This window comes from Somniosus microcephalus, chromosome 7, assembly GCF_052327205.1.
Source record: "Somniosus microcephalus isolate GS21.2 chromosome 7, FLI_Smic_1.0, whole genome shotgun sequence".
Lineage (NCBI taxonomy): Eukaryota > Metazoa > Chordata > Chondrichthyes > Squaliformes > Somniosidae > Somniosus > Somniosus microcephalus.
Genome location: NC_140993.1, coordinates 219,543,009 through 219,687,187, shown reverse-complemented (window position 1 = coordinate 219,687,187; position 144,179 = coordinate 219,543,009).

Genomic DNA, 144,179 nt, shown 5'->3' with positions numbered 1-144,179 from the left:
GGAGGAGAGAGAGGGGGAGGAGAGAGAGGGGGGGAGGAGAGAGAGGGGGAGGAGAGAGAGGGGAGGAGAGAGAGGGGGGAGGAGAGAGTGGGGGGAGGAGAGAGGGGGGAAGGAGAGATGGGTGAGAGGTGGGAGAGGGGGGGAGGAGACCGCAGCCCCAAGTGTGGCCTAGTCGGAGTGCCGGATCCGCAGCCTTTCCTGGCTGCATCACTGCCACCGGCAGCCGGGGTGGGTTGCGTCGCGTCGGGCTGACTCTGCCTGGACGGCGCATGCCAAGCCCACAACTGGAGGCCGCTCCCCTGATCAGGGGCCTGTCGGACCGTCCGGCCGGCTGGTTGACTGTCTGAAAAGATGGGCACTTGGTGCCCTCGCCGGGCCCTGCTTCCCCCTCACTCACTCCGCAAACGGCAGACGAACGCCTTTTGCTGCAGACACCAGGTGTCCGATTTGGGTCGGGGATGGCTCATTGGAAAGCCTTGGTTTTCCCGGTCCCGCACTCATGGCAAGAGAGAGATGGGGAATGAGAGAGAGAGAGAGAGAGAAGGAGAGAGAGAGGGAAGGAGATGCAGAAAAATCAAGATGGCCAAATTAACGGCAGTTTGAAAGATTAAGCCCCGCCCACAAACACCATGAAATGCCCCCCATGATGCAGCGCGCTCCTCCCATATGATTGGTCAACCATCACGTCACTCAATGCTAATTCCCCCGTAGGATTGGTCAACTGCTAATGAGCGGGCTAATGAGTGGAATTTTGAACGTTTTTTGTATACTATCCGAACACTTTTTGTCTGACCAAAACGTAAATACACCTATGACGCTCCCCTAACCATAAGCTTTCTTTTGATATAACATATGTGTACATATACTCTTTACCTTTTGAGTGATGCCCGGACATACACACAGACACAACGATCCTTTTATATACATAGACTAGCTGGAGTGCCCGGCGGTGCCGAGGGTTTTTGAAGGCATGTTGTTGTTGGAAGAGAGAGAGAGAGCGATGGGGGGAAGAGAGAGAGTGACTGGGGGGAAGAGAGAGAGTGACTGGGGGAAGAGAGAGAGCGACTGGGGGAAGAGAGAGAGCGACGGGGGGAAGAGAGAAAGTGACTGGGGGGAAGAGAGAGGGCGACTGGGGGGAAGAGAGAGAGTGACTGGGGGGAAGAGAGAGAGTGACTGGGGGGAAGAGAGAGAGTGACTGGGGGGAAGAGAGAGAGCGACTGGGGGGAAGAGAGAGAGCGACTAGGGGAAGAGAGAGAGCGACGGGGGGAAGAGAGAGAGCGACTTGGGGGAAGAGAGAGAGCGACTGGGGGAAAGAGAGAGAGCGACTGGGGGGAAGAGAGAGAGTGACTGGGGGAAGAGAGAGAGTGACTGGGGGAAGAGAGAGAGCGACTGGGGGGAAGAGAGAGAGACTGGGGGAGAGAGAGAGAGAGACTGGGGGAGAGAGAGAGAGACTGGGGGGAAGAGAGAGAGAGAGAGAGAGAGGGAGAGACAGAGAGGGAGAGAGAGGCAGAGAGGGAGAGGGAGAGAGAGACAGAGACAGAGGGAAGGAGAAAGAGAGGGAAGGAGAGAAAGGGGAAAGGGGTGGGGGGAAAGGGCTGGGGGAAAGGGGGGAAAGGGGGAGGGGGGAAGAAGGGGGGAGGGGGGAGCGGAGGGAGAGGGGGGAAGGGGGAGGGAAGGCGGTGTGTGGGAGGGGGCAAAGGGGGGTGGGAAGGGGGTGTGGGGGGGAAGGGTGGGGGAAGGAGGGAGGAGGGGGGAAGGAGGGGGGAGGGGGGAAGGGGGGAAGGAGGGGGGAGGGGGAAGGGGGGAGAAAGGGAGGGGGGGAGCCAGCAGACCCTCTCCTCTCTGCCAATGTTGAGAGTGGCGCTGCCGGCGGCGGTTGGAAAAGGCTAGGCCCTGTGGCCTCGGGCACCCGCACTGACATGGCCCAGCCGAGCGCAGCGCCCCGGTCAGCCCAAGCTCCGCAGCCGCCGTTCGGCCGCAGGCCACAAAGCACCAGAGCCCAGCGCCGGCAAGGGCTCCGCGGAGCTCCGTGCCGCCCCACCAGCCATTAGAAAGATGGCGGTGGTGACTATGCTCGGCTCCAGACCCGCCCGGCCAGCCTTTAGAAAGATGGCGGCGATCGCGGGCCGCTTGTTGAGCGGGACGGGAGGTGCCTAGCTCGGGCGTGGCTGGGGAACAGAGGCCGAGGCTTCAAGGCCTGTAAAAACGGTGAAAGGTAGGAAAATTAATGAGGTTAGAGAAAATATTTACAAATTAATTAACTTTTTTGAAAAACAATTTGGGCTAAAAATTCAGTTTGGGGCGCCCAGCTCGCCTGGGCGCCGGAATTACCGCTGCGCGCGGAGCCACTTGCGCCATCGGGATATTCAGTTTCAGCGCCCCAAGTGGAAGCCGGCCGCTAAACAAGGGTTTCGGCGCCCCGCTTGGGGCGCTGAAACTGAATATCGGCGCACAAAGTGCCGCAGCGCCACCCGCTGCGGCACGGCAGCCTGCGGTACTGCAGGCCTTCCTCCCACTCTTAAAGGGGAGGTGCCTGCAACAGCGCGATCCCCGCTCGCGAGTGCCGGCAAATGAGCCCGGCACCAAGGAGAAGTGCCGGGCTCTCAGGAAACAGCCGGCAATGCCGCGGGGGGGTGGTGTAGGAGGCCGGGGACGGAGGTGCGGGCAGGCGGCCGCCAAAAAAGCGGCCGGCCGCACCTCCACCTTAACTCGCCCCACTACCGCCACAGGTAGGCCCCTGTGTACCGGTCGCTGTTCGTGGCCGGCGCGGAGGAGACGGCAGCGACCAAATATGGCCAGCGGGGCGATAGCGGGGCGCTGCGTACACCGATGACGTCATCGGTGGCGGCGCAGCACTACAGGCTAACGCCGCCATTAGCGCCCCGCTAAATATCGTGGTAGGTGTGGCCAGTGGCGCAAAAGCCCTCTTTGGGCGCAAACTGGTGGCGCAGGCCACTGAATTTCTAGGCCTTTGTGTTTTAAAAGCAACTTTTTTTTTGCTGGAAATCTAGATTTTGAAAATAAACACGCAGAAAGTGGGAAAAAGAACTGAAGAGTTAGGAATCAAGATGGCGGCCACTCACCTCAGCTCTGAAGGATTAGGCCCGCCCACACTGAACTGTAGGATTGGTCAATCATCACATCACTCAACTCTAGGATGGCCCGCCCGCACACGCAATAAGCCCGCCCCCATGACACAGCGATTGGTCAACCGTCACGTTGCTCGACTGTACGATTGGTCAACCTTCACGTCACTCAATGCTAATGAGCGGATAATGAGCAGAATTTTGAACATTTTTTGGATACCGTCTGAACAATTTTTGTCTGACCAAAAAGTAAATACGCTTATGACCATTCCGGAATCATAAGCTTTCTTTTGATATAACACATGTGTAGGTACACTCTATAATTTTTGAGTGTATAGAGGACATACAGACAGACAGACAGACAGATGGAAGGACAGACAGACAGAAGAGCTGTTTTATTTTATTTATATATATATAGATAGATAGATAGATTTAGAGAATGGAGTTTCAAGACACCTGCTGGTCAGGAGTTTTGGCAGAGTATATGCCCACAGCTGGACTTCAACTGGATTTGGAAGGGAGTGTGGGCAAATTTTAAATGTCCAGAGTGGATTGAAATGGATTTCAAATTAGCTCATAACTGGATTTTTACCATGACGGTCTTATGTAAGATTGGGCGAGTGGAGGTGGCAACTTGCCCAGTGTGTGGGACACAGAATGAGACTCTATCCCATTTACTGGTGTTATGTCTGCAGTTAAATGATTTTAAGTACTATGTTCAACAGTTGTGTGAGGTTTTTGTGTTGTGTGGGGATCGAAGAGCGAGAATGGGAATCCCGTGGGACTCAATTTTGAGATGGGGATTGCAGGAGAGTCTGCTTGAGTCTAGCGGAGCGGCAATTAATGTAATGTTCAGTTTGGCTAGATTTGTGATTGTACAAAGAAGGAATGCTCTGTTTTTTAAGGGGAGGAGAATAAATCTAAGAGCATTTTAAACATGAGCTAAAAGATCACTATAAGGCTCTGTGGATGTTTTATTCAGAAAGGAATTTAAAGATAGTATTTTATGATCAATTTTTAAAGTACAATAGATTAATATATGTTATGGGAGACAAATTAAACTTCAGGTTTTGATTTTAATATGTGTTGGAGGAATGGCTGTGCAGAATGGATTTGTATGATACAATGGAATGATCACGATATTGTAAATGTTTTTAATGGTCAATAAATAATATATAATTTAAAAAAGTGGGTAGCACTCTCGCCTCTGAGTCAGAAGGTTGTGGGTTCAAGTCCCACTCCAGGGACTTGAGCACATAATCTAGGCTGAGGGAGTGCTGCACTGTCAGAGGTGCCATCCTTCAGGTGGACGTAAAAGATCCCATGGCACTATTTCAAAGAAGAGCAGAGGAGATATCCCCGGTGTCCTGGCCAATATTTATCCCTCCATCAACATCACTAAAACAAATTATCTGGTCATTATTGTCTTGTTTTGCACACTTTGTACAAAGATAATAAATTGCAGGACAATGGAGTATTACAGTTTAAACTCTTTTATGAAGCATCAGGTCTGTGAACTCAATCATAAAGCACAGTGGGGACAAGATGGAGTAAGGACCCCTTACAGATGCCTGCAGGCCAATGACAACTCAGCATGTGATCACATGTGAATATAATAGGTATTCCTTACAGATGCCTGCGGGCCAATGATAATTCAGTATGCAAATGTTACATCCCCTTTCTTTTAAAAGAAAAATGTTATGCATTACTTTTAAACTTTTCTTCTACATAATGTTCTCGGTAGCATAAAAATATAAGTAAACTCAGCATTTAACTAGCACTGAAAACATCTCAACGTTTCAATAACGATGTACAGATTTTTTAAGGGCAGCGATCTGCCTACACCCTTTGACAGTTCACAAGTCAAGGATAACTCTAGGCTTGACCTCTCATCCCGACCTTGTGTGGTATGGAACTGAGCATGCTCCTGAATCGGTCAACAAATCAGGTTCAGGTTTAGGTTCAGGTAAGTATGATGTGTTTTGTGTATTGCTCTGTTCATCACACTCTGTTGAACTGATCCTCTCGTCGGAATGATGGTGTTGTTCCTTGGTGTTCAGGAGGTGCCTGCGATTGCGGCGGTGCACCTGTCCATCTGGGGTGCGGACGTGATATGATTGCTCAGTGTCAGCTGGCTGGATGATGACTGCTGGCTTCCAGTAGTCATGCTCCTGGATTCTGATGGATTCTCCATCGTGCAGCGGCGGCAGTAGTCTAGCTGACCTGTCATAGTTACTCTTTTGGTGTTGCTGTCTCTGAACACGTTTTGCATGCACTTGCTTGCAGCTGACGAGCTCTGGCTGCAGCTGCTGGTTGGTGCTTGGAAGGATTGAGCAAAGTCTGCGGCTCATCAACAGTTGTGCTGGTGACTTGAAGTTGTCAGTACGGAAGGGGTACTCACGCGTCTGGCCGGAGGAAATGCCGGTTTTCAGCATGCACAGCGCATGCGCTGAAAACCGGCATTTCCTCTCCTCCAACCCAAGAGTTGAAGAGGCTAGCACGTGCGCTGTAGGGGGCAGCGCGTGCGTCTTGGATTTCCTCTGTTTTGGGGGATTTGCGCATGTGTAAAAGCCTCTGGTCTTTACGCTTTTAAAAAGCACACGTAAGTATTTATTTTTACAGGTAAGTGGTGTTTTAGTGTAATTTAGAAATTTTTTTCCCACAGGTTTATTATTTTAAAGAATCTACAATAAGGTAAGTTTAGTTTTAGACCCTTTTTATTAAAAATTTATTTTTTTCAAAAAAAAAAATTATTGTTTAAATTATTTTTTTTAACTTATTTATACTTAATTTAATGATTGGGATGTTTTTTAAATTTTTATTTAAAGTTTAAATAGTGTTTTGGGCCCCCGTACTTTTCATGAGTTTGACAGTTCTTACTCTCAAACTCATGAATGAACCTTCCCCTCCCCTGATTGGTTGTACAGTGCTCACCTGATCCCAGCCGGCACATCGCACTAACTACGCCGCTGGATCAGGTAAGCACTGCGCGCTGACATCTGAACCGGGCCTGTGACAGGAAATGCAAGCAGGCCCGGGCTTCAGATGTCAGCACGCAGGGTGCGTGCAGATCGGGGGCTTGCACCCGCGGGAAGCCCCCGACCCAAATTTTTGGCCCAATGTCACGTGCTCTTTGTTTGCATTTTTCCATGCCCATATGTCCAACATGAATTTTTGTCAACATCTCTTCTCTGAGACTGGTAGGAATGATGATTTTCTCCCCTTTGAAGATGATTCCATTGATTTGTGACAGTTCGTCTCTGTGGTTCCAGAATTCAGATATGCTCTGAGGGCATTTCCTCCTTTCCTTAGGCCATCCTTCATGTATGACTTTGCTCAGCAGTGTGAGTTGTGCATCTTTCTCTGTTCCTGCTCGGATCTCCTTCAGTTTTGAGTCACTCACAGGTAAGCTGTTGTAGACCATGTGCACCTGCACATCCATGCCTTCACTGAGGCTGCTGTCCTGGTAGCTAAGAAACTTTCTGGAGAGCATGTCTGCGACAGGAATGTCTTTGCCTGGATGGTGAATGATTGTGAAGTCATACTTCTGTAGCTGAAGTATCATTCTCTGCAGCCTTGGTGGGGCTGCGGCTAGTGGTTTCCTCATGGTTGACTCAAGGGGCTTGTGGTCGGATTCCACAATGACTTGTCGGCCATAGACGTACTGGTGGAAACGCTTATATCTAAACAGAATTGCATATAGCTCTTTCTCGATTTGAGCATAGTTGATTTCACTGTCTGTGAGAGATCTGGAAGCGTAGCCAATGGGCTTTCCTTCTTCACCTAGTCCGTACTTTGATGCGTCCACTTGTCGTCTGAGCTCTTTGTTGGGGTCGAAGTAGGCAAGAACTGGTCCTGGTTCCCTGGTGATTAGGTCTTTCATTTTCTGAAATGCTGTGTCATTTTGTTTGTCCCACAGGAACTCATTGGATTGTTTGAGCAACTGACGCATGGGTGCGTTGATTTCGGAGAGGCTCGGGGCAAACTTGGCTAAGTAGTTAACCATGCCTAGTACTGTCTCTAGCTCTGCGCGGTTCTTCGGCGGCTCCATCTTCTTGATGGCGGAGATTTTCTCTGGATCCGGCTTAATGCCACCAGTTAAGAGGCGATGCCTGAAATAACTGATCTCGGTGGATCCGATTATGCTTTTCTCTGGGTTGAGCCAGATACCTTTCTCCCGTGATCTTTGTAGCATCGCACGGAGGTTCCTGTCATGTTCCTCTCTAATCCTGCCATAGATGAGGATGTCATCTACGATTGCAACTACTCCGTCGAGGCCTTCATAGGTTTCGTCGATCTTCCGCTGGGATTCATCCTGAGCTGAGATAAGACCAAATGGTAAATGCAGAAATCGGTAGCATCCAAATGGTGTGTTGAACATTGTTAGCTTAGATGACTCTTCCGTGAGCTTGATAGTCTAGTATCCTGATCGTGCGTCCATTACACTGAAGTAACGTGCTCCCACTAGCTTGGGTGTGATGTCATCTAGCATTGGTAGAGAGTAGTGAGGGTGTTTGATAGCCTTGTTCAAATCTCTCGGGTCGAGACAGACTCTGAGCTTGCCTGTATGTGGTTTCTCAACCACTACTAACGCGTTGACCCACTCTGTCGGTTTTGTTTCCCGGACGATGATTTCTGTATTCTCCATGTTCTGCAGCTCTTCCTTCAGGCGACTACATAGAGCAAGGGGTATCCTTCTTGGTGGGCAAACCACAGGGGTTGCTGCTGGGTCAAGGTGAATAGTGCATTCACCTGGGAATAGTCCGATTCCTTTGAAAACGTCAGCAAACTCCTCAATGACAGTCTGCTTCTCAACTGGTGCTGTCAATGATAGCACTAGCTTGACTAGGTCCATGTCTAAACATGCCTTTAGACCTAGCACTGGAGGTGCTTGAGTGTCAACAATGTAAAAGTCCAACATCATGTCGCTCTCTTTGTACTTGCATTTCATCGCGCATGTGCCTTTTACAATGAGCTGCTCACCCCCTTGGTCGGTCAGTCTGCATGAGGTGGGCTGTAGCTCACACACATCCTTCAAGCTGTGATACTCACTCAGAGGAATTACATTAACCTGAGATCCAGTGTCTAGTTTAAACTTAAGCTCTGTGCCCTGTTTTCCTCTCTCAATATCGGCATAGGCTTGCTCAGTCTCTGAAATCAGTTTTTTCTGTGAATCAATGAACAGTTCCTTTGCATTTGGCTCTCTATCTGGCATTTGGCTGTCACTCACTGTGTGTACTGCACTTCTGAAAACAGTCCTGCAGACTTTAGCAAAGTGGTTCCATTTACCACATTTAGCACATTGCCTTCCTTTGGTAGGGCATTGCTCCTTTTCTCCATGCCAGTTGTTTCCACAATATCCACAGCTTTTGAAGAGACCAGCATCGGACCTAGGAGTGAGCAGCGAGGTCAGGAAGAGGAGCTATAACCCGGCATAAAAACCAGCGGCAGCGACCAGAGGCCCGAGACCAGCATCGGACCTAGGAGTGAGCAGCGAGGTCAGGAGGAGGAGCTATAACCCGGCATAAAAACCAGCGGCAGCGACCAGAGGCCCAAGACCAGCATCGGACCTAGGAGTGAGCAGCGAGGTCAGGAGGAGGAGCTATAACCCGGCATAAAAACCAGCGGCAGCGACCAGAGGCCCGAGACCAGCATTGGACCTAGGAGTGAGCAGCGAGGTCAGGAGGAGGAGCTATAACCTGGCATAAAAACCAGCGGCAGCGACCAGAGGCATACCAAATCAACAGCAGAGGAGAGAGGTAAAAAATAATCCAAGAGTGACGTCACCAGGAAGCAGGTAAGTGATTGGTTGGATTGGTTGGTGAGTATTTCTTCTTTTTATTACAAGCTTAAATTCGGCGGTTTTTTTCCAGGGTCTGTGCTGTAAGGGAGACAGTTGGTTAACCATTAAACTGGTGTGATTTAGAGGGATTGATTTAATCTAAATCCAATTAATTAAATAAAAAATTTATAATTAATTACATAGAATGGAGCAGATGATGTGTTACTGTTGCGAGATGTGGGAGCCGGTAGACCCCATTGAGGCTAACGGTGATTACATCTGTGACAAGTGTCTGCTGCTACAGGATCTCCAGCTCCGTGTTGATGAGATGGAGTCTGAGCTTCAGATACTGCGACACATCAGGGAGGGGGAGAAGTACCTGGACTCTGTGTTTCAGGAGGTGGTCACACCTATGAAGTTAATTAATTCAGATGTAGCCCATGGTCAGGGACAGGACGGTGTGACCACGAGTGAGGCAGGTACGGGGATCCAGAAGGTAGTGTTGGAGGAGCCGCAGCCCTTGCTCTTGTCCAACAGGTTCGAGCTTCTTACTCCCTGTGGAGACGGAAGCAGGGGCTGCAGGGAGGATGAGCAACCTGGCCACAGCACCGTGGAGAGGGGGGCCATTCAAGAGGGGGGAGTAAATAGAAATGTTGTAGTGGTAGGGGATAGTATTATTAGGGGGATAGATAGAGTTCTCTGCAGCCAAGAGCGAGAGTCCCGTAGGCTGTGTTGCCTACCCGGTGCCAGGGTTAAGGACATCTCCTCTGGGCTGGACAGAAACTTGGAGTGGGAGGGGGAGGATCCAGTTGTCGTGGTCCATGTTGGTACCAACGACATAGATAGGACAAGGAAGGAGGTTCTGCTGAGGGAGTTTGAGCAGCTAGGGGCCAAATTAAAAAGCAGAACCACAAGGGTAATAATCTCTGGATTATTACCTGAGCCACGAGCGAATTTGGCTAGGACAAATAAAATAAGAGAGTTAAATGCGTGGCTCAAAGACTGGTGTGGGAGAAATGGGTTTTGCTTCCTGGGACACTGGCACCAGTACTGGGACAGGAGGGAGCTGTTCCGTTGGGACGGGCTTCACTTGGCCAGTGCTGGGACTAGAGTCCTGGCGGATCATATAACTAGGGCTGTAGAGAGGGCTTTAAACTAACTAGTGGGGGGGAGGTTCCTAGAGAGCAAATAATAAAAATGACAACAGAGAAGGTCAAAGACTTAGGTAGCAGTGGGGAAATTAAAAACCAGAGTGTGTCAGGAAAGGGTAGAAGGTGTGGAGTAAAAGGTAAAGTAATAAAAAGGGCAATAGCAGGAACTAAGTGTCACAAAACATATTTGAAAGTTCTCTATCTGAATGCACGTAGCATTCGTAACAAAATAGACGAGTTAAAGGCACAAATAGCTACATATGGGTATGATCTTGTGGCCATTACAGAAACATGGCTGCAGGGTGACAATGCCTGGGAATTAAACATACCAGGTTATTTAACAATCAGGAAGGACAGGCAGGAAGGAAGGGGAGGTGGGGTGGCTATGTTAATAAAGGAAGGAATCACTGTAATACAGAGAAATGATATTGGGTCAAAGGATCAGGATAATGAAACAGTTTGGGTGGAGATAAGGAATAATAAGGGGAAAAAAACACTAGTGGGTGTAGTATATAGGCCTCCGAACAGTCGCAACTCGGTTGGACGGAGTATCAATCAGGAAATAGTTGAGGCTTGTAATAAGGGAACATCTATAATTATGGGGGATTTTAACTATCATATAAATTGGACGAATCAAATTGGGCAGGGCTGCCTTGAGGATGAGTTCATTGAGTGTATTAGGGATGGGTTTCTTGAGCAGTATGTAACTGAACCAACCAGGGGGCAAGCAACCTTAGATCTGGTCCTGTGTAACGAGACAGGATTAATTAAAAATGTCCTAGTAAAGGATCCCCTTGGAATGAGTGACCATAACATGGTTGAATTCCATATTCAGTTAGAGGGTGAGGAGGCTGTATCTCAAACAAGCGTGCTAAGCTTGAATAAAGGAGACTATGAAGGTATGAGAGCGGAATTGAGTAAAGTGGATTGGGAAAATAGGTTAAAGGATAAGACGATACATGATCAGTGGTGTACATTTAAGGAGTTATTTTACAAATTCCAAAAAAAGTATATTCCACTGAGAAAAAAAGGGTGTAAAAGAAAAGACAGCCATCCGTGGCTAAGTAAAGAAATTAAGGATAGTATTCGACTAAAAACAAGGGCATATAAGGTAGCTAAATCTAGTGGGAGGATAGAGGATTGGGAAAACTTTAAAAGACAGCAAAAAATAACAAAAAGATTGATTAAGAAAGGGAAGATAGATTATGAAAGTAAATTAGCAAAAAATATAAAGACAGATAGTAAGAGTTTTTATAGTTATATAAAAAGAAAAAGGGTGGCTAAAGTAAATGTTGGTCCCTTAGAGGATGAGACCGGGAAATTAATGGTGGGAAATATGGAGATGGCAAAAACACTGAATGAATATTTTGTATCAGTCTTTACAGTAGAGGACACCAAGAATATCCCAACACTTGACAAGCAGGGGGCTATAGGGGGGGAGGAGCTAAATATGATTAAAATCACTAAGGAAGTAGTACTTGGTAAAATAATGGGACTCAAGGCGGATAAATCACCTGGACCTGATGGCTTACATCCCAGGGTTTTGAGGGAAGTGGCGGTAGGGATTGTGGATGCATTGGTAATAATCTTCCAAAACTCCCTGGACTCAGCAAAGGTCCCGGCAGACTGAAAAACTGCTAATGTAACACCCTTATTTAAAAAGGGCAGTAGACAGAAGGCTGGAAACTATAGACCGGTTAGCCTAACATCTGTGGTAGGTAAAATTTTGGAGTCCATTATTAAGGAGACAGTAACAGGACATTTGGATAATCATAATTTAATAAGACAAAGTCAGCATGGTTTTATGAAGGGGAAGTCATGTTTGACAAATTTGCTGGAGTTCTTTGAGGAAGTAACATATAGGGTGGATAAAGGTGAACCAGTGGACGTAGTGTATTTAGACTTCCAAAAGGCATTTGACAAGGTGCCACACAAAAGATTATTGCTTAAGATAAAAAATCACGGGATTGGGGGTAATATTCTGGCATGGATAGAGGATTGGCTATCTAACAGAAGGCAGAGAGTTGGGATAAATGGTTCATATTCAGACTGGCAATCAGTAACCAGTGGTGTTCCGCAGGGGTCAGTGCTGGGTCCCCAACTCTTTACAATCTATATTAACGATTTGGAGGAGGGGACCGAGTGTAACACATCAAAGTTTGCAGATGATACTAAGATGGGAGGGAAAGTAGTGAGTGAGGAGGACATAAAAAACCTGCAAGGGGACATAGACAGGCTAAGTAAGTGGGCAGAGATTTGGCAGATGGAATACAATACTGGAAAGTGTGAGGTTATGCACTTTGGCAGGAAAAATCGTAGAGCAAGTTATTATCTTAATGGCAAGAAACTTGAAAGTACTGAAGTACAAAGGGATCTGGGGGTCCTGGTGCACGAAACTCAAAAGGTTAGTATGCAGGTGCAGCAAGTGATTAAGAAGGCCAATGGAATGTTGGCTTTCATTGCTAGGGGGATAGAATATAAAAATAGGGAGGTATTGCTTCAGTTGTACAAGGTATTGGTGAGACCGCACCTGGAATACTGCATACAGTTTTGGTGTCCATACTTAAGAAAGGACATACTTGCTCTCGAGTCAGTACAAAGAAGGTTCACTCGATTAATCCCGGGGATGAGGGGATGGACATATGAGGAGAGGTTGAGTAGATTGGGACTCTACTCATTGGAGTTCAGAAGAATGAGAGGCTATCTTATTGAAACATATAAGATTATGAAGGGGTTGGATCGGGTGGATGCAGGGAGGATGTTCCAGATGATGGGTGAAACTAGAACTAGGGGGCATAGTCTTAGAATAAGGGGCTGCTCTTTCAAAACTGAGATGAGGAGGAACTACTTCACTCAGAGGGTGGTAGGTCCATGGAATATGCTGCCCCAAAAAGCTGTCGAAGCTACATCATTACATAAATTTAAAACAGAAATAGACAGTTTCCTAGTAGAAAAGGGAATTAAGGGTTACGGGGAGCGGGCAGGAATTTGGACATGAGTCTAGGTTCGGATAGGTCATGGCCCTGTGGGTAGCGGAGCGGGCCCAGGGGCCGTGTAGCCTGATCCTGCTCCTGTTTTCGTGTGTCTAATGCTGTTAGATTCAGGAGATAGTCCTGTCATAGTGGATTGGCGGTTAGGATCAGATCAGCCATGATCTTATTGAATGGCGGAGCAGGCTCGAGGGGCCAATTGGCCTACTCCTGCTCCTATTTCTTATGTTCTTATGTTCTTATGAAGCGTTTTATGTCTGTGTCGCCCATTTTTAGAACTCTCTCTGTTCTTTCTGTTCTGAAACATGCTCTCTGGGCGGTGTTCTTTGGTATGTGTCTATTAACTGCGTGCACTGTCTGTTCACACGAGCTGTTCATGGCGTCGGTTATGGTTTTCAACTGTGCTTGGGCTACCTTGTGTGATCTAGCTATGTCCATAGCTTTGTCCAGCGTTAGCCCGGACCCAACATTCAAAAGTTTCTCTCTCACTTTAGCTGAATGTATTCCAAACACGATGCGGTCTCTGACCATCTCATCATTATCTGCATATGCACAGTCATTTACCAGCAGTTTTAACTCAGTCACGAACTGTTCAAACGACTCACTAGCTCCTTGTACTTACTCCTGAAACTTGTACCTAGCGAATATCGTATTTGTCTTGGGCATCACATATGCTTCCAAACAGTCAAAATAACTTTTCAGTACCTTTGCTTCATCCGCGGTGAGAGACCATGTGTTAAAGATGTCTCTCCCTTTTTCTCCGATCCACAGAAGTAGGTAGCTGCATCTTTCTTCCTCCACTTTGCTTTTCAACGGACCCGAGAACATCAACTGCACGTGTTGCTTGAACTTGCACCATTCTCTATGTAAGTTCAAAGATTCCCAATTCATTCGAGGTAAGGGAGCTCCAACGATGTCCATTTCAAATCCCACTTCTGACACCATGTCTTGTTTTGCACACTTTGTACAAAGATAATAAATTGCAGGACAACAGAGTATTACAGTTTAAACTCTTTTATGAAGCATCAGGTCTGTGAACTCAATCATACAGCACAGTGGGGACAAGATGGAGTAAGGACCCCTTACAGATGCCTGCAGGCCAATGACAACTCAGCATGTGATCACATGTGAATATAATAGGTATTCCTTACAGATGCCTATGGGCCAATGATAATTCAATATGCAAATGTTACAAATATCACATTGCTGTTTGTGAGAGCTTGCTGTGCGCAAATTGGCTGCCGCGTTTCCTACATTACAACAGAGACTGCACTTCAAAAAGTACTTCATTGGGATGTCCAGTGATCGTGAAAGGCGTTATATAAATGCAAATCTTTCTTTCTTTCTTTCACATTGAACAAGACTCCACATTGGCAGCACTAACTCACATAATTTACCCCAAATACATTATAGATTATTGAAATGAGAGTGTCGATTGTTAACTTTAACCTCCACTTGATGTTCCACTACAATTGCCGTCACTATGACTTTTTGACATAAATCTTTCTCGTTCTGTACATTTATTTATTTCCATTTTGTTACGCAATTGATCCTGCATTAAAACACTGCTTCCAAGGACCAAACAAAAATGCTACATAAATACTGTGCATTGCAAAATGGTGTTTATAAGTGTTCCCAATTTATCAAGGCAACACAAACCGACATATATATATATATCATGCTAGAAAGCTTGTAGCAATATCACTGAGCCACATAATAAATGAAAAAACATTATTTTGTTCAAAGGATTTAGCAAAATCAGAATTTATAGGATTAAAACGTGTCTCCTCAGTGTTAAAAGGAAGTCATTAATATGGACTAGATACATAAAAATCATGGAACCTTTTCAAATACTAATGGTTTGAAAAGCTGAGCTTTCTGAATCACTGGACTGGCTAATTTGAAAGTAGCTAACTGTGTTTAATAACGTATGCTATGCAGCTATCAGGGTGATCTGGCTATCAAGCCTTTAAATACCTCAAAGAAACTGAAGGAAGAAAATTACTTCAGCTTTGGTTAATTGCTGTGCTGAGGAGGTCATTAGAGTTACATTAAAAGTTGCACTTCTTTTAATTGAACTTTTTTTGTGCCATCCACCTTTTCATGAAGTTGAAACCGCATTAATATTAATTACAAATGTGTGAAAACAGTTGTATGACCTTCCTCTTTTTGTTACTTTAACGAACGCATAGCCCAATATATTAATCTATGCTCCAGTTCAAAATCCTCTCCTACATTTTATAAAATTTGTTTCCCGCATATGTTATAATCACGCTGTAAATTTTACAATTTACTTGCTCTCAGGGCAGAGCCGCTGTGCATATCAGAACAATATTGGCGTGCACCCCACAACTTTCTGTCCATCATTTTTAATGAGCTTGCCCACAAAATTGCTGTCCTCGTGCATTTTATGTGCAATGCAATAATCTTTCACGTGGAAAATATGTGTTAGCGGTCAGACATGTTCGCACATGCCAGGAATCAGAAGGCAAGTACAGCAGTGTTAATGTGATTTTTGCAGTCAGAAAGTTCATGACAATGGGGAATAGCTTGCAGTGCTCTCCTGTCACTTGATTTAGTGGAGTGGGGCGAGCAGAAGCACAGAAGGGCTGCCAGGGATGACATATATCCATTCCCACCAATAGGCTCTGCACTGCAACAACAGACCCAGGGCAGCTACCTAGCAATCCCTGAAGAGCACTGCCTCTGGAGTCTCATGTTTAGCAGGGAGGTAATACCGAGGTCCACCATCTACTTCAAGACCTATATAGGGCTGGCACTGCCAGTGGCCATTGAAATGACCATGGCCCTCAATTTTTATGCCCATGAACCTTATTCCCTAAGCGCCATTTATGACCTGAGGACGCCCCAAAGCATTTTTCCAGCCAATGAGGTACTTTTAAAATGTAGTCACTGTTGTAATGTAGGAAAAACAACAGCAAATCTGCTCACAGCAAGTTCCCACAAATACCAATGAGATAAATGATCAGATAATCTGTTTTTTAAATGTTGATTGAAGGATAAATATTGGCCAGGAGACCGGGAGAACTCCCCTCCTCTTCTTCGAATAGTGCCATGGGATCTTTTACATCAACCTGAGAGGCCAGATGGGGCCATGGTTTAACATCTCCTCTTATAGACGGCAACTCCGACAGTGCAGCACTCCCTCAGTATTGCACTGGAGCATCAGCCTAGATTATGTGCTCAAGTCTCTAGAGTGGGGCTTGAATCTACGACCTTCTGACTCATAGGCGAGAGTGCTAACAACTGTCAGAGATAACACTGGAGCACATTGAGAAGGTTGACTGTCACTGTGAACTTGGCAGGGATGAACTGGAGAGGGAGATTACCTTGGTGAACTGTATCCCGGTCCACAGCCAGCCAGATTGAGAGGCTGGCTGGCTATTGGGTGGGAAGGCCTGTGCTGGAAGGCTGCAGCCGGGGACTGGAGAGGAGGGAAGAAGAGATTGTGGGTCAGGGGGAGAACGTGGATGGGAGATTGGGAGAGATTGGAGGTCGTTGTGGGGAGGCCATGGAGGCCGGGGGGGAGATCGTGTAAGTCTGGTGTGAGATCGGAGGTTGGGGGAGATCATGAAGGTCGGGGGGAGATTGTAGGGTTGGGGGTGGACATCGTGGAGGTTGGGGGTGTAATGATATCAGCAAATAGTGATGTTATTTGCCTGTTTGATTATCATGTCTTACCAGCATAGTTGCCTGATTGATTACTTATGCCTGACCAGCAGCGGTCATGTGACAGAGACAAGCAGTTTGGTTTAGTTTCAGTTTCGTTCTAGATGCATCACTAGCATGGTGTCTCCTGTAAATGCTGTTAACAAGAGTTGAACAGACTTTAGATTAAAAGACATTCTCTTTCATAAATGTCTCGTCATTGAACCCACAAAAAAATCAATACATGGTGTCAGAAGTGATTGAAAGAGATGAAGAGGAAAAATCTGAAGTTAAATCAGCTCTCCACATATTAACAAGCCAAAAGAGAACGTCGTTGCTTACCATTGGAGAATAGCTAATGAAGTGAAAAAATAGAAGGTTTACACACACCGGCGATGCTTCAGTTGACAGGTAATATGGCTGAAAATTGGAGGAGGTTCAAACAACGTTTGGGGTTGTATTTATCAGGAATCGGAGCTGACGAGAAAGGTGATAAAATGAAAGCGTCACTGTTCTTACATGTCGTGGGTGATGAAGCGCTGGAGGTGTATAATAACTTCACATTCGCTGCTAATGGAGACAAAATGAAGCTAGATAAAATAATGGAACAGTTTGAGGCCTACTGCATACCTAAACGTAACGTGACGTTTGAGAGGCACAGATTTTTCACATGTGTACAGAAAACGGGAGAGACTATTGATCAGTATGTGACTGAACTGAGAAACAGAAGCAAATCGTGTGAATTTGGGGGACTGACAGACTCGCTGATAAAAGACAGACTGGTGTGTGGTATTCCAGATAATGGTCTAAGGGAAAGACTGCTAAGAGAGCAAGATCTAGACCTGGGAAAAGCCATAGCACTGTGTAGGGCTACAGAGACTGTGAAGTTGCAGGCAAAGGAGCTGTTCAGTGACAGTAGCTGCAACGTGGATGCAGTGAGAATGAACGGACACAAACCGTTTAACAAAAACAGCGCCAATGTGAAAAAAGAGGCGTGGCCAGCGAACGAAAATGAAAGGGACAATCGAAAGTCATGTAGTCGATGCGGTACACAGCATCCACCAAGAAAGTGTCCAGCATATGGTAAAACATGCAATAGTTGCAACAAGAACAACCATTATGCCCGTTGCTGTAAGAACCAAATGCAACAAAGCAAGGTCCATGCAGTAGATGAAAGCGACATAGAGGAGTTCTATGTAGATGTTGTGTCCGAAAACAAAAAAGAAGAAAGAGACTGGATGTTGACACTAAAAGTGAATGACATACACATTCCATTTAAATTGGATACTGGAGCACAAGTTAATGTGATATCAGAGACTGATTTTAAGAAAATTAGACCCAGACCAAAGATACATGGAATAAAAGTGAAAGTGACAGGATACACAGGTACTGATATACCAGTGAAAGGAAGATGCATTGTCAAAGTAACACACAAGGACAGAGAGCACACGTTAGCATTAATCGTGGTGCCAAAGGATGTGCAAGCCATACTAGGTTTAAAAGCCTGTGAGAGACTGAACCTGGTAAAGAGAGTCCTCGTTGTGGAAAGCGAAGGAGAGACAGTCTATGATGAACTGAATGTTGCGTACACACCGGGTAAGCTGATGTATACAGCAGACACATTGTCCAGAGCTGTTGACCCAGGAGAGCCCGCAAACACAATGAAAAGACTGATGTACAAGGCAAAAGACAGTGGAACTGACTTCTATCAGAGCATGCTTGTATACCGCACAACGCCGCTCGAGTGTGGTAAGTCACCAGCCCAACTCCTGATGGGACGTCGGCTAAGGTCAAACCTACCCATCCCGGAGAACCTCCTGAAAACAAAAGAGGGGGAGAAAGTGAGGAAGTTCAAAGAACAACAGAAAGAAAAGCAAAAGTACTACTATGACAGAGGAACACAAAACCTACCTGAACTCCACACTGGTGACCAAGTAAGGTTCAAAGACAAAACAAACACATGGACTCAGAAGGGAACTGTCCTGAGTGAAGTTCAACCAAGATCATACACCATTCAGACAGATGAGGGTGCTGTTCTGAGAAGAAATCATCGAGACCTTCTCATGGGACCAGCCACAGCAGGTCAAGAGACTGATACTGTTGAACAACCTGATCACACAGCTGAGAACACATCATCTGAGGCAGCAACTCAGATTCAAGGACAATCAATCAGAAAATCCTCAAGACACATGAAGCCTCCGGAGAGACTCATTGAGCAAATTTAAGGACTATTGTTATAGAAGGAAGTAATGTTATCTTATTCTTTCTTCAAGTTCTAGTGTATTGACATATTTCATGTGAACACACAAAGCAAGGTTAAAAAACCTTGATCATGATAATGATAATGTAAGTTCATTAAGTGTTACAGTTAAAATGCAGATTAATACAAAGAAAACATGTTGTTAGTTAAAAGTAAAATACTTTTCTTTTAAGAAAATGAGATGTAATGATATCAGTAAATAGTGATGTTATTTGCCTGTTTGATTATCATGTCTTACCAGCATAGTTGCCTGATTGATTACTTATGCCTGACCAGCAGCGGTCATGTGACAGAGACAAGCAGTTTGGTTTAGTTTCAGTTTCATTCTAGATGCATCACTAGCATGGTGTCTCCTGTAAATGCTGTTTACAAGAGTTGAACAGACTTTAGATTAAAAGACATTCTCTTTCATAAATGTCTCATCATTGAACCCACAAAGAAATCAATACAGGGGGAGATTGTGGAGGCCGGAGGGGGAGATCACAGCTGTTGGGGGGGAGATCGTGGAGATTGGGGGGTGGGGAGATCACAGGTTGTGGGGAGATAGTGGTGATTGAGGGGGTGGGGAGATCAGAGATTGGGGGGGAGATCATGGAGATTGGGGGGTTTGGGGAGATCAGAGGTTGGGGGAGATCAGAGGTTGCGGGGGAGATCATGGAAATTCAGGGGTGGGGAGATAAGAGGTTGGGGGGAGATCGTGGAGATTGCGGGGTGTAGGAGATCAGAGGTTGGGGGGAGATCGTGGAGATTGGGGGGTGGGGAGATCAAAGGTTGGGGAGGAGATCGTGGTGGTCAGGGAGGAGATTATGGAGACTGGGGTGGGTGGAGAACAGTGGACGAAGAAGGGAGATTGGCGGTTGGGAGGAAGATCGCAGGTTGGTGGGGGGAGATTGGAAGGTTAGGATACTGAGATGTGTAGAAAAACAGAGGGACCTTGGAGTGCATGTCCACAGATCCCTGAAGATAGCAGGACAGGTAAGTAAGATGGTTAAGAGGGCATACGGGATGCTTTCCTTTATTAGCTGAAGCAAAGAATACAAGTGCAGAAAGGATATGCTTGAACTGTATAAAATACTAGTTAGACCACACCTAGAGTACTCTGTACAGTTCTGGTCACCACATTACAGGAAAGATGTGATTGCACTAGAAAGGGTGCAGAGGAGGTTTATGAACATGTTGCCAGGACTGGAGAATTTTAGCTATGAGGAAAGATTGGATAGGCTGAGGTTGCTTTCTTTGGAATAGAGGAGGCTGAGGGGAGACTTAATTGAGGTGTATAAAATTAAGAAGGGCCTAGATAGAGTGGATAGGAAGGAACTATTTCTGGATTGAATTCCATTTGCCACTTTTCTGCCCAACTGGCCAGTCCATCGATATCTTCTTGCAGTCTACAGCTTTCTTCCTCACTATCAACCGCATGGCCAATTTTTATATCATCTGCAAACTCCTTAATCATGCCCCCTACATTGACGTCTAAATCATTGATATATATCATAAAAAGCAAGGGACTTAGTACCGAGTCCTGCGGAACCCCACTGGAAACAGCCTTCCAGTCACAAAAACACCCGTCGATCATTACGCTTTGCTTCCTGCCACTGAGCCAATTTTGGATCCAACTTGCCACTTTGCCTTGGATCCCATGAGCTTTTATTTTTCTGACCAGTCTACCATGTGCGACCTTGTCAAAAGCCTTGCTAAAATCCATGTAGACTACATCAAACATGCTACTCTCATTAAACCTCCTTGTAACCTCCTCAAAAATTTCAGTCAAGTTAGTCAGGCATGACCTTCCCTTAACAAATCTATGATGACTTCCCTTGATTAATCCATGCCTTTCTAAATGACGATTTATCCTGTCCCTCAGAATTTTTTCCAATAATTTGCCCACCACCGAGGTTAGGCTGACTGGCCTGTAATTACTCAGTCTATCCCTTTCTCCCTTTTTCGATAACGGTATAATGTTAGCAGTCCTCCAGTCCTCCAGCACCATGCCTGTAGCCAGAGAGGATTGGAAAATGATGGTCAGAGCCTTCATGTGTAAAACACATGTAGGCTGCATAAAAACTGGAGCGAAGCCTTTAAAAAGACAGTTCTGCTGCTTCACTTCATCATCAGACTGGGGGACAAGTAGATAAGGAAGGAACTGTGCTCGGCTCAGTCACTTGACTCTCAGATAAACTTCACTGCTTGTCTTGTCAATCTTTTTCTCATACTTTTCAAGAATGTCCACAGCAGGAGCTGCTGAGGTGAGCAGACAAACAAGTCAATAGAGCCTGGCAACCAGGCACAGAGGAACCAGAGGTTTACACACTCGGACCTCCAAGCCCTCCTAGAGAAAACAGAGCTAAGGAAACAGCGACTGCTGGGTGCCTGTGCCAGCAAACCTGCCAGGAATCTCACTTGATGTGTGGGGGAGGCAGAAAGTTGGTTTAACCTCATTATATTATAATTAATTTTAATGCTATCCTCTGTGAGGCTTTCATTGCTTGGAATGGCAGCTGACTACCTACCCAGTATTTACTATGCGGGAGTCAGCAATATGACAACTACTACAGTTGCTATGGGGTGAAAGCATGCTGCGTGTTAATATGTAGAGATTGGAGCAGAATAATATTATCAAAATGATGAAAGCTCTTTCTCATAACAAGTGGATAGGTTAACTTGTGCTCACCACGGGGAAGCATTTCTTCTGTTTGCTACCTGCACTGCACTTCGCGCCCAGACCAAATCTTTCTTTATGTGGTGATTGCTGCCAGTTCTAGACTTTGATAGCAAGGATCTATCCCATCACATTTTCAATGAAAGGTGTCAGATTTTGATTTTGTACAGCACCAGTAAGAGATCTTTACAATAAAGGAATTCCATTCTGAAGCCAAGGAAATAAATTAGAGCAGTGAATGATATAAAAAAATGCAGTATTTTCTTCATTTGCACACTAAGCTCAGCAACAGCAACATGCCAACAAATTATCATTATTTATTCAATTAATTATACCATTTGGACATATTAGTTTATCGTTGAAATTAGATTGTGCCAAGTAAATTAGATAATTATCTTAAATTCCTCGGGTTCTGCCAGTCCTCTTGCTCTGCGCTGATTGGGAAGTCACTTTTCATGTCAGTTATTCAATTTTTTCTTCCGTGTTGTTTGTCTAGGTCTCCGCTCTCACCGCTTTATACACTGGGGTCTCCGCTCTCACCGCTTTATACACTGGGGTCTCCGCTCTCAGCGCTTTATACACTGGGGTCTCCGCTCTCACCGCTTTATAAACTGGGGTCTCCGCTCTCACCGCTTTATACACTGTGGTCTCCGCTCTCACCGCTTTATACACTGGGGTCTCCGCTCTCACCGCTTTATACACTGGGGTCTCCGCTCTCACTGCTTTATACACTGGGGTCTCCGCTTTCTCTCTTTATACTCTCGCGTCTCCGCTCCCTCTCTTTATACTCTCCGGCCTCCGCTCTCTCTCTCTTTATACACTGGGGTCTCCGCTCTCACCGCTTTATACACTGGGGTCTCCGCTCTCACCGCTTTATACACTGGGGTCTCCTCTCTCACCGCTTTATACACTGGGGTCTCCGCTCTCCCCGCTTTATACACTGGGGTCTCCGCTCTCACCGCTTTATACACTGGGGTCTCCGCTCTCACCGCTTTATACACTGGGGTCTCCGCTCTCACCGCTTTATACACTGGGGTCTCCGCTCTCACCGCTTTATACACTGGGGTCTCCGCTCTCACCGCTTTATACACTGGGGTCTCCGCTCTCACCGCTTTATACACTGGGGTCTCCGCTCTCACCGCTTTATACACTGGGGTCTCCGCTCTCACCGCTTTATACACTGGGGTCTCCGCTCTCACCGCTTTATACACTGGTGTCTCCGCTCTCACCGCTTTATACAATGGGGTCTCCGCTCTCACCGCTTTATACACTGGGGTCTCCGCTTTCTCTCTTTATACTCTCGGGTATCCGCTCTCTCTCTTAATACTCTCCGGTCTCCGCTATCTCTCCCTTTATACTCTCGGGTCTCCGCTCTCTCTCTTTATACACTCCGGCCTCCGCTCTCTCTCTCTTTATACACTGGGGTCACCGCTCTCTCTCTTCATACTCTCAGGTATCCGCGCTCTCTCTTTATACTCTCCGTTCTCCGCTCTCCCTCTCTCTCTTTATACTCTCGGGTCTCCGCTCTCTCTCTCTCTTTATACTCTCGGATCTCCGCTCTCTCTCTCTCTTTATACTCTCGGATCTCCGCTCTCTCTCTCTTTATACTCTCGGTTCTCCGCTCTATCTCTTTATACTCTCGGGTCTCCGTCTCTCTGTTTATACTCTCAGACCTCCGCTCTCTCTATCTCTTTATACTCGCGGTTCTCTACTCTCTCCCTCTTTATACTCTCGGGTCTCCGCTCTCTCTCTTTATACTCATGGGTCTCCGCTCTCTCTCTCTTTCTATACTCGGGTGTCCGCTCTCTCTCTCCCTTTATACTCTCGGAACTCCGCACTCTCTCTCTCTTTATAGACACGGGTCTCCGCTCTCTCTCTGTTTATACACTCGGATCTCCGCTCTCTCTCTCTTTATACTCACGGGCCTCCGCTCTCTCTCTCTCTTTATAATCACGGGTCTCCGCGCTCTCTCTCTAAATTCTCGGGTCTCTGCTCTCTCTCTCTCTTTATACTCTTGGGTCTACGCTCTCTCTCTGTTTATTCTCTCGGGTCTCCGCTCTCTCTCTGTTTATTCTCTCGGGTCTCCGCTCTCTCTCTCTAAACTCTCGGGTCTCCGCTCTCTCTCTCTAAACTCTCGGGTCTCTGCTCTCTCTCTCTTTATTCTCTCGGGTCTACACTCTCTCTCTCTCCCTCTTTATACTCGCGGGTCTCAGCTCTCTCTCTCTTTATACTCTGGGGTCTCCGCTCTCTCTCTTTATACTCTCAGGTCTCCGCTCTCTCTCTTTATACTCTCCGGCCTCCGCTCTCTCTCCCTCTAAACTCTCTGGTCTCCGCTCTCTCTCTCTTTATTCTCTCGGGTCTCCGCTCTTTCTCTGTCTAAACTCTCGGGTCTCCGCTCGCTCTCTCTTTATACTCTCCGGTCTCCATTTTCTCTCTCTTTATACTCTCGGGTCCCCACTCTCTCTCTCTTTATACTCTCCGGTCTCCACTTTCTCTCTCTTTGTACTCTGGGGTCTCCGCTCTCTCACTTTAGACTCTCGGGTCTCCGCTCTCTCTCTTCATACTCTCGGGTCTCCGCTCTCTCTCTCTATATACTCTCGGGTCTCCGCTCTCTCTCTCTTTATACTCTCGGGTCTCCACTCTCTCTCTCTTTATACGCTCCGGTCTCCACTCTCTCTCTCTTTATACTCTGGTGTCTCCGCTCTCTCTCTTTATACTCTAGGGTCTCCACTCTCTCTCTCTTTATACTCTGGGGTCTCCGCTCTCTGTCACTTTATACTCTCGGGTCTCCGCTCTCTCGCTCTCTAAACTCTAGGGTCTCCGCTCTCTCTCTCTCTTTATACTCTGGGGTCTCCGCTCTCTGTCTCTTTATACTCTCGGGTCTCCACTCTCTCTCTCTCTAAACTCTCGGGTCTCCGCTCTCTCTCTTTATACTCTCGGGTCTCCGCTCTCTCTCTCTCTATATTCTCGGGTCTCCGCTCTCTGTCTCTTTATACTCTCGGGTCTCCGCTCTCTCTCTCTCTAAACTCTCGGGTCTCCGCTCTCTCTCTTCATACTCTCGGGTCTCCGCTCTCTCTCTCTCTCTTTATATTCTGGGGCTTCCGCTCACTCTCTCTCTCTTTATTCTTTCAGGTCTCCACTCTCTCTCTCTTTATACTCTTGGTTCTCCGCTCTCTATCTCTGTATACTCTTGGGTCTCCATTCTCTCTCTCTTTCTACTCTTGTGTCTCCGCTCTCTCTCTCTTTATACTCTTGGGTCTCCACTCTCTCTCTTTCTACTCTCGGGTCTCCGCTCTTTCTCTCTCTTTATATTCTCAGTTCTCCACTCGCTCTCTCTCTTTATACTCTCGGGCGTCCGCTGTCTCTCTCATTATACTCTCGGGTCTCCGCTCTCTCTCTCTTTATACGGTAGGGTCTCTGCTCTCTCTCTTTATTCTCTCGGGTCTCCGCTCTCTCTCTGTTTATATTCTCAGTTCTCCGCTCTCTCTCTCTCTTTATATTCACAGAATCACAGAAATCACAGAAACCCCACAGTGCAGATAGAGGCCATTTCGGCCCATCGAGCCTGCACCGACACATATCCCACCCAATCCCCGTAACCCCTACACCAACACATATCCCACCCTATCCCTGTAACCCCATGTATTTAATCCCCCTAACACTAAGGGTCAATTTATCATAGCCAATCAACCTAACCCGCACATCTTTGGACTGTGGGAGGAAACCGGAGCACCCGGAGAAAACCCACGCAAACACGGGGAGCATGTGCAAACTCCACACAGACAGTCGCCCGAGGCCGGATTCGAACCCGGGTCTCTGGCGCTGTGAGGCAACAGTGCTAACCACTATGCCACCGTGCTGCCTCAGGTCTCCTCTCTCAGGTCTATTCTCAGGTCTCCGCTCTCTCTCCCTTTATACTCTCGGGTCTCCGCTCTCTCTCTTTATACTCTGGGGTCTCAGCTCTCTCTCTCTTTATATTCTCAGTTCTCTGCTCGCGCTCTCTCTTTATACTCTCGGGTCTCCACTCTATCTCTCTCTCTTTATATTCTGGGTTCTCCGCTCTCTCTCGCTTTATACTCTTGGGTCTCCGCTCTCTATCTCTCTTTTTACTCTCGTGTCTCTGCGCTCTCTCTCTCTTTATACTCTTGGGTCTCCGCTCTCTCTCTCTCTTTTTACTCTCGTGTCTCTGCGCTCTCTCTCTCTTTATACACTGGGGTCTCCGCTCTCACCGCTTTATACACTGGGGTCTCTGCTCTCACCGCTTTATACACTGGGGTCTCCGCTTTCTCTCTTTATACTCTCGGGTATCCGCTCTCTCTCTTTATACTCTCCGGTCTCCGCTATCTCTCTCTTTATACTCTCGGGTCTCCGCTCTCTCTCTTTATACTCTCCGGCCTCCGCTCTCTCTCTCTTTATACACTGGGGTCACCGCTCTCTCTCTTTATACTCTCAGGTATCCGCGCTCTCTCTTTATACTCTCCGGTCTCCGCTCTCTCTCTCTCTCTTTATACTCTCGGGTCTCCGCTCTCTCTCTCTCTTTATACTCTCGGATCTCCGCTCTCTCTCTGTCTTTATACTCTCGGATCTCCGCTCTCTCTCTCATTTTACTCTCTGGGTCTCCGCTCTCTCTCTCTTTATACTCTCGGGTCTCCGCTCTCTCTTTATACTCTCGGATCTCCGCTCTCTCTCTCTCTCTTTATACTCTTGGGTCTCCGCTCTCTCTCTCTGTTTATACTCTCGGTTCTCCGCTCTATCTCTTTATACTCTCAGGTCTCCGCTCTCTCTGTTTATACTCTCGGATCTCTGCTCTCTCTATCTCTTTATACTCGCGGTTCTCTACTCTCTCCCTCTTTATACTCTCGGGTCTCCGCTCTCTCTCTTTATACTCATGGGTCTCCGCTCTCTCTCTCTCTTTCTATACTCGGGTCTCCGCTCTCTCTCTCCCTTTATACTCTCGGAACTCCGCTCTCTCTCTCTCTTTATAGACACGGGTCTCCGCTCTCTCTCTGTTTATACTCTTGGGGCTCCGCTCTCCCTCTCTCTAAACTCTCGGGTCTCCGCTCTCTCTGTTTATACTCTCGGATCTCCGCTCTCTCTCTCTCTTTATACACTCGGATCTCCACTCTCTCTCTCTTTATACTCACGGGTCTCCGCTCTCTCTCTCTCTTTATAATCACGGTTCTCCGCGCTCTCTCTCTAAACTCTCGGGTCTCTGCTCTCTCTCTCTCTTTATACTCTTGGGTCTACGCTCTCTCTCTGTTTATTCTCTCGGGTCTCCGCTCTCTCTCTCTTTATTCTCTCGGGTCTCCGCTCTCTCTCTCTAAACTCTCGGGTCTCCGCTCTCTCTCTCTAAACTCTCGGGTCTCTGCTCTCTCTCTCTTTATTCTCTCGGGTCTACACTCTCTCTCTCTCCCTCTTTATACTCGCGGGCCTCTGCTCTCTCTCTCTTTATACTCTGGGGTCTCCGCTCTCCCTCTTTATACTCTCGGGTCTCCGCTCTCTCTCTTTATACTCTCCGGTCTCCGCTCTCTCTCCCTCTAAACTTTCTGGTCTCCGCTCTCTCTCTCTTTATTCTCTCGGGTCTCCGCTCTTTCTCTCTCTAAACTCTCGGGTCTCTGCTCTCTCTCTCTTTATACTCTTGGGTCTCCACTCTCTCTCTCTCTATACTCTCGGGTCTCCACTCTCTCTCTCTTTATACTTCGTGTCTCCACTCTCTCTCTCTCTTTATACTCTCCGGTCTCCACTTTCTCTCTCTTTGTACTCTGGGGTCTCCGCTCTCTCACTTTATACTCTCGGGTCTCCGCTCTCTCTCTTCATACTCTCGGGTCTCTGCTCTCTCTCTCTATATACTCTCGGGTCTCCACTCTCTCTCTCTTTATATGCTCCGGTCTCCACTCAATTCAATTCAATTCAAATCGCTTTATTGGCATGATAAGGTACATCTTATGTTGCCAAAGCATCAAAATACATTTATGGTTGAACACATAAATGCAGATCTATTCATACAGTGTATAAACAGCTTTTTCCCTGAGTGTATAAATATACATTCGCATAATTTATATATACTCTTTTCTTAGGTTTACTGGTTGTCCCTCTGTTTATGGCTGTAACATAGTGTGCCGCTAGTGTTACACAGTTTCTCTCTTCCCCTAGTAGGTATGGGAGTTTTTGGTCGTCATTCAGATTTCTGAATTCAGGGCATATTTGTGAGAATTTTTGGTGGAAATTCTCCCTGATGCCCTGATATTTTCCACAGGCTGTGAGGAAGTGCATATCTGTATCCACCACGCCCTGACTGCTCTCTCTCTTTATACTCTGGTGTCTCCGCTCTCTCTCTTTATACTCTCGGGTCTCCACTCTCTCTCTCTTTATACTCTGGGGTCTCCGCTCTCTGTCACTTTATACTCTCGGGTCTCCGCTCTCTCTCTCTCTAAACTCTAGGGTCTCCGCTCTCTCTCTTTATACTCTCGGGTCTCCGCTCTCTCTCTCTCTATATTCTCGGGTCTCCGCTCTCTGTCTCTTTATACTCTCGGGTCTCCGCTCTCTCTCTCTCTAAACTCTTGGGTCTCCGCTCTCTCTCTTTATACTCTTGGGTCTCCGCTCTCTCTCTCTCTTTATACTCTTGGTTCTCCGCTCATTCTCTTTCTATTCTCGGGTCTCCGCTCTCTCTCTCTCTTCATACTCTCGGGTCTCCGCTCTCTCTCTCTCTTTATACTCTTGGTTCTCCGCTCATTCTCTTTCTACTCTCGGGTCTCCGCTCTCTTTCTCTCTTCATACTCTCGGGTCTCCACTCTCTCTCTCTCTCTTTATATTCTGGAGCTTCCGCTCACTCTCTCTCTCTTTATTCTTTCAGGTCTCCACTCTCTCTCTCTTTATACTCTGGGGTCTCCGCTCTCTATCTCTTTATACTCTTGGGTCTCCGTTCTCTCTCTCTTTCTACTCTTGGGTCTCCGCTCTCTCTCTCTTTATACTCTTGGGTCTCCGTTCTCTCTCTCTTTCTACTCTCGGGTCTCCGCTCTTTCTCTCTCATTATATTCTCAGTTCTCCACTCGCTCTCTCTCTTTATACTCTCGGCCGTCCGCTGTCTCTCTCATTATACTCTCGGGTCTCCGCTCTCTCTCTCTTTATACGGTAGGGTCTCTGCTCTCTCTCTTTATTCTCTCGGGTCTCCGCTCTCTCTCTGTTTATATTCTCAGTTCTCCGCTCGCTCTCTCTCTTTATATTCTCGGGTCTCCGCTCTCTCTCCCTTTATATTCTGGTGCCTCCGCTCTCTCTCTCTTTATACTCTCGGGTCTCCGCTCTCTCTCTTTATACTCTGGGGTCTCAGCTCTCTCTCTCTTTATATTCTCAGTTCTCTGCTCGCTCTCTTTCTTTATACTCTCGGGTCTCCACTCTATCTCTCTCTCTTTATATTCTGGGTTCTCCGCTCTCTCTCGCTTTATACTCTTGGGTCTCCGCTCTCTCTCTTTATACTCTGGGGTCTCAGCTCTCTCTCTCTTTATATTCTCAGTTCTCTGCTCGCTCTTTCTTTATACTCTCGGGTCTCCACTCTATCTCTCTCTCTTTATATTCTGGGTTCTCCGCTCTCTCTCGCTTTATACTCTTGGGTCTCCGCTCTCTCTCTCTCTTTTTACTCTGGTGTCTCTGCGCTCTCTCTCTCTTTATACTCTGTGGTCTCCGCTCTCTCTCTCTCTCTTCATACTCTCATGTCTCTGATCTCTCTCTCTCTTTTTACTCTCGGGTCTCCACTCTCTCTCTTTATACTCTTGGGTCTCCACTCTCTCTCTTCATACTCTCGGGTCTCCACTCACTCTCTCTTTATACTCTCGGGTCTCCACTCTCTCTCTCTTTATATGCTCCGGTCTGCACTCTCTCTGTCTTTATACTCTGGTGTCTCTGCTCTCTGTCACTTTATACTCTCGGGTCTCCACTCTCTCTCTCTTTATACTCTCAGGTCTCCGCTCTCTCTCTCTCTAAACTCTTGGGTCTCCGCTGTCTCTCTCTCTTTATACTCTGGGGTCTCCGCTCTCTGTCTCTTTGTACTCTCGGGTCTCCGCTCTCTCTCTCTCTAAACTCTCGGGTCTCCGCTCTCTCTCTTTATACTCTCGGGTCTCCGCTCTCTCTGTCTCTATATACTCTCGGGTCTCCGCTCTCTGTCTCTTTATACTCTCAGGTCTCCGCTCTCTCTCTTTATACTCTCGGGTCTCCGCTCTCTCTGTCTCTTTATACTCTCGGGTCTCCGCTCTCTCTGTCTCTTTATACTCTCGGGTCTCCGCTCTCTCTCGCTTTATATTCTTGGTTCTCCGCTCATTCTCTTTATACTCTCGGGTCTCCGCTCTCTCTCTCTCTCTCTTTATACTCTCGGGTCTCCGCTCTCTCTCTCTTTATACTCTTGGTTCTCCACTCATTCTCTTTCTACTCTCGGGTCTCTGCTCTCTCTCTCTCTTCATACTCTCGGGTCTCCGCTCTCTCTCTCTCTCTTTATATTCTGGGGTTTCCGCTCACTCTCTCTCTCTTTATTCTTTCAGGTCTCCACTCTCTCCCTCTCTTTATACTCTGAGGTCTCCGCTCTCTCTCTCTCTCTCTTTATACTCACGGGTCTCCGCTCTCTCTCTTTATACTCTGGGGTCTCAGCTCAAATTCAAATTCAAATTCAAATGCTTTATTGGCATGAAAGTTTACAGAGAACCATATTGCCAAAGCTTACATAGCAAAAAGGTACATTTTCAAACATTCTGTAGGTGTCAATCGATTTGACATTTGTTGGGTACATACAATATTACTTTTAAACAATATTAATTTTAAACAGTCTTTGTACTTCATTTGGTACGTTCAATATTAATTTTAAACAGTCTTAATTTTAAACAGTCCTCAGGATGTGACATGTTGTTACATATTTGGCCCCAAGGTATGGTCTGTCTCCTTCTCCCAGGACTAATCTCAATTTTGACAGGTCATCCAATTCCTTGAAATCTGGGGTTGTTTGGCTTAGCTTGTTGAATAATATGTTTCTTGATGTGTTGAATTTTTCGCATTTTAGGAGGAAATGCATTTCTGTTTCAACCTCGCCGGCCAGACATTGATCGCATATTCTATTCTCTCTAGGCTGCCAGGATTTCTTGTATCTGCCTTTTTCAATTTCCAGTTGGTGGTCGCTTAGTCTGTACCTGGTGAGGGTCTGTCTCTGTTTTGTGTCTCTGATGGTCGTGAGGTAGTCTGCCAGTTTATATTCTCTTTTTAGGGCCCGGTAACATTCTAATCTGCTTTGGCTTTCGGTTATTTTGTTCCAATGTTCCAGGTAGGTTTCTTTGCATTGTTTAATGATTTGGTTCACTCGGATTGGTGTTTGGACGGCTGTGTTGGTCTGGGGCTGGTCAGGGTCCGGCTGAGTACTTAGTTTCAGTAGCAGCTGACTCAGGGGACTCTTTTCTGGGTTTAGCTCTTGGGTCTGAAAGGCTTTGAAATGAAGGGTGTCTGGGGAGCTAGATTTGAGGTGATTTAGGAAGTTTAGTGCTCGTTTTTGGATGTTTATTATCAGTGGGTATCTGCCTAGTTCGGCTCTGCATGCATTTGTTGGCGTTTTTCTTTGGATGCGAAGGATGCTTCGGCAGAATTCTGCATGTAGGGCTTCTATTGTGTGTTTTTCCCATTTAGTGTAGCTTTGGTGATTTAGCGGGCCCCATACTTCACTACCGTACAGTGCAATGGGCAGGATTATGCTGTCAAATATTTTGAGCCAGATTTTGATTGGGATTTGGATGTTGTAGAATTTTCTTTTTATTGCATATAGGGCTCTTCGGGCTTTTTCTTTTAGTGCATTCACTGCTATGCTGAAGCTCCCTGATGCTGTAATAGTTAGACCAAGGTAGGTGTAGCTCATAGTGTGTCCTATAGTGGTATCACTGAGGGTAAACTGGTATTTGTTTTCCTGACATCTGGGCCTTTTTTGAAAAATCATGATGTTGGTTTTTTTTAGATTTACTGTTAGAGCCCAATTTTGGCAGTATTTGTCGAGTAGGTCTAGTTGTTGCTGTAATCCCTGTTCTGTGGGAGACAGCAGAACCAGGTCGTCCGCATAGAACAAGGATTTCACTTCTCCATCCAGGAGACGGAGACCTGGTGACTCGCTTTGCTCCAGCATGTCTGCTAATTCATTTATGTATATGTTGAACAGGGTCGGGCTCAAATTGCAGCCCTGCCGGACGCCTCTTCTCTGGGTGAAGAAATCGGTGCGTTTGTCTCCAATTTTGACCCCGCATTTGTTTTTCAGATACATTGATTTAATAAGGTCATAGACTTTGCCCCCTATTCCACACTGAAGAAGTTTATAATAGAGCCCTTCGTGCCATATAGAGTCAAAGGCTTTCTTGAAGTCGATGAAACAGGCGAATATTTCTCTCTCTCTCTTTATATTCTCAGTTCTCTGCTCGCTCTCTCTCTTTATACTCTCGGGTCTCCGCTCTCTCTCTCTCTCTTTATATTCTGGGTTCTCCGCTCTCTCTCTCTTTATACACTCATGTCTCTGATCTCTCTCTCTCTTTTTACTCTCGTGTCTCCACTCTCTCTCTCTCTTTATACTCTGGGGTCTCCGCTCTCTCTCTCTTTATACTCTGGGGTCTCCGCTCTCTCTCTTTATACTCTGGGGTCTCCGCTCTCTCTCTTTATACTCTGGGGTCTCCGCTCTCTTTCTTTATACTCTGGGGTCTCCGCTCTCTCTCTCTTTATACTCTGGGGTCTCCGCTCTCTCTCTTTATACTCTGGGGTCTCTGCTCTCTCTCTCTTTATACTCTGGGGTCTCCGCTCTCTCTCTTTATAGTCTGGGGTCTCCGATCTCTCTCTCTTTATACTCTGGGGTCTCCGCTCTCTCTCGCTTTATTCTCTCGGGTCTCCACTCTCTCTCTCTCTGTCTCTTTATACTCACGTGTCTCAGCTCTGTCTCTCTCTAAACTCTCGGGTCTCCGCTCTCTCTCTTTATACTCTCGGGTCTCCGCTCTCTCTCTCTTTTTATACTCTTGGTTCTCCGCTCATTCTCTTTCTACTCTTGGGTCTCCGCTCTCTCTCTCTCTTCATACTCTCGGGTCTCCGCTCTCTCTCTCTCTCTTTATATTCTGGGGTTTCCGCTCACTCTCTCTCTCTTTATTCTTTCAGGTCTCCACTCTCTCTCTCTTTATACTCTGGGCTCTACGCTCTCTATCTCTTTATACTCTTGGGTCTCTGTTCTCTCTCTCTTTATACTCTTGGGTCTCCGCTCTCTCTCTCTTTATACTCTTGGGTCTCCGTTCTCTCTCTCTTTCTTCTCTCGGGTCTCCGCTCTTTCTCTCTCTTTATATTCTCTGTTCTCCACTCGCTCTCTCTCTTTATACTCTCGGGCCTCCGCTGTCTCTCTCTTTATACTCTCGGGTGTCCGCTCTCTCTCTCTTTATACGCTAGGGTCTCTGCTCGCTCTCTTTATTCTCTTGGGTCTCTGCTCTCTCTCTCTTTATATTCTCAGTTCTCTGCTCTCTCTCTCTCTCTTTATACTCTCGGGTCTCCGCTCTCTCTCTCTTTATGCTCTGGTGTCTCTGCTCTCTCTCTTTATACTCTGCGGTCTCAGCTCTCTCTCTCTTTATATTCTCAGTTCTCTGCTCGCTCTCTCTCTTTATACTCTCGGGTCTCCGCTCTCTCTCTCTCTCTTTATATTCTGGGTTCTCCGCTCTCTCTCTCTTTATACTCATGGGTCTCCGCTCTCTCTCTCTCTTTTACTCTCGTGTCTCCGCGATCTCTCTCTCTTTATATTCTGGGGTCTCCGCTCTCTCTCTCTCTTTATACACTCGGGTCACCGCTCTCTCTCTCTTTATACTCTGGGGTCTCAGCTCTCTCTCTCTTTATATTCTCAGTTCTCTGCTCGCTCTCTCTTTATACTCTCGGGTCTCCGCTCTCTCTCTCTCTCTTTATATTCTGGGTTCTCCGCTCTCTCTCTCTTTATACTCTTGGGTCTCCGCTCTCTCTCTCTCTTTTTACTCTCGTCTCTCTGCGCTCTCTCTCTCTTTATACTCTGGGGTCTCCACTCTCTCTCTCTCTTTATACACTCATGTCTCTGATCTCTCTCTCTCTTTTTACTCTCGTGTCTCCGCTCTCTCTCTCTCTCTTTATACTCTGGGGTCTCCGCTCTCTCTCTCTCTTTATACTCTCGTGTCTCTGCTCTCTCTCTCTTTATACTCTGGGGTCTCCGTTCTCTCTCTTTATACTCTGGGGTCTCTGCTCTCTCTCTCTTTATACTCTCGGGTCTCCGCTCTCTCTCTCTCTTTATACTCTGGGGTCTCTGCTCTCTCTCTCTTTATACTCTGGGGTCTCCGCTCTCTCTCTTTATACTCTGGGGTCTCCGCGCTCTCTCTCTTTATTCTCTCGGGTCTCCGCTCTCTCTCTCTCTCTCTCTTTATACTCTCAGGTCTCCGCTCTCTCTCTCTCTCTAAACTCTCAGGTCTCCGCTCTCTCTCTTTATTCTCTCGGATCTACGCTCTCTCTCTCTTTATACTCTCGGGTCTCTGCTCTCTCTCTCTCTCTCTCTTTATACTCTCGGGTCTCTGCTCTCTCTTTCTAAACTCTCAGGTCTCCACTCTCTCTCTTTATTCTCTCGGGTCTCTGTTCTCTCTCGCTTTCTCTTTGTACTCTGGGGTCTCCGCTCTCTGTCTCTTTATACGCTAGGGTCTCCGCTCTCTCTCTTTATACTCTGGGGTCTCCACTCTCTCTCTCTGTAAGGGGTTTTGTCTCTCTAGAGATTCGTAGATCACAGAAGTTGCCCTCTCTCAGAGGCCTCTCTCTCTCTCTCTCACTTTTGCACAGTAAAACCTTGAGTGGTTCGACCCACTCGCCCCTTAGATTCTAGGCACTGGTCTTAGGTGCAGGAACTACAATGTAGAGAATACTCTTATAGACCAGATTTAATGAAAACGAAATAATATTTTATTGCATAAGGAAAAACAAATCAAATGCAAGCAAATAAGAGGGTACATGGGAAGGAAAAACAAATCATAACAATACAGTACTAGCTACAATGGATACAGGCATTTTATACTTTAAAAGAGTCATCAAGAAATGGGGAAACACACGGAACATCGAGGGACAACAACTCATGTTAATTATACCCAAAATGCCCACCCCCTTAACCCTATCTAGATCTGATTGTGAAGGGCCAGAAACATGCTCACCAGCCCAATTGGAAACGTATAGAGTTTTGAAGTCTTGCGTTTTGATCCTTTCAGGCATCCTGTCTCCACGTGGTTCATGGAGCCCCAGCGAGCTGCACCACACCTCTCTCCTGAGGTGGAGGTCCGGAACGGCTGGACGCCGGCTGGCCTGGATGTCGGCGGGGTCGGGGATCATCTGCTTGACTCCGGTTAGAGGAGCCTTGGGCTGGCCCCCATTTTGAAAGGTTTCTTCTGTAGGTTTTTATTGTCTCTTCAACGGTCCGGGGTTGGTCGATGACCTCCCGACGATTACCCCGGGCCAGGATCCGGACTACCTTCTTGATGGCTGCCTTGTTTTCTTTTTCTTCCTCTCCGATGATGGAGCCACGCTGATCTCTTCAAAGCAGCACCCCTCTGTCAAGTTCGAGAAGCTACGTGTCTTCTTTCTCTCTTTTCATTTCTCTACCCTGGGTGTCTCCCAGTTATACTTCTCAATCGAGACCTTATCGTCCGCTAAATCAGGTTAGTCTTTTGTTTTAATTTTGGTGGGCTGGTTGCACAATGGGGTAGTTATTATATTTAAAGTACATTCGGGATGGCTGGTAAAGGGCCCTCTCTGGTCTGGAATGACCTTCATTGTTTTTAATGTCCTGTTGATGTCCTTAACGGGTCCTTGATGCTCTTCTCATGAATGTGTAGCTGTTTTCCTTTGTCTGGGTAAACATTTAGATGGCCTTTATCTACAGGCCGATCTGGTTGGATCTTCATCCAATCTATATGTATATGTGTTCATGTCTGGTTTCGTTTTCTCAGAAACGGCTTCCAGAACGTACTCTGGGTTGAATCCACAAAGCTGTCTGAGGACTGCAGGAACCATTTTAAAATGTCCCAATAAGTTGGTCACGGGGTCTGGTGGCCATTTTGAATGCCCCTTTTTCTGGGCTTCTTTTAAAACAGTCTTTAAAATCATGGCCTCTTCTGCCATTCGACCCTTATAATACAATATTCAATTTTGTGAATCTTACATCTCTCTTGTTACTCTTGGGTCTCCGCTCTCTCTCTTTATACTCTGGCGTCTCCACTCTCTCTCTTTATACTCTTGGATCTCCACTCTCTCTCTCTCTTTATACTGATGGGCCTCCGCTCTCTCTCTCTTTATACTCTCGGGTCTCCGCTCTCTTTCTCTCTAAACTCTCGGGTCTCCGCTCTCTCTCTCTTTATACTCTCCGGTCTCCACTCTCTCTCTCTTTATACTCTCCGGTCTCCACCCTCTCTCTCTTTCTACTCTCGGGTCTCCACTCTCGCTCTCTTTATACTCTCCGGTCTCCACTCTCTCGCTCTTTGTACTCTCGGGTCTCCGCTCTCTCTCTCTCTAAACTCTCGGGTCTCCGCTCTCTCTCCCTTTATACTCTTGGGTCTCCGATCTCTCTCTTTATACTCTCGGGTCTCCGCTCTATCTCTTTATACTCTCAGGCCTCTGCTCGCTCTCTCTTTATACTCTCTGGTTTCCGCTCTCTCTCTCTTTATACTCTCGGGTTTCTGCTCTCTCTCTCTTTATACTCTTCGGTCTCCACTCTCTCTCTCTTTATACTATGCGGTCTCCGCTCTCTGTCCCTTTATACTCTTGGGTCTCCGCTCTCTCTCTCTCTAAACTCTCGGGTCTCCGCTCTCTCTCTTTGTACTCTCGGGTCTCTGCTCTCTCTCTCTTTATACTCTTGGGTCTCCGCTCTCTCTCTCTTTATACTCTTGGGTCTCCGCTCTCTCTCTTTCTACACTTGTGTCTCCGCTCTTTCTCTCTCTTTATATTCTCAGTTCTCCACTCGCTCTCGCTCTTTATACTCTTGGGACACCGCGCTCTCTCTCTCTTTTTACTCTCGTGTCTCCGCTCCCTCTCTCTCTTTATACTCTGAGGTCTCCGCTCTCTCTCTCTCTTTATACTCTCGTGTCTCCGCTCTCTCTCTCTCTTTATACTCTGGGGTCTCCGCTCTTTCTCTTTATACTCTGGGGTCTCTGCTCTCTCTCTTTATACTCTGGGGTCTCTGCTCTCTCTCTTTATACTCTTGTGTCTCCACTCTCTCTCTCTCTTTATACTCTCGTGTCTCTGCTCTCTCTCTCTTTATACTCTCGTGTCTCCGCTCTCTCTCTCTCGTTATACCCTCGGGTCTCTGCTCTCTCTCTCTTTATACTCTGGGGTCTCCACTCTCTCTCTTTATACTCTCAGGTCTCCGCTCTCGCTCTCTCTTTATACTCCGGGTCTCTGCTCTCTCTCTTTATACTCTCGTGTCTCCGCTCTCTCTCTTTATACTCTGGGGTCTCTGCTCTCTCTCTCTTTATACTCTGGGGTCTCCACTCTCTCTCGCTTTATACTCTGTGCCCTACACTCTCTCTCTCTTTATACTCTCAGTATATACTCCAATTGCAAGCCTGTCTCACACCGATCCTTATTTTAACCTATTCCCCTGAACAGGCGGCAAAAGCTCCCGACTGAAGCCAGTGTGGTCATTCTTTAAATATGCAGATTAAGATTGTAGGAGGTCATCCTTTTTGGGGTCTATGGTAATTTACCTTCCTTTACCTGGTTTACGGTAATTCACCTGGTCAGGCAGCCTTTTGCTACTACACTCTGACCAATCCCAAACAGCAGTTTCGAATCGCTAAACCCACCCTTCCAGTTCTGACTGGAGGACTTATATTTAATGATATATTAAAACGGACAACTGATCTGGATGTGAGAAAATCAACTTTTATTAAACTAAAGAAAACTACAGCACACGATTTTAGTAATCACTGTACAATTGCTTAAATGGGGGAAGACAGACGGCAAAACGAGGGATAAATGGCTACAATATTAATTAAACAATCTTAGCAATTGCCCTTAAATTACCACCCCCCTTTAACTCCTGACTAGATTGCCTTGCTGAGGAGTCAGAAACCTGCTCACCTGTGGTCCAAGGAAAATAAGAGAGAGAGATAGCTTCGCAGGAGCAATCTTTATATCCTGCGAGCTCCTGCTGTTTGGCGCTGAAAGGGTCTGTGTGCAAATTCGTGCTGAAAAGTTCAAATACACAAGAGAAGGGCCATGATTGGCTGACTCAAACGGGCTTGGAGTTGTTTGAATGTGTCTTCATTCTGGGGCTGAAATGTTCCCACCCACATCCGGAGTTTCTGGACTAACAAAAGGGAGTAATGGGTGATTCAAAAACCCATTCATTGTAAACTGTTCCCTATCAAAGTCCTTTCCGTAGTTTCGGTGTGTCTCATTGTGTGTAAGGGGCTTTGAATGGGTTGGATTACTAGGTAAACAGAAGCCCTTTGTCCTGCTCTACACTCGGCACTGAATCACCTAGATGGTAAGGAGACCTACATCAGAATGTTGTTTATAGACTACAGCTCAGCATTCAACACTATCGTCCCCAACAAGCTGGCCACCAAACTCCAAACTCTTGGCCTGAACACTTCCCTCTGCAACTGGACCCTGGACTTCCTAACAAACAGACCCCAGTCTGTCAAATTAGGCAACCACACCTCCCCCCCCTGACCCTGAACACGGGGGCCCCACAAGGATGTGTGCTGAGCCCCCTCCTATACTCCCTCTTCACCCACGACTGTGTGGCTGTTAATGGTTCAAACACCATCATCAAGTTTGCAGATGACACCACAGTAGTAGGCCAGATCACCAACAACGATGAGTCAGCCTACAGGGAGGAGGTCCAGCATCTCGTGAAGTGGTGCGCCGACAACAACCTGGCCCTTAACACCAAGAAAACAAAGGAAATAATCGTGGACTTCAGGAAGTCCAAACCCATCCACATCAATGGGGCGGAGGTGGAAAGGGTGGCCAGCTTTAAGTTCCTCAGAGTCCACATCACGGAAGACCTCTCCTGGTCCCTCAACACCTCCTCTCTGGTGAAGAAGGCCCAGCAGCGCCTATACTTCTTGAGGAGGCTGAAGGGATGTAATCTGTCACCCCCGATCCTCTCTAACTTCTACCGCTGCACTATAGAGAGCATCCTGACAAACTGTATCACGGTATGGTACGGCAGCTGTAGCTCCCATGACCGGAAAGCCCTGCAGCGGGTAGTCAAAACTGCCCAACGCATTACCGGCACCCGGCTACCGACCATAGAACATATATATCAGAAACGCTGCCTACGGAGGGCACGGTCCATCATCAAAGACCCTACCCACCCCAGCCACAGTCTGTTCGCCCTCCTACCATCTGGAAGACGCTACAGATGCATTCGCACCCGTACGACCAGATTTAGGAACAGTTTCTTTCCCAGGGCTGTCATCCTACTGAACTCCACAAATAAACACTAAAGCCTGCACATCTGCCGATGTACTTTATTATGGTCATATTTATGCTAATATATATGTACAAATGTATGTTGAAATGTTTAAGTGTCCTAATCCAAATTGTACACTCTCGGGAGCCGCAAGCCTACATTTCGTTGTACTGCACTTGTGCACTAACAATGACAATAAAAGTTGATTTGATTTGATTTGATTGATTGAGCTTGAGTGGATAATTCTTTATGTCAACAAGACAGCAGTCTCAGTAAATAAACATCGATTGTCAGCAGGGAAAGGAAACTCCCATTTTTGATTGACAGAATCTGGCTGCCACTGCTTGACCCTTCCACTTATCACAGACATCCATGAGCTGTGAGCTGCTTTTTGCAAGCCCCATTGTCCCAGCCATGCTTTTCTGACAGCCATTTTTAAACCCCATTGAAATTACCAAACTCCAGGGAACAATTTTATTAATAAAATGTACTGTTTTAAAGTGTGTGAATTTTTCCACGAAGTTCCTCAATTCCGCTGTTGTCCATGCACCGCAACGCAGCCTTTTGCGGTTCTGGGCATGTTTTAAAACATTGTCCAACCCAGAGGCAATTTAAAGTCACACAAAGTCTCTGTCCATGATGTAGATTAATACCTCCAGTATCTTTGGGGCTGAGGGGATTTTTTGCGAACCCCTACATTCCACCCTTTGGATACTTCCAACTTGCTTGTAGTATCCACTCGAAGAAGTGAGCAAAATTTTCTGACCCCCGACAAGCAGCCATCCCCAGTATTTAACTAATAGCTACCTACCACTGATCCCCCGACCCGTCTATTCCCCTCAAATTTGAGAAAAAACCGTGGTACGGTAGGCATCTACAGATACATCAATTTACAATAAGGGGTCTCATACCCCTGCATCACTTGTTACATTATAACATATTACAAAATGTTGCAATCTTGGTTATACAATGTAATCACAATGATCCCAAGCATGGAGAGGGTCCTACACCTCTGCTCAGCTTGGAGTTGTCGCAAAATGATCCCAAGCACGGAGAGGGTCCTACGCCTCTGCTCAGCTTGGAGCTGTAACAAAATACAAAAAAAATCTGGTTTAACAACATGCTTAAATAAACCCTGACCAGCACGTGCCAATGATGGGTCGTGAAATTTGAGTGGGTAATTGCTCCTCCCACCCGGGCAGTAAATGTTCCTTCCACCCCCCTTGAATGGTCTTAAACCTTTTAAAAACAGAAGAATGGATTTTCCAGAACAGTCTGCTCCACCAGCCCCGAGCCATTCCCTTGTCCCTTTGTGGAGGCGGGGTACACCTCCTGTTTCATAGACCGAGACCGAAGAGTATGGGATCGCGACTCCCAGTCCCTCCCCCTCCCGTCTTCCCTCAACTGGCTGGAGAGAATGATAGGTGCCTGTGTGGCAGCTCTCCCTGGCCCCACACTCAAACTTGGATCCCAGATCCGGCCGCCCACTCATCCTCCCCAGCCACACTTACACTCTAACTTTTCCCGTGGGCCCCGGGTGAGTTCCTCCCTTCTCTGAACGCACCCACGTGACTCTTGGGTCTCCCCCTCCCCTTTACAATCTTTCCCGGGCCATTACCACCCACTCCCGGGGAACGCGTCCCTATCTGACAAGGCGCCCACACTTCCCCACCATGACTCCTCAATAGCGAGGTCTCCCGCAAGTGAAATTCGGTCAGGATAGTGCTGGGTTGGGGGCCGTGCCCCACCCAGCTGGGGCCATCTCTTCCGCGTAGGAGGAGTAGGCAAGTTCCTCCGGACCCTGTCCGGTTTCTCCCAAAGGTCGCTGCGGGGTCTCCTCTTGGATTTGTCCAGTGGCGAGGTGATCCCCAACCTTCTGTATCACCATATTTTCATTCGATGCCCAGCTCGGGCTGGGTGACCAGGGCTGCTTCTTCGTCCACTCTCCTGCAAAAGCATAAAAGGACATGCAGCCAGGTCTCTCACTGACCTGCTGCCTTAGGTGGAGACATGATCGGGGCCCTCGACCTTGGACCAAAACACAGGCATTTGGCACACTTGTAAACTTAAACTTTAAACTACAAAATGTTAATTCTAAACTTAAAATTCACCTTAAAAGCACGCTATATTCAAAATGATAATCAAACCAAAGCTATAATACAAATGCCACCCGTCTCCGGATGGCCAGGCTAATCTCTGGCAATGTCGCAGGTTACTGCTGCCTGCAGCGAAGCTGGACTGACTCCTGCTTCTTGTCCCTTGCAGCTTATGGCTGCTGATTGGGGACCCCTGTGTTCTGTTTCCTCCCGGGCTCGGGAGATTGCCCTCTGTGGCAGGTACTCTGGTGACCATCTTTTCTTGGGCTTGCAGACACACTGAGACCTTCTGAGGGGCGTCTCTGTTGGGGAAACTTTGGCTGGTGGACTCTGAGCTTGGGTCACAGCCCTAGCTGGCTGGGAACCTTCTCCCCCTGATGCAAACAGCCCGGACTGTTTAATATACCTGGCAGCCTGCCGGTACTCCGGGTTTGTCTCCTTTTCCCTACCCACTCCTGTACTGGGGGCAGGTATTCCCTCACCACCCACTGCTGATGGCTGAAAATCTTCCTCTCCAGGTCCAAAACCTGGTACCAGCTCCTTCCCTATGCCCCCTGCAAGAGCGATTGCTATCCCTGCCTCCCCAGGGTCCCACATCATGGGGGGGACCACTCTAGAAGCAGGCTGGGAAGCTTGTTCCTTTAAACAGGTGACTGCGCCTGCATGAATCTCCTCCCCTGAGTCCCCCGGCAGAGGCTGTGAAGCCTCTGTCTTCAAACAGGCGGCTGCACCTGCACGAGAAAACTGAGAAAGGGCCGCTGTGGTCCCGCAGGCAACTGCGCCTGCATGAACAATCTCTTCACAGGGCTGGGGAACCACTACACTAGCACAGGCAACCGCGCCTGCATGTTCGGTTTCCTTGTAAAAGATAGTAAGAACCGCTGGGTCTTCCAAGCAGGCTACTGCACCTGCGCGTATAGATTGGGAAGCGAGGACCTTTAAATGGCCGACTGCACCAGTGCGCGCAGCCTCACAGTGAACAGGAGCCACTGGGGGTTCCAAGTTTGCAACTGCGCCTGCACGAACTCGGTGTTGGGAAACCACTCCCCTCAGGCGTGCGACTGCGCCTGCACGGGTAAACTGAAAAGGAGCTGCTGGGGGTACGGGCTGGAGAACCGCGCCTGCACGAGCAGTCTTTGTGCATGGACATGCAGCAGCCTGCAGATTTCTAAACTCAGGTTGCTGTTCCTCTGCTTCTGAACTTGTTCAAATTTAAACTTTGGCCAAAACTTAGGTCCCAGGGGGCAGGGAAGTGTCCCAATTTGTGGGCTGGACAACCTTTCCCTCGAAACAAGCCACAGCACCTGTCTTTGCAGGCTGTGAACTTGAACTTGTCTTGTTAGATTTATACAATTTTCCTGATTTTCCCTGTGTCCCATCCCTGCCTGTAATCGCTGCCACTGGCCCGGACCCATATGGGTCCCAGAAAGTGCCTGCAGGTGCACCCTCCTTGGCCAGCATATCGGCCAGTCATTGTGGGGAGGCAGAGGTGGGCAAGGGGGCTGCAGCACCACTGATGGTTGCTACCTTTCCCTGATTGGCCCTGAGGAAAGATTTTATCATCTCTGACTGTATCGGGAGGAGTTTCTGTCTCTGCCTTCTGAGTTGGGGCTGCGGGGGTCCTGGCTTCATCATCTCTCCCAGGCTTTTTACAATCCCTGTGCCAGTGGCCATCCTCCTGCACCTGTAACAAGTGACCTTGTTCTGGGAGGGACGGCTCCCCTCCTGGTGCCACTCTTTCTTGTATTGAGCCCCATGTTTGACCTCGTGGACCTTACACTTTTGCTGGGGGGGTCCCACTGTTCCTACCATTCCTATATGCTACCGTGAGCTGCCAGATTACAGTCTCTTCGGTTGCTAGGGGGTCTCGGGGGTCAAACCAAGTATCAGCCTTTGCTTTTATCTGGGGCAGACAATTGTACACCAGGCAACAAAGTCATTGGGTCCGCTGCTGCTGGTTCAGTTGTGCCCTATTTTGTCCCCCTGTACACGCGCTGTTGTAGACTGGCCACAGCCTGCAAATGCCTGTGGGGTCTCCCGTTCCTTCTGCAGTGTTTTCCCTATGCAATCGAACGGATTGCCGTCGTTCGCACACATGGCTTCCAGTATTTCCTCCTTTAGGTCCTCAAAACCCTTCTGCCCTCTCTTAGCCTCATCTGAAAGGATCTGATAGAACGTACTATCCACAGAGAAAAGCAACATTTTGTCTTTCTCTTCATCATCACAGCCGTTAACACTGGCTGCCTGTTCTACTTGTTGGAAGTACATTGAAGGGGTCTCCCTTTTCAGAGAGCACGGGAATATGTTTCATCAGGCCTCTGAGCTGTTGGGTATCATAGGGTACCAGATAGGTATGCTGAACAGCCCCTGGGTTATTATCGCTCACGGGCGGACCATACCTCCGTTGTCGGAGCGGGTACACTGGTCCTGGTCCCCGCCTGCCTAGCGGGACCTGCTGGCATTCTCCTACCACCCCATTGACCACCCCTTCTTGCTGCCAGAGCTCCTCAAAACCCGGAGCTGTGGGCTGCTGTCTTGGGATCTCTAATTCCCTAGCCAGCCTTTCCCTGGGTGTTGTCTGTGGGGCGGTTTGATTTGGGCAGCTGGTAAAATCCAGCTGACCTGCCTTCGGGCCGATCAGGCAAATCATCCCCCTTGCTCCTTTTAAAGCCATGTTAAGGCTTTCTATCTCTGCCCTACAGGGACCATGATCTGCTTCACTAAACCTTTGGTCGCAGGCCAGCTTATAAGCTGCTGTAACTTCTGAGATGAGGCGGACATTCTCTTCCCGCAGTGTCATCTCACTATCTCTGGCCTCAGTGGCTTCCTGCACAAGGCGCTCTATCTCTGCCTGGCATTTTTCCAACTCTGACTCCCGATTCTTGGCCTCTGTTACCTGCTCCTGCTTCCTCATCTCACCCTTCTTAACCCAGCCACCTATACTATAATAGGTCAGCTTACACGCTGCCGCTAACATCTGCAGGGCTACCCACAGACTGAAAACAAGAGAAACAAGAGCCGACGCTTTCTCCAGATCCAGACCACTCATCATATCAAGAACTGCCTCCAGTCCTGCCGCGGTTGCCAATTTGTAGGGGGGCATCTTTTTCGGGGTTTACGGTAATTTACCTTCCTTTACCTGGTTTACGGTAATTCACCTGGTCAGGCAGCCTTTTGGTCCTACACTTTGACCAATCCCAAACAGCAGTTTCGAATCGCTAAACCCACCCTTCCAGTTCTGACTGGAGGACTTATAATTAATGATATATTAAAACGGACAACTGGTCTAGATGTGAGAAAATCACTTTTATTAAACTAAAGAAAACTGCACCACACGATTTTAGTAATCACTGTACAATTGCTTAAATGGGGGAAGTCAGACGGTAAAATGAGGGATAAATGGCTCCAATGTTAATTAAACAATCTTAGCAATTTCCCTTAAATTACCACCCCCTTTAACTCCTTACTAGATTGCCTTGCTGAGGAGTCAGAAACCTGCTCACCTGTGGTCCAAGGAAATAAGAGAGAGAGATAGCTTCGCAGGAGCAATCTTTATATCCTGCGAGCTCCTGCTGTTTGGCGCTGAAAGGGCCTGTGTGCAAATTCGTGCTGAAAAGTTCGAATACACAAGAGAAGGGCCATGATTGGCTGACTCAAACGGGCTTGGAGTGGTTTGAATGTGTCTTCGTTCTGGGGCCGAAATGTTCCCGCCCACATCCGGAGTTTCTGGGCTAACAAAAGGGAGTAATGGGTGATTCAAAAACCCATTCATTCTAAACTGTTCCCTATCAAAGTCCTTTCCGTAGTTTTGGTGTGTCTCATTGTGTGTAAGGGGCTTTGAATGGGTTGGATTACTAGGTAAACAGAAGCCCTTTGTCCTGCAGTCATTGAAACCACAGCTTGAGTGGATAATTCTTTATGTCAACAAGACAGCAGTCTCAGTAAATAAACATCGATTGTCAGCAAGGAAGGGAAACTCCCGTTTTTGATTGACAGAATCTGGCTGCCACTGCTTGATCCTCCCACTTATCACAGACATCCACGAGCTGTGAGCTGCTTTTTCCAAGCCCCATTGTCCCAGCCATGCTTTTCTGACAGCCATTTTTAAACCCCTTTGAAATTACCAAACTCCAGGTAACAATTTTATTAATAGAATGTACTGTCTTAAAGTGTGCGAATTTTTCCATGAAGTTCCTCAATTCCAGTGTTGTCCACGCACCGCAACACAGCCTTTTGCGGTTCTGGGCAAGTTTTAAAACATTGTCCAACCCAGAGGCAATTTAAAGTCACGCACAGTCTCTGTCCACGATGTAGATTAATACCTCCAGTATCTTCGGGGCTGAGGGGAATTTTTGCAAACCCCTACAAGATCTATTGGGGTTATCGACTAGAGGAGGCTACTTAAGGTAAGTTTTTACTTTCATTGTGGGGCTAGAAGGAACAGCAGTGTTCCACCGGGCCCAAGAATGTAGTTTGCAGCCTCCTCTGCCCCAAGTTCCCCCGCACGCCTACCCCCACCTCACTCCTCCCCCTGGCCTCCCATGAGTCTCCCGAAACTCCCTCCCATTGAGTTACCTTCTTGCTAGAAAGCTTTGCTTTGGTGCCGGCCGCAGGCCTCCTGCCAGCTGTACACGCGCTCCTCCCCCCTCCCCAACAGCCAGCTGTACACCCGCTCCTCCCCCCCTACCCAATAGCCAGCATACACCCGCTCCCCTCTCACCAACAGCCAGCTGTAAACCCACTCCACCCTCCCCAACAGCCAGCTACACATCCGCTCCCCCCCACCTCGACGGCAAGCTGTACACCCACTCCTCCCACAACAGCCAGCTGTACACCCGCTCCCCCCCCCAACAGCCAGCTGTACGCCTGCTCCCCCCCACCTCGATGGCCAGCTGTACACCCGCTCCCCCCCTCCCCAACAGCCAGCTGTACACCCGCTCCTCCCCTCTCCCCAACAGCCAGCTGTACACCCGCTCCTCCCCCCACCCCAACAGCCAGCTGTACACCCGCTCCCCCCACCTCGATGGCCAGCTGTACACCCGCTACCCCCTCCCCAACAGCCAGCTGTACACCCGCTCCTCCCCCCACCCCAACAGCCAGCTGTACACCCGCTCCCCCCACCTCGATGGCCAGCTGTACACCCGCTACCCCCTCCCCAACAGCCAGCTGTACACCCGCTCCTCCCCCCACCCCAACAGCCAGCTGTACACCCGCTCCCCCCACCTCGATGGCCAGCTGTACACTTGCTACCCCCTCCCCAACAGCCAGCTGTACACCCGCTCCTCCCCCCACCCTAACAGCCAGCTGTACACCCGCTCCCCTCCTCCTCAACAGCCAGCTGTACACTCGCTCCCCCCACCTCGATGGCCAGCTGTACACCCTCTCCCCCCTCCCCAACAGCCAGCTGTACACCCAATCCTCCCTCCCCAACAGCCAGCTGTACACCCGCTCCCCCCCACCTCGATGGCCAGCTGTACACCCTCTCCCCCCCTCCCCAACAGCCAGTTGTACACCCGCTCCCCCCCAACAGCCAGCTGTACACCCGCTCCTCCCCCCCACCCCAACAGCCAGCTGTACACCCGCTCCTCCCCCAACCCCAACAGCCAGCTGTACACCCGCTCCCCCCTCCCCAAAAGCCAGCTGTACTCCCGCTCCCCCCCACCCCAACAGCCAGCTGTACACCCGCTCCCCCCCACCTCGATGGCCAGCTGTACACCCTCTCCCCCCCTCCCCAACAGCCAGCTGTACACCCGCTCCCCCCCTCCCCAACAGCCAGCTGTAAACCCACTCCTCCCTCCCCAACAGCCAGCTGTACCCACGCTCCTTCCCCCCTCCCCAACAGCCAGCTGTACACCCGCTCGCCCCTCCCCAACAGCCAGCTGTACACCCGCTCCCCCCCACCTCGATGGCCAGCTGTACACCCTCTCCCCCCCTCCCCAACAGCCAGCTGTACTCCCGCTCCCCCCCACCTCGATGGCCAGCTGTACACCCGCTCCTCCCCCCACCCCAACAGCCAGCTGTACACCCGCTCCCCCCCACCCCAACAGCCAGCTGTACACCCGCTCCCCCCTCCCCAACAGCCAGCTGTACACCCGCTCCCCCCTCCCCAACAGCCAGCTGTACACCCGCTCCCCCCTCCCCAACAGCCAGCTGTACTCCCGCTCCCCCCCACCTCGATGGCCAGCTGTACACCATCTCCCCCCCTCCCCAACAGCCAGCTGTACACCCGCTCCCCCCCACCTCGATGGCCAGCTGTACACCCTCTCCCCCCCTCCCCAACAGCCAGCTGTAAACCCACTCCTCCCTCCCCAACAGCCAGCTGTACACACGCTCCTTCCCCCCTCCCCAACAGCCAGCTGTACACCCGCTCGCCCCTCCCCAACAGCCAGCTGTACACCCGCTCCCCCCCACCTCGATGGCCAGCTGTACACCCTCTCCCCCCCTCCCCAACAGCCAGCTGTACACCCGCTCCCCCCAACAGCCAGCTGTACACCCGCTCCCCCCCACCCCAACAGCCAGCTGTACACCCGCTCCTCCCCCCCACCCCAACAGCCAGCTCTACACCCGCTCCTCCCCCCCCACCCCAACAGCCAGCTGTACACCCGCTCCCCCCCACCCCAACAGCCAGCTATACACCCGCTCCCCCCACCTCGATGGCCAGCTGTACACCCGCTCCCCCCCTCCCCAACAGCCAGCTGTGCACCCGCTCCCCCCTCCCCAACAGCCAGCTGTACTCCCGCTCCCCCCGCACCTCGATGGCCAGCTGTACACCCTCTCCCCCCCTCCCCAACAGCCAGCTATACACCCGCTCCCCCCCACCTCGATGGCCAGCTGTACACCCTCTCCCCCCCTCCCCAACAGCCAGCTGTACACCCGCTCCCCCCTCCCCACCAGCCAGCTGTAAACCCACTCCTCCCTCCCCAACAGCCAGCTGTACACCTGCTCCTCCCCCACCTCGATGGCCAGCTGTACACCCGCTCCCCCCCTCCCCAACAGCCAGCTGTACACCCGCTCCCCCCTCCCCAACAGCCAGCTGTACTCCCGCTCCCCCCGCACCTCGATGGCCAGCTGTACACCCTCTCCCCCCCTCCCCAACAGCCAGCTGTACACCCGCTCCCCCCTCCCCACCAGCCAGCTGTAAACCCACTCCTCCCTCCCCAACAGCCAGCTGTACACCTGCTCCTCCCCCACCTCGATGGCCAGCTGTACACCCGCTCCCCCCTCCCCACCAGCCAGCTGTACACCCACTCCCCCCTCCCCAACAGCCAGCTGTACACACGCTCCTTCCCCCTCCCCAACAGGCCAGCTGTACATCCGCTCCCCCCTCCCCAACAGCCAGCTGTACACCCACTCCCCCCTCCCCAACAGCCAGCTGTACACACGCTCCTTCCCCCTCCCCAACAGGCCAGCTGTACATCCGCTCCCCCCTCCCCAACAGCCAGCTGTACTCCCGCCCCCCCCTCCCCAACAGCCAGCTACACATCCGCTCCCCCCCACCTCGACGGCCAGCTGTACACCCGCTCCCCCCCACCTCGACGGCCAGCTGTACACCCGCTCCCCCCCACCTCGACGGCCAGCTGTACACCCGCTCCCCCCCACCTCGACGGCCAGCTGCCACTTTCCGCCCGTTCTGGGTGAGCAGCTTGCACATGAGGCCCAGGATTTCAAATTGCCCAGCCTCACACTGCCTACATGTGTTTGGCGCACTCCCCACCCCATGCCTGCCGAAATCCCACACTCAGTTAAAATTCCTCCTTACTTTTCTGCAACACAATCTATGCAGCTTGACCATCACATAAGATTAAACAGCTGAAATTGTGCGTACTTTGGTTACCATAGCAAATGTCTCGTACAATAGCCTTATTCTTTTCACATGCCATATTGATTTTGCACTGCACTCATGGTTGTTCAAACAATAAAATCTGTCATTAAATTGCACAATGATTAAAGAGTGCTGGAAAGCAACCAGTTTGATGAATAGGAGTGTGACAGTTTAATATCTCTTTCAGAAGCGTCTTTCATTATTGTAACTTTTTCCTGGCATATTGGAAATGAGAAATTAACTGGGGACTCATTTTCATTCAGGGGCACAGTAATAGCAGCCAAGCAGGGAAATGTTACTTTCCAGGCCTTGGCCTAAAGCATGGAGTAGTTTCAGTGGAATTGGTAATGCTGATATTTGTTTGTTTCGTGTTATACATTCTTAAATAATCCAATTACCTACAGATAGAATTCCAACAGTGAGCCGAACTGTCAATTTCGGCAGCGCCTAAAACGTGCGGGAGTGTTTCGGCCCCCCCCGTTATTCGCCTTACCAATGGAAAGGAAGGTGAGGTGGGTGAACAGGCAGCTGATCCAATACTGCCCACTTTATAACCATCAAGTTTAATATTCCAACAATTGTTGAACGCAATGACCAAAAACAAGGTGGTGTTAAGCTAACTAATATATACTGATATACTGAAAGACGCAGGGAATTCACAAATATAAAGGGACAGAAATTGATATCCAGGTCCAAGATGGGCACCAGAAAGTGCAGTTTTTCAGCGTGACATGCTGTGCTGGAACGGTGACACCACGTTGGTCTGCGGCATCATTAAAATATGCTAATAAGGGTCCTGCAACTGACTCAGAACCCATTTGTGAAATTGGTGTCCGTGAAACATCACTTCCTAAACCTGCCCAGCAAAGCATGGAGGTAAGTGGTGGGAGGTGCTAACGGGGCGCAAATGGCTTTTCGTCCCCCCAAGGCGCAGCCCCCCACAAAATTCTGCAGGAGATTAGTGATGGCACTACCGGGTATCGCCCCGATCTTCTGCGCCCGGAGATCATGACGTCATCTCCGGGCACAGTGCCCTGGTAGCGCCTTGGGAGATAAATTCCCCCGCAACAGTGCCGGGCAATGTTACCGACTGCTGCAGGGATCGCGAACTGTGAGGTCGGCCGCTCGCAGGGCGCCATTTAAAGGCACGGTGGCTGGCCACCATGAAAATAATCGCCAATTAAAAAAAATAAATCTTTTCTGAGCATCAGACCGGGCTGATCGTGTGGCACTCCCACACCCCGGTGCTGCAGCAGATGCCAAAAAACCGCAGAGCTCGCAGCGGGGGCCCTTCCCTTTGAGGGAAGAGTTCCTGCAATGCGGCAGCACCACGCGTGGCCACACGTGGCGCCACTGAGCACATCGCCCCGGATCGGGACATTCCCCACCTCTTGCGCTCCAAGAGGATTGTGGAGTGCTTGATTTAGCTCTCCACTTCCCCCTTGGAGCAAAACAATGGAGATTTTTCAAATGTTTCAAAAGGTTAGCGCCTGGTGCTAACTTCGCAAACATTTTTGACTTAGCACCTCAAATGGCCCTCATGGGGAATTTCTCCCCCTCTATGATTCTATAAAGTATGATTTTCTGCAGCAGGGCTAGTATGCGGGCTCTCCCTCTGGCGACCTGTTTCCTGGGCCATCCTACCCGCTTCTGCCGCTGCTCAGGTTTTCTATTATCATTGGTCGTTTTTACTGCCTGATTGGTATGTGGCGTAGGTTGCTGTGGTGCATTTTGGGTATTGTAGTTCGACAGGATCAAGGTAAATGCTGCATCACCTATGATGCAACTCTCTGACAGAATTCGTCCTCAAGAGCTGGAAATTCCAAACACTGAAGTCCCAGGCTGCAAAGCAAAGGGCAGGCCTTCATGGTTGCAACTTCTTGCCAGCACATTTAACATTAAATTATTAATATTATGGCAAAATTTAATGATTTGAGCACAATATATTTAATTCTGTTCATGTGTTTCTTACGTTAAGAGCATTATTCAAACCATTACTTATTCAGCTCTGTCTGAAATTCATTGTAGCAACTGGAACCGGTTTGAAAAAAAATAATTTTTGTTTTGCATTTGGTTAAAATTGCAGCTTTTAAGCAGATTGTTTTTCTGTGTGATCTGTCCTGACCTGTATTTCAGAAAATTGGCATGGTTATTTTCCAGATGTCATCAGATCTGTATATATTCACACAGAAGGCGTGAAGACCAAATTCACTCTTCGGATGAAAGGGGGTCAGACAGCGAGGAATTGGACCAGAGTGTGTGCAGACATAATTCAGTCTAAAGTCACACATTCTGTCCTTATTTTACATTTCAAATGTAAATGCTGCAGGATTGTGGGAAAATCCATCCCTTGGGATAGAGATTGGTCACAGCCCATTTTTGGGCACGTCACTCATGGCGCACAGACAGCGCGCGCCTCAGCCGGGAGGCCTGAGGTGCGTCCAAGATTGAGCCTCGGGCCTCATTTAAATAATTTAGCCGAGCTGCCAGCACCTGTCACGCCTTCAGAGGCAACTCAAGAGGAGGAATTTCGAGCTCGGTGCTGGCCAATTTAGCAGAGGGGTCCTAACATAGGCGTTATTCCCCTCATTTACATATGTAAGGGGCCCAACGCCTGTTTTAGGTGGCTGCTAGGGATGCGTTAAAAATCGCCCGGCCCAGCAGGGTGGTGGGGGCAGACATATTCCAGGCAACGTTCACTTTAAGCTGCGTGATGGAGCTCCAGCGCAGCCGGCTCAACGGCTTTTAAATAGGAAAAAGCCACAGTATTTTGAATAGGCCGTGTAGCCCCTTAAAGGGGATGGGCACCCAAAAAAATTAAAGGGACCATTGATTCCAGGTATCCTTGGAGTGCATAGCATTGCTCCCAGAATTTTGTACTTTATTGTGCCCGTTTTCCAGCAGGAAAGTGAGCATAGCAAGAAGCAATATCTCCTCCTACTTCTCTAATGCTGTGAGACAGAAAGATAAATCTTTAACAAACTAAATCATGACTGGAAATTTATAGAGCAATGGGTTCTCCTGCATTGCACAAGTGACCACACTTCAAAGGTATTTATTTGCTGTAAAGCACTTTAGGTTCTTTTATCTTTCACCATTGCATCCCCGGCTTTGAGTTTTCATTGTACAACTGTAGAACACAGCATCAGGAGACAGATGAGTCAAAGCCTACCCCTCTGCTTTTCAGATGCCTCCCTGAGGTCCGATTGGAGGAATTGAGGACAAGGAGGAAGCAGCTTTTCCCCGAAACCCACAAGTGTGTCCCCAAAGCCACCATGAAGCAGACCTGGACAGAGGTAGTTGAAAGGGCCAGTGCCACCAGCATCACCCCCAGGACCTGTTTGCAAAGCAGAAAGAGTTTCAATGACCTCAAAAGAGCAGCAAGTGAGAGTACAGCTCTTCACCTCCACCTCTCTCAACAATCTCCTCTCCATCACATTCTTCAGCATACAATCATAAGGGCACGCAGCAGCACCTCGCTTTCTCATTTCAACCACACTCCTCTCTTCCTTGTCTCCCTTTATACCACACATTAACACCATTCACTTAGGAGTTAGTTAGTAAACCTTCATTAAAACCATTCTCTTAGGAGTTAGTTAGTAAACCAGGGGAGTTATCCCCGGTGTCCTGGCCAATATTTATCCCTCAACCAAAATAACAAAAACAGATTATCTGGTCATTATCACATTGCTGTTTGTGGGAGCTTGCTGTGCGCAAATTGGCTGCCGCATTTCCCACATTACAACAGTGACCACACTTCAAAAAGTACTTCATTGGCTGTAAAGCACTTTGAGACGGCTGGTGGTTGTGAAAGGCGTTACATAAATGCAAGTCTTTCTTTCTTTTCATTTAAGAAAAACACTACGGGTTGATTACTTGAGTGAGAAATGAATGAAAGGCATTTATTATGTTTGCCATTAGATTAATCACCTTTATCACATTTGGCACTTTGGTCTGCAGCATGCTTTAATAGCAGCTTCTCAGCTTTCACTGTCAATATGACATTAACATAGAAATGGTTTGAATGTGTTTTAGTGCAGGATGAAGGGAGTGGTGAAGTATGTATCAAGCACTGTTCAGCAGAGGGGCTCCATGTGACATCTCAGGGCAGGGATATGATTAGCTCAGCGGAATCATTGAGCAATATGCTGGTCCCTTACATCTCTTGCTGCAAGGCGTTGAGGTGACCCTCCTTCTTCTGCTGATTCCTCTCTTTTCCCTGGTCCTCTTCGTCCAATGAGGACTCCTGCTGCTGCAGCTACTGCTCTGCCTCCTCCAAATGCAGGCCACTCTATAATTCTAGGTAGTACAATATGCAGCACACCTCAAGCATGCAGGAGACTCTATGTGGAGCATATTGTACGGACCGCACCCCCCCCCCGAGAGCAGTCAAGATACCTGAATCTCTGAAATAAAAACAGAGAATGCTAGAAATGCTCAGCAGGTCAGGCAGCATCTGTGGAGAGAGAAACAGAGTTAACATTTCAGGTCGATAACCCTTCGTCAGAACCTGACATCAGGTCAGCAACCTGAAACTCTGTTTCTCTCTCCACAGATGCTGCCTGACCTGCTGAGTATTTCCAGCATTTTGTTTTTATTGCAGATTTCCAGCATCCGCAGTATTTTGCTTTTGTGTCTGAATCTCTGCTTCAGCATCTCTATGGTGAGTTCTGTAATGATCCTGGTGGTCTCCTGGTTTTGGGTATATCTATGTTGCTAGGGCATGATGGGGCTGCACAGTGGTATTAGTAGCCACGTCTGTAGGGGTATCCCCTGTCCCACAGCAGCCATCGCATCATGTTCGAATTTTGGGGGCTGGTTGACTGCCTTGGGATAAATACATCATGACAGTTCTTTGAGTACAAGCCTGCATGATGATGTTCCTGTGATCAGCCATTAGTTGCACATCGATCGAGTGGAATTCTTTCCCGTTCACAAATGTTGCTGGCTGGTCTTCTGGTTCCCTGATGGCAACATGTGTGCATTCAATAATGCCCAGCATGCGAGAGAAGCCAGACAGTTCTGCAAATCCCCAAGCTCTCTCCTGTTGATTGTTGAGGTCAATGTGGAAGGAAATGTAATGTTCCGCCCTGGCAAAGAGGGTGTTAGTGAGTTGTGGTAAATGGTTTTTTTTCAGACTGGAGGATGGTAGACAGTGGTGTTCCCCAAGGGTCAGTGCTGGGGCCACTGCTTTTTTTGATATATATAAATGACCTGGATATTGGAATACAGAGTAGAATTTATAAATTTGCTGATGACACCTGTACTGGCCGCGCTAGATGTGCTCCTATCTAGTTATCCAGCAAGTTAAACACTTATTCAAAAATAATTCTTCGTGAAGCCGGTTGCTGTTTTGAAGCTTTACTTGAACAAATTTGTGAAACTGTAAACAAAGATAAAGTATGTTTTGTACATAAACTGAGTACTATACATTCGATATTACATAAGATATAACGTATTTACAACAGTAGAATAGACTAATTGTATAACTAACTAACATTTGGACTAACTTCTATAACTATCAAATATTAACCTTTTATAAACATAGTATTATCAAAATATTACTCTGACAACGTTGCTATTAGGCTAAGGAACAAAGATACTCACAGATATTGCGCTTGGCCTAACATATGAAATCAGATTACATTGGATTGTAAAACCCTTATGGAATCCTCCATTACTGCCAGGTTCTTCCTGGAATTCTACTTCCTGTGTTACACAGGAAGAAAGGAACAAAGGTCAAATGACCTCACACAGGAAGGAAGATCAGATGACCTTTCCAGCATACAAACTGTTAACACAATAACCACCACCAGAGGGTGCTATCTGCACACATAAAATGTTCACTGCATTTAAAAAGTCCATTGGTCCAGAACACTCCCCGTCTGGGGTCGTTAACGACTCCAGATAGTCCGAACTCTACTTGTCACTGGAGTCCTCTGGCGACAAAAGAAGAACCACCTTGGAGACAGTCCGTCGGTGTCGATGATAGGATGCAGCTTCCCTAGACTGCTGTGAGGGGATAGGTTGCGTTCTGCTATGCACAGTTCCAATCTGGGTATGGTGAGGTCTGGCTGGGGTGCCAACTTGCCTCTATCAAAGACGAAGCCGATTTTGCTTTGTCCTTCTTGAGTGGTGACCTTCAGATAAGCCACACTTACAATGGCCTTAGCGGATGCGTCTGCAAAGACACAAAGCTCTTTGAATTGGGCATTTAAGGGAGAGAAAGACGAATAGCAGCGAGGTATTCGGATCTCCTGTAAGTCTTGGAGTGAGTCTCTCCATCTGTCCCACTCTGCTTCCATCTCTTCAGGGAGAGGTGAATCCCACTCTTCAGCGTGTGTGGAGAGTTCCCTGAGGAGCAGCCTGCCTTGTATGGTGACAGGGGCTAAGAAGCCGAGAGGGTCGTATAGGCTGTTGACTGTAGAGAGCACTCCTCTACGTGTGAAGGGTTTCTTGGCGTGTAGGACTTGGAACGTGAACGTGTCTGTTGCTATGTTCCATGACACCCCTAGGCTACGCTGTAGGGGGAGGTCATCAGTGAAGAGGTCTAGGTCCTTGACGTCCTTAGCACGATCTTCAGGGGGGAATGCCTCCATCACTGCTGGTCTGTTAGAGGCTATCTTATGCAGCCTGAGGTTGGATAGTGCAAGTAGTTCCTGGGCTTGTCCGAGGGTACTGATGGCCTCTGCTTCGGTCGGGAATGACTTCAGTGCGTCGTCGACATAGAACTCTCGTTCGATGAAGCCTCTCACATCACTGCCAAAGTCGTCGTCTTCTTCCTTGGCAGCCCTCCTTAGTCCGTATATGGCGACAGCAGGGGATGGGCTATTCCCAAAGACATGGACACGCATTCTGTAGTCCACAATGTCTCTATTGGGGTCATTGTCCTGATACCACAGGAAGCGGAGGAAGTCTCTGTGGTCTTCTCTCACCACGAAGCAATGAAACATGTGCTGGGTATCGGCAGTGATGGCGACGGGCTCTTTCCTGAATCTCATGAGCACTCCCAAGAGGCTGTTGTTAAGATCGGGCCCTGTGAGGAGTACGTCGTTGAGAGAGATGCCCTGATATGGTGCACTGGAGTCAAACACCACGCGGATCTGTTCCGGCTTTTTGGGGTGGTAGACTCCAAAGGAAGGGAGGTACCAACACTCTTGGCCTTCCTGGAGTGGAGGAGCTATCTCTGCATGATCGTTGACAAGCATTTTCTTGACAAATTCTAGGAAGTGTGCTTTCATCTTTTCAGATTCCTGGCGACATCCTACAGGGTACACATTAGCGAGGCATATTTTGGAGTATGCTCTTGCGCTCACTCCTTCTCCACACACCTCGGTGCACCTGGATGTAATCTCCGGACCAGCAGCTCCCTCTCTCTCCCCGCCGTGCTCTGAAGCGGGAGGAGGCATCTCTGACTCCCAAGGAGCTGGGCCTGGGTGTAGTGCTGAAACGTGCCGATCACTTTCGCCTTCTGTGCATTTTGCATCTACCTTGCAGTTTTTGGCGAGATGGCTCGTGGAAGAGCAGCACTTGAAACATGTAGAGTTCTCTTTAAGATATTGTTTCCGATCTTCCACGGACATCTCCCTGAAGCCTCTGCACTTCTTTAAAGGATGGAGCTTGTTGTGGATAGGGCATTGTTTGCTCATATCCTCAGGTTTCTTCTGAATCTTTGTGTGCTCAGTTGAGGACACTTGCATTTTGTGGACAGATATTGGTGTCTTTCCATGTCTGTCGAACTTGTCTCTTCTGGCAAGTGCTGGGTGGGAGGAGAAGAAGTTGAAGCTGGGGTCGTTCCTGGCTTTGGCTTCTTTACGGATGAATTTAACGAACGCAGAGAATGGTGGGAACGCCACGTTGTGCTTTAGCTTGAACTTTGATCCAAACGTTATCCACTTCTCCTGCAGGTTAAATGGAAGCTTCTCAATGATGGGACTTACCCCTCTGGAAGTGTCTAAGTACGATAGACTGGGTAGGTAGCCGTCCTGCCTTGCGGCTTCGAGTTCCGACAGCAGATCTCCAAGGTCGCGGAGCTTCTGGGGTTCCTTACTTGTCAACCTCGGAAAGTTCTCCAACCTGTCAAAGAGAGCCCTTTCAATGGCTTCGGGCGAGCCATAGCTTTCTTCCAGCCTCACCCAAGCCTTCTTCAACCCCTCTGGCAGCTGTCCCACATTGGCCGCTTTTATCCTGCAGGCCTGTCCGGCGGACTCTGGGCCGAGCCATTTGATAAGGAGGCCGAGCTCTTCTCCTGCCGACAGGTCTAAGCCTGATATGGCATCGTGGAAGCAGGACTTCCAAGCCCGATAATTCTCCGGCCTGTCATCAAACTTGATTAACCCCGAAGTCACCAGCTGGGTGCGTGCAAAGTATTTGGCGAGGTCATAGGTGCTGGGACCTGTGCCAGGGTTGCCTTGGTTGGGGGCTCTGTTCGGGGTCTCAAGGAACCGAGAGGGGATTTGCCTCTGACTTTCTCTGTTCAGCGTCCTATTCCTTTGCACCGTGTCTTCCGTTCTGCTGGAGGAGACTCTGCGGCTTGAGGCACGCCGTCTGCTTTGACCTTGGTTGGCAACTTGTGGCATGTTATACGGAGTGCTTGCGTCTGTAGAGATGTGCGGGCCTCCATCCCTTTCTCCTGTAAACTGTATGTCGGCATGGTCGCTCACGTAATCTATGGTGCGCTGTCGTGGACTCTGCCACGGAACGGGAATTAATGGTTTGTAAGCTGTCTCGGGAACAGCTCCCTCCAAAATTGCCTCAAATACTTGTGTCTCGGCTAATGCAGCATCTATCTCTTTTTGTTGCTGCAGAGCGTCTAATGTGGCTTGGAGACGGGCCTGTTCAGCCTGGCGTTTCACTTGGTGTCGGGCCTGTTCAGCTTGTCATTCAACCTGGTGACTGGCCAGGTCAGCTTGGTGTCGGGCCTGTTTGGCTTGGGATCAGGCCTGTTCGGCTTGTGATTCAGCTTGGAGACGGACCTGTTCGGCTTGGGATCGGGCCTGTTCGGCTTGTGATTCAGCTTGGAGACGGGCCTGTCTTACTTTTATTTCTATTTCACTGTCCGCATGCGCAGCTCTGGCTTGAGCTGCTACTAGCTTAGCCCGTGCTTTGGCGATGGCTATGCTTACTCTAGAACCACCCGATGACCGTGAACCAACTTGCGATCTGTAGTAACCGGAGCTTATAGACCGATTGTCACGTTCTACAGTTTCGTCTGCCTGCTTAAGGTCTTCTACTTGCTGCAAAGCATTTTCGTTATTATCTTCTGACATGTTGATGTGAGGTAGATGTGCTCTACGAGGTTAAGGCTTACTCTGGGTTCCTCCTGCTCCGCTCTTCACAGCTAGCCGTATTGCTATCTTTTCACTGATATCTTTTCACTGATATCTTTTCACTGATATCTTTTCACTGTACTGGCCATGCTAGACGTGCTCCTATCTAGTTATCCAGCAAGTTAAACACTTATTCAAAAATAATTCTTTGTGAAGCCGGTTGCTGTTTTGAAGCTTTACTTGAACAAATTTGTGAAACTGTAAACAAAGATAAAGTATGTTTTGTACATAAACTGAGTACTATACATTCGATATTAGATAAGATATAATGTATTTACAACAGTAGAATAGACTAATTGTATAACTAACTAACATTTGGACTAACTTCTATAACTATCAAATATTAACCTTTTATAAACATAGTATTATCAAAATATTACTCTGACAACGTTGCTATTATGCTAAGAAACAAAGATACTCACAGATATTGCGCTTGGCCTAACATATGAAATCAGATTACATTGGATTGTAAAACCCTTATGGAATCCTCCATTACTGCCAGGTTCTTCCTGGAATTCTACTTCCTGTGTTACACAGGAAGAAAGGAACAAAGGTCAAATGACCTCACACAGGAAGAAAGATCAGATGACCTTTCCAGCATACAAACTGTTAACACAATAACCACCACCAGAGGGTGCTATCTGCACACATAAAATGTTCACTGCATGTAAAAAGTCCATTGGTCCAGAACAACACCAAACTTGGGGGTGTGGCAAATAGTGAGGATGATACCAATCGACTGCAACAGGAAATAGAAAGACTAGCAGAATGGGCAGACAAGTGGTAGATGGAATTTAATAGAGAGAAGTGTGAGGTGATGCATTTTGGTAGAAGGAACAGGGAGAGGCAATATACACTTAATGGCACAGTTTTAAAGAGTGTGCAGGGACAGAAGGACCTGGGAGTTAATGTGCATAGGTCCTTGAAGGTGGCAGAACATATTGAGAGAGTGGTTAGCAAGCATATGGGATCTTGGGCTTCATAAATAGAGGTATTGGGGTAGGTTTTTGTAAAGCTGTCGGGAAGGAGGCGGGACTTCAACTTTCAGGTTTTAGTCCTGCCTACATCGACGTCCGGCCAATCCGCGCGATTTTCCCTTGATTGACCTTGTTAAGCCCGCCCAGCGGGCTCAGCAGGCAAATTAAGGGCCGCCCGGCAACAGGTGACGTCACAGACTGAAATTTCATCTGTCAAGAGTTCTTGACAGATGAAATATCAGTGTTTCACAGCTGTTTGAAGCTGTCAAACACTGACAGTCTGACTTCTAACCTGAGTCCTTCTACACAGACTCAGTTAGAACTGTCACCGGCACTGAAAGCTGAAGGCTGTCACTTTTGACAGCTCGCATCCATTTTGTTTTCAATGCCGGCTGAGTAATGGACTCCCGAAACCTAGAGGAAGAAAGGCTGTTAAGGTAAGTACAGGTAATTTAAACTTCTTTACACAATTTAGGCACACCAAACACACTTACCTTTGCACTTATGCACCCATCACTCACCTGAACACCGACATCGCGACCCCTCCAAGTCCTTCAACCCAAAGGCCCGACTGCTCTAACCTGGCATGGTTTGGAGCCATCGGGAATCCCACACGACACCCCTCAAAATAGGGAGTAGGCTAAAAACTGCCTGTTAACTACCTGTTAACAGGCAGTTAATTGGCACTAATCCCTTCCCGCCTCAGGTCGGCGGGTCCCAGTGCGGGGCGGGTACCCGCCTCCTGTGAAACTTACGTGGAGGCGGGTTTTGGGCGGGATTGTGTCGGGACCCCCAAATTCGGGATTTCCCCCCCCCCCCACACGCCTGAAACCCCGCCTGACGGCTCCAGGAAAATCTACCCCATTGAGTACAAAAGTAGATAAGTTATGCTGAACCTTTATAAAGTGCTGGTTAGGCCACAACTGGAGTAATGCATCCAGTTCTGGTCACCACACTTTAGGAAGGATGTGAAGGCCCGTGGGAGGATGCAGAAGAGATTTATCAGAATGGTTCTGGGGATTGGGGATCTTAGCTACAAGGACAGGTTGGAGAAGCTAGATTTGTTTTCATTAGAGCAAAGGTGGTTGAGGGGTGATTTGATAGAGGTGTACAAGATTATGACTGGTTTGGATAGGCTAGATGGGGAAAAGTTCTTCCCACTAGTTGATGGTACAAGGACTAGGGGGCATAGATTTAAGGTTTTGGGCAAGAGATACAGGGGGGATGTGAGAAAAAACTGTTTTACGCAGCGAATGGTGAGGACCTGGAATTCGCTGCCGACGGAAGTGGTGGAAGCGGAGACACTCAGTGTTTTCAAGGGGAGACTGGATAGGCACTTAAGGGAAATAAACTTGCAGGGCTATGGGGACAGAGCGGGGAATGGGATTGACTGGATTGCTCTACAGAGAGCCGGCACGGACTCGATGGGCCGAATGGCCTCCTTCTGTGTCATCATGACTCTATGACTATGACCTACTTAATGTAGCTGTGTACTGCAGACTGTGATATTCAGCTGATGTCCCCTGCAGCAGACTGAAAGGGTCCAGTGGCAAAAAGATTAAGGGCTGTGGTGACTTTGAGGGCCACTGGCAATGCATGGCCCAGCAGGCAGTAGGTTCTGTTCCAGGAGGTTACAGAGGTCAGCAGCAGACTGCCTGGAGAAGTATAGCCTCCTCCTGCACTGCTCCTCAGTTAGTACAAAAAGGTTACTTTTGACCTGTATCCCGTGTGCTGGGTTTGGCCCCCGACGAGCAGCTCCCCTCACCTTCTGTCTTCTGAGAGGCCCAGTGACTGTGGAGATTGCTGAGGCTGCAGCTCCTCCTCCACCTGTTCTACCACCCAGAATAGAGACGCAAGAATAGCCCCATCTTTAAAAGTGCTAATATATCTAATAAAAATTTGAAATGATTTTACAAATATTACATATGTAATTGCTTGATCCATTTGGTTTTAATGCCATTAAATGGGTGACAATAAGTGGAGAATGTAAGGGGCTCACTTTGTAATGCCATGCTCCTTGATGGCAATAAGCCTATTAACATTCAAACCAGAAAGTGGCACAACACAGGAAAGAAAGAGAATGCAGTAGTGATTTTTTTTTATTCCTTGTCTTTTCTTTCTTAACTATGCACCTTGTCATATAACGTGTAGAAGATTGATTGGAGGGTGAATTGTTGGATGCTGAACTGAGCTGTTGCTCCTGTCCTCGTCTCAGCTGCCTGTTATTGATAATCACAAGCCAAATAGCCATTAGATACAGTTACTTAATGTGAAGCCTACTATAGAGGGTTAGGAAAACAGAGTATCAATCAGCCTCCCCCTACATTAGGTTACAGAACCATTATCTAATAGGTGTTGCCTTTCTCTGTGGTTCCATCAAAGTGCGGACAAAAAAATGTCCATCGGGCCTGGCAGACCCTTCACGTTAAATCAATTTTAAAAGTATCACGAGCATGGTTCAGTAGCTATTGAGTGATGTGAATGAGATTATAGAAGTAAATTGCCAAGAACCTTTCCCACCATCAACCACTTCAGAACCATTAAAGCTAATCAGACCGCTTCTTACTTAATCATTGATCTTCTCTCATTGTTCTGAGAGGTAGTGACCATTGAAATACTGTTCATCAAATACTTTAATGATCCCCCTCCCCCATTACTCCCAGGACACAAAAGCTTCAATTCAACCCTCTAATTTCTTTCTTTACATTCAGCTAAGCTACAAAGGCACTATGCATGTGCCATGTGTATCACAATATTTAAAATATTTTACAATATGCAGCAGAATCAGCAATTGTTGAGAACAATGCCAGTGGGAGTGGCCACAAAGTGAACAATCAGTGGGAGTTGGGAACAAGGCTGACAGGAATAGTCCTCCATGGCAGCCAAGAAGCGGAAAGCTTGCCACGTGCCTACTGTTGCCCTGAAAAAGTTTCCAAATAATGTGTCGCAAAGCAAGTCGTGAACAGAGAAACTAGAAACCAACCCAAGTCAATGCGCCTCAGGCATGCATTGATGGCAGTGGTAATCAGACATGGAGTTGCGGCAAGGACCAGTGGCACTTAAGAAGGGGCCACACAGAGAAGACAGGGAGAATACTGAATGACTGCCGAGCACTAGTGAGGAGCCTGCAAGTGGTCTGAGAGGATCCAGAGTAAAGGCAGAGAGGAGGCAGGCGGCGCTGTGAGAATGGGCTGGAGCAGTCTACTAACAGTAAAATAGAATTTATTTTGTGTCTGTTAAGTGTGTCAGCCGTGGCTCAGTGGCTAGCATTCTGCGCCTCTGGGACAGAAGGTTGTGTGTTCAAGTCCCACACCAGAGACTTGAGCACAAAAATCTAGACTGACACTCCAGTGCAATGCTGAGGGAGTGCTGCACTGTTGGAGGTGCTGCCTGTCAGATGGGATGTTAAACTGAGGCCATGTCTGCTGTCTTAGGTTGACCTAAAAGATCCCATGGCAGTTTTTCAAAGAAGAGCAAGGGAGTTATCCCTGGTGTCCTGGCCAATATTTATCCCTCAATCAACATAACAAAAACAGATTATCTAGTCATTGTCACATTGCTGTTCATGGGAGCTTGCCGTATACAATTGGCTGCTGCATTTCCCATATTACAACAGTGAATCCACTTCAAAAGTACTTCATTGGCTGTAAGGCACTCTGGGATGTCATGAAAGGTGTTATATAAGTGCAAGTCTTTCTTTGTATACGTTATTTTTACAGAACTTAACATTTGGAGGTGGATGCAATTACCTTCCACTTCTCTTAAGATAAATAAAAATCAAACCGGCTCCCGAGCTGGAAGGCAAAGATCAGAAGTTTGTTTCACAGCTAACAAAGTGCCAGATTATGCAAATGTGGTGTGATATGTTTACACAGGCAAATCCATTGTAAATGTGGACATAGGAAATTATAATAAGAACATAAGATTTGGCCCCTCGAGCCATTCAATAATATCATGGCTGATCTACCTCATCTCCACTTTCCTGAACTATCCCCACATCCCTTAATATTCAAAAATCTATCGATCTCTGTCTTGAATATACTCACCGAATGAGCCTCCACAGCCCTCTGGGGTAGAGAATTCCAAAGACTCACCACCCTCAAAGAAGAAATGTCTCCTCATCTCAGTCCTAAATGGCTGACCCCTTATTCTGAGACTGTGACCCCTGGTTCTTGACTCCCCAGCCAGGGGAAACATCCTCCCTGCATCGACCCTGTCAAGCCCTGTAAGAATTTTGTATGTTTCAATCAGATCACCTCTCATTCTTCTAAACCCTAGAGAATATAGAATAATAGGATAATGTAGACATAAAAGGTATAACTAAAATGTGACAACATAGAAACATAGAAGATAGGAGCAGGAGTAGGCCATTCCGCCCCTCGAGCCTGCTCCGCCATTTGATGAGATCATAGCTGATCATCCAAATTCAGTGCCCTGTCCCTGCTTTCTCCCCATATCCCTTTAGCCTTAAGAAATATATCTAACTCCTTCTTCAATATATTTAATGAATTGGCCTCAACTGCCTTCTGTGGTAGAGAATTCCACAGGTTCACCACTCTCTGGGTGAAGAAATTCCTCCTCATCTCAGTCCTAAATGGCTTACCCCTTATCCTTAGACTGTGACCCCTGGTTCTGGACTCCCCCGCCATCGGGAACATCCTTCCTGCATCTAGTCTGTCTAGTCCTGTTAGAATTTTATAAGTTTCAATGAGATCCCTGTCATGAATCTTATCATGACTCATGAAGTAACACTGGGCGGCCAGCTGGTGGCGCCGACCAAGGAGTATAAATACTCGAGCTTGGGTCCAGCTTGCTCTGGATGTTTCTGTAACCAGGAACTAGTGATGTAACTAGAAATCTCATGGTTTTGAAACAGTTGATTAAAGCCTTGTTTTATACTCAAACCAAGGGCTCAATAGTCTTTTTACATCAATCCCCTCTCATTCTTCTAAACTCCAGCGAATATAAGCCCAATCGACCCAATCTCTCCTCATACGTCATTCCTGCCATCCCAGGTATCAGTCTGGTGAATCTTCACTGCACTCCCTCCATGGCAAGAACATCCTTCCTCAGATAAGGCGACCAAAACTGCACACAATACTCAAGGTGTGGTCTCACCAGGTCCTGTACAACTGCAGCAAGACATCCTTGTTCCTGTACACAAACCTCTCGCTATGAAGGCGAACATACCATTTGCCTTCTTAACCGCCTGCTGCACCTGCATGCTTACCTTCAGTGACTGGTGCACAAGCATACCCAGGTCTCATTGCACTTCCCCTTCTCCCAATCTATTGCCATTCAGATAATAATCTGCCTTCCTGTTTTTGCCACCAAAGTGGATAACTTCACATTTATCCACATTATACTACATCTGCCATATCACCCAACCTGTCCAAATCATACTGGAGTTTCTCGGCATCCTCCTCACAGCACACACACCCACCCAGCTTTGTGTCATTTGCAAACTTGGAGATATTACATCTAGTTCCCTTGTCTAGATCATTAATATATATTGTGAATAGCTGGGATCCTAGCACCGATCCCTGCGGTACCCCACTAGTCACTGCCTGCCACTCGGAAAAAGACCCGTTTATTCCAACTCTTTGCTTCCTGTCTGCCAACCGGTTCGGTATCCAAGTCAGTACCTTACCCCCAATTCCATGTGCTTTAACTTTGCACACTCATCTCTTATGCGGGACCTTATCGAAAGCCTTCTGAAAGTCCAAATACACCAGGACAACAGGACATCAAGTTGTACAGACTGGAAGTGCCCACAGATGTAAGATTTTGAATATATTATAGTTATATATAGATAGATTTATTCATGAGTTGAGCATTTAAACTAAATAGTACTGAATCTCTAACTGAAGTAATATGCATTTATAAATGGTGTTGATAAACCGTTTGACACTTACATGGCATAGTGATATCCTGGTGATGTAGTACTCCTACCCACCATAGCTAGGGAATGAAATATTTATCCTGCTGCCTATAATCATTTGCCCATTTATAGAAATGTTCCTGTTTTGCCACTGACCTCTTAAAGCTGTAACATCAAACCTGTGTATTCATTTAAGAGGGCCATTCAGTTGATTTTCAATTGGTTCTACTCAATGCTGTTTTTTCAGTTATTATTGCCTGGAAATTACTGATTGGTGATAATAATGGATGAACACTTAGCACATTTGTCTGTCCACTATTTTAACGCATGGGTTAACCCATTTATTTTTAATAGATTAATGCCTCTGCTAAAATAGGGAGAGGAATATCATACACATCTGTTCAGTTTTTGTCAGCTAATATTGCCAACAGTAATCTCCAGGCTTATATATTTATGTCTTGTTTATTAATGCTGCACAGAGAGAATGACTTCAGTTCTTTTATTGAAAACGCAAAATATTTTCTGCTTCACTGAAATCAAACAGCATACAATTTCTTAGCAGCATAATTTACTGCGCCACAGGAACATGCAGGGTTCTTCTGTCTTTCAAAAACATTGTCCGAGAAATTTGAACATCCGCTTAAAACGCCTGCAGATTAGTGCCAGCATGAGGCCTGAACCAAATTCATGTTTGGGCCGTATTTCAAAGTCACCAGTGAGCTGCGGATGCCAATCAAGCGTTCACCAGTTGTGAAAGTGTGAGAAATCATCCAGCACCCTGCTGAGCCGGCCTGGAGGTTGCGACAGGTGGGGCGGGGGGACGATCCTGAGGGGAGTGGAGGGGGGGCCTTCAACGGGAGCCAGCAGCAGGCTGGGGTTTTTCTGGGGGACCAGGAGGAGCACTTCTCCTGGGCCCACACAAAAAAAACTCAACATTTCCTGGCTCGAATTTTGAGCAGCCTCCAGCGGTCCCTTTAAAGACCCTTGGTTAGGATGCATGAACTAGGCAGAGCTTTTGCGGCACAGGCTCTGCCCATTTATAGCTGAATTTTGCAATTGGGGTCCTACAATTGGCATTGGCCCACAATTTGCATATTTAATCAGAAGGAAGGCCCTGGGCATCAAACGGGCAACTGAGATGCCCTCTGATTATCAACTGCTGACAGCCTGTTTTTCAGGGACCAAACAGGTGGGCACAAGTTCAATTTCTGCCCCAATGTTTGGTGCATTGTGTGCAACATTTGCTCTATAAACTATGTTTTTGTAAATGAACATTGCATTCTTCATTAAATGCTTTGGCGAAAAATTTGGTTGATTAGTGCCTCCCGTTAGCACCCTAAGAGCCTGGGCGTGACAATATTTGTGCCGCTCGCGAAATTGACCAGACATTTTGCAGTGGCGCTAAGCACTACTGCCACGATCTCCAACGCCCGCAGATCGTGACATCAGTCGAGCATGCAACGCCCTGGTAGTGCCCCGGACCAGATATTGAGTGGGGCCCCCTGCCTTTCCGTCTGCCACTAGCAACGACAGGTAGATGGGAAGGCTTTGCAGTCGGGGAGGGGCTGGGGGAGCGCCATTTAAAGGTGGCTGCTTCCTGCCTTTTTTTGTCAGCGATATTTTGAGAGAGAGAGACTTCTGGAGAGATTCAACGCTGTGTGAAGGAGTTTTGGGTACTGAGCAGCACTTTGCAGGTTCATTTTGATTTGACCTTCATTGCATTGATTTAGAAGAGACTGTGGGGCTTGCACCAATTCGGGGCGTCACCTGCACCTGCAGAATCGGAGGCATCAGTGACGCAGAGAGAAAGTGGTAAACATGCCCAGAGGGAGGAGGGCCAACAGGCCTCTGCACAGGAGACCTTACCCTCCCAGGGTATTCATAGAGTCATAGAGTTTTACAGCACAGAAAGAGGCCCTTCGGCCCATCGTGTCTGCGCCGCTCATCCCTCCCTGTCCAGTCTAATCCCATTTTCCAGCATTTGGTCCATAGCCTTGTATGCAATGGCATTTCAAGTGCTCATCCAAATGCTTCTTGAATGTTGTGAGGGTTCCTGCCTCTACCACCCTTTCAGGCAGTGAGTTCCAGCTTCCAACCACCCTCTGGGTGAAAAAGTTCCTCCTCAAATCCCCCCTAAATCTCCTGCCCCTTACCCTGAATCTGTGCCCCCTTGTTATTGACCCCCCTACTAAGGGGAAAAGTTCCTCTTTATCCACCCTATCTATGCCCCTCATCATTTTGTACACCTCAATCAGGTCCCCCCTCAGCCTCCTTTGCTCCAAGGAAAACAACCCCAGCCTGTTGAGTCTTTCTTCATAGCTGAGGCGCTCCATCCCAGGTAACATCCTGGTGAATCTTCTCTGCACCCTCTCCAAAGCAATCACATCCTTCCTATAGTGAGGCGACCAGAACTGCACACAGTACTCCAGCTGTGGCCTCACCAGCGTTTTGTACAGCTCCATCATAACCTCCCTGCTCTTATATTCTATGCCTCGGCTAATGAAGGCAAGTATCCCATAAGCCTTTTTAACCACCTTATCTACCTGTTCCGCTGCCTTCAGGGATCTATGTACATGTACACCAAGGTCCCTCTGACCCTCTGTACTTCCTAGGGTCCTACCACTCATTGTGTATTCCCTTGCCTTATTTGTCCGTCCAAAATGCATCACCTCGCACTTTTCCGGGTTAAATTCCATTTGCCACTTTTCCGCCCATCTGACCAACCCGTTAATATCGTCCTGTAGCCTGAGGCTTTCCTCCTCGCAATTTACCACCCCACCAATTTTCGTGTCATCCGCGAACTTACTGATCATACCCTTTACATTCTCATCCAAATCATTAATGTAGATCACAAACAGCAAGGGACCCAGCACCGATCCCTGAGGTATCCCACTGGACACAGGCTTCCAGTCACAAAAGCAACCTTCGACCATCACCCTCTGCCTCCTGCCACTCAGCCAGTTTAGGATCCAACGCGCCAAGGCCCCCTGGATCCCATGGGCTCTTACCTTCTTGACCAGTCTCCTATGCGGGACTTTGTCAAAAGCTTTACTGAAGTCCATGTAAACCACATCCACAGCATTTCCCTCATCCACACACCTAGTCACCCCCTCAAAAAATTCAATCAGATTGGTCAGACATGATTTACCCTTGACAAAGCCATGCTGACTATCCCCGATTAATCCTTGCCTCTCCAAGTGGAGACTAATTTTGTCCCTCAGAATTTTTTCCAATAATTTCCCTACCACAGATGTTAGGCTCACTGGCCTGTAATTCCCTGGTTTATCCCTGCTACCCTTCTTGAATAATGGTACTACATTAGCTGTTCTCCAGTCCTCTGGTACATCCCCTGTGGCCAGAGAGGTTCTGAAAATTTGTGTCAGAGCCCCTGCAATCTCCTCCTTTGCCTCACACAACAGCCTGGGATACATCTCGTCCGGGCCTGGGGATTTATCCACTTTTTGGCCTGCTAAAACCGCTAGTACCTCCTCCCTCTCGATGCTAATATGTTCAAGTATGTCACAGTCCCCTTGCCTGACTTCTATGTCTGCATCGTCTTTCTCCATAGTGAACACTGAGGCAAAAAATTTATTTAAAACCCCACCTACTTCATCTGGCTCTACACACAGCTTGCCACTTTGGTCCCTAATGGGCCCTACCCTTTCCCTGGTTATCCTCTTGCCCTTAATATACTTATAAAACATCTTAGGATTTTCCTTTATTTTGCTCGCCAGTGTTATTTCATGGCCCCTCCTCGCCCTCCTAATTTGCTTTTTAAGTATGCCCCTGCACCTCTTATACTCCTCTAGGGCTTCCACCGTCTTTTGTCTTTTGTAACTGCCAAAAGCCCCCCTTTTTTTCCTAATTGTGGGAACAATTCTCCTACATTCATTTGTCTGAGGAGCAGTGTTTGCACAGGCTACGCTTCAGCAAGGAGGTGGTCACTGAGCTCTGCCACCTGCTGCAACCAGATCTGCAGCCTCAACTGAGGATCAGGATGTCTCTGTCGGTGGCAGTGAAGGTGACAGTGCCTCTGAACTTTTATGCCAGCGACTCCTTTCAAGCATCTACTGGGGACATCGCCACTATCTCCCAGTTCGCTGTCCATTGTTGTATCCAGAAGGTGACAAATGCCCTGTATAAAAAGAGATGCCAGTACATCTCTTTCCCCATGACCCGAGCCAAACAGCATGAACGTGCATGTGGCTTTGCTAGGATAACAGGCTCCACCATTGACTGCACACATGTGGCATTGCGGGCACTGCATGAAAATGCAGAGGTATTCCGAAACTGCAAGGGTTACCACTCCTTAAATGTGCAGTTGGTCTGTGACCACACACAACTCATACTTGCCGTCAATGCCCGCTATCCTGGCAGCAGCCACGATGCTTTCATCCTGCGCCAGACCGGTGTGCCAGACATTTTCCAGGCACCTCATTGAAAGGATATTTACTAGTCCTAGCCCCTTTAGGGCTACCCCAGATCAGGCATATTTCTCAGACGTTCACTTTCAACTGAAGTTTGAGGTAGCCGAATCCTAAAGATGCTTAATTGGGTCTAAAGGTCCGGCTATCTCTCCCTAAAGGAAAGGAACAACCCAAGAATGTTACCGTCCTCCAGATAGTGCTTTTAATGAGTTTAGCTAGACTGTAACATCCCGGATATTATTAGGATCTGGAAAACTCCCTCTGAATTCAGTAACTCTTCACCAAAGAGTGTACAGAGATTGAGTTTGGTAGTTTGTGATTAAGAAAGCTTATGTGAGACAATTCTAAAAATATATAGAGATTTATTAAAAGAACCGTCATGCAATTTACAATTGCTAAATCAGTCAATCGTAACAATAACAGTTCTAAAAAGAGAAAAAATACTATCTTATTCTTATCAGAGAATCTTACTTTTAAATCTTAACTTCGCTACAGTATTACAGTTCTTAAAATTTTCTATACAGGATATCCATCAATATCAAATACCTTTGATCCCCAAGGTACAAAGAGTGGTAGACTACAGAGCTGCCTCTGTAGCTGAGAATCTCTTTGCCCAATTAAAGCGAGTCTGATATCCCATTTGAAATTTCAATATTTATACCCTTTTTCAGTGGTATTTCCTTTAACGTTTCTGTTGACCCAAGTCAAATATCCCTATTCATCTTTCTGCCGACCTCTGCAATTCTTATTGCTACATCAGCCAGAATCTTGTCTCATCTCCAGGTGTTCTATAGAACGATGTGAAAGGCAGGTGTTCCTTATTTTGTGTCATGTTTATGAAGGCAGATATTCCTTATCTTACGTGCCATCTTTACGAAATTTAAATTAGAACACCTTATCCAGGGTGAACCATTGTTTTTGTTCCCAAAGGTCAGCCTGTCGGAGCCATGCACCTTCTGTTTCAATAAGGTTATTTATTCAGGGTCACCAACTGTCTTATCTCAATAGCCAAAATTCTTTCATAGCTATTTAATAGTTAGGTTTCTAAATTTCCAAACTCAGTTTGTCATGTTTTAATAAGGCCAGAATTCTTTCATAAGGTAGTGTATTTTTCTGAATATGGCTTATTCCTTCACATCCCCCTCTTGACCAAAAAATGAGCTCAAGCATCAAGGGCAGAGTTTGGTCAATGTTTCAAACAAGGCGAGTGCGTTTTCTGAAACAGATTTTGTGGGGACCAGCCAGCAGAAAGAAATGCATCCATCAACACAAATGAGAACATGTCTGCATCCCAAAGACAGGGGAAGTGGTCCAATGAAGTCAATAAAGAATGTTCCCATTGGTTCATCAGCATTCACAGGAGCCAATGGTGGTGGCTTAATTAGTGATGACTTATTGGTTAAATTGCATGGCTCACAATTTGCCATGTATGTTTTACAGGCCTTAAGCATGCCTGGCCACCAATATAAGGGAGTCAATTTGCAGAATGTTGTTCTGACACCACCTATGCCCTCATGAGCTTCTTTTACAAGTTGTTCTCGTTTGTGTCTCGGGGGTACTTCTTAGTTTCCCTTGGGCAACTTAACTAGCACAATACCCGTAGGTGTTTCCGAGTAAAAGTACTTTGATGAATTCTCTTCTGTTGGGTCTAATAACTGAATCAGTTCCTCATCCTGATTAGCTGCCTGTTCTGCCCTAGTGATAACACTAACACTGGCAAGCCCCTCTCGAGGGGATGTCATGCAGACTGAACGTTTCGCTTGTTCATCTGCAAGACTATTTCCTTTTGAGTGTATTGTCCCAGTGGTATGCCCGTTTACATGAATCACCTGGCAATTCTTTTTCTCCATTGTTGAATGGAGAATGTCTTCCCACAATGACTTATGTTTTATGGGTTTACCCTTATGATTGGTAAAGTTTGTTTGTTCCCAAAAAACTAGATCTTGGTTATATCCTCTTTTACACTAGTCACCATCCATACAGATTGATGTGGATTTAATAGGGCCTGCCTTTTCTAAAGCTGCGGCTTCAGCATATTGCGTTGCCTTATGGCCAAGGGGTATGGACAGTAATTCTTCTGGATAAAAAGAATAAGAATCTCAAAAAGTCCATACTACTATCTCCATCCCAGCTGAGGATTGTTGAGATGTCCCTATTTTAATCATCATTGATGATCCATCACAGTAAATGACTTGATGGTAGCAATTGTTTGAATTTCCTAATAAAAAAGACTTGGCCATTTCCGACAGGGTTTGCCATTTTGTCAGGACCTAACCTCAGTTAGGTTTAATATGAACTTTATATGAAATTTCTAGACCTCAATGGTATATTGAGGGAGTTCTGATTTAAGTTCTACAAGGCCTGATCAGGGACTTGTCATTTCTAGTGACTTAAATCTGGATCTTGGTACCACTGTCAGTAAAACACTCCTTCTATACTTAACAATCTATGAGATGGATATAGATATAAATAGAAGTATAGGGTTCTGTATCAACTCGTTAACACACACGTTGGTTGCCAACTGAAGGGATATTTACTAGTCCTAGCCCCTTTAGGGCTACCCTGGATCAGACATATTTCTCAGACGGTCACTTTCAACTAAAGTTTGAGGTAGCCAAATCCTAAAGATGCTTAATTGAGTCTAAAGGTTCAGGATATCTCTCCCTAAAGAAAGGAACAACCCAAGAATGTTACCGTCCTCTAGATAGCGCTTTTAATAAGTTTAGCTAGACTGTAACATCCCAGATATTATTAGGGTCTGGAAAACTCCCTCTGAATTCTGTAACTCTTCACCAAAAAGCATACAGAGATTGAGTTCACGAGTTTTTGATAGCGAAGACTTATGTGAGACAATTCTAAAAATATATAGAGATTTATTAAAAGAACCGTCATGCAATTTATAATTGGTGAATCAGTCAATCGCAACATTAACAGTTCTAAAAAGAGAAAAAATACTATCTTATTATTAACAGAGAATCTTACTTTTAAATCTTAACTTTGCTACAGTATTGCAGTTCTTAACATTTTCTATATAGGATATCCATCAATATCAAATACCTTTGAACCACAAGGTACAAAGCGTGGTAAACTACAGTGCTGCCTCTGTAGCCGAGAATCGCTTTGCCCAATGAAAGCAAGTCTAATATCCCATTTGAAACTTCAATATTTATACCCTTTTTCAGTGGTATTTCCTTTAAAGTTTCTGCTGACCTAAGTCAATTATCCCTATACATCTTTCTGCTGACCTCTGCAATTCTTACTGTTACATCAGCCAGAATCTTGTCTCATCTCCAGATGTTCTAGGGTCACCATATAGAACGGTGTGAAAGGCATGTGTTCCTTATTTTATGTCATCTTTATGAGGGCAGATGTTCCTTATCTTATGTGCCATCTTTACGAAGTTTAAATTAGAACACCTTATCCAGGGTGAACCATTGTTTTTGTTCCCAAAGGTCAGCCTGTCAGAGCCATGCACCTTCTGTTTCAATAAGGTTATTTATTCAGGGTCAACAACTGTCTTATCTCAATAGCCAGAATTCTTTCATAGCTATTTAATAGTTAGGTTTCTAAATTTCCAAACCCAGTTGTCATGTTTTAATAAGGCCAGAATTCTTTCATAAGATAGAGTATTTTTCTGAATAGGTTATATGGCTTATTCCTTTACAGTATCATCCAAGTGGATGGCTCCTCGGGGACAAGGGTTATCCACTCTGCACCTGGCTGATAACACCGCTCAATAACCCCAACACCCCTGCCAATCTGCGATATAATCAGAGCTATTTCCGTGATGGCGCGATCCTCCTCTGCGTCCAGTGCAGCAGGACTCGCTTGCCTACTTGCCCTCCGGGGAGATGGCCCTGGAGCTTCCCTATGCCCATGGTGTTGCTGCAGCCTGCTGGGTCCCGGAGGTTCGTCCTCATCGGACCCTTCCCCCCTGCTCCCCTCCAGGGAAGGCGTGGTCCCAGTGTGGGCATGGGCTCCCTCAGGAGACGCCGGAGGTGAAGCTCCAGCTTCCTCTTCCTCCTCACCTGGGGCGTCGCTCCCACTGGTTGGTTGAGGGACAGGCTGCTCAGCTGGTGGTTCACTACCTGAAAGCAGGGAGGTTCAAGAGTGGCTTTAGCATCAGGACAGGGGGGCAGTAAGGGAGCAAGGACTTTAGACATTTAGTAAGTTGGATCGAAAGTGTAAAAGGCTGGTGTTGTGAGGGGCAAGTGGTATGAGGAGAGAAAGCTGATGAACATACCATTGCTGTCCCCAAGGGGGGTCGACCTCTCCAGTGGCCACGGCACCTATCACCTGGCTGGCAACGATCCTGTGGGCGCGCGCCTCCAAATCGCTGAGGGTCTGCAGCTCAGCCAGCCCTTCACCTGTGCATTGCTGCTGGTGCCTGTTATGAGATAGCTTGCCTGCAAGAAAAAGATCGGCGTCTGAGTGAATATGCAGCCATGTGCTTGCCTGATGTGCCTCCCGTAGTTGAATAGCCCTTAATGTATGCAAGGTGTGAAATGTGCATGTGTGTTTTATGAGATGGCCTTAGGTCTTGGATGAGTGTTGGGCATTTGGGGTTATTAAACCCTCTGGACACAGAGTGAAGTTGAGATGGAGGGATGGAGAGATAGTGAAAAGCAGACACTCACACTGACCACCCGAGTGAGGTCGTTGAACTTCTTCCGACATTGGGTGTGGGTCCTGGGCACCAGGCTCCTGCAGGAGATGTGCTGAGCCACCTCCCTCCAGTTGCAGTTGCTTCTGTATTGGCGTGGCAATGGCCTCCTGCCACTCTGTGGGTAGAGCACTGCCCTTTGCCACTCCACAATGCCAACCAGAGCCACCAAGGCCCGGTCGCTGAAGCGCTGAGCTTGTTTCCTGGGCCTCTCCATTGTTGTTTCCAGCAGAATTGATGTACAGATCTCTCCAGGCCGAGATTCATGGCTGCAATGAGCAAGGTGTGGCTGGAGAGCAAGATCGACCCTCCCTTTAAGAACTGGTCGGCGCCAGTCTGTCTGTGTTCCATAGCTAACTGACATCACCTGAACCTCGCCAGCGCTCTGAGGTAGCGCCTCGCTCCTCGGCGTTAGCGCCTTAAGACTGGTGTGTAGCGCCTGATTTAGCGCTCAAATCACCTCCAGGGGCAATAGAGGCCAAGTTTGCAGTCGGAGGCAATAATTAGCGTCAGGCGCTAAACTTTGCGTCTGGCCGATAATTGCGCCCCAAATGGGGCGATACCGAATTTCTCCCCCAAAGGGAGAAAGGTTTTGAAACTGTGCTGTGCAAATATTAGCGTGGGAAATTCTTCATCCATTATTTTAACAGTGGCATTAATGAGAAGATCACAGGAATGCCAGGGGGGTACAGCAGAAATCTGTATGGTTCTGAAAGTGCACAGGCTTTCTCCCAGTCTCCCGGCGCAACAGATCAGATAAGCCGCCGGAGAAATGACATAAGCAGCCATTGGCGCCGTTTCTCTCAGCGATGCCACTGGTCTCCCATTGAAGTTACAGCAGGAAACTGGGAGAACTCACTGAACTTCAGGGCCTACGGGCTGGATTTTCATTGAGGAGGTGGGTAGGAGGTGGGACTACAACTTTTGGGGTTGTAGTCCCGCCTCCATCGAGTTCTAGCCAACCTACACGATTTTGACTTGATTGACTTTGTTGAGCCCGCCCAGTGGGCTCAGAAGGCCAATTAAGGGCCAATCGGCAACAGGTGACATCACAGATTGATATTTCATCTGTCAAGACCTTTTGACAGATGAAATATCAGCCATAGAAACATCGAAGATAGGAGCAGGAGTAGGCCATTCAGCCCCTCGAGCCTGCTCCGCCATTCAATGAGATCATGGCTGATCATCCAAATTCAGTACCATGTCCCTGCCTTCTCTTCATATCCCTTGATCCCTTTAGCCTTAAGAAATAAATCTAACTCCTTCTTGAATATATTTAATGAGATCCTCTCTCACTCTTCTAAACTCCAGCGTGTATAAGTCCAATCGACCCAATCTCTCCTCATACGTCATTCCTGCCATCCCAGGTATCAGCCTGGTGAATCTTCGCTGCACTCCCTCCATGGCAAGAACATCCTTCCTCAGATAAGGTGACCAAAACTGCACACAATGCTCAAGATATGGTCTCACCAAGGCCCTGTACAACTGCAGCAAGACATCCTTGTTCCTGTACTCGAACACGCTCACTACGAAGGCCAACATACCATTTGCCTTCTTAACCACCTGCTGCACCTGCATGCTTACCTTCAGTGACTGGTGCACAAGGACACCCAGGTCTCGTTGCACTTTCCCTTCTCCCAATCTATTGCCATTCAGACAATAATCTGCCTTCCTGTTTTTGACACCAAAGTGGATAACCTCGCATTTATCCATGTTATATTGCATCTGCCATGCTTCTGCCCAGTCACCCAACCTGTCCAAATCATACTGGAGTTTCTCGGCATCCTCCTCACAGCACACATGTCCACCCAGGTTTATGTCATCTGCAAACTTGGAGATATATTGGCCCAAAAATTTGGGTTGGGGGCTTCCCGCGGGTGCAAGCCCCCGACCTGCACTTTCCTTGCATGCCGGCCGTTGAACTGTGGGACCCCGTGGAATTGCGATCCTGGGCCTCCTCCAACTGCTGGCGCGCAGTGCTTGTGTATCCCAGGGGCGCAGTTAGTTCGATGCGTCCCCTGAGATCACATGGGCCATGGAGAGCCAATGGTAGCAGGGAATGCTTCATTCATAAGTTTGACAGGAAGACCTGTCAAACTTATAAATACTACGAGCCCCAAAACATCACTAAATCTTCAAATAAATTTTTTAAAAACATCACATTTTTAAATAAACTATAAATTACATGTAATAACTGTTTTAAACAATAATTTCAATTTTTGGAAAAAATAATTTTGTTTTCTAACAGGGCTAAAAATAAACTTACCTTTCTTTAAAGTATTTAAAAATAATAAACCTGTGGAAAAAAATTTTTAATTTTAATTAATTCACCACTTACCTTGTTAAAAGCAGGCCTTGCGACTGCTTTTTAAATGTGTAACTCCTGGAGACTTACCCTCCCGGGAAAACCTGTACAAAAAAAATGAAGTTCGATGCGCACGCGCAGCCTCTCCTGCGCACGCATTCAAACTCTGAACCCCTTCGTTCAGGGGAACGGAAGTGCCGGTTTCCCGTGCATGCGCAGTGCATGCAGGAAACCAGCACTTCCATTGGGCCTACGGGTGAGTACCCCGTGCGTACTCACCCATGGAGACCCAAAGTTCTGGGCCCATTGGCTATTTGTGTTTCAACAGCTGTGAAACAATGAATCTGGTGCACGTTGAAATGTGTCGTGTATGCTTTGTCCAACCACCAACGTGGCCAAGTACGCATATGAACTTATCGTGTGGCTTTTCCTTCTTGTTATTAGAGCAGAAAGCTGGGTCCTGTCGATAATGAGTGTCACCGCAAGACTCAGTACCATCCTCACTTGAAGCAGGCACCATTTTAGAGATAAGGCAGTAGATGTTAAACCCCTGCCTGGCGGGAATGGTGCGGATGGGGGAAGTTAAGATGGTGGGAGGGCCGCTCTGGATTCCCAACGTGTTCCCGCCCCTCACCATCTTAACTCACCTGAGAACCAGCACGGGAAGGGCACTTGCCCTCAGCAGGCGAGGGCCTACTTTACATAGGAAAGTCGTGGGCCGCTGCCATCATTGGCTCGCCGTAAGGGCATTTTCACTCCGGATTCAGGAGGCCCGTACAGGGACAACTCTGCTAGCCAAACCACGGTGAGAATTGTAGAGTGGCCAGAAGAGGCCATGGTAAATTTAGAAATGTTAATTTTTTGTGGAAGCCTTGTAGGCCGGGAGGAACAGGAGTGATTCCCCAGGTCCTGCAAGGTGTCCTTAGGCCCCCCTAGTCCCAGCGCCTGTATCAGCTGCTAACTCATCTCCCCAGCACTAACTTTATGCCTGGGTCAATTCCATTGGGTCCCATTTGCCCTTGGGCTCTCAGCCCAATTTTTGCTCCCATTCATTGGGACTGTCCTGCTTTATTCAAATGAGTCCTCGGACTTAAAATGGCCCAGGTCTCCTCTGAGCTCCTCGCGGGGGGGTTTCTCTCCCGCCCCGCAACATTGCCAGCACCAAAGTTAAAATCAGCTTCACAGGAGCGGAATTTCTGTGGCGGTTCCACTAGTGAAGTTAAGGTAGTAGACTGGTGCAGACTGGTGCACCCAGGTGGAATTTCAGCTCCGAGCATTCTAGAGGGTTTCAATAATAAACCTGTGGAAAAAATGTTTTAATTTTAATTAAATCACCACTTAACCTGTAAAAAGCAGGCCTTGCGACAGGTTTTTACATGTCTAACTTCTGGAGACTTACCCTCCCGGGAAAACCTGCAAAAAAAAGGTAAGTTCAATGCGTACACGCAGCCTCTCCTGCACACGCGTTCGACCTCTGAACCCCTTCTTTCATGGGAACGGAAGTGACGGTTTCCCGCGCATGCGCAGTGCATGCAGGAAACTGGCACTTCCATTCGGCTTACGGGTGAGTAGCCCGTGCGTACTCACCCTTGGAGACCCGAATTTCTGGGTCAATATCTAGTTCCCTCATCTAGATCATTAATATATATTGTGAATAGCTGGGGTCCTAGTACCGATCCCTGCGGTACCCCACTAGTCACTGCCTGCCACTCGGAAAAAGACCCGTTTATTCCAACTCCTTGCTTTCTGTCTGCCAACCAGTTCTCTATCCAAGTCAATACCTTGCCCCCAATCCCATGTGCCTTAATATTACACGCTAATCTCTTAAGCGGGACCTTATCGAAAGCCTTCTGAAAGTCCAAATACACCACATCCACTGGTTCTCCCTTATCTATTTTACCAGTTGCATCCTCAAAAAATTCCAGTAGATTAGTCAAGCATGATTTACCTTTTGTAAATCCATGTTGACTTTGTCCGATCCTGTCATTGTTTTCCAAGTGCTCTGCTTATTACATCTTTTATAATGGACTCTAGCATTTTCCCCCCTACCGATGTCAGGCTTACTGGTCTATAATTCCCCGTTTTTTCTCTACCACCTTTTTTGAATAGTGGGGTAACATTAGCTACCCTCCAATCCATGGGTACTGTTCCAGAGTCTATCGAATTTTGGAAGATGACCAGCAATGCATCTACTATTTCTAGGGCCACTTCCTTAAGTACCCTAGGATGTAGATTATCAGGCCTTGGGGATTTATCGGCCTTCAATCCCGTCAATTTCCTTAACACCATTTCCCTACAAATACTGATTTCTTTCAGTTCCTCCCTCTCATTAGACCCTATGTTCCCCGACATCTCTGGGAGGTTATTTGTGTCCTCCTTTGTGAAGACAGAACCAAACCAAAGTATGTATTTAATTGGTCTGCCATTTCTTTGTTCCCCATTATAAATTCCCCTGATTCTGACTACAAGGGACCTATGCTTGACTTCACCAATCTTTTTCTCTTCACATATCTATAAAAGCTTTTACATTCAGTTTTTATGTTCCCTAAAAGCTTAATCTCATACTCTATTTTCCCACTCTTAATTAATCCCTTTGTCCTCCTTTGCTGAATCTTTAACTGACCCCAACCCTCAGGTTTACTGCTTTTTCTGGCCAATTTATATGTCCTCTCCCTGGACCTTATGCTATCCCTAATTTCCCTTGTCAGCCACGGTTGAGTCACCATTTTTGTTTTATTTTTATGCTGAACTGGGATGAACAAATTCTGTAGTTCATCCATGTGGTCTTTGAATGTTTGCCATTGCCTATCCACCGTCAACCCTTTGAGTGACATTCCCCAATCAATCCTACCCAACTCGCGCCTCATACCATCGTAGTTTCCTTTATTTAAACTCAGGACCCTAGTCTCTGAGTCAACTACTTCACTCTCCATCTTAATGAAGAATTCTATCATATTATGATCGCTCCGACCCAAGGGGCCTCGTACAACAAGATTGCTAATTAATCCTTCCTCATTACATAATACAGTCTAAGATGGCCTGATCTCTAGTTGGTTCCTTGACATATTGGTCTAGGAAACCATCCCGTATACACTCCAGGAATTCCTCCTCCACAGTATTGTTACTAATTTGGTTAGCCCAATCTATATGTAGATTAACGTCACCCATGATAACGGCTGTGCCCTTATTGCATGTTTCTCTAATTTCCCTTTTAATGCCATCCCCAACCTCCGCATTACTGTTTGGGGGTCTATATACCACTCCCATTAACGTTTTCTGCCCCTTGGTATTTCTCAGTTCTACCCATACAGATTCCACATCATCAGAGCTAATATCCTTCCTTACAATTGTGTTAATCCCCTCTTTAACCAGCAATACTACTCCACTTCCTTTTCCTTTTTGCCTATCTTTCCTGAATATTGAATACCCCTGGATGTTGAGTTCCCAGCCTTGGTCACCCTGGAGCCAATGTTTCCGTAATCCCAATCATATCATATTCGTTTACCTCTATTTGAGCAGCTAATTCATCCACCTTATTACGAATGCTCCTCGCATTAAGACACAAAGCCTTCAGGCTTGTTTTTTTAACGCTCTTAGACCTTTTAGAATTATTATTTGCTGTCAAACACTGACAATGTGTACTACAAGTTAATTCTTTCCTCGCAGGGTGATTTAGAGATCTCTCTGGAACAGAAAGCTGAATGCTGCAATTTTTGACACATCGCAGCCATTCTGCTTTCTGTGCCGGTGAGATGAGGGACTCCCAAGACCTGAAAGAAGGAAGGCTGTAAAGGTAAGTAGAACTTCTTTAAACACTTTAAACACACCAAACACACTTACCTCTGCATTCATGCACCCATCACTCACCTGAACACTAACATCGCGACCCCTCCAAGCTCTTCAGCCCGGCGGCCCACTTCGTTAACTTGGCGTGGTTTGAAGCCATTGGGAATTCCACACTTCAGGGATAAAAATAGGGATTAGGCTAAAAACTGCCTGTTAACTATCTGTTAACAGGCAGCTAATTGGTACTAACCCCCTTCCCACCTCGGGGAGGTGGGTCCCAGTGTGGGTCGGGTACCTGCCTCCTTTGAAACTGGCATGGAGGCGGGTTGGGGGCGTGATGGGTTCGTGCCCCCCGATTTCAGGATTTTAACCCCTCACACGCCTCCAATCCCGCCTCCATGGCCCAATGAAAATCCTGCCCTACATGTCTCCAGTGTTAAAATGTTCAACCGCTCCCCCCCCCCCACCAAATGATATATAAAACAGGCCAACATTCATTGAATTCTAAATAATAAAGACGCCTTTTATAACTGGATCAGGATTATGCCCAGATTAGCATTTCTGAATAATGGGAGCGAAATTGAAGTAACTTGGTATATTGGAACTTTATGCCTGGATTAAGTCTGCATCTGCTGCATTTTGTTCCTGTTTGCACATTTTCCATGGATTGAGCAGCAGTAAGTAGGCAATGTTTAAGGAGATGGTTTGGAGAATTTACAGCTTTCTGCGCCTTTGTTCAATATCAGTGCATCTTAACCCATAAACAATATTCCTCTGTCAAATTTGTGTTGAATAATTCAAAATACAGTGAGTCATACTGATATTTGGCAGTAACACAGACAGGCAATATCTTCTGTCAGCTACCTGATCATCCGGATCACACCATTTTCCTGTCAGTCCTGCCACTCGCAATACATCACCTGCATAATATATTTAAGCAGGATGAACAGGCCAAATGTAAATGCAGTAAGCACCAACAAGGGCTTGGACGTTATACTTGTGCAGACTGAGTCAGACTTAATTTGATTCTGACCGTCATTGTCAGTGTCGCTTGCCCAAATACGACTGACTTCAACACAAGACAGAATTCTAGGCCTCCCAGTTGCAAGTAGAACACATGAGTGATTTGTTCAAGGGACATTTTCCTGTGGGAACGGCTTAAACCTTCATACCCTTTGGCTGATGGTTCTGTCTAGCTGACATTTGCTCATATCTGTTGAAAATGACGAGACGCATTCATTTTTACTGCTGACAGCTGTCCAGTATTTTATAAGAAATCGCTGTTTCTCATATGCCCAGACAGTTTGCTGTCTGAAGCGATGCTGTGAAATAGTTTGCTGTTGCAAGTTGGCCTCTAGCTGTCTTGGGAATTTCTAAGATGCGCGCGTGTGAGTATGATGGGTAGAGGATAAGAGTCTTTACACTGCTGGGATTTATGTGTGTGTGGGCGGTTCTGAACTCTGCTGATGATTATTGAGGTTCGGGCAGCTTTCCTGAACATGTGGCCAACCTTCAGTGCCTCTCTATGCTTGATGTACACCCGACCCAGAGTTCTACACTATGGAGGATCTTCTGATTGACTTCTCAAAATAGGGCAAATGTACATAGGACAGAGGTGCCAATCCTATTTGTCCTTTGAACTCAATGGCCTCAAAATTCAATCGCTCCTGAAAGCAGGTGCATAGGGGTGGGACGTGCATGTCACATGCCTGTTGATGTCATGCTGGGACCTAATTATCCTAGGTCAGGCATCCAGTGCCCCTGCCACTTATTGGCTGCATGGTTGTTTGAGGGGTGGGAAATTGGGTGTCTCTGACGCAAAAAAACAGATAAAAAACCCAATGGCCAATTTGGGAGAAAAAATCTGGGAAATTCCTCTCCAACCCATCTAGGCGATCGAAACTCGTCCAGGAGATCACTCTGTCCCTATATTTTCTACAATACTTACCTTCTGTAAAAGGTGATCTCCACCCCAGCCAGGAACAGGAATAGAACCATCTCCTGAAATCTAACACATAATTAGAACACAAGAAGTAGGAGTAAAACCAGGCTACACGGCCCCTGGGCCCGCTCCGCTACCCACAGGGCCATGACCATTCCGAACCTAGACTCATGTCCAATTTCCTGCCCGCTCCCCGTAACCCCCAATTTCCTTTACTTCTAAGAAACTGTCTATTTCTGTTTTAAATTTATTTAATGATGTAGCTTCCACAGCTTTCTGGGGCAGCAAATTCCACAGACCTACTACCCTCTGAGTGAAGAAGTTTCTCCTCATCTCAGTTTTGAAAGAGCAGCCCCTTATTCTAAGATTATGCCCCCTAGTTTCACCCATCATTGGGAACATCCTCACCGCATCCACCCAATCAAGCCCCTTCACAATCTTATATGTTTCAATAAGATCGCCTCTCATTCTTCTGAACTCCAATGAGTAGAGTCCCAGTCTACTCAACCTCTCCTCATATGTCCACCCCCTCATCCCCGGGATTAACCGAGTGAACCTTCTTTGTACTGACTCGAGAGCAAGTATGTCTTTTCTTAAGTATGGACACCAAAACTGTATGCAGTATTCCAGGTGCGGTCTCACCAATACCTTGTACAACTGCAATAATACCACCCTGTTTTTATATTCTATCCCCCTAGCAATAAAAGCCAACATTCCATTGGCCTTCTTGATCACTTGCTGCACCTGCATACTAACTTTTTGAGTTTCGTGCACCAGGACCCCCAGATCCCTATGTACTACAGTACTTTCCAGTTTCTTGCCATTAAGATAATAACTTGCTCCATGATTTTTCCTGCCAAAGTGCATAACCTCACACTTTCCAGTATTGTATTCCATCTGCCAAATCTCTGCCCACTTACTTAGCCTCTCTATGTCCCTTTGCAGGTTTTTTATGTCCCCCTCACTCACTACTTTCCTTCCCATCTTTGTATCATCTGCAAACTTTGATATGTTACACTCGGTCCCCTCCTCCAAATCGTTAATATAGATTGTAAAGAGTTGGGGACCCAGCACTGACCCCTGCGAAACACCACTAGTTACTGATTGCCAGTCTGAGAATGAACCATTTATCCCAACTCTCTGCTTTCTGGTAGATAGCCAATCCTCCACCCATGCCAGAATATTACCCCCAATCCCGTGATTTTTTATCTTGAGCAATAATCTTTTGTGTGGCACCTTGTCAAATGCCTTTTGGAAGTCTAAATATACTACATCCACTGGTTCCCCTTTATCCACCCTGTATGATACTTCCTCAAAGTAAATTTGTCAAACATGACTTCCCCTTCATAAAACCATGCTGACTTTGTCCTATTAAATTATGTTTATCCAAATGTCCCGTTACTGTCTCCTTAATAATGGACTCTAAAATTTTACCAACCACAGATGTTAGGCTAACAGGTCTATAGTTTCCAGCCTTCTGCCGACTACCCTTTTTAAATAAGGGTGTTACATTAGCAGTTTTCCAATCTGCCGGGACCTTTGCTGAGTCCAGGGAGTTTTGGAAAATTATTACCAATGCATCCACAATCCCTACCGCCACTTCCCTCAAGATCCTAGGATGTAAGCCATCAGGTCCAGGGGATTTATCCGCCTTGAATCCCATTATTTTACCAAGTACCACTTCCTTAGTGATTTTAATTGTATTTAGCTCCTCCCCCCCTTGAGCCCCCTGTTTGTCCGGTGTTGGGATATTCTTAGTGTCCTTTACCATAAAGACTGATACAAAATAATTGTTCAGCGTTTTTGCCATCTCCATGTTTCCCACCATTAATTTCCCGGTCTCATCCTCTAAGGGACCAACATTTACTTTAGCCACCCTTTTTCTTTTTATATAACTATAGAAAGTCTTGCTATCCGTTTTTATATCTTTTGCTAATTTACTTTCATAATCTATCTTCCCTTTCTTAACCAATCTTTTAGTTATTTTTTGCTGTCTTTTAAAGACTTCCCAATCTTCTATCCTCCCACTAGATTTGGCTACCTTATATGCCCTTGCTTTTAGTCGGATACTATCCTTAATTACTTTACTTTGCCACGGATGGCTATCTTTTCTTTTACACCCTTTTTTCCTCAGTGGAATATATATTTTTTGGAAGTTGTAAAATAACTCCTTAAATGTACACCACTGATCATGTACCATCTTACCCTTTAATCTATTTTCCCAGTCCACTCGAATCAATTCCGCTCTCATACCTTCATAGTCTCCTTTATTCAAGCTCAGCACGCTTGTTTGAGATCCAACCTTCTCACCCTCAAATTGAATATGGAATTCAACCATGTTATGGTCACTCATTCCAAGGGAATCCTTTACTAGGACATTTTTAATTAATGCTGTCTCATTACGCAGGACCAAATCTAAGGTTGCTTGCCCCCTGGTCGGTTCAGTTACATACTGCTCAAGAAACCCATCCCTAATACACTCAATGAACTCATCCTCAAGGCTGCCCTGCCCAATTTGATTTGTCCAGTTAATATGATAGTTAAAATCCCCCATAATTATAGCTGTTCCCTTATTACAAGCCTCAACTATTTCCTGATTAATACTCCGTCCAACAGAGTTGCAACTGTTCGGAGGCCTATAGACTACGCCCACTAGTGTTTTTTTCCCCTTATTATTCCTTATCTCCACCCAAACTGTTTCATTATCCTGATCCTTTGACCCAATATCATTTCTCTGTATTACAGTGATTCCTTCCTTTATTAACATGGCCACCCCCCCCCCCCCCCCTTCCTTCCTGCCTGTCCTTCCTGATTGTTAAATAGCCTGGTATATTTAATTCCCAGTCATGGTCACCCTCCAGCCATGTTTCTGTAATGGCCACAAGATCATACCCATATGTAGTTATTTGTGCTGTTAACTCGTCCATTTTGTTACGAATGCTATGTGCATTCAGATAAAGAACTTTCAAATATGTTTTGTGACACTTAGTTCCTGCTTTTTCCCCTTTTACTACTTTACCTTTTACTCCATACCTTCTGTCCCTTCCTGACATGCTCTGTTTTTTAATTCCCCCACTGCTACCTAAGTCTATGACCTTTTCCGTAGTCATATTTATTATTTGCTCTCTAGAAACCTCCCCCCCACTAATTAGTTTAAAGCCCTCTCTACAGCCCTAGTTATACGATTCGCCAGGATTCTAGTCCCAGCACTGGCCAAGTGAAGTCCGTCCCAATGGAACAGCTGCCTCTTGTCCCAGTACTGGTGCCAGTGTCCCAAGAAGCAAAATCCATTTTTCCCACACCAGTCTTGGAGCCACGCATTTAACTCTCTAATTTTATTTATTCTAGCCAAATTCGCTCGTGGCTCAGGTAATAATCCAGAGATTATTACACTTGAGGTTCTGTTTTTTAATTTGACCCCTAGCTGTTCATACTCCTTTAACAGAACCTTCTTCCTTGTCCTATCTACGTCGTTTGTACCAACATGGACCACGACAACTGGATCCTCCCCCTCCCACTCCAAGTTTCTTTCTAGCCCAGAAGAGATGTCCTTAACCCTGGCACCGGGCAGACAACACAGCCTTCGGGACTCCCGCTCTCGACTGCAGAGAACCCTATCTATCCCCCTAATGATACTATCCCCTACCACTACAACATTTCTTTTCACTCCCCCTACTTGAATGGCCCCCTGTTCCATGGTGCTGTGGCCAGGTTGCTCATCCTCCCTGCAGTCCCCGCTCCCGCCCTCACAGGGAGAAAGAATCGCGAAACTGTTTGACAAGAGCAAGGGCTGCGGCTCCTTCAACACTACCTCCTGGATCCCTGTACCTGCCTCACTCATAGTCACACCATCCTGTCCCTGACCACGGACTACATCTGAATAAATTAATTTCATAGGTGTGACTACCTCCTGAAACATAGAGTCCAGGAACTTCTCCCCCTCACTGATGTGTCGCAGTGTCTGAAGCTCAGTCTCAAGCACCTCAATACAGAGCCGGAGTTCCTCTAGCAGCAAACACTTGTCGCAGATGTATTCACCGTGAGCCTCAATGGGGTCCACCGGCTCCCACATCTCGCAACAGTAACACATCACCTGCTCCATTCTATGTAATTAATTAAATTTCTTAATATTAGTTATGAAGACCCTGCCCGGATATAGATGATAATATCACGCCACTATTCAATAGGACTTACCAACTTAAAGGTATAAAAGAGAAGGAAGAGAACCTACCAACCAGCTGATCACCAACCTCCTCTATGAATGCTGTCTGTGGGGCCTGTTTGGTTGATTCATCTCGCTGCTCCGCTTCTGCAGTGCTGTCTAAGCCTGGGAGTAGGGAACAAAACAGAGCAAAAACACCCCCTCACCTCCCACTTGCCCAAACTCTCCCACTTACAAACTCTCGCTCCACTCAATGCACTGTACTCTGTGCAGCCACACTAGTCCCGCCCCTCTTATACCCAGATTCTACTTCCGGTTTAAGCTCCCCAACAGCTTAATTTACACTAAAAAATTAAACTCACTTCAAATAATTAACTTTTTAGCACACTAGGGAGGCCGGCAAAAAGGGACTATAAAGAGATAACCCAGAGGCGGGAAATTCAGAAAGAAAGAAGACAGAAGTGGAAGAACAGATGAACAAAGAAAGCTGTTAGTCTATGTTTTTTGACTTACACCTTTTCTGGAACGATCACCCAGAGATAAAGGAGTATGTATAAAAGTCGGCTATAGAGCTTAGATATGGTTAAAGGGTACTTTTATGTACAGTTGACTTGGGATATAAATCGCCAGGAGGTAGCGTATGAGTTGCTGGGGGTACTTTTATGTACAGGTAAATTGGGTGCATATTGATTGCGATGTACACTTGAATTTTGAACTGTAGTGTGAATAAAGACCAATTTTATTGATCACATACTTATGTCATTGTTATGCTTATTCGTAATTCTTGAACTCTGAACAGAAGTAAAAGAAAGGTTTACATTCTCCTGCTACGCACACACTCCGCACTTTCTACTCTCACCATTATTGTAACCTTCACTTCCCCACAACATACAAACTGTTCAACCAATCCTGAAGGATTAAAAAATCCCCAAAAATGGATGCTGAGCAAAAGAAGTAGATATCAGCAGGGGTGAGCTAAACCTTGGTCAAAGAGGTGGGTTTTAAGTAGGATATTAAAAAAGAGAGGGACGTGGAAAGGTTTAAGGATGGAATTCTGGAGTGTGGGGCCTAGGCAGTTGAAGGCATTGCTACCACTGGTGAGGTGAATGGAGGGAGAATGCATGAGGCCAGAGCCAGAGGAAAGGAGAGTTCAGGGGGAGAAGTTGTATGGCTGGTGGAGTTTACAGAGATAGAGAGGGACAAGGGTATAAAGGGATTTAAATATGAGGATGGGAATTTTAAATTGGAGGTGTTGGGAGCCAATGCAGGTCAGCAAGGACAATGCTGATGAGTGGGACTTGGTGTGGGATAGGATATGGGCAACAATGTTCTGGAGGACCTGAAGCTTATGGAAAGTGGAAGATGGGAGGTTGGCCAGAAGAGTATTGGAATAGTCAAGTCTGGAGATGTCAATGGCAATGACGGCCTGAAACAGCCAGGCACAGTTACCAAGGTAGATGTAGGCGGTCTTTGTGATGGAGAGTATAGAAGGTCGGAAGCTCAGCTCAGGGTTGAATAGCACACTGAGGCTGTGAACAGTCTGGTTCAACCTGAGACAGTGGTCGAGGAGGGGGATGAAATCAGTGTCAAGGGTACCGAGTTTGTGTTGCGGATCAAATATGATGGCTAGATTTTGCCAGCGCTCAGAGGGTGGGTTCAGAGGTGGGTCAGCTGTCAAAATAGCAAAGACTGGCTGCAGGTAGGGAACTCGCTGCCAACCCGCCTCCACACGAGTCTCCCAGGTGTCGGGTCTGTCAGCACAGAACAGACCAGACATCAAGCGGCGGGGGAGACAATTTAGATCATTAAATGGCTTGTTAACAGCAAATTTAATGTTATTTTGAGCCTATCTTCTAATTTTATGTGCTCTCCCACAGCTTACCCTCTGCTCGGGGACCACGCCAGCTCACCCTGGTGTGAGTTGAGTCTGCTTTGATTTATCTGATTACCTGACAAATGCAGAAGTGGTATAAAGGATACCATGTTGCAGCTGTTCAGTTTCAGAGCTCAGAAATTGTTGGTTACTACATTTGTAAGACAATTAGGGAGAGAAATTCAATATCACCCCATTTGGGGCGCAATTATCGGCCGGGCGCAAAGTTTAGCGCCTGGCGCTAATTATTGCCTCCAACTGCAAACTTGGCTTCTATCACCCCTGGAGGTGATTGGAGCGCTAAATCAGGCACTACACACCTCTCTTAAGGCGCTAATGCCGAGCAGCGAGGCGCTAACTCAGAGCGCTGGCGAAGCTCATGTGATGTCAGTCAGCAATGGAACACAGACACACTGGCGCCAGCCAGTTCTTAAAGGGGAGGGGAGATCTTGCTCTCCATCCACACCCTGCTCATTGCAGCCTTGAATCTCGGCCTGGAGAAACCTGTACATCAATTCTGCTGGAAAGAACAACGGAGAGGCCCAGGGAAAAAGCTCAGAGTGCAGCCCCCAAAGTCTCTTGTAAATCGATGCAAGGAAGGGCAAATCAAAATGAACCTGCAAAGTGCTGCTCACTACCCAAAACTCCTTCACACAGCATTGATTCGCTTCAGAAGTCTCTTTCTCTCTCTCAGAATGCGTGATGCAAAACTGTCGCTGACAAAAAAAGGCAGGAAGCGGCCGCCTTTAAATAGCGCTCCCCCAGCCCCTTCCCGACTGCAAAACATTCCCCTCAACCAGTTGTTGCTAGCAGCAGACGGAAAGGCAGGGGGAGCCACTCAATATCCAGTCCGGGACGCTACCGGGTGTTGCACACTTGACTGACAGCAAATCGTGGCGGTAGTGTTTAGCGCCACCGCAAAATGTCTGCTCAATTTTGCGAGCGGCACAAACATCGCCGCGCCCGGGCGCTAGTTGCTTTGCACCCCATTAGTGCCCTCTTAGGGTGCTAACAGGAGGTGTAAAGCAACCAAATTTTCCCCCCGTAGAGCTTTCTGTTGCTTGCAAGTGTTTAGAGCCAACTTTCCATCCAGTGGCACCTCATTGGAACCAACTCTCTCCACCATTGACGGATTTGCTTCTGCCATTTCTCCGTCGCCTGCCATCTATTACATCAGAATGGGTACGGTTTACACTCTCTCACCTTGGTCCTCAGAAACTCACCACGATCAGCCCCAACACCAGCAGCACCAGGCACACCAGCAGCACCAACAACAACCTTCTCTGCAATCAACTGATGCTGCAAAGGACAGAGGGCATCAGCAGCCGACCACATTGCTGCCCGGGACACCAGGGATGGCCTCACCACGGCCACATTTGCTTCACTTGATGCTGTACACCCTGACTGTCACATGATGCGCCAGCTTGGCACCACCCCACACCAACACCATAAAGCATCCCCACAATGCCCAAGCCATTCCTTTCACACTCATCACAATTGTGGGGGGAACCGTTATGTCTCACCATTCATTGCAACTCACTAAGCCACTTCCAAAGGTGCACACAAATCTGTCCAAGTACACAGAAAGTATTGAAAATAAAGATACAATGTTTGACACCACATTAACAGAAACTTCACATGAACATTGGCTAAAGCACCCAAGTGCCTAACCTTGTGTGTTGTTAGTTGGTATGATTGGACTAGGATGAGGGTGAGTGTGAAGGGTGGCTAGTGAGATGGGGAAGTGATAATGTAGATAGAGAGGGATGGGTGGAGGTGCAAGGTAAGTTGGTGTAATTAAGGATGTGCAGGAGTAGAGTAGGGAAGGCAGAGTGATCGGGATGTGATGAGTGGCACTGCAGGGTGAGGTTGAGTGTGGCTTTGCAGTAACGTTTCGTGATCTACTGAGATCATGGAAACGTTTGCGGTACCCTGCTTGTGTCCTCCTCAGCTATTTGCAGCCAGGCTGCCTTGGTCTCTTGGGGAGGTCTCTTCCGACCATTGGCAGGGAAGAGAACCTCCCTGCGTGCTCTGACTCCCTCCACAAGAACATGGAGGGAGTCATCACTGAATCGCGGAGCAGCCTTTGTGAGCTCATTTTTGGAGTTCAACAAGCTATCTCAGCAATGGTCATTTCAAATTCAGGAAGTGGAATGAAGTGGGGCCATGGGCCCTTTAAATAAACCAACAAGAGAAGCATCAGCATGGACGTCACCTGACCCACACATTCTAATAGGGTCAGGGAACGCGACGGGCGGGCTTAACAAGGCCCATTAACGTAAAATCCTTTTTATCGGTGGGCTTCAGTAGGCAGCGGGACCGTATCCTGACAACGACCTCTCCCGCCCTGAATCCGCCTCGGCCGGTGAAATCTCGGCCAATGTCTTTGCCATCCTAATGTTTAACCAGAAGACATTGTGGCTCATCCATGACTGGATATCGGACAAGCAGTCTAATAGCGCAGAGACAGTGAAGAAGTGAAGAGAGGTGGTGGACAGGTAAAGCTAGGTACTGCCGGCACACACCTGGAACCTGGCCTCACGTCTTCGGATGATGTTGCCGATGGGCATAATATAGATGAGGAAGAGTTTGTGGGATCTGAAAATTCAGTTCTTCTCACAGTGCAGTACGATCTATATTACAGATAAGGCCTTTTTTCTATACTTCTCTGAGAAATGGGACTTCCCTTTCCATAAAAATTATGATCTTCATGAATGAAACTCTCACCAAATGTGAAACAGTTAGTAGGGCTAGATATATCTGTGGAAAAGAATACAAAATTAATTTATTTCCCATTTCTATTTCTCTGCTTATTTGATTAAACAACTTATTTTTACCTTTGTGTCATGGCTTCCTTTCTCCTCCAATCTATGCAAGTCCTTCATTCATATTTTATGTTGAAAGCAGGAATGGATATTGTATTTTAAAGTGGAAGTTGAGACAAATTGGATGCGTCCAGCGTGCAGCACGGACCGTTAGCATCACAATATATAAAGGAACCCCTGGAGTGAGCTCCTCATGACGTTTCTTTTTACCCATATCAGCTAAGGGCAATCCCGGGTCAAGAAGAGGACTGTCCCAAATGGCCATTCCAAATGAATGCAGTGCCTCGCCGTAGCTAGAAACATAGGGCACTTTTTATCTCCACATAGATCACCATAGGAACAGAATCCACTTTTTCCACTACACCAGAGCAATAACAAAAGCAGCTGCGCTCAGCATTTCTCCCTCTCTCTGTACGCACCTGGAGAGGGGCAGCTCTGAGAGGAGACTACTGGGCTATATTCAGTCAAAGCAAGCCACATAAAAGGGGGTTGAGAGGAACATCCAGCAGAAAGCTGGGTTTGATCACTTGTTCCATACTGTGGTTACCTCTTGCTCTGTGACTCATCTGATTAGCCTCGTGTAAGCTTGGCTATGAAGAGTTACCACGAGATTAGGATCATACAACTTGATGGAGCATTCAAGAAGGAGAATCAATTTGTTGTGTGCAAATAAATAAATGTAAGAAGTCACACAACACCAGGTTATAGTCCAACAGCTTTATTTGAAATCACAAGCTTTCGGAGCGCTGCTCCTTCGTCAGGTGAAGTGAAGAGTTGCATATAAGCACAGCATATATAGTCAGAGAGTACTGCCAGATGATTACAGGTATTGGCCCAGAAATTGGTGTCGGGGGCTTCCCGCGGGTGCAAGCCCCCGACCTACACTTACATAACGTGCCGACAGTTGAAGCCTGGACCTGCGTGGATTTCCTGTCAGTGGCCCGGTTCAGCTCCCGGCGCGCTGTGCTTGCGTGATCCAGCAGCATAGTTAGTTCGATGAGCCGGCTGGGATCACGTGAGCACTGGGCAACCAATCGGAGGTTGCAAAAGTTCGTTCATGAGTTTGATAGTAAGAACTGTCAAACTCATGAAAACTCCGGGCGCCCAAAACAGTACTTAAACTTCAAATAAAAGTTTTTAAAAATCCCACTAATTAAATGAACTATTAATAACTGTAAAAAAAACTAATTTAAACAATTAATCAAATTTTTGAAAAAAATAATTTTTTTAAAAATCGGGTCTAAAAATACACTTACCTGTAAAGTCTTTAAAAATAATAAACCTGTGGAAAAAAAATTCTAACTTTAATTAATAGACCACTTACCTTTTAAAACTAAGTACTTACGTCTGCTTTTTTCTCGCGTAAAAACTGGAGGCCTTATCGCACGAGCAACCCTGTAAAAAAAAAGGAATTTCAGCGTGCACGCACAGATTCCTGCGCGCACGCGTTCCACCTCTGAACCCCTTGGTTCAGAGGAAAGGAAATGCCGGTTTTCCACGCATGCGCTGTGCATGCTGAAAACCGGCACTTCCATCTTGCTCCCACGCATGAGTACACGGTGCTGACTCACGCGTTGGGACCTGAATTGCTGGGCCAATCTTTCTAACTGCCCATTATCACAGCAATCACAGGTGTGAATGGTGTGAATGGTGTCTAAACAGGTCAGTCAGGAAAACATTACATCAAAGAACAATGAGGTGGGGTCACAAGGGGTCAAATGTTGCAGATGCTGGGGTCTGTATGAAAAACAAAAAACTATTTTTTTGCTGGAAATCACAGCAGGTCCAGCCGCATCTGTGTAGAGAGAACAAGCCAACGACGACTCGAGTCTGGATGACTCTACGTCAGGTGGGGTTACATGTAGCGTGACATGAACCCAAGATCCCGGTTGAGGCCATCCTCATGAGTGCGGAACTTGGCTATCAGTTTCTGCTCGACGATTTTGTGTTGTGTGTCTCGAAGGCCGCCTTGGAGAATGCTTACCCGAAGATCGGAGGCTGAATGTGCTTGACTGCTGAAGTGTCCCCCGACTGGGAGGGAACACTCCTGCCTGGTGATTGTTCTGCAGTGTCCGTTCATCCATTGTCGCAGTGTCTGCATGGTTTCGCCGATGTACCATGCTCCGGGGCATCCTTTCCTGCAACATATGAGGTAGATAACGTTGGCCGAGTCACATGAGTATGTACCATGTACCTGGTGGGTGGTGTTCTCACGTGTGATGATGGTATCTGTGTTGATGATCTGGCATGTCTTGCAGAGGTTGCCGTGGCAGGGTTGTGTGGTGTCGTGGTCGCTGTTCTGAAAGCTGGGTAATTTGCTGCGAACGATGGTCTGTTTGAGGTTAAGTGGCTGTTTGAAGGTGAATAGTGGAGGCGTGGGGATGGCCTTAGCGAGGTGTTCGTAGTTATCGATGACATGTTGAAGGCTGCAAAGAACATGGCATCGTTTCTCCGTTCCGGGGAAGTACTGGACGACGAAGGGTACTCTGTTGGTTGTGTCCCGTGTTTGTCTTCTGAGGAGGTCTATGCGATTTTTCGCTGTGGCCCATCGGAACTGTCGATCGACGAGTCGAGCATCATATCCCGCTCTTACGAGGGCGTCTTTCAGCATCTGTAGGTGTCCATCGTGTTCCTCCTCGTCTGAGCAGATCCTGTGTATTCGCAGGGCTTGTCCATAGGGGATGGCTTCTTTAACGTGGTTAGGGTGGATGCTGGAGAAGTGGAGCATCGTGAAGTTGTCCGTGGGCTTGCGGTAGAGTGAAGTGCTGAGGTGTCCGTCTTTGATGGAGATTCGTGTGTCCAAGAATGAAACCGATTCTGAGGAGTAGTCCATGGTGAGTTTGATGGTGGGATGGAACTTGTTGATGTTATCGTGTAGTCTTTTCAGTGATTCTTCGCCGTGGGTCCATAGGAAGAAAATGTCGTCAATGTATCTGGTGTATAGTGTTGGTTGGAGGTCCTGTGCAGCGAAGAAGTCTTGCTCGAACTTGTGCATGAAGATGTTGGCATATTGGGGTGCGAATTTGGTCCCCATGGCTGTTCCGTGTGTTTGGGTAAAGAACTGGTTGTCGAAGGTGAAGACATTGTGGTCAAGGATGAAGCAGATGAGTTGTAGGATGGCGTCTGGAGATTGGCTGTTGTTGGTGTTGAGTACTGAAGCTGTCGCAGCGATGCCGTCATCGTGGGGGATACTGGTGTAGAGTACCGAGATGTCCATAGTGGCGAGGAGTGTTCCTGGTTCAACTGGTCCGTGGGTGCTGAGTTTCTGTAAGAAGTCTGTAGTGTCACGACAGAAGCTGGGGGTTCCCTGTACGATGGGTTTCAGGATGCCCTCAACGTATACAGAGAGGTTCTCACACAGGGTTCCATTGCCTGATATGATAGGACGTCTGGGTGTGTTGGCTTTGTCTATCTTTGGGAGGCAGTAGAAGTCTCCCACGCGGGGAGTACGTGGGATGAGAGCACGTAGGATGCTTTGAAGGTCTGGATCGAAGGTCTTGTTCAGTCTGTTGAGTTGGCGGGTGTGTTCTTTGGTCGGATCTGTGGGTAACTGTCTGTAGTGTTCCTGGTTGTCCAGTTGTCGGTATGCTTCTTTGCAATAGTCCGTTCTGTTCTGTATGATGATGGCTCCTCCAAACCTACTGGTTTGATGACGATGTTGCGGTTGGTCTTGAGAGCGTGGATGGCGTTGCGTTGTGCTCGGGTGACATTCTGGGCTGTCTTGTGAGTGCAGCTGATGAATCTGGCATTGATGCATCTCCTGACAGCTTGAGCATACATGTCAAGCTTAGGGCAGCGACCCTCCGGAGGGGTCCAATTTGACTCTTTCTTCTTCGGTTGCTGCACTGCAGATCCCTCTGTCTGCTGTTCTGGATCATTGATTGTCTCATTGGGTTCGCTGCTGACATCTTGGGATTTGTGGAAGAATTCCCGGAGCCTCATTCTCCTGATGAATTCCTCTGTGTCTGCCACGAGACCAATGGGGTCCATTTTGGTGGTGGGGCAGAAATTGAGCCCTCGGCTGAGAACTTCAATTTCGTCTGGTTGAAGGGCGCGGTCGGACAAGTTGACGATGGACTTCCCTGTGGTTTCAACCGTGGTACCGGGGGAGGCTTGGTTTCTGCTGGTGGTGATGCCGAGTTTCTCAAGCTTCCTGTTCTTGGTGTGTATGTAGGCAGCGTAGTTCCATTGCAGATACAACAGAGATACCATCATCACACGTGAGGACACCACCCACCAGGTACATGGTACATACTCATGTGACTCGGCCAACGTTGTCTACCTCATACGTTGCAGGAAAGGATGCCCTGGAGCATGGTACATCAGCGAAACCATGCAGACACTGCGACAACAGATGAACGGACACCGCACAACAATCACCAGGCAGGAGTGTTCCCTCCCAGTTGGGGAACACTTCAGCAGTCAAGGACATTCAGCCTCCGATCTTCGGGTAAGCATTCTCCAAGGCGGCCTTCGAGACACATGACAACACAAAATCGTCGAGCAGAAACTGATAGCCAAGTTCCGCACTCATGAGGACAGCCTCAACCGGGATCTTGGGTTCATGTCACGCTACATGTAACCCCACCTGACGTAGAGTCATCCAGACTCGAGTCGTCGTTGGCTTGTTCTCTCTACACAGATACGGCTGGACCTGCTGTGATTTCCAGCAAAAAAATAGTTTTTTGTTTGTTTTTTGTTTTTCATACAGATCCCAGCATCTGCAACATTTGACCCCTTGTGACCCCACCTCATTGTTCTTTGATGTAATGTTTTCCTGACTGACCTGTTTGGACACCATTCACACCTGTGATTGCTGTGATTATCTCTCTGCCGAGGTGTGATAAAGGGCAGTTAGAAAGATTACCTGTAATCATCTGGCAGTACTCTCTGACTATATATGCTGTGCTTATATGCAACTCTTCACTTCACCTGACGAAGGAGCAGCGCTCCGAAAGCTTGTGATTTCAAATAAAGCTGTTGGACTATAACCTGGTGTTGTGTGACTTCTTACATTTGTCCACCCCAGTCCAACACCGGCATCTCCACATAATAAATAAATGAATTGTGCTTTTGCCTGCACGTCTGTCTGTCTATTATTGAAACCTTACTCTAATCCAGCCCTGTATGTTACCCAAAGGGTCACAATATACAGATCAAAACCCTACAAATGTAAGTCTCGGAACGTTTTGAAATATTGTACTACATACTGTCCCCTTTTATCCTATGGGTCCTGTGGGTCCTACTTACATAAATATATTCATGCAGAAGTTGGCTTGTATGTTGCTACTTCAAAACACTAATTTAATTTTAATGTAAAAATGTCACAAATGCTAATTTTTTAGGTCCACTGAGAACTTTGTAGAAATATGATACAATTCAAATAGGCTCGTATGACATACAGCCTAAACAAGACATGCTGCTAAAAGTCATTAGTTCTGCTCCGTGAAACAATATTATGCATAACTAAGGTGTAAATGCAATTTTTGCATAGATATCCTTTCTAGTATACAACAAATTAAATACGAGGTAAATTTGCCTGTGCCCGTGTCTGATGGATTGCTTGACACAACACATAAAGGAAAATTGAGTGGGGAGGATCCAATACCTGTAAGGGAATCCATCCAGTTTTCTGTCTATTTCCTCTATGCACTGAGCCCTGACTATCCAATATGCCTAGGCACAGGAACAGGAAAAATTGTATTGACAATATTAAAGCCTGGTCAGAGTGTTATTTCAGTAGCTGCAGTAAAAGCTTAGTAATGTCAGAAGGTGGTGCCATAATTAATTCATCTTCATTGCATCCACTCCTAACAATTAGCTCAGTTGCTGAGTCTAAACCCATAATGGACAATGTAACCTTGATGTTAACATCACAGACATGATTATTGATGCCAATTCTATTACTTTCCTAAGAGGGTCAAATTCTTTTGTGCATTGAGGCCAATTAAAAATTAAGGGTGCATTAATGTATGGCAATATAGCATGTTAGCGGATTTTTGCAACTTCTCCCAAAATTATTATGTATATTATTCCAGGTTAACATGTCGTCGCAGTTTTTCTTTTGGTTGTTAAGCACCAATTAAGAGTGAACATGCAAAATTGCTCATTCTCACCTTCCAGCTAACATGGTGTTAATGGCATCCACAAAGCCAAACCTTCACCGGGCTACCCCCACACCCTAGCCCTTAGCCCACATCTCTCTCTACTTTCTCTCCCAACTCCATTCACGCCCTATCTAAGCTCGTTTCATTCATGAGACCCACCTCCTATTCCCTTGCCACAATAACCACTAAACTACTGACCACCCAACTTCCCTTCCTCGCCCATGCTAGCTGACAATGCAAATATGTCTCAGGTATTGTCCCCTCCCTTTCAAAAATCAGCATAAAAACCTTCCTCAAAAAAAACCACCCTCGAACCCTTGGTCCTTGCAAACTACCACCCTGTATCTTTCCAAAGTCCTTGTGTTGCTGCTTCTTAAATCATTGCCCACCTTTCATGCATCTCCCTGTTTGAATCTGTCCAATCACGGTTCTTCCCCTGCAGCAGCCCTAATCAAGATCACAAATAATATCCACTGTGACTGTGATTGTAATGCATTACCTCGCTTTGTCCTTCTCAACCTTTCTGTAGCCTTTGACACGATTGACCACACCACCCTCCTGCAATACCTCTTCTCCATTGTCAAGCTCAGTAGGAATGTCCTCACTTTGTTCCACCCTTGCCGATCTAATCATAGCCAGAGCATCTTACAGCAATAGTTGTTCTTCCTGCTTCCCCACATCACAACTTGTGGAGTCCCCGAAGAATACATGTCCTCCTTTTCTACCTCATCTACATGCTGGCCCTTGGCAACTTGATCCAAAGATATGGGGGGTTAAATTGTCTAATGCAAGAAAATGGGCATGGAGAGTACTATAGAGGCTAGGATAAAGGAGGGATCTGCACGTGGTGAGACACCAAGCACAAGAGCGCAGGAGACAGGGAGGGGCGGGGGAAAGGATAACACAGGTGCCAGCTTGCTGGAGGGTTGAGGTCACACACTAGTTCTGCTGCGGAAGACTCAGATGAGGCCAAGCAATAGATGAAGACTGATGGGTGTACATAACCAAATGCTTGCTGCACTGGGAAGCCTGCCAGAAAGCCTGCACTCAATGTCAAGGAACATGGAGAAGTCCAGCACTAACTTGGCACAGGGCTATGCGCAGAGCTTGGAGTCCATCCTTTCCAACATGCAATGGGTGGCTACTTGTGCTGCAATGCAACCTGTGACATCAGCCATCAGATGCTGAATCATGGTGGGTTCCATCTGCACACCTGTGGAACCCACCATGATTCAACGTCTGATGGCTGATCTCACAGGTTGCATTGCAGCACAAGTAGCCTCCATCAAAAGTCTGAGTGCTGCAGTGGAAGTTCAGACTGCTGCCTTGCAAGTTCAGACTGCTGCCATCTTGGCTTTGGATACCACTGTTCAAAGGGCAATCCAGGATACCACAGCAGTCCATCAACCTGTTCTCCAACAGATTAGTAGGATTGCTGTGGCGCCACCTCCCCGCCCCCCACCCCCGACCCCCCACCACCACCAGCTGAGAGTGGCAGCGGCTCCATGGAGCACAAACCTGATGTCCTCTCTCAGGAGGTCAGCATTCCCGTTCCCAATCCTGTCACTCATTTAGTGCCTTTGTTGTTGCCTGTCAGCCAGCCAGCCCAGACTGCTGCAGCCCATGCCGAGATGGTGCAGCCTGAAGCCGGGCCTTCTAGGCCCAGAGCTGCTCGAGGTTGCCCTCCAAGGCCATCTGCAGTCTCCTCAAATGGAGGTCAGCAACCTTCCACCACCCATGCTGCAGCCACTGGGGAAGAACCTCGTAGCAGCATTTGATAGGAAAGGCACACAGAAGAGTCACTAAGGAAAGGCACATGGGTGATTAGTTAATTTTTGTATGCATTCTGTAATGATTACATTTATAAATTTGGATTGGAATGTGCATTTTCTGGTGGTTTTTATTTTTGCGTTGTCGGAAAGAGGACGATGTGATGGTCAGTGATAGAGGAAAGGTAAGGTGTGTGGGACTGTTGGTGAATGGGTTGGTGTGGTTGAGGTTACTGGCATCGCTCATGAATTATTTGATCATGTAGAGCCTGGGCAGAAAGTGGATGTCTACATTACAGTCCCCTTCCTCTTTCTGTTCCTGCACTTCCTGTTGCACTTCCTTCCCCTCCACTTCCTCCTCCTCTTCCTCATGCTCCTGCTCCTCAGCTTCTCGCCTGATAGGTGGTGGAAAGGCTGTTCCCTCATAATGGTGAGGTTGTGCAGCATGCAGCATACTACCACAAATCTTGATACCCACTCAGCTGAGTATTGCAAGGGCTCCTCCAGAGCACTCCAGGCAGCAGAAGCATTGCTCGAGGACACCAGCAACTAACCTGTAAGTAGTTCATGATCCCTTTAAATAGTGCTGGTGGGGGGTTCTTCATTCCATTTAATGCCATGTTCCACTGTGCGAGGTTAAGATAGGGCGTAGGGTGGAGTGGGGAGTTGTAAAATGGCAGCACTGGTGTCAAATCAGCGTTGCACACTGACTCATGTCATGATCTGCTTGCTCTGCATACTGCTGGCAGTCGTTAGGTGCGCGCGTGCAAACACCTTTACCAAGGTGGCAACCAGCGCATTCCCTGTCAGAATTGTGTATCTTGGACCCCATTTTCAAACATTAGGTGGCTGCATAAAGCCTAAAAAACAGGCACTACACAGCCCAATTTAACCCTCATGGGATCAGGTTCCACACGTACACTGCTGGCACTGAGGTCGGCCTGCACCACCACCACCACTCTCGATCCCCCGACTGCTTCTGTGCTCTTAGGCTGCTTGCCTGGCATCCAGTCTTTGATGAGCCACAATTTCCTCCAATTAAATATTGGGAGGACCCAAAGCCACCATCTTTAGCCCCCACTACAAAATCCATAACATTGACACAGATTCCATCACTCTTGCCAGCCAATGTCTCAGGCTGAAATATTCACCACCTCACCTGCCTTCACTCCTACCTCAGCCCACCAGATGCTGCCATCCGTGTCCATCCCTTTGTCCCTTTGAGACTCAATTATTCCAGTGCTCTCGTGGTATGCTTCCTATCCTTCACATGCTGTAAATTTCAGCTCATCCAAAACTCTGCTGCCCATATCCCATCCAGCACCAAACCCTGCTCATCCATCACCCCTGCCCTTGCTGACTTACATTGGCTCCCGATACACCAATTCTCATCCCTCGTGCTTAATTTCCTTCACTGCTTCTCCCTATTTCTGTAACCTGCTCCAGTCCTGCAACCTCTCACAACTAAAGTTTAGAAGAATGAGAGGTGATCTCATTGAAATATACAAAATTCTTGCAGGGCTTGACAGGCTAGATGCAGGGAGGATGTTTCCCCTGGCTGGGGAGTCTAGAACCAGGGGTCACAGTCTCAGAATAAGGGGTCAGCCATTTAGGACTGAGATGAGGAGAAATTTCTTCACTCAGAGGGTGGTGAATCTTTGGAATTCTCTACCCCAGAGGGCTGTGGAGGCTCAGTCATTGAGTATATTCAAGACAGAAATTGATAGATTTTTGAATATTAAGGGAATCAAGGGATATGGGGATAGTGCAGGAAAGTGAAGATGAGGTAGAAGATCAGCCATAATGTTATTGAATGGCGGAGCAGGCTCGAGGGGCCAAATGGCCTACTCCTGCTCCTATTTCATATGTTCTTATGTTCTTAACTCTCACTACCTCTGACTCTGGCCACTTGTGGTTGTCCCTCCCTTCACAACAGCATTGGTGGCCGTCCTTTCAATCACCTAGGCCCAACTCTCTGGAATTCCTTAACTTAACCCCTCTGCCTCCTTGGCAGACAGGATCTTGGTTTAATATCTCATCTGAAAGACAGTACTTCCAACAGTACAGATGTCCCTCAGCAATGCACTGTTTCAGTCTAGATGATATGCCATAGTCAATGCAGCAGCGCTTGAACCCACAACCTTCTGATTCTGAAATAAGAGTGCTATTTAGAGGCAAGCGTGCTGCCCCTGAGGTAAGGCTAAGCGAGCTTTTCTTCACCCCTCCTACAATCTTCTTCTTTGGCTTGGTGTCCATTTTTCTGATTATGCCTTTGTGAAGGGCCTCCTGCCATTTTTCTTTATTAAAGGCACTATATAAATGCAAGTCGTTTTTGTTGTTGTTAGGTAGCAGAGGAAGCCATCAAAGGGCCAGCATAGAGAAGTGAAGCGCATATTAAAAGGTGCTGCTCAACTTTTTCAGTCCGAACATGTATATGAATGCATCAGCAAGCTTCCCAATAATAAACATGTTTGGAGGAAGAGGAGGAGCAACATAAGAGGGTTAAGGAAGTTTATGGCCACTGCAGGTGGACTACCAGGACATGCTACTCATGGCAACATGCATTCCAATGCCACATACCTCAAATTGATGGAGGAACAAAGTGGAGACTATGCCTCCCTGGCAAAGCCAATCACGAACTTGCCATCTCCTGGAACAGACCACAAAGCAACATTACTACTAGGCTAAAGTAGCAGTAAAAGTCACAAAAGCACTCAACTTCGAGGCACTGGCCAATTGTTAGGAGACTTGACAATGATCAGCCAGTTTACAGTTCATCGCTGCATAACCAAGGTCACAGATGGCCAGTAACAAAATGGTGGTGAATATACTAAATTCAACAGCTGGGTGCAAAAAGAGAAACACACAGCTTTTTCTGAAATATGTGACATTCCCATGGTGCAGGGTACCACAAACTGCATCCATGTGGCTATGCAAGAAGCTGTTCAACACCCATGGCATTCATTAACCAAAATGATACCACCTCTATGATTGCCTACCATCAAAGAACTCTGCCCGTCATCACACAGTTTCCAGGGAGTGCCTACAATGCATAGATCTTAAGGGAACAATGAGTTCCCCATTTATTCCAAAGTGGTAACATGTTGGCAGTTGCCTTCCCAAAAAGTGCCTGCACTCTCAGCAAATAACTTCAGCTGCTTTTACATTTCATTTGATGTTCTTTACAACTAACCTTTCATTATTGCTATTGTTTGTCTAGAAAAGATAAATTTCCAGACATATTGACAAATTTAATGGTGGTGTCTTTATTAAAAATAATTGTTGAATGTGCAGCCTGTATTTGAAATCATTCTGATGTGCTATTGGAAAGAACATGTGCAGAATCTTCCTGAGAGCCCTGTTGATGACTTGCTTTTGATTTTGTTGCAGACCCTGATTGGGACATTTCTGGCACGGATATAAAACAATGCATTTTAGGGCCCTGCTTGCTTTGTGTCAGGTGCTCAAAGACATATGTAGACAAGGGACTGGCAGTGAAAAGAAAGAAAGAACTTGCATTTCTATAGCGCCTTTTACAACCTCAGGACGTTCCAAAGTGCTTTACAGCCAATAAAGTACTTTTTGAAGTGTATTCGCTGCTGTAATGTAGGAAGCATGACAGCCAATTTGCACACAGCAAGCTCCCACAAACAGCCACTCATCTGTTTATCTGTGTGAGTCCATATGCCCCGGTCGGGGGCTGAATCTTTATGTTGGCCACTAATCTCGCCAAACACAGACCCATTGCATTGCCACGAGATCTCAGCTTATGGTTCTCTGGAATACGTCTCCAAGCATATTGAAGCTGATTGTTAATTGTGTCTTAGATTTTGGACTCCGATGCCTCAACTGTATGAATGGCATCATTCCTCAGAGATACTCTAACTGTGCTTATCACCTGTGTTCCTGAGATTCCCCCTGCAGATGTCACCAATACCTGCTAGTCTGTAGACTACAGAACCTTTGCCGTACAACATTGCTCAACTGACTGGCAGCTGTAGTGAACCTAGTTTGCTTTGTGCTCTGCTAGGAGGCAAATAGCCAGTGCACCTATTTATGCTACTGAATTAACTGTCATTTCACAATGGGATCCATGTGGTCTTACTCACAAAGCAACTCAACAGGAACCATGGCAACGCTAGGCCTCTACTCAGCAGCAGAGAGTCCTTCTTCAGCCCCCACCTCACCCCTTCCATGTCCATGTGAAGTGATTCTTCCTCTAAGTCTGTGAAACCCTCTAGAATGCTCGGAGCTGAAATTCCACCTGGGTGCACCAGTCTACACCAGTCTACTACCTTAACTTCACTAGTGGAACCGCCACTGAATTTCAGCTCCTGTGAAGCCGATTTTAACTTTGGTGCTGGCAATGTTGCGGGGCGGGAGATAAACCCCCCGCGAGGAGCTCAAGAGAGGCCTGGGCCATTTTAACTCCGAGGACTCATTTGAATAAAGCAGGACAGCCCCAATGAATGGGAGCAAAAATTGGGCTGAGAGCCCAAGGACAAATGGGACCCAATGGAATTGACCCAGGCATAAAGTTAGTGCTGGGGAGATGAGTTAGCAGCTGATACAGGCGCTGGGACTAGGGAGGCCTAAGGACACCTTGCAGGGCCTGGGGAATCACTCCTGTTCCTCCTGGCCTACAAGGCTTCCACAAAAAATTAACATTTCTAAATTTACCATGGCCTCTTCTGGCCACTCTACAATTCTCACCATGGTTTGGCTAGCAGAGTTGTCCCTGTGCAGGCCTCCTGAATCCGGAGTGAAAATGCCCTTATGGCGAGCCAATGATGGCAGCGGCCTGCGACTTTCCAATGTAAAGTAGGCCCTCGCCTGCTGAGGGCAAGTGCCCTTCCCATGCCGGTTCTCAGGTGAGTTAAGATGGTGAGGGACGGAAACACGTTGGGAATTCAGAGCGGCCCTCCCACCATCTTAACTTCCCCCATCCGCACCGTTCCCGCCAGGCAGGGGTTTAACATCTACTGCCTTATCTCTACAATGGTGCCTGCTTCAAGTGAGGATGGTACTGAGTCTTGCGGTGACACTTATTATCGACAGGACCCAGCTTTCTCCTCCAATAACAAGAAGGAAAAGCCACACAATAAGTTCATATGCGTACTTGGCCACATTGGTGGTTGGACAAAGCATACACGACACATTTCAACGTGCACCAGATTCATTGTTTCACACACAAATAGCCAATGGCCCAGAACTTCGGGTCTCCATGGGTGAGTACGCACGGGGTACTCACCCGTAGGCCCAATGGAAGTGCTGGTTTTCTGCATGCACTGTGCATGCGTGGGAAACCGGCACTTCCATTCCCCTGAACGAAGGGGTTCAGAGTTCGAATGCGTGCACTGGAGAGGCTGCGCGTGCGCATCGAACTTAAGATTTTTTTACAGGTTTTCCCGGGAAGGTAAGTCTCCAGGAGTTACACATTTAAAAAGCAGGCGTAAGGCGTGCTTTTTACAAGGTAAGCGGTGAATTAATTAAAATTAAAACATTTTTTCCACAGGTTTTTTATTTTTTAATACTTTAAAGAAAGGTAAATTTATTTTTATTCCCATTAGAAAATAAAGTTATTTTTTTCAAAAATTTAAATTTTTGTTTAAAATAGTTATTTCATGTAATTTATAGTTTATTTTAAAAATGTGATTTAAAAAAAAATTTATTTGAAGATTTAGTGATGTTTTGGGGCCCGTAGTATTTCTAAGTTTTGACAGCTCTTCCTGTCATACTTACGAATGGGCATTTCCTGCTCCGATTGGCTCCCCATGGCCCACGTGATCCCAGGGGACGCATCGAGCTAACTGCGCCCCTGGGATATGCAAGCACTGCGCGCCGGCAGTTGGAGCAGGCCCAGGATCGGAATCCCACGGGGACCCACAGCTCAACGGCCGGCGCGCAAGCTAAGTGCAGGCTTACACCCGCGGGAATCCCCCGACCCGAATTTCTGGGCCATTGTGATTTCTATTGAACAAACCAGGAGCGTGTTCCTCTCCACCCAGTTATGTGCCTCCCATCCACTGACTGCTTCGAAGAGGGGTCGGTCTGCTGAGACACTCTTGCCTTCTGCAGTCAGCGCCTTCTTTTGTCTGCTGCCTTTTTTTGTAAGAATACCTATTTAGTGTTAGACTAGCATTGCACAAATCCATCACAGGCAGTGCATTGACATGTAAGGCCCCTTATAGGAAGAAAGAAAACCTTGCATTTATATAGCGCTTTTCACGATCACCAGACATCTCAAAGCGCTTTACAATCAATGAAGTACTTTTGAAGTGGAGTCGCTGTTGTAATGTGGGAAGGGACATTAAAAATCTTAGCGTGCGTACAGTATAGATTCTCCAGGACGATACCGGGGTGGTATAGTTAAGGGCAGAGATTTGAGATTCTGGGATAATTTACACTGAAGCATAGAAAGTTAATAGAGATTTTAAAATGATTAAGAGCCTCGATAGGTTCAAAACGGGGAGTCATCAATTTTTAAAAATTCATTCCTGGAATGTGGGCGTCGCTGGCAAGGCCAGTATTTATGGCCCACCCCTAATTGCCCTCGAGAAGGTGGTGGTGAGCCGCCTTCTTGAACCGCTGCAGTCCGTGTGGTGAAGGTACTCCCACAGTGCTGTTAGGTAGGGAGTTGATGATTTTGACCCAGCGACGATGAAGGATCAGTGATATATTTCCAAGTCAGGATGGTGTGTGACTTGGAGGGGAATTTGGAGGTGGTGGTGTTCACATGCGCCTGCTGCCCTTGCCCTTCTAGGTGGAAGAGATCGCGGGTTTGGGAGGTGCTGCCAAAGGAGCCTTGGCGAGTTGCTGCAGTGCATCTTGTAGATGGTACACACTGCAGGCTCGGTACACTGGTGGTGGGAGTGAATGTTTAAGGTGGTGGATGGAGTGCCAATCAAGCAGGCTGCTTTGTCCTGGATGGTGTTGAGCTTCTTGAGTGTTGTTGGAGCTGCACTCATCCAGGCAAGTGGAGAATATTCCATCACACCCCTTACTTGTGCCTTGTAGATGGCTTATAATGATTATTAAGCGATGAGAGAGGTTAAGAGAAATGCCATTATGCAGAGGGTTATTGGTGCACGGAATGTTTGGTCGCAGGGAGAAGCTAAGGCAGAGACCTGTTGCATCAGTTAAGGAAAGAGTAGATAAACATTTGTTGCAGAGGAAGCAAGAGAGCTATGGAGAGAGAGAGCAGGGCAGTTGGATTAGTATTAAATTGCTCTAGCACAGACACAGTGGGCTGAATGGCCTTCTTCTGTACTGAAGACTTATATGGTTCTATTTAAGCATTAATTTTAGAGCGGTTTTGTAGGCAGCATGGTAAGATTTGTTCTATGGGTCCATACCTCTATGCATTAAGCTTACATGTGTGTACACTATACACCAGCACTGAAGACTGGCCATAAAACTGCACAGAGCACTTTTGAAGTGTGAACTCGGCTTTTTCACTCGAAGTTGGGGTTTTCCAATCCCCACTTCCATCATTAATGCTGGTCAGAACATTCTCACCAAGTGGAGAATTGGCCTCAGATCTCCTGAGTCTCTCACCATTGACTATGACCCGAAGATCTTCAGCTGCAAATCAGTTTCCTCTGTCTGCACTTTCCTTCCTTTTCTCCTGAAACTGTGCACTTCACAGTTTAACTGTCCCACTCTGCATTCTCAGTTAGGTGGTGGTTTAACTAGTTAAGAAGCACTCTTGCAGGTTCTTTCAGAAACAGCCGCTGATGCTTGCGCCCAAACGTTCAGAAAACATACTATATAAAGTTGTGGGTTCCTGCCAGTGTTCTGAAAAAAGAGGGCCAACAATTAACGTTTAAGCAACTGCCTGTGCACGGAGAGGAATTTCACTTTCTGAGTAATTAGTTTCATTCAAAAAATCTCTCATGCCCTCTTGTGGATTCTGCAGAATCAATAGTTAAAGAATTTGTGGGGGGGGGGGGGTGGGGGGAGGAAATTTATGAATCTGGCCTTACTAGAGTGTAACAAATTTAAGGCCTGGAATTTCCTTGTAATTTTTGACAACTACGGCGTAAAAAGCAATAGTGCCCATTTTTAGCGAGGAAACTTGCGTGTAACTAATTTACGCTGGTTTTATGCTGAAACATCACTACGTGCAGGTTTCCTGGATCTTTTGCACCACTTCCGTGATATGTCAGCCCCCATACGTTTTATGCCAGTAAAGCGCTGGCATCGATTTACACCCACATATTTATGCGCTGCACAGCCTGAAGTCACTGATATCAGCGTAACGGAGGAGTTTCAGCATTGGAAGAGTCCCCAAACATTCTAGCTTTATTTCTGTAATGTGATAGTGATTTTCAGTGTGATTTATTTATTTCTAATTCTTACTGAGACCTGCACTATACATAACCAAAGTACTGTCAGTATTAGTGCACCCGGGTTTTTTGGAAGCATGCGTCCAGAAGGACGAAGCAGTTAGAATGGCCTACCCAATGGCCATGTCACTGTTTTTGCATAATAATTGAAGAGGAAGAGGAGCGGCAGAGGCAAGAGGCTCTGGGTGCGAGGCACCATGGCAGAAGACAGCAACCCGCTCGTTATTACCCCCCACCCCTCAGAGAGTGCACAAGTAGATCATATCAAGACCTTTGGTAGGTGCTGTGTGTCAGGAGGCTGCAATTCATGAAGGAAGCCATCAGTCACCTATGTGACATTCTGCGGGAAGACCTCAAGCCACGTTGCACTTCCCGCAGAATGTTGTCGGTAGAGATGAAGGCGCAAAAGATTCCAGGAAACCCACACGTGGCAATGTTTCAACATAAAACCAGTGTAAATCAGTCACACCACTGTTGTGTATGTCCCTTTAAGGGAATAACTGGTCTCAGACTGCAGTACCGGCAGTGACCACCCCTGTATAAAAGGCGCTAGCAGCCTTCTGTAGTTTCAGTTTCCAGAGTGTCTCCATTCAGTAAAGACTTGTTAAACCAACTCCTGCATTCCGTGTCTCCATTAACACATGGATTTAATACTGGCGACGAGTAAGAAACGAACTTACCTGCAACTCGGCAGCACCTCAGACGACGTTATTGAAGGTCGAAGCCAAAAGAAAGAAAAAAAATATATATATAATCCAAAGAAACTCGAGAAACGGGCGTCGACCGGGGGCAACCACCCTCCAAATCATCGGATTGAAAACTTGCAGGAGAGACTGTCAAGAGCCAGGCTTGGTTCCCCAGTCTGTGGTTTCCCAGCTAATTGGGCTGGTGGCAGGTAGTGCACTGATCCTTCCTGGGCTGCGGCAGGCTAGAGCTCAATCGGGTGGCTCTGCAACGGGGCCGGGCAGCGAGTCAGGAAGCAGAGAGAGAGAGAGGGTGGAGCACACAGGGCGCGGCCGGTGCTTCGCAGCCGGGCAGCGTTCGGACCTATGAAGAGGGAGGGAAGTGTCCCAGAGGGTCCGCTCCACGACGGGAATGGTTAAAAATAAAAATACCGCGGAGAGTGGCGTTGACAGCAGCGGCAGCGGCGGGAAAGCGCGGGAGGCGCCATCTTAACTCGGCGGGGAAGAAGGAAAAGCGCGGGAGACGTCATCTTAGATTTTCAAGATGCCAAAGACTGGCGTGTGATGCGTCTCCCTACGGCATTGGGGTGGTACTGTCACGTAAATTCCTTGATGGTTTAGAGAGGCCGATAGCTTTTGCGTCACGCTCGGTAACTTCAGCCGAGCGTAACTACGCCCAGATTGACAGAGAGGCCCTCAGCCTAGTGTGGGGGGTGAAGAAGTTCAATCACTACCTGCACGGTCAAAAATTTACTCTAATAACTGATCATCAACCTCTTGTCTCCATTTTCAACCCTCAGAAGGGCGTACCGATAATGACAGCACAACGGCTACAGAGGTGGTCCCTTTTCCTAGGGGCACACCAATATGACATCAAGTACAAAGGAACTAAACAGCATGGGAATACTGATGGATTGTCACGCCTACCGTTGTCGACGGTGGAAGAAGAACTTGCATTGGATCCAATGGAGATATTCCACTCGACCATAGTCGAATGTCTCCCTGTGACGAATGCAAACATAGAAAAGGAAACACGAAATGACCCGACACTATCCCGGGTCTATGATTTAACGGTGCAGGGATGGCCAGCACATGGCGAACCACTGCTGCCAGCATTCTCGCCGAGAAGAGAACAGCTGTCAGTGTGCAGAGGAACCTTGATGTGTGGATCCAGAGTAGTGATTCCACCCAAATTGAAGGATAGAGTGCTCAATGAACTTCATGAGGGTCATCTGGGAGTGGTAAAAATGAAGAACTTAGCTAGAGCGTTTGTGTGGTGGCCGGGAATCGATAGAGAAATCGAAGAGATGACCAAGAGCTGTACAGGATGCCAGAAGGTCCAAAACGCCCCACCACAAACCCCTCTACATCCATGGGAGTGGCCCTCATCTCCATGGCAAAGGGTGCACATTGATTTTGCTGGTCCCTTCATGGACTCGATGTTTTTAATTGCGGTGGATGCACATTCAAAGTGGCCAGAGGTAATAAAAATGTCCTCAACCACCACAGAAAAAACTATCTCAGTCTTATGAACCATATTCGCCAGGAATGGGCTGCCTGAACAGATTTGCTCTGACAATGGACCACAGTTTGTGTCTGAAGAGTTCCGGAGGTTCTTAAAGAACAATGGTGTTAATCATTACACATCCGCCCCATATCATCCAGCCACTAATGGATTGGCCGAGAGGTTTGTTCAAACATTCAAGAAGGCTATCAAGGCAATGTGTAATGAAGATATACCCCTACAACACAAGGTGGACAACTTCTTGTTTGCCTACCGGAATGCGACACATGCGGTTACCAACCAAACTCCTGCCATGATGTTCTTCAATCGAAGACTACGATGCCGCTTGGATTTGGTTAAGCCGAACATCAGAAGAGATGTGGAGAACAGGCAGTTTCAGAATATGAATGAAAGGCCGACCAGGAGTTTTAAGATAGGTCAACCAGTTTTGGCCCGGGACTACCGCACAGAGAAATGGCAGCCAGGAACGATCTGTACATGGCAAGGACCTCTCATGTATACCGTGGACATTGGAGAGAGCATTGTAAGACACCATGCTGACCAGATTCTAGAGTCACTGGAAAACGTCAACTCCACACCACGATCTGATACACCTGGCGATGAAACTGATGTACCAATTGCATCTACCGCAGAATCGGTGATATTGGAAGCAGATGAACCAAACAACGACATTGATCCCGACTCAACTTTACCAGAAGAACCTGATACCCCAAAGAGGCATTATCCAGACAGAATCAGGAAGCCTCCTCAAAGACTGAACTTATAATTGCTTAACCTCAACCAATGTATCTAGCAACCGTAATTGTAATTGTAATTAGTTATCATTTAGTTGTTAAATGAATGTTATGTACTGTTTATCTAAAAGGGGAGGAATTGTTGTGTATGTCCCTTTAAGGGAATAACTGGTCTCAGACTGCAGTACCGGCAGTGACCACCCCTGTATAAAAGGCGCTAGCAGCCTTCTGTAGTTTCAGTTTCCAGAGTGTCTCCATTCAGTAAAGACTTGTTAAACCAACTCCTGCATTCCGTGTCTCCATTAACACATGGATTTAATAACCACGGCCCTGAATTCTTACAATTCCTGGATCCTTGCAGTCAGTCACGGGGGGGATCTGTGCAATATCAGCCAGGGAGCTGTAAGGGCCTGAATTCACCACGTGGCAGATGCCCTTATCCGAGGCCACCTGACTACATCAGTGATAACATGTCACAAGTGGCGCAGAATGACAGGCCCATTAATTTCGACAGGCGCGCAGGTTTCCCTCGGGTGGAGGTGGCATCGGCGGCACGCATGTGATGCTGAAGCTGCCAACTAGGGAACCTGTCCCAGATAGCAATGGGAAGGGGTTCCACTCGCTGAATGTCCAGATTGTCTGCGATGCCCAGCAACAGATATTGCACGTCAACGCACAGCCTGCGGGAAGCTGCCACGAAGCATTCATCCTGCACCTTTCAGCCATTACTCAGTTATTCCGCGAGGAGAGATGAATGGCGGATGGACCCTGAGGGGAACGTCCTGCCTCCTGATGGCTAATGGCACCATTCCATGTGACCCACGATGCAGCAGAGGAACATTACAATGGTGCCCAGGCAGCTGATGGAGAGGGCCATCGGGGTCCTGCAAGGTCGATTCAAGTGCCTGGACAGCTCAAGGGATGTCTGCAGTACATGCCAGAGAGGAGGGCAACAATAATTATGGCCTGCTGCACACGTCACAATTTCGCCTTGTGGAAAGGGCTCAGTCTAAACATATCTGTGAAGGAACCCATGCTCTCCTCGGTCGACAACTCTTGTGAAAATGGAAATGCTGTTCTGACACTGGAAACACTGAATAATGTTTTTTTTATGTAAATAGAGAAGCAGTCTGACACTTGTTGTATCCGTGTGTTAATGGAGACATGGAAAGCAGGAGTTGGTTTCACAGGTGTTTACTGAACAAAGTCTGGAGGTGAACTAACAGATACAAGACACTATACAGGCTTATATAGCCCGAGTGGCCATTACCGGCATTACAGTATACAGGGGGCTCTTAAAGGCACATATACCACAATTCCTCCCCTTTTATACAACCAGTACATAACATTTAAAGTAATCATTAATTAACATGTTACAAGAACAATAATCTACACATTTGCTGCAGTTAATCAATTATAAGTCAGTCTCTCTGGAGGCTTCTTGACTCGGTCCGGATAATGCCTCGGTGGTGTAGTAGTTTTTGGTGGTGTAGTAGGTTCTTTTGGCAAGGTCGATTCGGCTTGAATGCCAGTGTCGGGTTCATCTGGTTCCAGTATCACCGGATCGGAGGTAGATACTATGGGTATCTCTGCTTCATCATTAGGCGTATAGAGTTGTGGTGTAGGTTGTCCCTTTTCGGATGACTCTATGATCTGGTCACCATGGCGCCTTATTATGCTTTCTCCAATGTCCACGGTATACATCAGCGGTCCTAGTCGTGTGCAAATAGTTCCAGGCTGCCATTTCTCGGTACGGTAGTCCCGGGCCAAAACTTGTTGACCTATCTGGAAGGTTCTAGTTGGCCTTTCATTCATGCCTTGAAATTGCCGGTTCTCTACGTCCCTTCTGATGTTTGGCTTGATCAAATCCAGCCGGCATCTTAGGCTTCTATTGAAGAACATCATGGCGGGAGTTTGGTTTGTAACCACGTGTTGCATTCCTGTATGCAAACAAGAAGTTATCTACCTTATGCTGTAGATTTATGTCTTCATTACCCATGGCCTTTATGGCCTTCTTGAAGGTCTGGACAAACCTTTCAGCCAATCCATTGGTGGCGGGATGGTATGGGGCGGACGTGTAGTGCTTAACCCCATTGTTTTTTTAAGAACTTCCTGAATTCTTCGGACACAAATTGCGGTCCATTATCAGAACAAATCTGTTCAGGCAGCCCATTCCTGGCAAATATGGTCCTTAATACTGTGATGGTTTTTCCCGTGGTGGTGGAGGACATCTTTATTACCTCCGGCCACTTGGAGTGTGCATCAACCGCGATTAAGAACATTGAGTCCATAAATGGACCAGCAAAGTCGATGTGTACCCTTTGCCATGGAGATGAGGGCCACTCCCATGGATGTAAAGGGGCTTGTGGTGGGGCGTTTTGGACCTTCTGGCATCCTAGGCAGCTCTTGGTCATTTCTTCGATGTCTCCATCGATACCTGGCCACCACACAAACGCTCTGGCTAGGTTCTTCATTTTCACTCCACCCAGATGCCCCTCGTGAAGCTCCTTTAGCACTTTATCCTGGAGTTTGGGTGGAATCACCACTCTGGATCCACACATCAAGGTTCCTCGGCACACTGACAGCTGTTCTCCTCTTTGCGAGAATGCTGGCAACAGTGGTTCGCCATGTGCTCGCCATCCCTTCACCGTTAAATCGTACACTCGTGAGAGAGTCGGGTCATTTCTCGTTTCCTTTTCAATGGCAGAATTTGTTACTGGTAGACATTCCACTATGGTTGAGTGGAACATCTCCACTGGGTCCACTGTAGGTGCCTCTTCTACCGTTGGCAATGGTAGGCGCGATAAACCATCAGCATTCCCATGCTGTTTTGATCCTTTGTATTCTATGTCATATTGGTGTGCCCCTAGGAAAAGGGACCACCTCTGTAGCTTTTGCACTGTCATAATGGGAACACCCATTTTAGGGTTGAATATGGAGACAAGGGGTTGATGGTCAGTCAACAAGGTAAATTTTTGTCCGTGTAGGTAATGGTTGAATTTCTTCACTCCCCATACCAGGCTGAGTGCTTCCCTGTCAATCTGGGCATAGTTACGCTCAGCTAAGTTCAATGAGCGTGACGCAAAAGCTATCGGCCGCTCTGAGCCATCAGGGAATCTATGCGATAATACCGCTCCTACGCCGTAAGGGGATGCATCGCACGCCAGTCTGATTGGCAGTGATGGGTTGTAATGAGCCAAAACTTCCTTGGACGTGATCAATGTGGTGTATGTAACCTGTTCCACCTTAAGAGAACTTAAGCCTGTTCCACCTTAAGAGATGTACTACTTTCTCTGGTTGCTGTATACGTAATACCGGTGGTGACCACCGGTATATAAGCACTGTGTAGTAATATTGTATTTAGTATAGTCCTGACCTCCAACCAGTAAAGACCTGTTGAACTTTAATCTTGTAGTCTGTGTTACTAATTACAACTAGAACACACAGACTTAACAGTGGCGACGAGTCCGATTCTTACCCTGCGGCAGTTTATATCCATGGCGGCTTCGTCCACAGAACGGACGTCGAAGAGAGGCTTCCACCCTCATCACCCTGCTGGAAGACACGTCGCGCGGCAGACATCGAGAAACCAGAGTGCAGAAGACATCCTGAACTCGAAGCCTCCATCAGCGGCTGTCAGCTATCTTCTTTCTACCTCGGTGGTGGGTAAGCCGGGCAGTGACGCAACCAGAAAGTCGGCCGCGTTGGCTGTACAGATGGGGAGGGAAGACGGAGGAATAAGGGCGGTGAGATCGATCGCGACCGGAGATAAGGGCCGGGCCGCATTCGGGCCGAAAGGCGCAGCGTGGGGACATCGATCGCGGCTGGTGATAAGGGCCGCGCCGCATTCGGGCTAAAAAGGCGCAGCGTCTGGGGCAACTGAAGGCGCGAGAGCCGCGGTGAAGCGGAGACAGCGTCGGGGGACGGGTGAAGACCGCCAAGCGCGGGAAAACCGCCATTTTGTAGGTGGAGGATGAAGACAAGAGCGGGAAGCCGCCATCTTGGATAAAAATAAAAAGAAATTAAATTGCAACGATGCCTAAACATGGGAACATTAATACCTTTGATAGCGACATCAAAGATTGGGCCATGTATGTAGAACGCATACAAAATTATTGTAAAGCAAATAAAATCCCAGATGAAGAGAAAGCACTAACATTATTAAACTTAATGGGTGCGAAGACATACGGGCAATTGAAACACCTTTTATCACCAGATGAACCGGCGGATAAGACGTTCGAGGAGATTGTTACTGTCCTGAAAAATCATCTAAACCCCACGCCGCTGATGCTAGCGGAACGATTTAAATTTTACAGCAGAAGGCAGCTGAAGGATGAAAGCAATGCTGAATATTTAATGGAATTGCGTAAGCTAGCAAAGTACTGTCAGTTTGGAACGAGACTGACAGAGGTGCTACGAGATAAATTTATGTGTGGTTTATTAAAAGAAGATACACAAAAGCGACTGCTCGAGGAGAATGAGCTGACGCTTGAGAAAGCGTTCACTATGGCAGCAGCACACGAAGCCGCAGCGAGAGGCACGGCAGTAATGCAGCTACGGTCACCGGAACTCAGTACAAATAAATTGGGTTTGAGTACTGTAAAATGTTATCGTTGTGGAAAGACAACGCACAATCAGAACCAGTGTTGGTTTAAAAACCAAGAATGCAGAACGTGTGGCAGGCTTGGCCACATAGCTAAAGTATGCCGGTCAGGAAAGAAGACCAGCAATAAAAAGTCACCGCAAGGAAAATACATAAAGGTACACAAGGTGACAAAGAACAGTTCGACCGAACAGAAGTCAGATTCAGATGCTAGCAGTAATGAACTGGGTAGCTTAAGAGTACACAACGTTGGTAAGGATGCAGATCTCCAGACAATTTGGGTCACCCTTCAGATAGCAGGAGTCCAAGTAAAGATGGAATTGGACACTGGATCGGCATTGACGGTCATGAATAAGAAAGATTACAAAAGGTTATTCCAACATATTCCCCTACGGGATACGGAGATTATATTGAAAACATACACGGGGCAAAGAGTGTACCCCATCGGAAAGATAGAGGTAAAAGTGGTCCACAAGGGTGAAGAAAGCCAAGTAATGGACTTATATGTGCTACCTGAAGGAGGTCCACCACTACTGGGACGGGAGTGGATTAGGAAAATGAATATGGACTGGCACTCCTTGAAGGCACTAACGGTAGATTCCAGGGAAACAGATGTCAAACCTAAACGATTGTCCAAAATATTGGATGATGCTAAAGAGGTGTTCCAGCAGGGACTGGGAACACTGAGAGGAATTACGGCAAACATCAAGATTGATGAACATGCACAACCAAAATTTTTTAAAGCCAGACCGGTACCATATGCAATACGACCTACTGTAGAAGCGGAACTGGAAGCGCTAGAACGTTCAGGTGTACTGTCTAAGGTAGATTGGAGTGAGTGGGCTACGCCCATTGTTCCCGTTATGAAACGTCCTTCGAGCAACAAGCCAGGAGAACCAGGGAAGGTTCGCATCTGTGGAGATTTCAAAATCACCGTTAATCCGGTGCTTCACACGGTGCAGTATCCGCTTCCGCAGATTGAGGATATTTTTGCTTCGTTGTCTGGCGGGAAACACTTCACTAAGATAGACCTGGCGCAGGCGTACTTGCAGATGGAGGTTGAAGAAGAGTCACGCCAATACCTCACGATCAACACGCATCGAGGTTTGTACCGGTACAATAGGCTGGTTTTTGGAGTGGCATCGGCTCCAGCAATTTGGCAGAGGGCCATGGAGCAGGTATTACAGGGAATTCCAGGCACACAATGTTACCTGGACGATATTCTGATTACAGGTGATGGTGATGAAGAACACCTCGCAAACTTGGAACTGGTGCTCAACAGACTGAAAGAGTATGGACTTAGAGTTAATCGGCAGAAATGTGAGTTCTTCCAGAAGCGGATCTCGTACTGTGGTCATGTCATTGACCGGGAGGGGCTTCATAAGTCTCCTGACAAGATAGAGGCAGTTGTAAAGGCTCCCGCTCCGGATAATGTCTCTCAGTTGAGGTCGTTTCTAGGATTGATTAACTATTACCATAAATTTCTACCAAATCTATCCACGGTACTGCACCCGCTAAACGCTCTTTTACAGAAGGTGGTACCATGGGAATGGAGCGAAAACTGTAAGAAGGCATTTCGCAAAAGCAAAGAATTGATCACCTCAGAGGAAGTGTTGGCTCACTTCAACCCGACACTGCCTATTCGGTTGGCTTGTGATGATTCTCCATATGGTATTGGGGCAGTACTCTCACACAAGTTGCTAAATGGCACGGAAAGGCCAGTCGCGTTTGCATCCAGATCATTGACCTCCGCTGAGCGCAACTATGCGCAGATCGATAGGGAGGCTCTCAGCCTTGTATGGGGAGTGAAGAAGTTTAATCATTACCTGCAGGGCCAAAAATTCACACTTCTGACAGACCATCAGCCGTTGGTATCCATTTTTAACCCTAAGAAGGGTGTTTCAGTGATGACAGCACAGCGTCTCCAGAGATGGTCCCTTTTCCTAGGGGCACATCAATATCAAATAGAATTCAAAGGTACGAAGCAGCATGGCAATGCTGATGGGCTGTCGCGCCTGCCACTACCTGAAGAAGAAGAAACAACGAAAGTTGACCCTGTTGAGTTATTTCATTCGACCATCATCGAGTGTTTACCAGTCACCAATGCAAGTATTGAAAGAGAAACCAGGAACGACCCGACATTGTCCAGAGTCTACGAGGTGACAGTGAAAGGATGGCCAACACGTGGTGATCCTCTGTTACCGGCATTCTCGGCAAGGCAAGACCAGCTGTCCGTCTGCCATGGTACTTTGATGTACGGGACAAGAGTGATTATTCCTCCCAAGTTAAGCGAAAGAGTTCTAAAAGAACTGCATGAAGGTCATCTGGGGGGAGTTAAGATGAAAGGTCTTGCTAGGGCTTATGTATGGTGGCCGGGTATTGACCAACAGATAGAGGAGTTGACGAAAAGCTGCGCTGGGTGCCAAAAAGTGCAAAATGCACCTCCGATCGCACCGCTACACCCATGGGAATGGCCTTCAGCCCCATGGCAACGCGTACATATTGACTTTGCTGGTCCATTCATGGACTCCATGTTCCTAATTGCGGTGGACGCACATTCCAAATGGCCAGAAGTGATCAAGATGAATACCATTACTTCAGAAAAGACAATTGCGGTGTTAAGAACAATATTCGCAAGGAACGGATTGCCATAACAGATCTGTTCGGACAACGGACCACAGTTCGTGTCGGAAGAATTCCAAAAATTCTTAAAGAAGAATCGGGTGAAACATTATACCTCTGCCCCATGTCATCCGGCGACAAACGGGTTGGCCGAGAGATTTGTCCAAACATTCAAAAAGGCAATAAAGGCCATGAACGATGATCAGATTCCGCTACAGCACAAGGTGGACAATTTCCTAATGGCATATCGAAACACCGCTCATGCAGTGACTAACCAAAGTCCTGCCATGATGTTTTATAACAGGAGTTTGCGGTCCAGGTTAGACTTGTTAAAACCAAATGTGCGGAGGGAAGTGGAAAACAAACAGTTCCGGCATATTAATAACAAGACCACTCGAAGTTTCGACGTAGGACAACCAGTGTTGGCAAGGGGCTATGGAAACGAAAAATGGCAGTCCGGAACAATTCGGGCCAGACAAGGACCTCTGATGTACACAGTAGATATTGGTAACAATGTGATAAGGCATCATGCGGATCAACTGGTAGAATCGAGAGCAAGGGTCGAACCCATGGTTGCGACAGAGACAACTGTGGAAGACGTTAATGAACCTGAAGCATCTACCTCGGCAGGGATTGTACCTGATGATGATAACACCCAATGCATGGGAGACCAACTAGAGGAGTCACCTCAGCAACAGGAATCAGAGACCACTGAAAGGCGTTATCCAAACCGAATCAGAAGGCCTCCTGAGAGACTGAACCTTTGAACTGTTTATACCTGAAGTTATATATGTTATTATGTTATGTTAAATGGGGATATGACTGTTAAGCTAAAAAGGGAGGATTGTGGTGTATGTAACCTGTTCCACCTTAAGAGAACTTAAGCCTGTTCCACCTTAAGAGATGTACTACTTTCTCTGGCTGCTGTGTACGTAATACTGGTGGTGACCACCTGTATATAAGCACTGTGTAGTAATATTGTATTTAGTATAGTCCTGACCTCCAACCAGTAAAGACCTGTTGAACTTTAATCTTGTAGTCTGTGTTAGTAATTACAACTAGAACACACAGACTTAACAATCAAGCCTTTGCATTTATGGAAGGCACGTTTACAGTCTTCGCTCCATTTCCAAATTACTCCCGTTTGTAGCAGTTCGTTAAGAGGGTGCAGAAGAGTTGACAAGTTCGGTAAAAATTTATGATAGTAATTTATCAATCCCAGGAACGACCTTAATTGTGAGACATTTTCAGGTGCTGGGGCTTTTATGACCGCTTCAATTTTTTCAGGTGACTTATGCAACCCTTCCTCGTTAATTATGTGGCCACAATATGATATTTGTTTCTGGAAAAATTCGCACTTGGGGCGATTTGCTCGTAGGCCCCGTTCTCTCAGCCTAGTGAGCACCTGCTCCAAATTGGCAAGGTGCTCGTTGTCGTTTTCTCCTTTTACAAGGATGTCGTCTAGGTAGCATTGAGTCCCCGGAATCCCTTGGAGGACTTGCTCCATAGCTCTTTGCCAGATAGCTGGAGCTGATGCTACTCCAAAAACCAGTCGATTGTACTGGTACAGGCCTTTGTGTGTATTTATTGTGAGATACTTTTTAAGAGGCCTCTTCAACCTCCATCTGTAGATATGCCTCTGCCAAGTCAATTTTGGTGAAACGTTTCCCTCCGGATAGTGAGGCGAAAATATCTTCTATCCTCGGAAGAGGATACTGTACTGTGTGAAGGACTGGGTTTACAGTCACCTTGAAGTCCCCACAGATGCGAATTTTTCTCTGTTCTTCAGATTTATCATTATTCAACGTTTTCTTCATGACCGGGACGATGGGTGTTGCCCACTCGCTCCAATCTATCTTGGATAATACGCCTGCCTTTTCCAAATTCTCCAGCTCTGCCTCGACTGCTGGACGAATTGTGTATGGCACCGGCCTTGCCTTAAAAAACTTGGGAATTGCTGCATCTTCCACTTTTATTGAGGCGGTGACGCCTTTCAAGGTTCCTAGTTCCTGTTGAAACACTTCCTTGGCGTTGGCAAAGATGTCTTTTAATCGTTCAGGTATGATGTCATCATCATTTTTTTTCTTACTGGCCACCGTCAGTGCCTGAATGGGGTGCCAGTCTAAATGTATCTTCCTGATCCATTCACGTCCCAACAGCGGTGGACCACCATCTTGCCAAACGTATAAATACAACTTCTGTATTTCCTTGCCGTTATATACAACAGGCACCCTTATTTTCCCTTTGGGGTATACTTTCTGCCCCGTATATGTTTTCAAGATAATGGATGTGTCTTTCAAAGAATATGCAGAAATAGCCGCTCGTAATCCCGTCGACTTATGACGGTCAGAGCTGATCCTGTATCTCGCTCCATTTTAACTGGGGACCCCGCTATCGTGAGGGTAACCCAAATGGTCTGGTAATCTTCTTTGGCAATTACATTATGTAATTTGAGACAGCTTAGTCTCATATTTCCGGAGTCGCTATCGCTCTTCTGGTCTTCGGAGCTACTGTCCGTCATCATTTGTACCTTTCTGTACTTTTCCTTATTGATTTTTTTCCTGTCCGTGGATTTTTTGTTTCCAGATCGGCATACACGTGCAATGTGTCCAATCTTTCTGCATTGCCTGCATGCTTTGTCCTTGAACCAGCAGTCCCTCTGGTCATGGGTGGATCTGCCGCAGCGATAACATCTCTCGAAACCCTGTGTCATTTCATGGGTGCCGAAGTCCTGTGGCTTTTGCTGTATCTCTGCAGCTCCTCTTGCGGCTGCTTCGTATGATACAGCCACACTGAAAGCCTTGTCCAGTGTCAAATCTTTCTCAGAAAGTAGCCTTTTCTGTGTTCCTTCACTTAGGAGACCGCAGACGAATTTGTCTCGAAGAGAATCTGCCAGTCCTGCCCCGAATTGGCAGTGCTTTGACAGCTTCCTTAATTCGGTGAGGTAATCAGCGTTACTTTCATTCTTGTGCTGATTCCTCTTGAAGAATTTGAATCGTTCCGCTATCAGCAGCGGTGTTGGGTTTAAGTGCTCCTGTAGGGTATCAACAATCTCCTTAAAATTCTTGTCCTTCGGTTTGGCTGGAGTGATTAAGTTTCATAACAGCCCGTATGTCCTTGCACCCATTAGATTTAGAAGTACTGATGCCTTTTTATCATCCTCTATTTCATTTGCTGTGCAATATACCTCCACTCTTTCCACATATGTGGTCCAATCCTCTATATCGCTATCGAAAGCATTAATATTGCCAGCCTTAGGCATCCTGAAAAAAAATGGCGCCTCCCGCGCTTTGCTTTCTTCCCCGCAGAAAAAAATGGCGCTTCCCACGCTTTCCCGCCGCTGCCACTGCTGACAACGCTGTTCTCCGCGGTTTTTATTTACATAGGTATTTTCAATAGGTGGAGACTCATTCCCGCCGGACTCTCTGGGACTTTTCCCTCCCTCTGCTTGGTCCGAACGCCAACCTGCTTTGCAGCGCCGGCCGTCTCCCGAGTGCTCCCCCCCTCTGTCTCTGTTTGCCTCCGCCTTCGCTGCTCGGCCCTGCTGCAGAGCCAGCCGATGGAGCCCCAGCCCGCCGCCCAGGAAGGATTATTGCAGTACCTGCCACCAGCTTAGCTAGCTGGTGAAACCACAGTTTTGATTTTTTTTCTTTCTTGTTTTTCTTTGACTTTCGTCTGAGGAATCGATCTCCTTGAGGTGCTGCCGAATTGCAGGTAAGTCCGTTTCCAATTCGTCGCCACTGTTGTATCCATGTGTTAATGGAGACACGGAATGCAGGAGTTGGTTTCACAGGTGTTTACTGAACAAAGTCTGGAGGTGAACTAACAGATACAAGACACTATACAGGCTTATATAGCCCGAGTGGCCATTACCGGCATTACAGTATACAGGGGGCTCTTAAAGGCACATACACCACAACACTTGCCTTCACTCACTCTGAAGAAAGGCATATGTTCCACACTTTTAGAGTGTTGTAAGATTCGCGAAATTTTCATTAAATAATCACGTAGGAAAGTAGGGTTAATAAAACAGCTTTATTGACCAAAAGAAGCTTTTACAGAGAAACCTTTGATAAAAGGGCACACAAAATGGCTGCCAGACCTCGTGACCAGCTTCTGGGACCATTTGAATTTCTGTTACTGCAAGCCAGACAGGCTTGTGGATTGAAGGCATTAAAAGCCCGCGAAAACCAGTTTCGGGAAGCCGAAACTCATGGAACCGAGTATACATATTGATTAGATTACAAGTACAGGACAGATTTGGGTGGCAGGATCAGACCCATCAAGAAACGGGCGGACAATTGAACGAACACTTAAGCCCATTACACTGTACAAAGAGAAGCCATTTAACAGCCATCCAGGGCAATCTCCAGACCGATCAATATACAAACCAAGTTACGGTAACAAAGCAAAGACATGATCGGCCCAGGGAGGCCAGTTCAGCTATCACCGACTCCCGTTATGAAGACAAAACACCCCTGCAGAGAGGTCTGCCCGCCAAAATTATTACAAAGACAGGACTATGTGATGTGCCTCAATAATTCCGAGACCCGATGTTAGCGAAACAAAACAAGGCTTTTATTAACTTAGAAAGTAACACGTAAGAGAAAGAGGTATCTTCCTTCTGGAGACTAAGGCCAGACTGAGCTAGCTTACAAAAGGGGCCAGGTATGGGCGGAGCCCTACACACAGCACATTCCAGCACATTCCAATAAACAATACAATGAGGACTGGGGGAAGGGAAATGACACTGAAACCGACCACAGTCACAGGCAGTGATGAATGGAATATTTCATCACATTCACCCCTTCTATAGATTTAGTCTGTTCGGGGGTTTGATCGTCCTCTGTGACCGACGTGGCTGTTGTGGTGCCGCGGGTGTCGGCTGGGTGTCCCCGGTAGCCTCCTGGGTCTCTGCCGGGGGTGCCGCCAGGGTTGTTGAAGGGGTAGTTGGAGGGGGTGCCATTGGTCGATGTTCTTCCGGGGGTGATGAAAGAGTAGTGGGTGGGTAAGAGTTGCTGTGATCGTTGTTGCTGCTATTGCCGTGGTTGTTGTCGATGCCAGCTGGGGCGACGTCTTTTATGGACACTGTGTCCTCCCTTCCGTCGGCGTGCCGGACATATGCGTATTGGGGGTTGGCGTGGAATAGGTGTACTGGCTCCACGAGAGGGTCCGTCTTGTGGCCCCTCACATGCCTTCGCACGAGTACCGGACCTGGGGTGGAGAGCCATGACGGCATGGGTACGCCTGAGGTGGATTTCCGGGAAAAGACAAACATTCGTTCATGAGGCGTGGCATTAGTGGCCGTACACAATAGCGACCGTATCGAATGGAGCACATCCGAGAGGACTTCCTGCCAGCGGGAGATAGGGAGGCCCTTGGTCCTTAGAGCTAGAGTGACTGCTTTCCATACTGTCCCGTTCTCTCGCTCCACTTGGCCGTTACCCCAGGGGTTGTAGCTGGTGGTACGGCTCGTGGCGATCCCCTTGGACAGCATGTACTGGCGTAGCTCTTCACTCATGAAGGACGCCCCCCTATCCGTATGGATGTAGCTCGGCATACCGAACAGGCAGAACAGGCTGTTGAGGCATTTAATGACCGTGGCGCTGGTCATGTCTGGGCAGGGGAAGGCGAATGGGAAATGGGAGTATTCGTCCACAATGTTCAGGAAGTAAACATTGCGGTCGACGGACGGGAGGGGCCCCTTGAAATCTAAGCTGAGCCGCTCAAAGGGCCGTGTAGCTTTGATTAAGTGGGCTCTATCTGGGCGGTAGAACCGAGGCTTGCACTCAGCGCAAGTGCGGCAGTTCCTGGCCAGAGACCGAACTTCCTCAATCGAGTAGGGTAAGTTACGGGACTTTATGAAGTGGAACAGCCGCGTGACCCCTGGGTGGCAGAGGTCGTTGTGGAGGGTCTGTAGCCGATCCCCGGTGGCGCTGGCACACATCCCTCGTGAGAGGGCGTCAGGGGATTCGTTAAGGGCCCCTGGCCGGTAAATGATGTCGTACTCGAAGGTGGAGAGCTCGATCCGCCACCTAAGAATCTTATCATTTTTAATCTTCCCCCTCTGTTTATTATTGAACATAAACGCTACCGACCGCTGGTCGGTAAGTAGGGTGAAGCGTTTGCCGGCTAGGTAGTGGCGCCAGTGGCGCACTGCCTCCACGATGGCTTGGGCCTCCTTTTCCATGGAGGAGTGTCTGATCTCGGGCCCTTGGAGGGTCCTCGAGAAGAAAGCTACGGGCCGCCCCGCCTGGTTGAGGGTGGCCGCCAAGGCGAAGTCAGACGCATCACTTTCCACTTGAAATGGAGTGTTCTCGTCCACTGCCTGTAGCGTGGCCCGCTCAATATCCTGCTTAATGCTTTTGAAGGCGGCGTGGGCCTCAGCAGAGAGCGGAAAAGAGGATGCTTTCAAGAGGGGGCGGGCTTTGTCGGAGTAGTTGGGGACCCATTGGGAATAATAAGAAAATAACCCCAGGCACCTTTTCAGGGCTTTGGGAGTGTTGGGCAGGGGCAGCTCCCGTAGGGGGCGCAATCGGTCGGGGTCTGGTCCGATTTCCCCATTCTCCACCACGCTGCCAAGTATGCAGAGGCGCGTGGTGTTGAAAACGCACTTGTCCTCGTTGTAGGTGAGGTTGAGTTTTTGTGCGGTTTCCAGGAACCTCTCGAGGTTCGAGTCGTGATCCTGCTGATTGTGGCCACAGATGGTGACGTTGTCGAGGTAGGGGAAGGTTGCCTGCAAGTGGTGGTCATCGACCATGCGGTCCATCTCCCTCTGAAAGACCGAGACCCCATTCGTCACCCCAAAGGGGACTCTGAGGAATTGGTAGAGGCGTCCGTTCGCCTCGAAGGCGGTGTACGGGCGGTCCTCTGGTCTGATAGGGAGCTGGTGGTACGCTGACTTGAGGTCGATGGTGGAGAACACCCGGTATTGGGCGATTTGGTTCACCATTTCTGATATGCGGGGTAGCGGGTAGGCGTCTAGTTGGGTGTACCTGTTGATCGTTTGACTATAGTCGATCACCATCCGTTTCTTCTCACTACCCCTTACCACTACCACTTGGGCGCACCACGGGCTGTTGCTGCGTTCAATAATGCACTCTTTCAGGAGCCTGTCTACCTCGGTCGCGATAAACCGCCTGTCCTCCCAGCTGTACCTCCTGCTTTTGGTCGCTATTGGCCGGCAGTTAGGGGTAAGGTTCGCGAATAGCGAAGGCGGCTTTACCTTCAGGGTAGCCAGACCGCACACTGTGAGGGGCGGCTGGGACCCACCGTACTTGAGCGTGATGCTTTGGTGGTTGCACTGGAAATCCAGGCCCAAGGTCACGCTCGCACATAGGTTCTTCATGATTAATACTTTAAAATTATCGTATACAGTTCCGTTAACGCCCAATTGTACCATGCAGTAACCCAGAATGGTCGATGTCTGGGTTTTATCAGCCATAGAGATGGTACCCTGAGCAGGGACCACCTTTAGGGAGAGTTGTTGTGCCAGTTCAGGGTGGATAAAACTTTCCGTGCTTCCACTGTCAATTAAACATTTAACCCGGCACCCGTTTACCTCGATGTCCACCATTGATTTGGATAGCGGGTGCGGCCTGGTCTGGTCCACTGTGACCAATGCCACTGTAGGGCCCTGATCGATACAAGATGGCGTCCACGCTGTCTGCTCGTAAGATGGCGGACCCCACGAGGTCGGGCAAGATGGCGTCCAAGATGGCCGCTCCCACGGCGCACACGCGGCGGTGGCGGGTTTTCCGGCGGTTGGTTTTCCAGCGGGGTTCCCTCTGCACACCTTCCCGAAGTGCCCCTTCTTACCGCACTTAAAGCAGGTGGTGCCTTTCGCCGGGCACAGGTTTCTGGTGTGTTTTGGCTGCCCGCAGAAGTAGCAGTTGGGTCCCTGACGCGTCGCGGCTGTCGTAGGGCTTCTGGGGGGAGAGCGGGGCCCCGCCGGTGTCGGGCTGCCGGGCGGGGAAGATGCCTTCCAAGATGGCGGCGCCCTCGGTGCACACGTGGCGGCGTGGACGGCGCGGGCTGAAGAGTAGGCGTCCGAGTTTCTCTGGGCCACATCCAGGGATCGCGCGGTGTCCGCAGCCTGTTTCAGGTCCAACCCCATTTTTTCCAGCAGTCTTTGCCGGATGTAAGTGGAGCTGAGGCCTGTGATAAAGGCATCGCGAACAAGCTCGTCAGTGTACACTGCGGCTTTTACATCTCGGCACTTGCAGTCTTTGCCAAGCATTTTCAGGGTGCTTAGGAACTCCTCCACCGATTCCCCAGGTCGCTGTGCGCGAGTAGCCAGCAGATGCCTAGCATATACCTCATTCGTAGGCTGCTGTTAATGCGCCTTTAAGATGTCGCAGGCAGCCAGGTACGTATCGGCATCTTGGATGAGGGGGTAAACCCGGTGGCTTACCCAATTCCGCAGAATTCCGAGTCTCATCCTCGCAGCGTCCGTAGCGTCTTTGACGGCTGTGGAATTGTCCAGGAAGAATTCCATACACTCAAACCAGTGTCCGAAGCGTGCTGATGCGCCCGGAGCATGTTGATCCAAATCCAAACGTTCGGGTTTCAGGAGTTGATCCATAGTGTTGAAAAATAAGTTAATAAAATTGATGTGCCTCAATAATTCCGAGACCCGATGTTAGCGAAACAAAACAAGGCTTTTATTAACTTAGAAAGTAGCACATAAGAGAGAGAGGTATCTTCCTTCTGGAGACTGAGGCCAGACTGAGCTAGCTTACAAAAGGGGCCAGGTATGGGCGGAGCCCTACACACAGCACATTCCAGCACATTCCAATAAACAATACAATGAGGACTGGGGGAAGGGAAATGACACTGAAACCGACCACAGTCACAGGCAGTGATGAATGGAATATTTCATCACACTATGATTTGGCGGGAGATAAGCATGTTCCAAAAGGTATAACTGTGGATTAAGTAAAGTCCATCAGAGAGTTCTCCATCAGTACGCTTCGGGACAGACTCCATCGGAACCAAGCAGCACTTCGGTTCGGACCGTGTTCGGTGTTCGGCCAGGCAAGGCCCGGCCACGACGAGAGGACGACGAGAAGATGTCGGCTTGGAAGCCAGCTCGGCCAGGCAAGGCCCGGCCACGACGGGAAGACGACGAGGGAGGCCCGGGTACTTTTGTCGGGAGATCATCGACGACCCAGGCCGGAGAAGAAGACCCTCAGGGCCCAGGTACTCCAATCAGAAGGACAATTATGACTGTATAAAGAGTCATCGGGAGATCATCGACGACCCAGGGCCCGGTACTCCAGTTCGTCAACATCACATCGGCGAGCGCTCATCGCAGGAGAACCAAGAGGAAAACAAGCTGCGCCAGAAGCTTCCAAACCCACGTGACGACGGAAAGCTGTGTCGAAAGGCTGCAAAGCCTTTTTTGCAATTCTTAAAGTGGTGAGCATGATCCCGAGTCCCTCAAATCGAAACTTAGTTAGGTCTAGGGGAGGGGGTTAAGGGTAATTGTAATGTGTTACCCCTTTTACGATGTGCCGTGTGTTCCCCATTTCTATAGAGTTAAGTTTATAGATGTGTGCATGCTTGTAGTTGCTTTAATCTGTGCATATGACATGTATTTTATAATGCTGCAAACTGTTCAATAAAGGCATCCATTTCGTGCTATTCGACCTGGTCTATTGAGTTTTTCTGCACTACAGCTCCCTGCATCTAAGTCCAAGGTCTAGGACCGTAGGGGCGACTGGGTCGAACCACTCACGGGTAATTATTGCAAGAAGCCTGGCAGGAGACCAGAGCAAGCAAGAGAAACCCCCTACAGTGTCCCGCTCATGTTTCCTCGGGATCCTATTGATGACGCTGCATTTGTGTTCATTTCATACAGGTTTCTATGTTCCAGTGTAGCCAATGAGCTCCATAGGAAATTTGGGTGTAAATTCCTGTCGGCAAGATCGGCATAGAAACCTGCAGAAATTATGCCATAATTTCAGCATAAATGGGATCGCAAAAATTCTGGGCTTATATCCTCAGTTTAAATGTGTCAACAAGATTGGCCAAAGCTTATTCAAAGTCTCATAACAACATTAGCGGAACAAGACCAAATAACATCATAATCATAATAATAGCAGGAGAAGGAAACAGAATGGGTTAAACTGAGGTTTACATCCAGGGTAAAACTGTGTATTGCCTGTACCACTAACAAAAGAGAGCTTCTTGCATTTATAGGGCCACTTCTTCAACCACTTTCCTCCACCCTTTGAAATTTGCTCCCTCAGCATCTCCCCTTTGCCACCTCCCTTCCTGTCTTCAAAAACCTTCTCTTCGATGGAGCTTTTGCTCCTTGCGGACCCATTCCCTCCCTCAGTGTCCACCGCCCAGTCTGAGATCTTGCTTTAAGTTTAATGAGCGCTATAGAAATAGAAGTTGGTGTTGGATACAGGATCTAACCAAATTGCTGAAATGTTTCAAAATGTTTCCTACCTTTGGCGTGCAGTGATTGTTGCTATGTAAGCAAAAAATATGGGAAGAATCTTTTATTAATGAAGATTATTACAAAGATTAGCAAAATGTAGCACCATATTCATGTTATTGTGGCAGAACCACTGAATGACTCTGGCTAACTGTATATAATTCTCTTTAACGATGTTCTAACACCAGCCTAAACCTGTACCATTGTGTTAGGCATTACTGTGTTTTGTATATAGAGTTTGCATGTACGGGGCGTGGCCCCTTTAAGAGCACGGGAAAATGCGGGTAAACGCGATGACGTCACGTCGCAAACCACGGGGCTGCCCAGGCAGTCCTTGTGGCATCTCCGTTGAGTAAAGACCTGTATAATTGTTCTCTTGTGTTGATCTCCGTTATTCGTAGGAATTCGTTAATTCCTACATTGGTGACCCCGTTTTTGTGAATGTTTTCACAAAAGAAGAGCACAGCATGGAAGCGAACGCCGTTTCGCTAAAGCTACCGCAGTTCTGGGAGCAGCAAGCGCCCTCGTGGTTTATTCCAGTCGAGGCCCAGTTCGCCCTGGGGGACATCGATGCGGATCAAACCAAGTACCTTTATGTGGTCTCCGCACTTGACAGCTCTACCGCCTCTCGGATCGTCAGCCTCCTCGAAAACCCCCCAACGGAGCGCAAGTATGAAACCCTCAAAGCGCGGTTACTGCAGGTTTTCGGGCTCACAAAATCGGAGCGCGCCCGTCGATTACTCGCTATGCCCGGGCTCGGGGACTCCAAGCCTTCAGAGTTGATGAGCCAAATGCTCACACTCCTGGGCTCAGAACGGGAATGTTTCCTATTCCGCGAGATTTTCCTCAGCCAACTGCCTGAACAGGTATAAGCTGCCCTGGCCAGATCTGAAATTGAAGACTGCGCAACACTCGCTGCGGAGGCTGACAAAATTTTCACTGCAACTCGGCAGTACTGCGCCGCCACGAGGCACCTATCCCCCGCAGACGCCGCCCCAGCTCGTCAGCCTGCTGGGCTGTGTTTCTACCACGCGCAGTTCGGCGCGAAGGCGAAGCGTTGCCCCCCTCCCTGCAGTTTTCCCCAACAAAACAAACAACAACTGACACTGCGACCACCAAGGAACGGGTCTAATGGGCACCCTGCGGCCGCGATGGCGATCGGCAACACGGGAAAATTGCTGTTCATCACTGATACTCTCTCCGGTCGTCATTTTCTGTGCGACACCGGAGCGCAGTGCAGCATTTTACCCGCGTCCACCCTCGATGTACAGACGGGGAATCACGGCCCCACCCTTGAAGCGGCCAATGGCGGAACAATTCAGACCTTCGGCAGACGGCGAGTAGAGGTGTGCCTCGGAGGGCAACGTTTTCACTAGGAGTTTGTTATGACCAAAGTTTCCCAGCCCCTCCTTGGCGCGGATTTCCTGTGTGCCAACAGCCTCCTGGTCGATGGTAGGAACCGGCGGCTGATCAACGCAGCAACTTTTAATTCTCTTCCGTGTTACCGCAGTAACACTACATCGCGCACCGTCTCCTGTGCGTTCCTGACTCCTGATGAGTTTGCTCGCCTGCTCGGCAAATTCCCCGACCTGACAAGACCCACGTTCTCCTCCACAGCCACAAAACATGGTGTGGAACACCACATCACCACCAACGGCCCCCCGGTCTACGCGCGGGCCCGGCGCCTGGAACCTGGCAAGTTGGCGGTCACAAAGGCAGAGTTCGCAACCATGGAATGGTTAGGGATTATTCGCCGGTCAAATAGTCCCTGGTCTTCACCCCTCCATATCGTCCCGAAGCCTGGTGGCAGATGGCGGCCATGCGGCGACTATCGACGCCACCACTCCTGATCGGTACCCGATCCCCCACATTCAGGATTTCTCTGCCCATTTGGCAGGGAACACCGTGTTCTCAAAAGTCGACCTCGTCCGGGGCTACCACCAGGTCCCAGTTCATCCACAAGATTTCCAGAAGACCGCAGTCATCACCCCAATCGGCCTCTTCGAGTTTTTATGAATGCCGTTTGGGTTAAAGAACGCCGCCCAGGCTTTCCAACGCCTGATGGACTCCGTGCTGCGGGACCTCAAGTTCCTCTTCATCTACCTAGATGATATTCTAATTGCCAGTCCTAATAAGGAAGAACATACCTGTCACCGACGCACCCTTTTTCGACGCCTCAGCCAACACGGCCTGATTATCAACCCGGCCAAGTGTCAGTTTGGCCTGCACCAAATTGACTTCCTGGGGCATCGCATCACCTCAGAGGGAGCGGTTCCTTTACCTTCAGAAGTAGAGGCGGTGACATCCTTTCCATGCCCGCAAAACGTAAATGCCCTGCAGGAATTCCTAGGCACGGTAAACTTTTACCACCATTTCATGCCTAAGGCGGCACTACTCATGCAGCCCCTGTACGAGGCCCTCAAGGGCAAGACTGGCAAGAACCCGGTAGACTGGACAGATGACATGGCCCGAGCGTTCACCGACACCAAAAGCGCCTTAGCCAACGCGACTATGCTGGCGCACCCGCTGCCAGGAGCCACAATCGCCCTCACCACCGACGCGTTAGACTACGCAGTCGGTGCCGTGCAACAGCAGTGGCTGAATGGGACGTGGCAGCCGTTGGCATTCTTCAGCCGTCAACTACGGCAGAACGAGAGAGCATACAGCACGTTCGACTGGGAGTTGCACGCCCTTTTTCTGGCCATCCGCCATTTTCGGTTCCTACTGGAAGGACGTCCTTTCACCGCCTTTGTGGACCATAAGCCGCTAACCTTTGTAATGGCCAAGACCGTCGAACCGTGGTCAGCCCGACAGCAGCGTCAACTGACCTACATATCCGAATTCACCACGGATATACAGCATGTGGCCGGTAAGGACAACCTGGTGGCAGACTGCCTCTCCCACGCGATCGTCAATATGGTTCATTTGGGCATCGACTACGCCCTCATGGCAGTGGACCAAGCCTCAGACCCGGAAGTCCAAGCTTACAGAACGGCCATCACTGGCCTCCAGTTGGCCGACGTCAAGTTCCATTCGGCAGGTACCACGCTGTTGTGTGACGTCTCCGTACAGGATCCTCGCCCTGTCGTGCCGGTCGTCTAGCGCCACAAAGTGTTTGACGCCATACATGGGTTGTCACACCCAGGAATGAAGGCCTCTCAGAAACTGATGTCAGCGAAATTTGTATGGCATGGCATGCATAAAGATGTCCGCGACTGGGCCAACACCTGCATGGTCTGCCAAAAGGCCAAGGTACAGCGCCACATCAAAGCTCCGTTGGCCACCTTCACAGTTCCGGAGTGACGTGTAAACCATGTCAACATGGACCTGGTAGGACCACCCCCAACCTCCCATGGTTTTTCACACATCCTGACCATGGTTGACCGCACCACCAGATGGCCGGAGGCGGTCCCCCTGTCATCCACTACTTCGGCGGACGTGGCCAGGGCGTTCATTTCCTCCTGGATCGCCTGTTTCAGAGTGCCCGCAGATATTTCGTCAGACAGGAGACCGCAGTTTTCCTCCGAACTCTGGAACGCAGTGGCCCAAGGACTCCCACCGGTCAATGAAAGCCGCTCTGAGGGCCAGCCTCCAGGATGCTGGATGGGCAGACAAGCTACCGTGGGTCCTGTTGGGCCTTCGCACGGCCCCCAAAGAAGACCTTCACTCTTCATCAGCGGAGCTTGTGTATGGTCAGCCGCTGCGAGTCCCGGGGGACTTCCTACCAACATCGACGGAGCCATGGTCCGCGTCTGCCCAGCTTGCTAGTCACCAAGATGCGGCCAAATGTTTTGCACCAGTGCCCACTTCGCACCACGGGCTGCAGAGGGCACACATTCCCATGGAGCTTCACAAGGGTGAATACGTTTTTATTCGCCATGACGCACATAGGGATCCGCTCAAGGCCCCATTTACCGGCCCCTTCGGCTTGTTGGAAGCAGGGGACAAAACCTTCACAGTAGATGTCGGTGGTAAACCGGACCACATTTCGGTCGACCGCTTAAAGCCAGCACATTTAGACCTCGACCGCCCCGTCGAGACAGCACAACTGCCGCGACGGGGTCGGCCAGCCATCGTCATTACGGCAGACTAAGTGCGACCGCCGGCCAGACCGCCAGACGACCAGCAGCCTCCGCCTTGAGAGTACAGGAGTCGTTCTGACAGGCTCATCAGACCCCCTCACCGTTTGACTTTGTCCGTTAAAGCGAATTCTTGGGGGGGCGCATGTGGCAGAACCACTGAATGACTCTGGCTAACTGTATATAATTCTCTTTAACGATGTTCTAATACCAGCCTAAACCTGTACCATTGTGTTAGGCATTACTGCGTTTTGTATATAAAGTTTGCATGTACGGGGCGTGGCCCCTTTAAGAGCGCGGAAAAACGCGGGTAAACGCGATGACGTCACGTCGCAAACCACGGGGCTGCCCAGGCAGTCCTTGTGGCATCTCTGTTGAGTAAAGGCCTGTTTAATTGTTCTCTTGTGTCGATCTCCGTTATTCATAGGAATTCGTTAATTCCTACATTATCTTGTATTATTTTCGTGAATGTTAACGCATAGTTTTGATTCCCATATTTGTCAGACTTTAGTAAACAAATTAATAGCTATTGGTGGTTGTATCTGCTGGCAAAATTTGCAGCTCAGTAAATACTGTACAAATATCCATTGCTGTCTTTCACTCAATGTGTGTCTTCACAGTAAAAACAAGGGAAATATTAACAAGCTGTGAAGAAGTGACAATGATGCACACTAAGGGTTCAGCTAACGGCAACAGATGGCAAATCATGTTATGGCGCTATTTTGAAGCCATGATCTCTTGCCGCTGGGATACAGGACTGAAGCTGAAATGGCGAGAAGGGAATCTCTCGCAATCTCAGCTCAGCTCCAGTCAAGGTCGTCTGACACAAAAATATCCTTGATGTGAGGAGCACTAACTAGAACAGTAGTGATAGTCCTTACAGAGACCACAGGATCAAGAGCTTAAACAAGCACTTTCATTACTTTTTATGTTGACTGTACTACCTTATTTGTCTCATCATTACATGAATACTTATAAATAAGGGTTTTATTTAAACATAATCACAGGTGGAAAATAGATAAACAGTTGAATGAAAACAATTTTAATTGATTCCTTTGAGCAATATTATTTTTAAGTTTTGGAGGAGCAAATTAATATTTAAATTGGTGTTAGTGGACTGAGGATGTACTGATGTACTTTTAGCAACCATTTGCTGTGTTGCCTATAGAAACAATAGACCTAAGAAAAGTAATGATTCCTCCCTCGTCAAACGTCAATTGTGTGATTCTGGAGCAGAAGTCACTCAAGCAGCTCAGACTTTAGATGATAAACTAAGCGACTCATGTAAAGGGGCTGAACTAAGAATCTTCAGTTTAGTATTCAGTAGATCACAAAATAGATGTGTAGGATTCGCAAAATTGAACTTTATATTATAAAGGGTCGAATGGCAGAAGAGGCCATGATTTTAAAGACTATTTTAAAAGAAGCCCAGAAAAAGGGGCATACAAAATGGCCACCAGACCCCATGATCAACTTATTGGGACACTTTAAAATGGTTCCTGCAAATCCTCAGACAGCTTTGTGGATTCAGCCCAAAGTAAGTTCTGGAAGCCGTTTCTGAGAGAACAAAACCAGACACCCACATATACATATAGATTGGATGCAGATCCAGTCAAGATCGGCCTGTAGATAAAGGCCATCTAAATGTTGACCCAGACAAAAGGGAACAGTTTCATATTCATGAGAAGAGCATCAAGGGCCTGTTAAGGACATCACCAGGGCATTAAAAACAATGAAGGTCATTCCAGACCAGAGATGGCCCGTTACCGGCCATCCAAGAACAGTTTAAAATATAATAACTACCCCGTTGTGCAACAAGCCCGCCAAATGTTAAAACAAAAGACTAACCTGATTTGGCGCGAGATAAGGGCTTCTGGTAAGAAGTATATCTGGGAACCCAGAGGTAGAAAGAAATCATCTTTCGAAAGAAGGCATCGTGGAAAACGGGAGGAAGCTATAAACGGAGCGGCCATCGTCGGAGAGGAAGAAGAAGAAGACTAAGTCGCCATCAAGAAGGTCGTTCGAGCCGGCGTCCCGCCCCGGAGTAAAACATCGGGAGATCATCGACCAACCCCGGGCCGTTGACGAAACGAGAGGCCATCGACCCACTCCAGGCCCAGGAGAAGAGACAAGAAAAAACGACAGAAGAAGCCGGTGTCCAGCCGTCCCCGACCCCCATCTCAGGAGAGAGGTGAGGCGCAGCTCGCTGGGGCTCCACGATCCACATGGAGGCGGGACGCCTGAAAGGATCAAACGCAGACCTGTTTCAAAACCTTGCACCTCCTAGTTGGATTGGTGAGCATGTTTCTGGGCCCTTCATAATCAGATCTAGATAGGTTTAAGGGGGTGGTTATTTAAGGGTATAATTAACATGAGTTGCTATCCCTCGATGTTCTGTGTGTTTCCCTATTTCATGATGATTTTTGTAGAGTATAATATGCCTGTATTTGCCTTAGTTAGCATTGTGTCGTTATGATTTGTTTGTGTTTTTCCCTCCCATGTACTCTCTTATTTGCTTGCATTTGATTTGTGTTACCATATGCAATAAAATTTCATTTCGTTTCATCAAACTTGGTCTACAAGGGTTTTCTCTACATTGTAGTTCCTGCCCCAAAGTCCAGATTATAGAATCTAAGGGGTGAGTGGGTCGAACCACTCAAGGTTTTACTGTGCAAGAGAGAGAGGCCTCTAGAGAGAGAAACCTCTGCAATCTAAAACCCCTTACAGATGAAGGCCCTTCAGCCCCTTTCATTTCACCATTCCAGACCATCAGTCCTACAATCATCTATCTCAGGTAGAATTTCCTCATAGGTTTCCCCAACATCCCAGTGTAACTTTGGTGTAAAACCCAGAGAAATGAGACAATCAACCATTTATGCCATTTCTCCAGGGTTTCCACCAAAGTTATGGTGGGAGATCGGACGAACCCCCCTACAGATATTCCAGGCAACTGTCTCTTAAATGGACCCAGCTTCCTGTAAGCAAACACCTAGTAAGGTAAGACCTGATATGAATCACTAAGCTGCTTTATTTACATATACAAAGCAACAGCTGTGATCAGACAAACTTGATTCAGTCCGCACAGCTTGTCTGTGACTTGCAATGCAAAATAATGAGTATGCTTTGCTACCCACCTCTTGCTGCACTTCAACAAAATAACTTCGAACTACCCTCTTGCATTCTCCTTCTGAGCCTAGTAAAAATGTTCACCGTTTCTTTGGTTTCAAACCCAATTGACTATGTGTGGTCTTTATTCTCTTGTTTCCTGTACCACAGAGAGTTAGGTCTCGACTCCCTAACCCCTTCACTGCCCACTAGTTGGCCAGAAAATCTGCTGATCAAGTCTGCTACCTTATCCCCCCCCGACCCCGCCGCCACTCCCTCCCCCCCGCTGCCATTCCTTTTGAAACTGGCTTCGGGGAAAGCTTGCCAGGAAAGGACATTCCAACCACATTAGATGTGAGTGTTTGCCTCTATTGTGCCTGATCGCCATGGGCAACAGTCTCAATGTATGGATTTAATACACATTTTCCAATTGCCTATGGTTTGTTGCCCTTCTTTTTAATCATTCAATTTGGATGTAATTTTAACTTAAACCGCGTAGCAGAAAACTGATGGGATTGATACAGTCAGTTTCCTGCCGGGCAATTGAAGATAAAATTGCCCCAATTGTTTTAAAGCACAACATTTCAACATAACTCAATTCCAAAAGTAAATGCTTCCATAAATGGTTCTCCTGTTGCTAAGCACATAATGTCATATAGCTCCATTTCTAGATTTGGTTGAACTGTTGAACTTTAATTACGTGTTAACATTTATGTTTTAAGTTGAATATTTACTGTTTCTGTCATCAAAATTATCTGAAATTAAGAATGACATTTTGGCCTCAAGCTTACACTGCCTCATATTAGTACAGAAATATTTAGTGCATTCATTAAAAATTACTTTGGTACTTTTTTTTTTAAACACAGGTGTTGAGATAGTGGGGAAATAAAATGGGTTAAAGTCACCACTAGAATAGCAGACAAGGGAATTTCATATATAATATACAAAAGCAAAATACTGTCTATGCTGGAAATCTGAAATAAAAACAGGAAATGCTGGAAAAACTCAGCAGGTCAGGCAGCATCTGTGGAGAGACAAACAGAATTAATGTTTCAGGTCGATGACCTTTCATCAGAACTGGAAAAAGTTAGAGATGTAACAGATTTTAAGCAAGTGCAGAGGCAGGGAAAGTGAGGCGGGGAGGAAAGAACAAAAAGGGAAGGTTAGGGTTAGGGCAGGAGAGATTAAATGACAAAAGGGATGATGGTGCAAGGCAAAAGGAGATGGTAATGGGACAAGTAAAAAAACAAAAGATGGGTCTAGAAAAGGTGTAAATGGGAATGGCAGCATCAGCAATAGCTACCGTCCGAAAAAATGGGAGCAGAGGTTATGATCTGAAATTGTTGAACTCGATGTTGATTCCAGAAGGCTGTAAAGTGCATAATCAAAAGATGAGGTGCTGTTCCTTGAGCTTACATTAACCTTTGTTGGAACAGTGTAGGAGGCTGAGGAGAGAAAGGTCAGAGTGGGAGTGGAGCAGAGAATTAAAGTGACAGGTGACCGGAAGCTCAGGGTCATGCTTTGTGGAATGAACGGAGGTGTTCCGCAAAGCGGTAACCCAATCTGCGTTTGGTCTTCCCAATGTAGAGGAGGCTACATCGTGAGCAGCGAATACAGTATACTAAATTGAAAGTACAAGGAAATCGCTATTTAAACCGGAAGGAGTGTTTGGGACCCTGGACAGTGGGAAGGGAGGAGGTAAAAGGGAAGGTGTTGCATCTCCTGTGCTTGCACGAGAGGTGCCATGGGAAGGGAAGTGATGTTGGAGGTGATTGAGGAGTGGACCAGGGAGTCTCGGAGGGAATGGTCACTTTGGATTGCTGAAAGGGGAGGGGAGGGGAAGATGTGTTTGGTGGTAGGATCACGCTGGTGGAAATGGCAGAGGATGATCCGTTTAATGTGGAGGCTAGTGGGGTGGAAGGCGAAGACAAGGGGAAACCTATCATAGAAACATAGAAGATAGGAGCAGGAGTAGGCCATTCGGCCCCTCGAGCCTGCTTCGCCATTTAATGAGATCATGGCTGATCATTCAAATTCAGTACCCTATCCCTGCTTTCTCCCCATATCCCTTGATCCCGTTAGCCTTAAGAAATATATCTAACTCCTTCTTGAATATATTTAATGAATTGGCCTCAATTGCCTTTTGTGGTAAAGAATTCCACAGGTTCACCACTCTCTGGGTGAAGAAATTCCTCCTCATCTCTGTCCTAAGTGGCTTAACCATTATCTTTAAACTGTGACCCCTGGTTCTGGACTCCCCCGCCATCAGGAACATCCTTCCAGCATCTAGTCTGTCTAGTCCTGTTAGAATTTTATAAGTTTCAATGACATCCCCTCTCATTCTTCTAAACTCCAGCGAATATAACCCCAATCGACCCAACCTCTCCTCATATGTCATTCCTGCCATCCCAGGTATCAGTCTGGTGAATCCTCGCTGCACTTCCTCCATGGCAAGAACATCCTTCCTCAGAAAAGGAGACCAAAACTGCACACAATACTCAAGGTGTGGTCTCACCAAGGCCCTGTAAAACTGCAGCAAGACATCCTTGCTCCTGTATTCAAATCATCTCGCTATGAAGGCCAACATACCATTTGCCTTCTTAACCACCTGCTGCACCTGCATGCTTACCTTCAGCGACTGGTACACAAGGACACCCAGGTCTCGTTGCACTTCCCCTTCTCCCAATCTATTGCTGTTCAGATAATAATCTGCTTTCGTGTTTTTGCCACCAAAGTGGATAACTTGCATTTATCCACATTATACTGCATCTGCCATGCCTCTCTCCAATCGCCCAACCTGTCCAAATCATACTGGAGTTTCTCGGCATCCTCCTCACAGCACACACGCCCACCCAGCTTTGTGTCGTCTGCAAACTTGGAGATATTACATTTAGTTCCCTCGTCTAGATCATTAATATATATTGTGAATAGCTGGGGTCCTAGCACCGATCCCTGCGGTACCCCACTAGTCACTGCCTGCCACTCAGAAAAAGACCCGTTTATTCCAACTCTTTGCTTCCTGTCTGCCAACCAGTTCTCTATCCAAGTCAGTACCTTACCCCCAATCCCATGTGCTTTAACTTTACACGCTAATCTCTTATGCGGGACCTTATCAAAAGCCTTCTGAAAGTCCAAATACACCACATCCACTGGTTCTCCCTTATCTATTATACCAGTTACGTCCTCAAAAAATTCCAGTAGATTAGTCAAGCACGATTTACCTTTTGTAAATCCATGTTGACTTTGTCCGATCCTGTCACTGTTTTCCAAGTGCTTTGCTGTTACATCTTGTATAATGGACTTCTATCGTGGCTCTGGGAGGGAGGGAGGGAGGGGAAGGGGTGAGAGCAGAAATGCAGGAAATGGAACGGACACGTTTGAGGGCCCTGTCGACCACAGTAGAGGGGAATCCTCGGTTGAGGAAAAAGGAAGACATATCAGAAGCACTAGTATGGAAAGTGGCATCCTCAGATCTAAGCCTTTCTCTTACTACTGTTCGGACTGCGAGAATTACGAATAAGCGTAACAATGACAGATAAATATGTGATCAATAAAATTGGTCTTTATTCACACTATAGTTCAAAATTCAAGTGTACAATCGCAATCAATATGCTCCCAATTTACCCGTACATACAAGTACTTCCCAGCAACTTACACACTACCTCCAGGCGATTTATGTCCCAAGTCAACCATACATAAACGTACCCTTAAACAATATCTAAGCTCTATGTCTGACTTCTTTACATACTCCTTTATCTTTGGGTGATCGGTCCAGAAAGTCATAAGTTGAAACATAGACTGGCCAGCTTACTTTGTTCACCTGTTCTTCCACTTCTGTCATCTTTGTTCCTTCTGAGTTCTGAATTTCCCGCCTCTGGGTCACTTCTGTTATAGTGCCTTTCTGCCGGCCTCCCTCGTATATCACTGTCTGCCTCCCTCTGGTCAATTTCACTCCAAACCTTCCCTGATTGGAGTTCCTTCTGCATGACATGTTCATGTTCCTGTGAGGTGTTTGGGGCAGGACTTCCTCTTCAACCTAATGTCTCCTTCCTGTCCATGTGGCCTTTCAAACAAAGGACCATGCTGACCATTAGGCAAAGGACCCCTGCTGACTTCCGCCATTTTGTGTCTTCACAAACAAAGAACACATGCTCACCTTCTACATTTTGAATCTGTCCATAACCATTTCACAATTTGTTCTGAACTTCGATCTTCACATGGTAGCAGCGGTTTTATTATGGTTTTTAGAATCTTACACAGAACAGATGTGATGGAGATGGAGAAACTGTGAGAATGGCATAGAGTCTTACAGGAAGCGGGGTGGGAGGAAGTGCAGTCAAAGTAGCTGTGGGAGTCAGTGGGCTTGTAGTGGATATTTGTTGATAGCATATCCCCAGAAATGGAGACAGAGAAGTCAAGGAAGAGAAGGGAAGAGTCAGAGATGGACCATGTGAAGGCGAGGGAAGGGTGGAAATTGGAAACAAAGTTGATGAAATTTTCCAGGTTGGGAATTTCATACTATTGCATTTAGGATTTATATATTTAAACAGAGCAAGTTCAATGCCTTTCTCTCTATTAATCTAACAGTTTACGACATTACAATTGTCCGGACACAATGAGGGGCATATTGCGGGCTTTTTCTTTCACAGCTGGTGCAGTCGGGAGAGCAGGAGGCCAGTAACTCTTATATAGGTGGAGCTGTTGCTAAACCCGAAACACTACAGTGTAGTGTCTCCCACCCTTCCACCTCCTCTAACCTTTTAGGGGTTAGGGGAAGTTGAAAAGGTAGGTTCAATTTATTTTATTTCAGGAGCCTAACCTCGGTGGAAAAGGTTCCAGGACAGGAGGCGGCAGTGAAAATACAACACCAGAAAACAGGTAGGTGACTGGTTGGTGAGTACTTTCACAAACTTATTCTAAGTAGAATTCAATAATTAAGCTAAATCGTAGTAAATAAAAGGGTATTGTAAGGGTTAAGTCATGGAAGGGCAGCTCAGACCCGTGTCATGCTCCTCCTGTGCCATGTGGGAAATCAGGGACACTGTCTCTGACAACTATGTGTGCAGGAAGTGTGTCCAGCTGCAGCTCCTAGCGGACCGCATGGCGGCACTGGAGCTGCGAATGGACTCACTCTGGAGCATACGCGATGCTGAGGATGTTGTGGATAGCACATTCAGTGAGTTGGTCACACCGCAGGTAAAGGCTAGCTCAGACAGTAAATGGGTGACCAAAAGGCAGGGTAAAGGCAGGAAGGTAGTGCAGGAGTCACCTGTGGTCATCTCCCTCCAAAACAGGTTTACCGTTTTGGGTACTGTTGGGGGAGATGACTTACCAGGGGAAGGCACCAGCAGCCAGGTTCAGGGCACCATGATTGGCTCTGCTGCACAGAAGGGAGGGAAAAAGAGGGATAGGGCTATAGTGATAGGGGATTCAATTGTAAGGGGGATAGATAGGAGTTTCTGTGGCCGAGACCGAGACTCCAAGATGGTATGTTGCCTCCCTGGTGCAAGGGTCAAGGATGTCTCGGAGCGGGTGCAGAGCATTCTGAAGGGGGAGGGGGATCAGCCAGTTGTCGTGGTACATGTAGGTACCAACGATGTAGGTAAAAAGAGGGAGGAGGTCCTACAAGCTGAATTTAGGGAGTTAGGAGCTAAATTGAAAAGTAGGACTTCAAAGGTAGTAATCTCTGGATTGCTACCAGTGCCACGAGCTAATAAGATTAGAGAGAGTAAGATAGATAAGCTAAATACGTGGCTTGAGCAGTGGTGCAAGGGAGAGGGATTTAAATTCTTGAGGCATTGGAACCAGTTCTTGGGGAGGAGTGACCTGTACCAAGGGGACGGTCTACACCTGAACTGTGAGGGAGCCAATGTCCTCGGGGTAATATTTTCTAGGACGGTTCGGGAGGATTTAAACTAATTTGGCAGGGGGATGGGAACCTAGGTAGTGGAAAAGAGGGAAGTCATATGAAGTCAGAAATAGATGGTAGAAAGGTGAGAAGCAATAAGCAAAGGAGAGAAACACAAAGGGCCAAACTAATTCAAAAAGGGGGGTAGGGAAAAAGCAGGTAATTACAGACCTGTAAGCCTTACATCAGTTGTGGGCAAAATGCTGGAGTCCATCATTAAGGATGAAATAGCGGAGCACTTAGCAAATGGGGACAGGATAGGACAGAGTCAACATGGATTTACAAAGGGTAAATCGTGCTTGACTAATCTATTGGAATTTTTTGAGGGAGTAACTGGTAGAATAGATGGGGGAGAGCCAGTAGATGTGGTGTACCTGGACTTCCAAAAGGCCTTCGATAAGGTCCCACATAAAAGATTAGCATGGAAAATTGAGGCTCATGGGATAAAGGGGAAAGTTTTGGCGTGGATAGGGAACTGGCTGTCAGATAGAAAACAGAGAGTTGGAATAAACGGCTCATTTTCTGAATGGCAGGCAGTAACAAGTGGGGTACCACAGGGATCTGTCCTGGGCCCCCAGCTGTTCACAATTTACATTAATGACCTGGATCAGGGAGTCGGATGCAGCATTTCCAAATTTGCAGACGACACTAAACTAGGAGGTGGGGTGGGCTCAGAGGAAGAGACCAGGAAGCTCCAGAGCGATTTGGACAGACTGGGCGATTGGGCGGATAAATGGCAGATGCACTATAATGTGGACAAGTGCGAAGTTATCCACCTTGGGTGCAGGAACGGGAGGGCAAATTATTATTTAAATGGCAATAGATTGGGAGAGGGGGAAGTACAGAGAGACCTGGGTGTTCTTGTACACCAGTCACTGAAGGCGAGCATGCAGGTGCAACAGGCGGTCAAGAAGGCAAACGGTATGCTGGCCTTCATAGCAAAAGGGTTAGAATACAGGAACAGGGATACCTTGCTGCAGCTGTACAGGGCACTGGTGAGACCACACCTCGAGTACTGTGTACAGTTTTGGTCGCCTCATCTGAGGAAGGATGTTCTTGCCATGGAGGGGGTGCAGCGGCGATTCACCAGGCTGATACCAGGAATGGCGGGAATGACCTATGAGGAGAGACTATGTAGTTTAGGGATGTACACACTGGAGTTTAGAAGATTGAGAGGGGACCTCATAGAAGTGTATAAAATTCTGACAGGTCTAGACAGACTGGATGCAGAAGGAATGTTTCCCTTGGCGGGTGAGAACAGAACTAGAGGACATAATTTAAGGATAAGGGCTAAACCATTTAGGACAGAGATGAGGGGGAATTTCTTCACTCAGAGAGTGGTGAACCTGTGGAACTCATTGCCACAGAGGGCAGTGTACGCCAGCTCATTAAATATATTTAAGAGGGAATTAGATATATTTCTACGGGCAAAAGGGGTTAAGGGTTACGGAGAGAAGGCGGGGACGGGATACTGAATTAAAGGATCAGCCATGATCTCATTAAATGGCGGAGCAGGCACGAAGGGCCGAATGGCCTACTCCTGCTCCTATCTTCTATGTATCTATGTATCTATGTATAATGAGAGTGTGAAAAAAGCAAGCCTGAAGGCTTTGTATCTTAATGCTAGAAGCATTAGGAACAAGGTGGATGAATTAGTTGTGGAAATAGAGGTAAACAAGTATGATTTGATTGGGATTACAGAAACGTGGCTGCAGGGTGGGCAAGGCTGGGAACTTAACATCCAGGGATATACAATATTTAGGAAGGATCGGCAAAAAGGTAGGGGAGGTGGGGTAGCATTGCTGGTAAAGGAGGGGATTAATGCAATGGAAAGGAAGGATATTAACTCGGATGAAACGGAATCTGTATGGGTAGAAATGAGAAATAGCAAGGGGAGAAAAACGTTAGTGGGTGTGATATATAGGCCTCCAAATAGTAATATGGAGGTGAGGGAAGGCATAAAAAGGGAAATTAGAGAAGCGTGCGATAAGAGCACAGCTGTCATCATGGGTGACTTTAATTTACATATTGATTGGACTACCCAAATTAGTAAAAATTCTGAGGAGGAGGAATTCCTGGAATGTTTTCGGGACGGTTATCTGGACCAATATGTCGAGGAGCCGACTCGAGATCAGGCCATTTTAGACTGGGTATTGTGCAATGAGAAGGGACTTATCACCAATCTTCTTGTACGAGGCCCTTTGGGTCAGAGCGATCATAATATGATCGAGCTCTCAGTCGAGATGGAGAGTGAGGAAATTGAATCAGAGACTAAGGTCCAGAACTTAAATAAAGGGAATTACGAGGGTATGAGACGGGAATTGGGTAAGATTGATTGGGTGGTGTTTCTGGGGGGATTGACAGTGGATAGACAATGGCAAGCATTCAAAGATAGAATGGAAGAATTCCAGAACATGTTTATACCGGTTTGGCATAAAAATAAACCTAAAAAGGTGACTCAACCGTGGATAACGAGGGAAATTAGGGACAGCATAAAATCAAAAAAAGGGCATATCAACTGGCAAAAAAAAGCACCAGACCGGAAGATTGGGGGCAGTACAGGATACAGCAGAAGAGGACAAAGGGATTAATCAGGAAGGGGAAAATAGAATACGAAAGTAAACTTGCAGCAAAAATAAAGACAGACTGCAAAAGCTTTTATCGGTATATCAGGAGGAAAAGACTGGTAAAATCCCAAGTCGGTCCCCTGCAGTCCGATTCGGGAGAATATATAATGGAGAATAAGGAAATGGCAGACCAATTAAACTCATACTTTGGTTCTGTATTCACAAAGGAGGACACAAATAACCTCCCAGGAATATCGGCAAACATAGGGACTAATGAGAGGGAGGAGCTGACAGAAATTAGTATCTCTAGGGATATGGTGTTGGGTAAGTTGAGGGGACTGAAGGCCGACAAATCCCCGGGGCCTGATAAACTACATCCTAGGGTACTTAAGGAGGTGGCCCTGGAGATAGCAGATGCTCTAAGGATCATCTTCCGGAACTCCATTGACTCGGGAACAGTACCCGTGGATTGGAGGGTAGCTAATGTTACCCCAATATTTAAAAAGGGGGGTAGAGAGAAAGCAGGGAATTATAGACCAGTAAGC